Consider the following 121,896-nt stretch of genomic DNA (forward strand, 5'->3'; position numbering starts at 1 on the left):
AATTCTCATCCTAGGAACCATGAACTCTAATGGATCTGTTGATAGTTTCAGTCCATAATCTTACATAGGAAAAAATTACTTCTTTATTTCAATATATGTGATTTCCTTGGTAATCCCACATTTTTTGTTTTGTGCATTTAAAAACATTATTCTGAGAAGTGGTCTATAGGTTTCCCCAGACTGATGGCCTAAAGGATTCAAGGGAGCCTTAGAAATTGTCTGTTCTGACCTCAAAGAAATGGAAATCCAGAGAGGTTAAGGGACTTACCAAGATCATACCAGACAGAATTCAAATACCTCCAGATTCTGCATATTTTCCATTCAATCCCAATTTTTCAACAGACATCATTTATCTACTTCAAATGAAATACAGAACTTTCAGTATTGGGGTATGAGTGAGTCAGCATTTATTAAACACCTACTATGTGCAAAGCACTAGGCTAAATGCTTTACCAATATTATCTCATTTGATCTTCAAAAGAGCTATTGGAGATAATAATGTTATTATCCCCATTTTGCCATTAAGGAAACTGAGGCAAACAGAGATTATGTGATTTATGTGAGGAACTGAGGCTGTATTCGAACTCAGATCTTCCTGATGCAAAGACCAGGGCTCTGTCCATCATGCTTCATAGTTGCCTGATTGCAATATCACCTATTATGTATAGAATCCTATACTGGATACTAGAAAGACTTACCAAAGAAGAAAGAACGTTGCTCTTGGAATCAGGAACCTGAGCTATCTGAAAAATACTGGGTGATTAGAAACAAGTCGCCTAAAATATCTCTTCCTCATTTTATTCCTCTATCAATGTTATATGAAATAATTAAATAAAATTTAATAATGGGTAAAATAATGTAGTATTAATAATAAGAAAGAAAGAAAATAATTTATTGTGGACCAGGGACAACCTTGATAGATCTTAATACATTAAACAATTCTGAGCCATGATGGCACTATGAAATGTAAAAAGCATGCTGGACATCTTTCTGCTTGGGCCAAGTTTCTTTCATCACTTTTAACTTCAGTTTCCTCATTTGGAAAATGGGATAATACTACTTCACAAGGAAAGGCTTTTGTAAAACTTGAAGTGCAATAGATATTTGAGCTGCTTTTATTATTACTATATCATGTACTCACAGATGGGTATCTAGGTGGCACAGTAGATTGAATGTTAAAAACTCTAGAATTTGGAAGATCTGAGTTCAAATGTGGCTTCAGGTTCTTTCTAGTTGTATGGCCCTGGGCAAGTCACTTAACTCGAAGTTTCAATTTCCTTCTCTGTAAAATGGGATAGAGAAGGAAATGCCAAACCACCTCAATATCTTTACCAGAAAAACCCCAACTGGGATCACAAGTCTTCTGAATGACACAACAAAACCTGCTCACTGAGAGTCCAAAGAACCTTAAGTGCAAAATGTTTTTCTTTTTTTAACATTAATTTTTAATGTTTTTTCTTTCATTACTTTTAGATTAGCTCTCCCCCTCTCATCCAGGCTGGAAATGCAGCAGCCTCTCGTGGTCTCAGTTCTACTGTCAAGCATCACAACTTATACTTGTTCTATTTCTGATTTAGATTAGCTCAACCCTCCTTAGGCAACCTGGCAGTTCCTGCTCTTGGGGACTCACCACATTGTGCCAGACTTAGAACAGACATCCCATTGGCTTATCCCACTGCCGCTCAGAACTCCTGAGCTCAAGTGATCCACCAGCCTCAAATTCCACAGTAGTAGGAATCCCACAGGTGTGTACCAACAGAGCCGGGTCATTTATTTATTCATTGTAACAGTGGCCAACCCATGGAGTACGAATGGAGATAACCTGGGGCCCAGGCCACTTCTGGGATACAGGGATTATTCCTGAAGTACTTGTAACTCACTGTCTGCCAGGCTGCAAGGGGCCTCCAAACTCTTAAGTTAGACCTGAACCAAATTAAAATGTAAAATAAATGAATAAATAAAATAATTTATAATAAATAAAAATATAACATAGATAATGTTAGTCTGTGGTTTTCTAAATCAATATGGGACCTGCAGGAATCTGATTCTATTTGAGTTCGACACCATTGCTCTACAGTATATGTCAAGTAATCCTTACTGCCTCTCTTTCTGGGATTTTTCCTAAGAAGTAGAAGAGAGGCACCTGGAAAAAATGACCACAGCTTGTACATATAGCTTGAGCAGGGGATCAGTTCTGTGTGGCTGGGCCTCTGGAAGTTTTTTTGATTTGTGTTTCTTTCCTTTAATACACGTGAGTAAACAGCAATCCTAAAATGGCCACATCCAGCCTTGGAAGCAACCTTGCAAGTTTAAGAGGTTGGAGTTTCATGGTCCCTCAGTGGGTGCCAACTGTACTATAAGAGGCACCCACTGCAACTAAACCTTTCTTAGGGAGAAGGTGATTACTAGCTGGATGAAGAGTTCAATCCCTACTCTCAACATTTGGCTTCTCAAAAGACATAAATTTTGAGGGAGACCGTGCACAGCTTAGTCAAAAGTGTGGTGCTGAATCAGCAGGCCTGAAAAATGCTTCATGTTGTGACGTTTTAAGTGTCAACCTCCTGGAAGAGCATAATAGTAGTTATAATTCACCACTTGCTGTTTAAGTTTTTGTCACTGTTCACTTATGAGTCCTATAGTGTTTTTAAGCATTTCTTTTGTGTAGAGAAAATAAATAATTGTCCTTTATCAGATCTGGCTGGTAGGTGGTACAGTGAATAGAGTGCTAGGCCTGAAGTCAGGAATATTTGAATTAAAATCTGGCCTCAGACCCTTATTGAGTAACCCTGAGCAAGTCACTTGTCTCTATTTGCCTCAGTTTTCTTATCTGTAAAATAAACTGGAAAAGGAAATAGCAAACCACCCCATCTTTTGCCAAGAAAATCCCAAATAAGGTCATGAAGAAGCAGACACAATTAAAAAATGATTGAACAACTAGAACTACAGGCTACATTGTGTTTTTACTCCATCCCTCCTTTGGGGGAGACCCTGTACATGAGCTATGATTCTCCCTGACATTCAGGTATAAAGATATAAAACCAAAAAAAAAAAAAAAAAAAAAAGGGTCTCTAGTCCCTTCAGTGTCCAGGCTCCTCTGGGTCTGAAATCAGGGTAGTCATGAGTCTGGAGCCAAGGTACGCGGAAGGGATCCTTACCAAGAAAGGTTGAACTTCCCTGCTTCTAAGAGCTTCCTACACACCCAATACTGAGTGAATCTCATTTTCTTTTTTGATAGGAAACTACTTATTTTGCCTAATAGAAAAACGTGACACAAATAGAAGCATGTAAATTTTTTTTTAATTTTGTGTTTTATTGAAAGAAAAAATATACTACAATAAAGACATTCCTCTGTGTATGGGACACCCCATAGTTGACTAAGTGGCAATGCTTGCTTTCTCCTCAAACCAATTCTCATAGAACAATCTAGGGCCATTTGTCATTAAAACCAGACAGTGTGGTACAGTGGAGAGCCCATATTAATAGGAGCCAGAGTCTGGATTCTGATTCCTGTTCTGTTACTTACTATCTGTCAAATCACTCAAGCACTTTGGGTTTTAGTTTCCTCACCTATAAAATGAAAGGGTTGAACTAATGTCTCTTCTAACTCTTTTGTTGCTATTCAGTTGGGACTGACTCTTCTTGACCCCATCTGGTTTTTCTTGGCTGGAGTGGTTTGCCATTTTACAGAGGAGGAAACCAAGGCAAACAGGGTTAAGTAACTTCCCTAAAATTACACAAACTAGTAGATGTCTAAAGCCAGATTGGAACTCAAGTTCCAATCAGTTTTCCTGACTCCAGGTCCAGTGCTCAACCCATTGAACTACACACCTGCCCCTTCCAACTCTAAGATACTACAATAACATTATGGAGATCTTACTAAAAATGGATCCCTCTCACTCCCAGAAGCTGGTTTGGTGGAGAGTTTGTACGATTTTAGGGGATTATATCATTTGCTAAATGTTCTCCTCCCAACACTACACCAGGCAGGAAGCATATTATTATATCCATATCATTTCCTCTCCCTCCTGCCTTGTAGCCTTAGTATATACAGCAAAATGTCATGGACTTAGGATTTCATAGGCATGGGAACTCCCTCCACAGTTCTGATCCCAACTTGTCTGTAATTCATAGTTGTAAAAAATAGCCTGAGGCTCAAAGAGACTGAGTGATTTACCTATAATCACACAGCTGATAAGCATCAAAGGAGGATTTAAATCCAGGTCTTCCTGGATACAGAACCATCACCCTATTTACTCTGCTTGTCACACAGTAGATGTCTTATCAATATTTGCTGAGTTTGGCCCCAAAGATATATTTTTATTGTAGTAAGTTTATTTATTTTTAATATGCTTTGCTATATGAATCATGTCGGGAGAAAAAAATCAGAGCAAAAGGGAAAAACTATGGGAAGAGATTTAAAAAAAAAAAACAGAAAAAAAGAAGTGAACATTACATGTGCTGATTTACATTCAATCTCCATGGTTCCTTTTCTGGATGCAGATGGCATCTTCTATCCAAACTCTATTAGGATTGCCTTATATCACTGAACCAGTGAGAAGAACCAAGTCTTTCATAGTTGATCCTCACACATTCTTGCTGTTCTTGTGTACAATGTATTCCTGGTTCTACTTGTTTCACTCAGCATAAGTTCATATAAATTTTTCCAGGCCTTTCTATAATCAGCTTTTCATCATTTTTAAAGAACAATAATATTCCATTACCTTCATGTACCACAGCTTATTTAACCATTCCCCAGTTGATGAGCATCCACTCCTTTTCCAATTCTTTCCTACCACAAAAAGAGCTGATACAAACATTTTTGCACACGTGGGGCCTTTTCCTTCCTTTATGATTTCCTTGGGATACAGAGCCAGTAATGACCCTGGTGGATCAAAGAGTATGGAAAGTTTTACTGCCCTTTGGGCATAGTTCCAAATTGCTCTCCAGAATGCTTGGATCATTTCACACGAGTGATAGTTATATTTCCTCTTTGCCTATTCTAATTCCTTTAATTTATTTTTTTCTTTTCTTATTGTTAAAGTCAACATTTCTAGCACAGTGTTAAATAATAGTGGTGATAATGGACATCCTTGTCTTACCCCTGATCTTATTGAGAATGTGTGCAGCTTCTCTCCATTACAAATAATGTTTACTATAGGTTTTAGATAGGTACTGCTTATTATTTTAAGGAAAGCTCCCTTTATCCCTATGCTCTCTAGTGTTTTTTAATAGGAATGGGTGCTCTATTTTGTCAAAATATTTTTTCTGCATCTATTGAAATTATCATATAATTTCCATTAGTTTTGTTATTGATAAGGTTGATTATGGTAATGGTTTTCCTAATATTGAATCAACCCTGCATTCCTGGTATAAATCCCACTTGGACATAGTGTATTATCCTTCTGATAAGGTGCTATAATCTCTTTGATAATATTTTATCTAAAATTTTTGTATCAACATTCTTTAGAGAGATTGGTCCATAATTTTCTTTTTTTAGTCCTTCCTGGTTTATATATCAATGCCATATTTGCATTATAAAAGGAATTTGGCAGTACTCCGTCTTTACCTATTTTTCCAAATAGTTTATATAGTACTAAATTAATTGTTTTTAAAATGTTTGGTAGAATTCACTTATGAATCTATCTGGCCCTGGAGATTTTTTTCTTAGGGAGTTTATTAATGACTTGTTCAATTTCTTTTTCTAAAATGGGACTATTTAAATATTTTATTTCCTCTTCTGTTAACCTGGGAAATTTATATTTTTGTAAATATCCATCCCTTTCTGTAAGATTGTCAGACTTCTGCCATAGAGTTGGGTAAAATAGCTCCTAATTATTGCTTTAATTTCTTTTTCATTGGTGGTAAGTTCACCCCTTTCATTTTTGATGCTAGTGATTTGGTTTTATTCTTTCCTTTTTCTGATCAAATTAACCAAAAGTTTATCCATTTTGTTAGTTTTTTCATAAAATCCCCTCTTAATTTTATTTATTAGTTCAATTAGTTTTCTTTGTTTTTGTTTTATTACTCTTTCCTTTGAGTTCCAAAATTTCTAATTTGCTATTTAATTGAGGGGGGTTTGATTTGTTCTTTTTCTGGACTTTTTAGTTGCATGCCTAATTCATTGATCTTCTCTTTCTCTATTTTATTTATGTAACTATTTAGAGATATAAAATTTCCCCCAAGAACTGCTTGCCCCCCCAAAATATAAAAGTACATGTTCTTTTCATCTTTAAAAAAGAGGATTATGGGTGTGGAATATTGCATACCTTGTTGGATTTAGTTGACATGTTGGTTAAATTGGCTGAATTGTCATTTTTTTTTTTTTTTTTTTTTTTGCTGCACTCAGCTCTTTGAGTAGAAAGGGGCAGTATATATTGTAAATAAAGGTGATGTAAAAACAAAATATAACAATATTTGTAGAACTGAATTTGAAAGATGAAATTGAGTCCCAGATTAGCTAATCAGTTTACCTAAACTGGAATGGCTGAGCTATCTCCCATGTACCTCAAGTATCATTTTCTTTTTTACTCCAGGTTCAGCTTTTCAATGAACCATGCTGCCTCTCAGACACAATTATTTTCAGTTCCCAAATGCTTTTCGCCAGTTAAAAGAGTCTCTAAAGACCATTACTGTTGGATTTTAAAAAGCTGAGTCAAGGCTTAAGAGTTTAGTGGACCATGGCATACTCTCTGGCAGCAGAGAAGAGAGCCAGCTACGGAGGAATATCCTAATTACAAGGAAGAACTGGTTCTTCAGCTCTTGGGAAGGAGGGGATTTTCTCCCCTTCATCAATCATGATGTCTTTCAGTAGTATTATTTATCCAAACAGATACAATAAATGTAGTAAGGCATATGCCCAATAATTCAAGGAATCAATTAATGGAAGTACCTAGCAGCAAAGAAGAGAGACAGCTAGGAATTTAAGAAAGAATTAACCATAGAAATCAAATCAATCAAGAGCAGACACTTATAGCCCAGCTTCTGTTCAACCTGCTCAATAGAAACATTGCTTCCAATGAAGAAACTCAGATAAAAGAAACAATTTTGATATCAGACAATGCCAGAGAAACAAGTTTTTTTCTGGCTGTTTGTGTTCCATATATACATTTATATATACATATATATACACACACATACATGATAAGTGTAAACCCACTCACATTATGCAGTTCTGGGAGAGTCTAGCTCAGGTTGGGGATGAGGGGAAGATGAAGAGTTATTACTTTTATTTTGATACATGGCAAATGCCTTTGCTTTGAGATCATGAGAAACGTTGACTCTGAAAGAAAAATATATCAGTGGGAGCTTGTGGCTATAGTTCTAGAAGTGGGGACTTCTAAAAGTATCTCAAACTTGAGATAATGATTATTTCTCTGGTGAACCCAACTTGTTGGTAGGTGTTGAGGAATAACTCCTAAAGAAGGGTGCTCACTCTTTTTCCTTTGTTTTTTTTTTAATTAATAGCATTTCACCATTGAAAAATAAAAATGTAATAAATTTTTGACCAAGAGATAGGAAAGAGCCATCCAATTTTTGAAGTAGCTGATGCATTTTTCTCCAAGGATGGCAGAGACATCCAAAATGGAGATTTTTTTCACATATAATATTTACCATATTATTAACCTAGACCTACATTCAAGGGCTCCTGTGCTGCCAAAGCCAAATTTACATATTTGTTGTTGTCATTCAGTCATTTTCAGTAATATACAATTTTTTGTGGCCCCATGTAGGATTTATTAGAGTGGTTTGTCATTTCCTTCTCCAGTTAATTTTAAAGAAAAGGAACTGAAACAAACAGAAAAAAGTGACTTCTTCGGGGCCACACAGCTATGAAGTATCTTAGGTAGGATTTGAACTCAAGATCAGTATTCCTGACTCCAGACCTGGCACTCTATTTACTGCGCCAGCTAGCTTCACTTATTCATCATTTACATATATGGCTTCCTCAATCTCCCTTGTAGAAAGCTCCAAGTCTCTTCCACTTAAACTAAAGCTATGTGTTTGGCACAAATAATAAACTACTTCAAAATTTCAATGATTGGTAATGACCTTGGAGAGAGTAATCCTCTCACTCATGTAGATTAAAACCTCTTAAATGTAGTGGGAAAAGTACAAGACTTTTAATCTGAAGATGGAGGTTCAGATCAGGAATCTTGGAGAAATTATTTCAGGCACCAAAAATCAGTCTACAAGCATTTATACTATGTGCCAAGCAATGGTAGTAAGTCCTGAGAATCCAAAAACAATCGGAAAAAAACCTAATGTTCTAATGATGAAGACAACACAAAAAAGAAGCTAAAAAAGGGAGTGGGGAGTATAATGGAGAAATGAAAAGGGAATGAAGAGATGGCTGGCTTGGGTATTCCTTAAATGGAAGTTCTAGGAAGAGTCAGGAAAGCAGAGGGAGGGAGCACAAGGTCACACTCTGGAGGGGTGAAGCGAAGTGATCTTCCAAGATAAGAAGGTTAGGAAGTCACTTCTCTGAATATCAGTTTTTTTTCATTTGAAAAATCAAAAGATTGGACTGGATGACTGCTGGTCATCTGAGAAGGGATCCATCAGCTTTGCCAGACTGCCCCAGGGGTCTAAGATACAAGATTCAGACTCCCTGGACTGAAAGCTCTGAATTGATGCTTCTCTGCACATCTCTGACTCTTCCCCTTACCTTCTGCTATTTTTCCTGAACACAGCCTTTGTCAGGAAAGGAAAACCTGCACTCTTTGAGGCCCAGAGCATTCAAAGAGGAAAATTCACAGAAGTTCCTGATTAGTCTGAATGAATATTCGCTGTACTTTCCCCCAAATCTCAAGAGTGACCTATAATGATTGCTGTATTTAATATATGCCTAAATAGGTTTTTTTTTTCTTTCATAGAGATTTAACTTTATAAATGTCACTGAAATGGGGGAGGGAAGAAACAGGCTCCAATGGAACCAATATATTTTAAGTATGAGTCCCTGCCTTCCAGAATCTTCCAGTCTGGCTAAGAAGACAAGATTGACCAAGAGAACTAATTAGTCAATGAAATGAGGCAGTGTATAATTAAGTGCCAAAATGAGTGGAACAAATTGTTTTAGTTCAACATCTGTGGGGATACACAGAGCTGTGATGGAATAATCAAAGCCAAGGATCAAAGGCTTCCCAGAAAAAGCGTTCTTTAAGCAAAGCCAGTGGTCAACTCCATGATTAGTTCTTTGCAGGCAGGAACCCAGCCTTCTCTTTCTGCACCTCCCATAAAAGTAGAGCCACAGGGTGAGCACCTACTAAGTGCTTAGAAAATTATTATTGATTAATTTATAGTAGGTCCATATCACTCACTGGCAGCCTGGTACAGTGAAGAAAAATGTTGACTTCAGAATCAGAAAATCTTCCTTCAAGTAATGCCTTTGACTTTTTATCTGCATGACCTGAAACAAGTCCTACAATCTCTCTAGTCTCCAATTTCTTTAGCTTTAGATCTCTGATTCTGGCTCTTTCTGCCTACTTACTTTAAACTATATCATATGTTTGCTGCTAATTTAATTCAATTTAATAAACATCCATCGAGAACTTACTGTGTACAAGACATTTTTCTAGGTGCTACAGATACAAAGCTGAAAAAATCAGCACTCTCTAATCTCAAGGATTCAAAGACTCGTGCATGAACACATACATACACACACATTCTCTTTGTATAAACATACACTTATTAGAAGTACATATGCTTATGGGTAAACATATGCACCTATGCATGTTGGGGGTCAGTCATTTCAGTCGTGTCCAACTGTTTGCGAGTCCCCCACTTGGGGTTTTCTTGGCAAAGATACTAGTGTGATTTGCCATTTCCTTCTGCAGCTCATTTTACAGATGAGGAAATTGAGGCAAATTGGGGTAAAGCTAGTTAAGTGTCTAAGGCCAGATTTGAACTTAGAAAAATAAGTCTTACTGATTCTAGGCCATCTACCTGTCCATGGTAACATATGTATTTACATACAACCTTATACACATATATTTGCATATGCACACTTACATGTTTACATGATGTGTTCCCAGATAGAATATAAGTCCCTTGAGAGCAGGAGCTATTTCTTTTTTGCTTTGACATTGCACAATAATTGGTACCAGATGCTTAACAAAGTCCTGCTAATTGATTAAGTCTTTGATTGAATGGGGAAATTTAGTACTTACCCAAATACTATACTAAATAAAGCAAATAAGGTGAAAGGAGAGATACAAAATCTGAAAAGAAAGAAAATTCTTTGAATTGGGTTGAACAAAAAAGGCTTCTTGGAGAAGGAGGCACCTGATCTGAGCCTCTAAAAAAAGAGTTTTCAATTTGTGACCTAAAGACTCAGTAGATCTTAAGGTAGTAGGGTCAGAGATTTATGCTTGGAAAGAGTATTAAAGGTAATCTACACCAATCCTCTCATTTTAAAAACAAGGAAATAAGACCTAGAGAAATTATGATTTTGATGGCAAAACAGGGAAACTCTAAGGAGAAGAGCTCAGGTGTTATATTTTCTTGAAGTCATATGATGAAAGAGAGACTTAGAGTTTGAAAGAGCCTTAGAAATAAGTAATTCAAGCCTTTCACTGTGAAATTGAGAAAAGTGAGACTAGACTATAACCCAAAGAGAGCATAAAAGAAGGGAAAGGACCCCCATGCGCAAAAATGTTTGTAGCAGCCCTTTTTGTGGTAGCAAATAAATGGAAATTGAGTAGATACCCATCAACTGGGGAATGGCTAAATAAATTATGGCCTATGAGTATGATGGAATATCGTTCTATAAGAAATAATGAACAGGCTGATTTCAGAAAAGCCTGAAAAGATTTACATGAACTGATGCTGAGTGAATTGAACAGAACCAGGAGAACGTTGTACACAGCAACAATGAAATTATGTGATGATCAACTATAATGAACTTGGCTCTTCTCAACAATGCAGTGATCAAGGCAATTTTAATAGACTTGGGATGAAAAATGCCATCTGCATCCAGAGAGACAACTATGGAGACTGAATGTGGACCAAAGCATGCAAGTTTCATCTTTTTTATGCTTGCTTTTTTTTTCTTGTGGTTTTTCTCATTTGTTCTGATCACATGGGCAGTAAATAGTAAATGGTAAAAAAAATCATTCAGATAGAAAATAGTACAACAAACAAACAAAACTTGAATCCAAAACTTCTGACTCTAGGCCCATTTCTTTACCCCTGAACTGGCCACTAAACTAAAATCTCAGCTCTCCTCAGTCTCTATCCACAGACAACTATACAAGTTTTCTGCTTCCTGGATTAAATGACTCTTCTCTAGGAGCTCCCTGCCCCAGATTGCCAACTCTGTCACCTAACTACCACCTATCCTTCCAAAGGGACACAGAGCATCTGCCCAATAGCAAATAAAGGATGCTGCTTGTGAACTTGTCAGGGTTCCAGCATCCTGGCCTGAGCCTTTGATTCTAGTCAGAGGCTTCGCTGTGCACACCCTGCCTCTGAAACCCCCTCCAGCCTGCCAGGCCCCTCCCTTTCCCTTCGTCTGATCCCCTTTTAACCATCTCCAGCAGTAATCCCTGCATCCTTTTAGGTTTGATACCATCTAATTGGTTGTGGCTAATCCCATATTAGCTCTCCCAGCCAAAGCAGGAGGGCTTCTCCCCATCCTCAGCACGTTCAGGCCTCTACAGAAGCTTCTGTTATCGTGTTTATGAGCCACTGCTACCTCAGACAGGCACATTTGCATATAAATAACCTGCCAGCACTGGAGGCTGGAAAAGGCACCAGGTAATGACTCTGTTTATTACTCTGGAGAGAGAGGCAGGGCAAATGGGCCTTGGATGCTAGGTGGCCATGTCTGGACAGTGGCTGTATCTAGGAGCTGGTATCTCCCCTAGATGATTGTGAGGAAAGCAAATGTCCCCATCACAGGTGTGATAGCAGAGACATGAAACACTCTGTACTGCACTCTCTACTCCAGCTTTGAATTTGTTTTGATCTAGAAACTCAGTAACCGTTCTGGTCCCACAAGATATTGTCCTCCTCCTCAAGTCAACCCCTTAGATGGAATACATTTCTGTGTATGTGATCAGTCATTAAATACCTCTATTAGGAACATCACATCATACTGGACACTGAGTAGGGTGGAAGAGACAAAGTTTATGGTGAAATTCTTCCTCTCAAGGAACTTATCATCTAAGGTCCCATATTGAGAAGCAGAAAGGACCTTAGAGGTCATTTTACAGATAAGGTAACTGAGGTGGAGCACAGTTTAATGACGTGCCCAAGGTCTCACAGGTGGTAAATGATAGATCTAAGATTGGAATTCAGTGCTCTGATGCCAAATCCAACACTCTTTCCATTGCACACTTGAAATGGTAACTATGGAGACACAGCAGTGTCTGTTAGGCCAAATTCATCAAGGAAAGGAGAGTCATCTAGATTCAGAGACTGGTGCTGTCCCTGTCTGCTGAGATGCTCAGGGAAGCTTCATAGAAGAAATGGAATTTGAAATGGGATTTGAAGGCTGTATAGGAGTTGGGTAGGAGAAGAGAGAAAGGGACAACATTCCCACTGAGAACCACAGCACGAACAAATGCCCTGCAGGAGGGGTGCATAGATGAGTCATAGATCAGAGATTTAGGATGGAAGGAACCTTAGAGATCATCTAAATCCTTTATTTAAAGATAAGAAGATTGTAGGGCTCCACGAAGGAAGGCCACTAGTTCAAAGATAGTGAATAACCCAACATTCCAGGGGTAGAAAGCACATGGAGTAAAGCAGAAGAATATAAGGTTGAGGAGGTAGGTGGGGGTAAGATTTTAAAGGGCCTTGAATGCCAGATTAAGGAGTTTGGATCATATTATTTATCTAGGGAATGGGAGCCACTGATGGTTTCTGACCAAGGAAATGACAGTCCTATTGAACCAGTCAAATCTGTGCATGAGAAAAATTATTTAGGCAGCTGTGTGAAGGATGAATTGAAGAGGGAAGAGCCTGCTTGCATGATCAAAGTGATGATGTGGTATGATTTGACAGGTGCCAGCCTACCCCAAATTATTTCCTTAGGAGCCTGTCATGGCACCTGAAATCACAGAGTAACTCCTTTGGGTTAAGGCATTGTCTCCAGATGAGTCCTGTAAAATGTTAACCGGAGAGGAAGGAGGGAAGGAGGGAAGAGAGGGGGAGGGGAAGCCTAGCCTTTTTTTAATTAATATATTAGCATTCATTAACACTCAGGTAAGGATTGATTTTGCAAACTAGTTTCTTGTCACCTTGAAAGCAAAGCACATTGTTGCCTAGGAGAGAATGGGGCACAGGTCAGACACATTCTGATGAAAAGGAATTGAATCCAAAGCCAGAGGAGTCATTTGTGAGCCCCCAGAAGGGTTTAAAATTGCCCCCTCTGGTGCTGCTATCCCAGGAGAATCTGACCTTTTACTGTAACTAAAGCATGTAACTTGACTTATCACCAAATAAATACCTGCATGCTATGGAGGAAGAATACTGCAAGCATTAAAAAAATGTGTGCATTGATTAAAAAATGTTTTTAAAATCTCCTTCATTGTTCACCAGAATGTTTTACTTTAGGCATCAGTATACTTTGGCTATCCTTAGTTCTAGCTGTTTGTGATGAGAAAAAGGTCCAAAATGTAATTTGCTGTCCAGGGGGTGCAAAGCATGTGAGACACCACAACATGAACCCTACTTCTAAAAAGGGGGGAATCAGGGAGTGGTAATGGTAATAAAAAGAGAAGGGTGATATAAAGAGGGGAATAGGAGGGACTAAGAAGTTAGCATACTTCTCATTGCCTATCTGAAATCCAGATTACTTATCCTAACGTTCAAAGCCCTCTGCAATCATTTTCCAACACACTCTTCCAGGCTTACTTCTCACTGCCTTTGTATAAAGGCTTTTGCCTAGAGCTTCATTGGATATACCTGTGACTTCTCAAACTAAACCCTTCCCTGGTAACCATTGCCCTATAGGCACTGTCTCCATCTGTTAGAATGTAAGCCCCTTAAAGGTAGGGACTGTCTTGCTTTTTTGTATTTGTATTCCTGTTTGTACCTGGCAAATAGTGTTTGATAAATGCTCATTTATTCATTCATTTCCCCCAACCAATTAATTTCCTCAAACAGGTCTCTTAGTTTCTCATCTTCATTCTTCCATTCCCAATCCCACCTTAATATTCCTCTGCTAATAGATAAAGTGACACATACAAGACAAGGATTGACACAGGGAAAGTTGAAAAGGGGACTTTTTAGGATATCATACACTGTCAATCTCGTTACCCTAGGATATGGTAGGAGGGGAAAATAATAGAAATATATTCAAAAAGGAATCAGAGAAGTTAGAATGTCTTTTAAAGGAACATGATAAGATAGTTTGAGTGTGATAGCACAGTGGCAATCATAGAATCATAGATTTAGAGTCTGTCTAATCCAATTCCTTCATTTCACCAATGAGGAAACTTAATCCCAGGGAAATTGTGATGTACCTAAGAAGATTACTTTCTCCTCTAAAATAAAGGCACCTCAGAGCTACTTTCAGGAATGGATTCCAGAACCTGTTGGACCTTATTCCTCTTGATAATATGTAAACTCCTTGAGAACAAGGACTTTTAGTTTTCATTCCCAGCACAGTGTTTGCAAAGCATTTAATAAATGATTGTGGAATTTCATTGATAATAGTTCTACCACAGTGAGTAATTCTCTAATTTTTGTGTTCTGATACCTCTATCAAGCAAATCAGGCAATCCCCCCACCCCCATAACAGACCAAGAGGCAAAATGTTCAACGGCTAAGGTGCTCCTGTTCTTTTCCTTGGTCCCCAGAAAATTTAAAAAGGTCCAACTTTCCTGTGGGCATCAAATGGGAGAAATGTTCTAAAATCGCTTCCTGTGACTGTCCCTATTCCATCCTCATCTTCAATCCAATGGGAGCCATTGACTCCTTCACTTCCCGGGCTGTAGCCACATAGAGTCTATAAGCAATGACAAGACTTTCCCTTCAGTTTAATCTTCCTGATTCTCATCATTCTTTTTCTCCCTCCAACCTTCGGGTAGGTGCCATAGTGTTGCTATGGTAACAAGCATCCCTGAGATAGAGGGGGGAGGATGCAGCCATCTTGTGGAAGCTGCTGGTAGAGAATGTTTTTAAATGGTATGTAGTATGCATGGTCTCACTTTACGTAAGGCCTGGGATGTCCGACCTTTTAATGGGACTTCCAAGTGTGCAGGTTGTAAAAGCCTTCTTTGGTGAGGGGCTCTCACCTCATATTAGACAAAAAGATGTCAAACTGATTAGACAAACTGATGTCAAGTGAGCTGCTTTTTCTTTTTATTGTTGTTTTAATGAGAGGAGTGAATTAGATGATCTTTAAAGTCTCTTACAACTCTAAATCTGTAGTTTTGTGAGGAGCAGGAGTCTCATCAAAAGATCCCGAGAGTGTAGAAACCTCCCTTTGCCTGCTTCCCATCATTCGAGCCCACCTTCACATCACATAGTCTCCCTACATTCAGGAGCACTTCTATCCTTCCCCCTCCCCAACTCCACCCACCCGAGAACAGAATTTAGGGGAATATTGGAAGAATATAGTTCAGCAGTCTGGGTTTGAATGCATCAGGTGGGAAAATCCAATCAGGGGTGCTGATACCAAGGAAGAAAGGGAAAAAGACGAGTTAAGAGCAGGTTAATTAAGGACACCAAGAAGGCTGATGGAAAACAGGGAGGTTTTGGTCCGGAGTAAGTGGGGTGCTAGAGGGATTGATGGAGCAGATGACAGGGGCAAGGTAGGGCGACTGGGGTGGTCGAGCTAAGCGGAGAAGCAGAGAGCGGGGCTAAGCCGGGGAGACGAAGGGATGATTGAATGGAGGCTCGGGAAGGATTGAAGCAGGAGACGGAGGATTTGCTGCAGAGGCTCTGCGCGCTGATGGAACGCACACGAGGGAGGCGCTGATGCGGGAGATAGAGGGATGCGGCGGCTGCCGCGAGTCAGTGGGGGCGGGACCGAGCTGATTTAGCACCTCGGAAGAGAGACCCGGCACCGCTGGGCCACTGGGGACCTAGGCGCGGGCGGAGGCGGTGATCCATCCCCGAGCCGGAGGCGAATGACGGAGAAGAGGCAGCAGAGAACGTGGCAGCCGGGGGTTTGTAAAGCACGGAGCTCGCTCTCCGCCGAATCTGGCCCACGAGCACATTCTGCCGGCGACAGACATTCAAACAAATTCCAGGGCAACATTACACAGGGAAGGGACAGCTAGTTCAAAGAGAGCATAATGAATTGGCCGAAAGAAACAGCTAATTAACTTCAGATAGCATCGGAGGACGAGCGGGACGGAATGCTGAGCAGTGCAATAGACTGAAGCTGGGAGTCTGACCCCGGGTCCCCTCCTTTCTCTTATTCGGCCAGAGCTGTGTAGGTGGGAGGGAGGAGACTGGATCATCTCCGGAAGGAAACTGAGTCCTACAATCTGGGAATGGGGTCTTGAAACAATAGGAAAATCGCCCCGGTAGCCTCAGCTCTGGGTGGTCAGCTCTTATTACATGAAGTATGAATATCTCAGGTCACCAACAGCCAGGGTGAGTGCAGCAAGAATGTAGAATGTGGACGAAGAGAGTGGATAGAGCGGGGGCATTGGAGAGAAAGGGAGAGAGAAAAAGAGCCGTATGGAGAGAGAGAAATAGACACAAGGACAGAAGGAGAGACAGACAGACAGATAGGAGAGAGACAACGACAAAACAGAAGAGAGGGGAAAGAGACAGTGATAGACAGGAGAGTGAGAAAGAAGGGATAGAAAGAGGAGAGGAGAGACAGAGAGAGACAGAGAGGGGTGAGAGAATGAGAGAGGGAGAAGGAAGTAGAAGAGGAGAAAAACAAGAGGATGGGAGGAGGAAGAGGAGGAGGGGAAGAGGGAAATAAAATAAAGTTGTAAAGAGAAATAGAGATAGATGGAGAAGCAGAGAGACAAAAAGACTAAAGATAGGACAGAGAGAAAGAGCTATTACTAACTGCACTGTCACTTCCTGTATGACTCTGTAGATAGGGTTGGGGAAGAGGAAAAGAGGCAGATCAGCAGACTTGTATTGAAATATTGGCTCTGCTAATATCACTGGGACCTTAGGCAACTCCTTTCCCCCCTCATCTGCAAAATAAAGGGTTGGATGTTAATGTTTCGGCTCTAAATCTCTGATCCTATGAATAGGACAGCTGGTTTTCAGCTCTAATCCTGTGTTTCTGCAATTCCAAGTAAATGTTTTTAAAGCTTATCAATTACTTTAATTATCTACATCTCAGCTCCCCACCACTACTACAAAAATAATAATAATAATAATAATAATAAGGAGCTAGAGAAAATAGATTAGAGAAAAACTAAATTTGGCCCCTGAGCTGGATTCCTCCTTCTCTGCCTATGGGCCTTCTGGGACAAAACTGGTCATGTAATCATAGATTTAGAACTGGACCATCTCACTAAACTCCTTCACTTTATGTCAAGACCCAAATTGAGTCAGTGAGCCCAGATCACTCAGCTAAGTGGCACAGTCAGGATTTGAACTAAGTTTTTCTGACCCTAGTCCTTCGCTTCTTCCTCCCAGTAGGGCAAAATCCCAGTTCCATATGGTTCCCCTCTTATGCTTTCCCAGGCTTCTTCAATTGTGCTCATTTGCCCCCAACTTTCTTTTAGTAGGCTGGGTCAAAGGAAGTAAGGAGAGAGGGAAATCAGGGTCCAAAGCTACTCTGTTTCAGATAGAAGGAAGGAGAAGGTACCTTATCTTCATGAGCTCAAATATGACCTCAGACATTTATTTAGTAACTGTGTGAACCTAGGTTAAATCATTAAGTCCATTTTGCCTCAGCTTTCTCACCTATAAAATGAACTGGAGAAGTATATAGTAAACCATTCCAGTATTGTTACCAAGAAAACCCCAAATGGGATCACAAAGAGGTGGACATTACTGAAAAACAACTGAACAACAGCCACATACTGAGTGATTTTGAGCAAACTGAATTTTCTGGGATTCAGTTTGCTCCCTCCTAGGAAGGACAAGAATGCTGACAGCTAAGAGCTATTGTGATACCTTTTCTCTCTCCATTCATAAAAGATATAAATGAGATTGTGTCCTGAAGGTTAGGACCCCAGGCAGTGCCTGTTCTTAGAAATTTGATTCAAAAATATCTTCTAGAAACTCCTGCTGAAGATCCTTGGAAACCATTTATTCTACAAGCTTCTGCCAGTTTACATTCTCCTACAACCATGGCTAGCAAATCCAAATCTCCAGCTTCCTCTAATCCCTGTCATTCAGAACTGCCACCTGCATACTTGAAAATCCCTTTCTCCAATACCTCTACCCCTACTCTCATCCTTATCCACCTCCCCACCTCCACTCCTGTCCCTAATTTTTTGTCTTCTCCCTTCCAATTAATTCATCCTCTATCATTAACAAATTTCTTGATTGTAAATCCTCATACCTTCTGGGTAAGCAAAACCAAGCTTTTCTTGGTAGAGATCAAAACATTTCTTTTTTCCCTTTTGCCATACTGGCCACCTTTTTTCTCATGGACCCAGATACACAGGACCAGAAGCAGGAACATTCCTTGTTCTCAGCTATTAATTTCGCACCCTTGTTGTTGTTCATTCATGTACAACTCTTCATAACCCCTCTTGGGTTTTCTTGACAAAGATTCAGGAATTTTTTGATATTTCATTCTTCAGCTCACTTTATAGGGGAGAAAACTGAGGCAGAATTAAGTGACTTGTCCAGAGTCACACCACTAGAAAGTGTCTGAGGCCAGATTTGAACTCAGGAATGAGTCTTCCTAACTCCATACCCAGCACTCTATCTACTGCGCCACCCCAATGTCCATAGAAGACCTTTGTTCTGCCATGATTAGCAGTTTCTCCTCCTTTGAAGGCCACCAACATTCTCCAGTTATTTCTCTCACTTTCAAATACTTTCCATATATTGGTCTGGAGATTAATCTGGAGATTAATATACCTAATTCAATGACTTGAATTTCAAGCTCAAGTCTTTCTCTATTCAGACCCCTACATTAATTGGTCTAGAAAAACCTTAATGTTCATGTCCTTGAGTTTCTAAAACCCCATTTCTCTAGTTAATCAAATGCCTTGCTATACATGACCTTCATCTCTAGAAATTAACAGGGGTGACCACATTTTATACCTCATCTTCACTTGAAATTGTTTTATCTCCAAGATACCCAACTCTGAAAATCTCCCTCTTATCATTATCACTTTTCTCCCTACTTCTCTCACTGCCTTGTAACTTCTGAAGTGCTCTTCATTCTTCTCACAATCTCCAATTCCCCATTTCATCCAGTTCTCCCATTCCAGCATGCTCTGGAATTCTCTTAAGTCTTCACCCCACTGTAAGTATCTTCAGAGAGAGATAGTGCTCCCCACTCCCAAACCATCACTCCCCTTGAACTTCCATTGTCCATTCTCTGCTAATTCTCAACACTGAGTTATTCTCATTAGCTGCCTTCTCTGCTCCTATTTCCCAGTCTCCAAGAATTGTGAAGATTTTGCTAATTCCACTATAAACTCATGTTCTTTGATCTAATTGTGCCTTCACTTTTAAAAAGCAAAACTTTTATTGATATTTTATCATTTCCCATGACAGTTATTTCAAACCTTCAAATTCTACTCTTTTTCTTAGTTATGGTGCTTTTGGTTTTACCAAGAAATTTGAAGTGATCTTTTATAAGCACCCTCATCTCCCATCCTCCACACTTCAAAATTTATATTCTAACTCTCTCTTTTTCCCTTTGCTTCTGTCTCAGAGACTTGGGATACAAAAATAAAAATAGCACAGTTCCTGTCCTCAAAGAGCTACATTCTAATGAAAGTGAGAATAGGAAAATATGACTGGACATGGAGTCGAGTAAATATACTACTATCTAGCCGAATATTCTAAGAAAATTTGGGCCTCAAGTTCCTTGTCTGCAATATGAAAGAACTGAACTAAGTGAATCCAAGAAGAATTCTAACCGAATACTTCTGAATTTATGATTGTTTTCCAGATAGTCCCATCCTATCCTGTGCATTCATTACATTAGTAAATAATCAGGCTCCTGCAGAGAGAAAATTCCTCCACCTTCTTGGCTGAGACCCTTTTGAGAGAACCAGGCTTCTACCTCCTTCCTACTCCATCTTCTGAAGTTGAGTCTGTGAATTTGTAGAACAAGGCCCTTCGATCTCCTCTCAATGCTAAGATATTTGGTCCCTATTATGCAAGCATTCAAGTAATCTGGACTTGAAGGCATCATTGCTGGAGTGAGATACCTTATTTTGGATAGTCCTCCCCTACCCACTAACCAGAAAGTGGGCCAGTGCAGTCCCTGTATTTATGGGGTTTGATGTAACAGACTTAGCTGCCAATGACGTCTGTCTCCAAGTTCAGTGGCCAGGCAGGGTGGAAAGGAAATCAAATTAAATCCATGTGTTTCTGATTCATTTGTACTCTGAGAAAAGTTTTCATGTATAAGAGAGGTGAGGATCCCAGATTTGAACTGATTTTAGGAACTCTTTTATGCTTTTATTTTTCATTACGATTCAGAAATCACTGGTTTCCAATCCTTATTGATATGACTATTTTCCTCATCCCCCTGAACTATGCAAATACCATTGGTTGAAATATCCCTTGATCTCATGGGCTAGGGACATTGCTTCCCTCTAATCCCCTTCACATCTAACCCGGAAAAAAATGAAATAAGGGATTAGAAGCTGCAGTTCCAAATATGTTAGAATTGTGAAGAAGAATCAGACAAGGGAGTCTAGTCCTGAGTTGTCATATCCATGTATATGCCCTGGTCATGTGAGTTTCTGAGCATGAACATTTTCATTTATGCTCTCTGGCCAAATACATTCCTTATATGTGCGCCTTTCGTGTGTTTGAACAAGTCATTTCCCTATCTTTGGACCTCAGTTTTCTTATGTACAAAATCAAGAGATGAGATGAAGTGATCTTTAAGGTCCCTTTTAGTTCTCAGATTCTGCAGTTCTATGAAATTAAGAAGGAATAACTCATTTCTTCTCTGGAAGGTCCTACAGTGTTTCTCCTTTACTAAGGTGGGCCAGAAGCCAAAGGGAGCTTGAAAAAAATGATGGGAGCTCTTAATCAATCTCTAAGGTTTAAGTTGGATTTCTAGTTTTGTTGGAGAATGCAAGATAAGATCATAGGATTTAGACCTGAAAGGAATTTTGGAATTAGATATTTATAAGATCATAGGATTTAGAGGCGGAAGATAGCATAGAAACTACCTATTCCAACTTACTTCACCTGCAGGTTCCCCCTTACAATGGGCCCCTAGAAAAACTACACCAGATTGGAAGTATTCCAGACTAGAATCAATACTTATTCTAAAACATAGCTAATGCTTCCCTTTTTATTTTACTTTTACCAATCAGTCAGAAAGACTCACTGGTTTAAAATAAAAAGATTTTAATCTAATAACAGAGCAAATAAAATGAGTATACAGAAGAAAGATATACAGAGAATACACATGATCAGTAAATACACAGAAGGTCAGAGAACATAAATGAAAATGTTCATGCTCAGAAACCATATGACCAGGGCATATATGTGGATACAACACCTCAAACTTTCCAAACTGAAGAGATTTAAATATCTTTTTTATTTAAAAATTTTAATCTACGTTACTTATCCATACGACACCTCAAACTTTCCAAACTGAAGAGATTTAAATATCTTTTTTATTTAAAAAATTTAATCTACGTTACTTATCCATTCTAAATATTAAAAAACCTGATTTATAGTGATTTTTATTTTCTGATATATAAATGTTTATGCAGAAATTTTAATGATGGACAGTCACACACCTGTGGGATTTGAATCTAGCACATATCTGTCTTTCTTGTTCATTTAATTCTTTGGATTATAGATTTCTTTTCTTTAAAACTTAAATACAAAATAGGAAGAAAAAAATTACTATGTGTACAGCAGAACATAGGAGAAGATTCAAAATACATAGCAATAAATCTCCATTTCAAGAAAGCCAATATAATACTACAGAGTGTGTTCAAAGCTGTTCATCTCAAATACCTTCTGCTATGCTCTCCATTGCTTCTATTTATATTCTGGATCTACACTTCTACTGGGAGTTGGATTGTCTTTGCTGGACATCTCCACTTAACTTATATTCAAAGAGCTTCTCTCTACTCCCATCACCTTGATGTCATTTCTACAGAACCATCTACCAGTCTCTCAGTTCCCATCTGTAAGTTATAATAGCCATAAGGTCTAGCTGCTCTTTTGGTTCAGGACTTGGCTGTAATCCATCACACCTAGCTGAGGTCAAGGAACAAAAGTTTCTTTTGATGAAGTCTCTGGACTCAGGCGACTATCTGACTTAGAGTTAGAAAATTCCCTGAAAACTCTCACTTAATCCCTGATGTGTATCCCTTGCCCCAAATTCGATTCTGGAAACCTTGCTTCTAAAACTCCCATTGGAGCTCTGTGGAGGGCAGGATCCCACTTCATTTCCAAGATCCTCTCCAACTGGCAAATAAATGAAGTGGAAAAGGGCTGGAATAAAATGAAAAGATCAAGATCTTCTACCTTCTTGTCTACATTTCTGACTTTGTTATATGTTATCTGCTAGCAACAAAAACAACAATAATGAATTTTGGCTTTTGTTTTGTGTTCTGGAAACCTCAAAGCTTCTCTATCCAATGACATACAAATGAAGAAATAAATTAAAGCTAAGGTTTTTTTCCCCAAAGTGATATAGATAGTAAACATCAGAGCTAGGATTCCAACCCAAGTCTTGGCGTTGTTTTTGAAGTTCAGGGACACATGTGTAAGTCACTTGCGATGGGAATTCTGCAAATGGCAGCCTGGGCACTAGGGCACTAGGTTTGGGTCACATCAGTCTTAGTGAAAGACAGCTCAGCATGGCAGAAAGGAACTTGGAGGAAGAAGGAATGGATTCAAGTTCCTGTTTTGACATTCCCTAGTTACATGACTTTTCATAAATCACAACCTCTCTGAGTCTCAGATTCTTCATCTATAAAAATGGGTATGTTAATAAACTATGCCATGATAATACTATAAAGAAAGGGGTTTATAAACCATAATGCTCTATATAAATAAGAATTATCTAAATTCAGCCAACCCCCTTCTGGTCATCCACACATTTAAATATATTTGTGGTGCTCAGCCCCAAGCCAGAAGCCTCACCAAGAGAGGAATTTTTCTGAATGGGAAACTTCATTAGGAAGAAATCAGGCAGACTAACCTAGGTTATTTTCTCTTGATTTGAAGGGTGTGAAATTCTAAGCTAGACTTGGGTTATGAAATGTGTCATTTTTATCTGTGATATTTGTTCTAACTGACCTCACTTGTCCCTGAAGATAGGAGACTTTCTCACCTCCTGTCTCCATTTTAATCAGCATCTGTTATGACAGCCAACCTCAAACCCACATGCATCTCTTAGTGTCATTTCCAACCACTTAGGGGTAAATGAGGGTACCAGAGATCCAGGACAAATGGAAACATTCCCTTATTTACCTGGCAGTCCCCCCCCCCTTTATCTTGTATTTTGAGAGCATAGACTGGCAAACAGAGAAATCCTCCAACTCTCTGGGATTTGCAGTCTCTTTCAATCAAACAACTCTGTCTGAAGAAATAAAAACCTGATTTTTCTGTCCTGATAGTTCTTAACTGAGCTGATGGTGGCCAACCTCCAGGGTTTTAGGGGAGGGAGGGAGAGAGAAAGGGAGAGAAGGAGGGAGGGGAGGGGAGGAAAAAGGGAAGGAGGGAGGGGAGGGAGGAAAGGAAGAAAATGGGGAGAGGGGGAAAGAGGGAGAGAGGCAGGGAAAGAGAGAAAGGAAGAGAGAGATGGGGAGGGAGGGAGAAAAAGAGGGAGGGAGGAAGAAGAACAAAGATAGAAAGACATATAGAGACAGACAGATAGAGATGCTTTTTTCCCCTCTAGGTTTTCCTTCTCCTTCTTCCCCCAGGACAGAGATGTGGCAAGTAGATTGATTTTTAGCATGTGGTTAGAACTAGAAAGGGGAGTGAAGTTTGAGAGAAGTATGAAAGGTTCTTTATACCAATCATACATTAGCAAGCCCCCATGTCATCTCAGAAAGTTGAAGGCATGAAAGAGTCTGCAAAATAGAAACATTCCCCCTATCCTGATTTTGGTGTCTCCATCAGTAAGTAAAATGAGAGTATTGCATCACATTTGCAAAGATGGCAAAAAATTAGGAATCGTTAATGTTAAAGGACACACATAAAAAGATACACTAATGCATTGTTGGTAGAGTTGTGATCTGTGTTTTTAAAAGAACATTATGGAAGCAGCCAGGTGGCACAGTGAATAGAGTACCAGCCCTGAAGTCAGGAGGTCCTGAGTTCAAATCTGACCTTGGACACTTAACACTTCCTAGCTATGTGACCCTGGGCAAGTCAATTAACTCCAATTGCCTCCACAAAAAAAAAATCATGAAATTATTTCATAAAAATAAAATGAGGGATAGAATAAATTAGCTCTTAAGTCCATTTCATCTCTAATTCTATGATCTCATAGACCAAGATTCATTAGATCTCATTTTTCATTGCCTTTAATAGAGCTCTAAAACTTAGTTTGTACAGAGGAATAAATAGTGGACTCTACTGATAAGCTAGCATCAAAAGAAAAATGATCAGGTTGAAAATTATACTGTATGATTATATTCCATTCATTATGGAAACAACTTGGATTTCTACCCAGAAAATATTCCAATCTGAACATATTCTTAGCCTATCAATGCTACTGCTAGGCAAACACTCCAAGGAAGTAAAAACAAAAGTGAAAGTTCTCAAACAAAAGTAATTACATAAACATTTTTGTAGTTGCAAAGAACTAGAAACAAAATGGACTATCCATTGGAGAATGACAACAAATTATAACTCATGAATATATTGTGCCATAAGAAACTATGAATATGAAGAATTTAGGGAAATGTTGGTAGACTTTTGTGAAATGGTACAGAACAAAGTAACCAGAAAGAGAATAATAGAAAATAATAGAAATAGAAGAACAATAGAATAAATAGAAAAGACAACTTGGAAATCCAATAGTAACAAAAATAAATAAAAACAATCATGGCAATAATGTAAATAAAAAAACACTAAAAGACATCAGAACTATTTTTGACATCTTTTGTTTTTATATCATGATAATTTGTAACTATCTCTCCCTATTCTCTAATGCTGTGGGGTTAGGGAAAGAAAAGAATTCAACAAAGAAACTAACCAACCCATCAATGAAGTTTGTCAATATATGTAATATTGTGTATTCACAGTCCCTAACCACTGCATAAAAAGAGAGAAATAAAATTTTCATCTCTTGTTTGAGGACATGGTTGTTCATAATTATTCAGAGTTTAGTTTTCAGGGTTGTTTTCTTCCTGTATATGTTCTTTTCAATGTGTTTATTGTATTCTTATTTTGCTTATTTTGTTCTGAATCAATATATTGTCATGCTTCTCTAAATTCTTAATATTCATCATTTCTTAAGATGCAGTAACATACCATTCCATTCATTTACCAAAATGTGTTTCACCATTCTTTAATTAATATTTGTTTTGTTTCCAGTACTTTGCACCACAAAAAAGGTACTTTTCTGAATATTTTGGTATGTATGAGATCTTTGTTTCTGGGTCCTTAGGGTACATTCCTAGCAGTGAGAGTTTGGCATCAAAACTCTTATTCAGTGACCCAAAATGACTTCAAAATATTCACAGAGAAAGATGTCTCCTTCCTCCCTGAAGAGAGGTGATAGACTGTAAGTACAAATTGAGGCATATATTGTCAGACATGGCCATACATTGATTCATTTTTATTGATTCTACTTCTTTCTAACAAGAGAAGGTTCTTTTGGGAGTGGGGTCAATGGAAAGTGACAGTAACTTTTTAAAATAACATCATAAAGTTATTTCATAAAAATAAAATGCGAGATAGAATAAATTAATTCGTAAGTCCATTTCAGCTCTAAATCTATGATCTCATAGACCAAGATGCATTAAGAGAGAGAGAGAAGGTTCATTCTAGACTTCATTTTTCATTGCATATGGTAGAGATCTAAAGCTTAGTTTGTACAGAGGAATGAATAGTGGACTCTATTGATAAGCTATAATCAAAAGAAAAATGATCAGGTTAAAAGTTATACTGGATGATTATAATTTAAACTATTCTTGGTAAGAAGAAAAATCTTCATTTCTCAGCTCTCAATTCTTCAACAAGAGAATCATGGAAATCCCAGCAACATTTGTAGAGAATGTAAAAGTATATGTTAATTTAAACATACACACTTTTCATTTCAATGGCACTTTGCAATTATTGTGTATTTCATTGCATTAGTGTGATTAAAAAAAGACTACGATTATTTTCATCTTTGAAAAAATATATGGAGGAAACTCTACTTTGAGAAGTGAAGAAACATGCCTAAAGTTGCAGAGCCAGGAGCAGAGTGGGACATAAAGACAGCTTAGTATATTGGATTTGGAATTCAGAGGACCCAACTTCAAATTTCAGTCATACTCCTATTATCTATGGGATATTGAATACATTTCAAATCATCTCACCTCTCTAGGACTTAGTTTCCTCACATGTAAAGGGAGACTAGGTGATCTCTAAATTACTTTCTAATTCTAAATCTATGATCCATTATTCTTTCCAGTGCTCTTTTCAATTGACCCACTCCTGATAGATAATCCACCTAGGCAAGTTAGAAAGAGCTTCCTTCATAATTTTCTTTGCACTCTGCTTCTCAGGAGCAGGACACTATGGATTCATAGCGACCAAGCAGAAATCCTCAGGTGTGTTGGGCATCAGTTTGATGAATCTGCAGCCTCTAAAGTATCAGACAGGTATTGTCCACGGTGCTAGGCTCAACAATGGAGCTGGAGGTATTTAGATCTCCCAGGGAAATGGCTATAAATCCACACTTCTCTGTAGCATTCTGCCACATAAATCACTGTGAAGATAACCCAGCAAAAAGGAATAGAACACAGGAAAGACTGTTGATATCATGTTCTCTGGATGAAAGCCAAACTTCATCTTTCATGTCCCTGAATGAAGGTGTCCATAAGAGTTTTGATCTATTCAACTATGGGTCTTCTGATTTCTGAATCAGTGGGATTCACCTTATGTAGTCAGAAAGTCAGGGGTTGTTATCATCTGGTTTTCTTTAAATCAGATAGCAAAGTTATTCCTAGAAATCAATAATACATCATCTTCATCATCATATCCTGGGTGCAGAAAACTGTGTGGAGGTAACAAAGGGACAAATTTATCATTCATGAAAGGAGGAACTTCTGAACAATTAGCTCTATCCCAAAGTATAAAGAGAGAACCACAGAGATGATGGATTTCCTCTCACTGGAGAGCTCCCAGCAAAAGCTGGTCAAGCATTTGTCAAATACATTGTAGAGGGAACTCCTCGGCACATATGGATTGGACTAGAAGCCTTCTGAGATCCTATCCACTTCTGAGATCATAAGTGTGTAACCATTATTCATATTCCCTAGAAACTCCCATGTAGTAGGCACCATACAAAATGCCCAGATTGCATGCATCATGCTGCCTTGCAGTCTAAGATGTAAAGTCTTAGAATGATGAAATTGGAAGGGACCTTAGATCCAAGAGAAGATCACAGACCAGCAGGGAGTGTTTTTCTGAGTGTTTTTGGAAAGGGAAATGGCAAACCACCCCAATGTCTTTGCCAAGAAATCCTCAAATGGAATGGTGAAGATTTAGACAGGATTAACTGATAAAACAGCAAAATATTTTGTAAAATGCTTTGCAAACTTGCTTTTCAAGCTAAATTCTTGTTGTTGTTGCTGCTGTTGCTGCTGCTGCTTCTGTTGTTCTAACTCTATAGAAAGTTTCCTGAAATGGCAGGGGATTGGGCTAGAATACCAGGTCTAGTTCTAAGATTGTTTAAGTTTTTTAAGAGTTTTATTTGTTTTAATTAACAGAAATTGATTTTTCTACCTCCCACTCCCCATCCCATTAAAAAAATTAAAGAAACCTAAATGCTTTGTAAGAAATATGCAGTCAAGCAAAACAAATTCATTCATTGGCTGTGTTCAAATTTATCTATCTCATTTTATACACTAACTCTATTACCTTTTGGTCAGAAGGAAGATAATATGTTTTATTATTAGTCCTCTGCAATCGTTGATAGTCATTTAATTGATTTTTTTTTTTACATTTTTCAAAGCTAATTATCATTATGATGTTGTTGCTATGTAAATTGTTCTGTTTCTGCTTATTTTTTTTTTAACAATTTAGGAAAGTCCTCAAAATTGTTCATTTTTATAATATTGATATCATAGCAAAATTCTTTCTTAAATTGTCCTACTCATTTCATCCATAACCTCTGAATCCGTTCATATGCTTTGCATGTCTCTTTGAAATGATGTTTCTTCATTTCATATAGCATAATAGTATTTCATCACATTTGTATACAAAAATTTATCGTCTTGTCTTCGAGAGCAGCCCTTTATTTTCCATTTTTTGTGAAAATAAAAATAATAGCTATAAATATATTTGTCCATATAAGATCTCTATTTCTTTTTTTTTTTAATAGCCTTTTATCTACAGGATATATACATGGGTAACTTTACAGCATTAACAATTGCCAAACCTCTTGTTCCAATTTTTCACCTCTTACCCCCCCACCCCCACCCCCTCCCCTAGATGGCAGGATGACCAGTAGAAGTTAAATATATTAAAATATAAATTAGATACACAATAAGTATACCTGACCAAAACGTTATTTTGCTGTAGAAAAAGAATCAGACTCTGAAATATTGTACAATTAGCTTGTGAAGGAAATCAAAAATGCAGGTGTGCATAAATATAGGGATTGGGAATTCAATGTAATGGTTTTTAGTCATCTCCCAGAGTTCTTTTTCTGGGCATAGCTAGTTCAGTTCATTACTGCTCCATTAGAAATGATTTGGTTGTAAGATCTCTATTTCTTTGATCACTTTTTGATATAGGCCCAGCAATTGGATTGCTAGGTCAAAAGGGTATGTACTATTTAGTAACAATTTTTGTTAGATAATTCTAAATTGTTTTCCAAAATGACTATATCCATTCACATGTTCACCAAAAGGGCAGCAATATTCCGGCTTTCCCACAATTCTCCCAACATTTCTGATTTTTCCTTTTTGTCATATTTGCTCATCTGATGGGCATGAGACAGAATCTTAGAATTGCTTTAATTTTCATTCTTCTAATGATTTTCAGCATTTTTATATGATTATAGATTCTCAATGGAAAACTGCCTAATCATATCTTTAGACCATTTATCAGTCAGGAAATGACTCTTATTCTTGTAAATTTGAATTCATTTCTTATATATTCATGAGACCTTTATTGGAGAAACTTGTTACCAAGATCTTTCCCCCAGTTAATTGTTTCTTTTTTAGTCTTTGTTGGATTTGTTTATGGAAAAACTTTTCATTTTAAATATTCATTCCTTGACCAAAAATATTGGGAAAATTGGACAACAGCATGAAAGAAATTAGATTTAGACATAACACCTCATTGCAGCAAAGCTCCAAATGGATAAAAGACTTAGCTATAAAAAGTCATATAATAAGCAAGTTAGAGAAGTATGGGGGAAATGCTTGTCAGATCTATGGATAGAAGAAAAGTTCATAATTCTGTGTATGCATGTGCTAAAGTGACAAGGAGTACACAGAAACTGTGGGTTAGACCACGATCCAGCCAGTCATATATCTTATTGCTAACAGAAGCCCTAGGGACCATCCTGCAGGGAGCTATAGTTGTGGGTCCTGACATCACCTTAAAGGTTAAGTTACTCCTCCATTCTCTGAATAGCCACGTACAGCTCTGTGATTCCCCAATTGGTCTAACCCTCTTGGAATCCATTTATGTTTGCTGCCAGTACCACCTCCTGAGGTAATAAGTTCCATAAATTTGTTACCTGCTGTGTGCAATGACCCTCCTCTTATTTGCCCTAACCCCAGTTTATTCCAGTTTCAAAGGCATGAGCCAAGGAAAGTTTCATTGAGCATTAGCACAGGAAGGTTCCTAGTGCTGTAATCAGGGGAAGTAAATGTTGGTGATATTTTTGCTTTCCATTCCTGCACTTTGCTCGCTTCTGATCTTCCATTAGAGAGAAGTGGCTGATGAAGGGTCCTAATTCTGTGGGAGATAAAGAGGCTTCTTCTTTAATTGAGAAAGTTTTTTGGAGAAAGAAGGTTTTAATTCAGAAGAGTCATGGGGAACTTCTTGGAAAAGAAATGATTGACTAGAGTTACAACATGAGATATACATTAGCAGATATGACCAAGATGGTAAATTGTTTTATTTATCTTTACCTACAAGGGAGGACTTCTAATGGGATGGACCCTGGAGGAATTAACAGTTGGTAGTAGAAATATCAAAAGGAAAAGGGAGAAAAAGCATAAATAAAACAAAAAGCATACAGAAGAAACATGGAAGTTCAGAGAAGGGGACAACCACAAACAAGGCAATATTGTTACTACAATGTTAAAAATGAATGTACATTCTTTTAAACAACAACAGAAATTTATATATAAATGAAATTCATGGTTTTGAATACTGTCCTCCTTGATCTTCTCTGTATAAAATGTTCATTTTAGTATATTCATACTTGATGACTAATTTCATAACAAAATATGTAAATTTTAAAAAATTCAAATGAAAGAAAAATAGATACCTACATTAGCTATAAAGGACACATGAAAAAAGACTCTATCTGCATCCAGAGAAAGAACTGATAAATAGAAGAATGTATAATTTTACACATATACCTATTTGTTTCTATGGTAGCCATCTCTAGGGTAGGATGGGGAGGTGAGGGAAGAAAAAAGGAAAGGAAATTTACATGATAACTTTGTTGTGTATTTAAAAGGAATAGCAAGTTGTATGTAGTGGATGTGTGGTTTCATATACAATCATCTTTTTTATTGTATTATGGTATGGAAATTGTTGTTTTATTCCATAAATTAAAAAAAAGAAATAAAGAAAAAAGAAAAGGGGGCTACGAGAGGAGGGGGAGAATTGGGTAGATAGATAGGGAGACAGGTATCTGGGATGTCATAGGAAAAACAACATATTATAAGGAAAGCACATAAAACTTGAAGTCAGGAAAGACTTGAGTTTGAATATCAGCTAGTTCGGACATACCTGCTAGCTGTGTAAACCAAGGGGAATTAATTTAACATATGAAATGAGAACACCTACTTCCTAGGAGAGGTTGTAGAGAAAATTCCTTGTAAACCCTAAAATGATAGTTGTTATTACTCAACATTAATTCATATCCAGAAATGAGGGAAACAAGAAAGGAACTGACTTTGAAAGCTTGAGGTTTGTACTGAAGTTCAATCCATAGAGAAGTGAGTTCCTTCGGATAAGAGAGAAAATGGCAGACAGATAGCATTCTTATCTGAGTAGCCATGGCAGGGAGGACAAGAGTTAGGGAATATTCTATCATCACACTATAATAAGAAAAGTTCTACAGAAAAGGGGTTCAAGTTGTAGGATAGCACACCTCTAGATATCTTTCCAGCCTCCCATGTCATCATAGTCATGGCCCAGAAAATTATGGGTTGGGGTCTTTTCAGTATTTCTCTGTGAAGAGCCTTTAGAAGATGAAACTTCCAAATAAACCCCAAGATTTAAGACAAGGCTGAAATCTTATTTGAAGGGATTTGCTTTCGATTTCATTTTTAAAAATGCATTTTTAATAACAAGACTTTTCCATCAAACTGGGGGTATTTGACTGTTCAGAGCAGCAGGGGGAATCTTTTTTCAATGTAATTTAGATCTTTTCCTAAATCGGCTTCCTGCCTTTCATACCAACAGCTCAGTTCTCTCCACAGCTTGTAATTCACAGGCCCTTATCCTTGGGGAGGAGGATACACATGGTTGCACAGATGTACCCCCAATTCATTCCAAAAGAGGTAGAAATGAATGTTCCCATATTGGGGTGCATAATATTGTCACATCCCCAAAGTACAAATAAAATGACTGATATAACACAGGTTTTAGAAATACTGCAGTTTGTCCAATGCCCCACTTAGTTCCTCTTCAACCAAGTACTCACAGCACAATTAATATTTAATTAAATTAAGCAAACACTTGTTAAGTGCTTACTCTGTTCAAGGTCAGCTCTTCAAAATTTTATATTTATCATGGTATGGAGGTGACCTTGGGGTTTTGACGGTTATGCTAGCAAGGAGTAAGTCCTCCCAGGTTTTACCAATCTGAATCAGCCTTAGTCCCAGCATCAGATGGCTGAGCATCAGTCTCACCAAATATGGAGAGTTTCACCTCCAATAGGTTGGCAGATAACTGATGAATTCTTTGAGCATGGCAAGACATGCTCAAGATTCTATGTGAGACACAGGAGAGGTAGTCAATGTTCTCAAGGAGCTTATGATCTAACAAGAGGGAGAGATATGTACAAATAAGTATAATTAAAGGCTTAATATGAGAAGAGCAGACAAAGTGTTATAAAAAATGCAAAAAATGGGAAGATCACTTTCAGCCTAGGGGCACTAGGGAAGGGTTCATGTTAATTTGATGATGATGATAGTAGTGTTAGTTAATGGACATGTTACTAAATAGTCCCCAAAGCCCAAGGGTCTCAGTAGTGTACATACAGAGATAGCCAATGATATAAAGATAGTGTTAGAGATAAAACATTTTAGCATATAAAGAACAAGAAAGAAATAGACATGATTAAAGAGTTAAAGTTGTATTTAGGATATGAGATATTATATGTGAGATATAGAATTATATGAGTTGTTGAGTGTTTTTTCAGGTGTGTCCAACTTTTCATGACCCCAGTTGGGGTTTTCTTGGTAAAGATACTGGAGTGATTTACCATTTTCTCCTCCAGATCGTTTTACATATGAGGAAACTGAGACAAACAGGGTTAAATGCTTTGCTCAGGGTCACACTGTGTCAAGAAGCCAGATTTGAACTCAGAGAAATGAATCTTCTTGATTCTATCCATTCAGTCACCTAGCTGACCTATTATAAAATGAGGGGCTTATAAATATGCATATTCAAGAAAATAAATTTGAGCAAATTTAGCTGCCCCAGGATTATTTGTATCAATGTGTATATGTGCATGCATGCATATTCACATGTATGTGTTAAGTATGACTATTCTATAACTTTATAATTTTCTTTCTTTCTTCATCTAACTTAATATCTAAAAAGCTTGAAGGAAGCTTTTTTGAGTGGGGAGGCCTCACTTCAGTACCTTTTGCTTTAATGCCCATCCATTTCTTCTCATATAGTACTCAGGTGAAGATAGTAATTAGACATCCCAGCCTTCCTGAATCAGGAGACTAAATTCCCAGTCACCTTCTGACCCTCTTTCTTCCTCTTGAAATAACTTGAATTTTAGAGCTTTTACATTTTCTAGCCCAGTATTATCATTTTCATAACCAATTCCATTAGTTATCAGATTCCACTAATCATCTCAGTCAAAATGCCTGAACCAATAAACCTGCTTGCAGACAATCCAAGGGGGGAAATTGTTTGGACTGAAGATGATTCCCCTGTGGCCTTGGACATAAAGTAGGATTCTTAGCAATGGCTTGAAGGAAAGCAATACTGTGTCAACCCTGTATCACTGTATCAAATGAAAGACAAGTTAGTTTTCTAGCATGTTACCTGAATCAAAGTAAAACAAGCTCCTACAATCATGTGACCCAAGGCCTCAAAGGGAAATTCGAAAGGCACATGTGCCATTCTTCCAAAGTAGCTCTCTGAAGGCTGCAAAGAGACAATATCCAGAGCCAATGTCTAACTAGCTCCAATCAAGCAAAAAGCCTTGCTCACAGAGTAACAGACCAAAACTGAACTTTCCAACTATTTGTACATCTTGGAATTGAAAGCAAAGAACCTGAATTCAAATCTTTTCTCAGCTACTGTGAAGTCATAAGGAAATCACTTCTCCTTTGCAGGGAGTTGGACTGCTAGCTTTCAAAATGAATCAAACTAGGCTGGCATTTGGTGATAGGACACCATCCTTGGGGCAGAGACAATCTTGGCATAATTCTTTGATTAATATATTGTGTTGGATAAGGTGATTCAGGCCAATTCCAATAGACTTGTGATGGAGGGAGCCATCTTCATTTCAAGAGAGGACTGTGGAGACTGAATATAGTTACACACATAGTATTTTCACCTTTTTGGTTGTTGTTTACTTGCTTTTTTTTTCTTTCTAATTTTTTTTCTTTTGTGATCTGAATTTTCTTGTGCAGCACAATGAATATGGAAATATATATAGAAGAATTGCACGTGTTTAACATATATTGGATTGCATGCTATCTGGTGGAGGGGGTGAGAGGAAGGGAGGGAAAAAGATTTGGAACACAAGGTTTGCAGGGATGGATGTTGAAAATTGTCTTTGCTTATGTTTTGAAAATAAAAAGCTATTATTTAAGAAAATACATTGTGTTGGGGTGGAAATTTTTCTCAAGTGTAATCTATATTTAAATAGGAAGATTAAACATAACAATAACAGACATATCAGGTATTTTAGGATTTACAAAATACTTTCCTTACAACTTTGTGAAGGAAGTAGAAAAATAGATACCTATTTTAAAGATAATATAACTGGAAGACCAAGTGATGTCATAATATCCTAGATCCAGAGTTGGAAGGAACCTGAGGCATCATCTAGTTCCAGTCTAGCATAACAACACTATTTTTCAGATGAGGAAACTGAGGACCAAACAGGCTAAGTGACTTACCTAAGCTGACAGAGGTTCTAAGCGGCTAAGCAAGATTTGCAAGTCTCATGACTAAGCTCTGTGCTCTTTTCCTTCTATAAAGAGTTAGTGACAGAGTCAGGATTTTGCTCTGAAAAAGATCCCTTCCATTTGAGATCCAGCCCTTCACTTTTATGGACAAGAAAACTGAGACATGTGAAGAAATGTGACCTATTTGAAAACCGAGCTCAGGAGCTCTACTCCCAACCCAGTGCTCTCTCCCCTCCATCCCCTTTTCCAGGTTGCCTGAGCCCTAAACTGAGCCCTCTTCCCTCTAACCAGAACGGTTCCCAAAAATCGATGGTCACAGTCAGAAGGAAGCCTCTTGAGCAGCGCAGCCAGGACAAATGAACGAATTCAGGAAGAGTAGTGTTTCCTATCATCCTGGACCATATTCAGGGAAAATGAGACACTTTTTGAAAACAATTTCTAGGTAAGTGGTGGAGAAAATAAGGACACCCTCAACATAGCAGAAAAGAAAGGAACAGCTGAAATTGGCGAATGATCTGCTTTCACCCCATCAGGCTGAGAGAGAAGAGGGGACCAGGGCAGGAAAGTGTTTCTTAGATACCTCCGCACGAAGGCATGGGCTTAGACAATGACTTGTGTGGGTTGTCATGGAGATGAAATTGAAACCCTGATAAACAATGACCACTCCAACCGCATCCTAACCTCAGGACTGACCTGCTATCTCTATGGTACCGGCTCCAGCCTGAGAAAGTCATCCAGAGAAGAACCTCCCTCAGGAGCAGGCAATGATAAAAGTGTCCAAACTGTGCTGCTACAAAGGTTGAAAAATGGCTGTTTCTTGGTCCCTCCCTTCCCCGACTGCAAAAGCGGGAAACACTTTATTACGCTTCCCCATTCCGCATAGGATATGGCAGAGGGGCGGTAAGGTGTGAAAGTTACTAAACCAGTTGGAAGATTAGGGGTCTTCTAGTCATTAGTTAGCTGTGTGACCTTGAAAGAGCCACAACATGGCATTCTTGGATTTTAAAAACTACCAAATCTAGCCCCCTCAGTTTACAGGTGAAGTTACTGAGGCACAGAGAAACCTAAGTGCCTTGCTCTCAGGATCACACAGCTAATGAGTTTTGAAGGCAATATTTGAATTTAGATCTCCCTGACTCTGAACTCAGCTCTGTCTGCTGCATTGTCTGATTACCACAGACCTCCTTTGTGCCTCAGTTTCCTCACCTGTAAAATGGGAGCATAATGAAACAGAAAGTACCAGATCTAGAGTCAGAGGACCTGAGTTCAAATCTCAGCTCTGCTTCTTCTTGCCTCTGTGAACTTGGGCAAATCACTGCCTTTTTGGATTGCTTTCTCATCTGTAGAGGAGATTGAACTAAAAGATCCCTTTCAGTCCTAAATCCTACCTTCTCTAAGGTCTCAACTGAAATAATAAATCAAAGCCCAGGAAAAAGGAAGAAACACAAAGTCACTAGAATTGACAGGACCAAGAAGAGATACCTTGCTATCCTCAGGCAAAATCCCTGCCTACATGGCGAGGTTCAAACTCCATCAGGGTTTCTGGTATCCATCACCAAACAGGCCAAGGCAGATGTTAATTAATGTGTCTGTTAGAACTTGAAAATCCCCCCACCATTTTTGAGGAGAGTACATTTGTGTATTTCCCGTCCTAGCTTACCAATCTCCCATCAATCTCTTGTTGCCTGAGACACATTATCTAAGCCTTCTTCCATATCAGCTGGAGCTGAGCATGGGGAAAGAGAATAGAATATGCCCCAAAGGGTTTAACTTGCCTTTTTAAAACTGATATTGTTATTTATATTTGATAGTAGCTATAGCACAAAGTTGCAAAGACTTAGGCAGAGTTGGGAGGGGGAATGGAAATTCTTACTGATTGTTATTCTTGTGGAAACTTATAATTCAAAAGTTTAATCATGCTCATTAGCATAATTTGGGCAACTTCAGTCCATAACCTTGCCCTGGAGTTGATTATTTATGGCACCCAAACAGCAGCAGAAAATTAACTTTGATTTAATGTAACAATTCCATCCCCAATATAATTTATAATGCAGATAGCTTTGTCAAAAATAAATCGCACTGGCTGGTCTGTCTCAGAACTGGGAGCAGAGAAAGGAAAAGAAACAGAATCCTTCATCTTTTATCTTGTGCTTGGGTGGTCTCTTTCTCCTTTGCCCAGATATATACAAGATTTTCTAGGAACTATCTTTGGAGTTAGTACATGAATACTAGAGGCTTTAATTTGTGGAAATGTTAGGAAAGTGCAGTTCTAAAACTTTTTTATTCATATGTAGCCATTCCCTCTTGGGCAAAAAGGCCTATTTAAAAGAGTATTCGATTTGGAGTCAGAGGACCCAGCATATCAGGACTCTGCTACATGTTATATATGGATAATCCAATGAAGCTTCTTTCAGTCTCAATTTTTTCATCTGTAAATCGAGGAGGTTGGACTAAATGTGAAAGTCTCCTCTAGCTCTGGCTAATGGTACTGTGATCCTATGGCTAGTTGTCTTCTCAGATCCTCTTCAACATTTAATTCTCCTGATCCCAGTGGTAGATGATCTTGGAGATCCTTTTCCATCTCTGTGATCCTACTTAAGGCAAAGCCTTCCATGTCCCTCACTCCTCTCCAGGCTCATTCTTCTCTCCCTCAGATCTAGCAGGACTGAACAATGCACTATAGCATATCCGTTTTTGGATATAGCCAGGAGTTATCAGTTCTTCTGAGGTCCTATGCAGACCCTGTTCAGGTTGAGAGAGCACTTCAGTTCCATCCTTTCTCTGAAGTCCAGCTTTCTCTTTATCTCTCAGCAGTTGCTATACGACTATCACCTCTCCTAATGCTCCTTCTTTGTGGTTTTGGTTTTTTGTGAAGTGAAATAAGTGACTTCCCCAGGATCACACAGCTAAGAAGTGTTGTGTCTGAGACCAGATTTGCACTCAGGTCCTCCTGACTCCAGGCCAGTACTCTAGCCACTCTATCATCTGCCCCTCTCTGTTTTTTAGTTGCTTCTTCTATTACTTCTGTTACCTTCCCAGATTATTCCCATAGTCCCTACTAGGCTTGCAGAGAGATTGGGATGACTGCTTTCAGACCTTCTCTTAAGCATCTATATGTTAACAGACTTTATATCCTGGATACAAGCTGAGTCTTGCCTAGACCTCCATCATCCTAGCCTCAGCAGTCAGTTTTACCTGGGAAAGACCTTAGCTTAAAAAGGTCACGGTTTCCCACTGTAATCAGGGCTATGACCTATGTTTTGTCACTGAACAGGAGTAGAGAGTGAGGCTGGTGACTTTGCAAACCCTGCCTCACTTAAATCCAATTTATTTGCATGTCATGACATCACCCTTCTGATGTCATTGGTTTTCTTCAAGAATCAAGGACAAATAACAACAGTTTATTGTTATAATAACAATCAGTTTAACCCCTTGGCCAACACAATAAAATGTATAGGATATACATTTAGTCAATCAATTAACAAACATTTATTAAATTTCAACTACATGCCAGAACGTGTCCCTATATTTTTTTCTTTTCTTTTGCATTTTTTATTAAAATTTTTTATTTTCAAAACATATGCATGGATAATTTTTAAACACTGACCCTTGCAAAATCTTGTGTTCCAAATTTCCTCCCTTCCCCAATTCCTTCTTCTAAATTGGAAGTAATCCAATATGTTAAACATATTAAATATATATATATATGTTAAATCCAATATATGTATACACATTTATATAATTATCATGGGAAAAATAAGATCAAAAAGGAAAAAATTAGAAAACAAAATGCAAGCAAAAAAAAAAAAACACAAAAAGAGTTAAAATGCTATGTTGTGATCCACCTTCACTTCCCAGAGTTCTCTCTCTGGGTGCAAATGGCTCTCCTCATCACAAGATCATTGGAATTGATCTCAATCATCTCATTGTTAGAAAGAAACGTGATCAGAATTGATCATCATATAATCTTGTTGTTGCTGTGTATAATGATCTCCTGTCCTGCTCATTTCATTCAGCATCAGTTCATGTAAGTCTCTCCAGGCCTCTCTAAAATCATCCTGCTGGTCATTTCTTACAGAACAATAATATTCCATAACATTCATATACCATAATTTATTCAGCCATTCTCCAACTGATGGGCATCCACTCAGTTTCCAGTTTCTCACCACTACAAAGAGGGCTGCCATAAATATTTTTGCCCATGTGGGTCCTTTTCCCTTTTTTATGATCTCTTTGGGATACAGAGCCAGTAGAGACACTGCTGGATCAAAGGGTATGATAACTTTTTGAGCTAGTTCCAGATTGCTCTCCAGAATGATTGGATCAGTTCACAACTCCACCAACAATGTATCAGTGTCCCAGTTTTCCCACATCCTCTTCAGGACTTTCCCTGTCATTTTAGCCAATCTGAGAGGTAACTAATGGTACCTCAGACTTGTCTTAATTTGCATTCTCTGATCAATAGTGATTTAGAGCACTTTTCATATGACTAGAAATGGTTTCAGTTTGTTCATCTAAAAATTGTCTGTTCATGTCCTTTGACTGTCCCTTTATTTTCTAATGAGGAAGCTAATGTGCAGAGAGGGGAAGGACCTAGTTCAGAGTCACAGAGGTTATAAACAGCAGAACCAGGATACAATCCTAAATCCTTTGTTTTGGAAGCCAGTGCGATCTTTTCCTCGCACCATTACAAGGTTTCTGTTTAAGAGACAGGCCAGAAAGAAGCGATGTCATTTTAAGATTGACCAATTCCAACCAATCCTGATAGAAATGTAAGTGGATGAGAAGAAAGGTGATAGATTGGGAGAGATGTGAGAAAGAAGAAAATCTAAATTCCAATAAAGGAAATAGCTTTTCTGTAAAACCTTGGACTCTGTTCTCTTCTATGAGCTATGGAATAAAAAAGTCATGGGAAAAGGATTCTAAGAGTGTGGCCCAATGAAAAACATATGTATTTAGGAGGCAAGGTTCTAATCTGTGTTTTAGCATTATAGCCAGGATCTTTCCCAGTATCAGCTTCCTTCTTATAAAATGGGCAATACAGTTTGAATTAGATGATCCATAAGATTCCATGAAATCCAGCTCTGAGAGTCTTTAAACAAGAACGAGGACAGTCTGGACCTCAACAAAGCAAGTCTGGGAAAAAAGAAGTCTCATAATAGCAGACTGCTGGGCTGAATCTCTAAAGATTTAATCCTCAGATTAAGCCTTTTCCCACTCCCAGATGAATCCCCACCCCTCCCCCTTAAAAGTACAAATAGATTGACCTCCACAGGTACTCCAAGCAAAAACTGGCCCATAGAAGGGGAGGAGGGAGGAGGAAGAGTCCTATCCCAGGCTTTCATTTCTTGATCTATCAAAAGATCATAGGAAATTAGATAAGCTCAAAGGTTCTTTCTAGCTCTAAGCCTATGATGCCATGAGTGATGATTCATCTTCTCAGCTGACCCCTAACTCTCTGCCAAGGAGGCAGTTTCTTTCTGTGGGCAGAACCAAGTAACCAGCTTGGCACTGGCTCAGGAATTCTTCCCTGCTAATTCTCTGTCTGGGCTTCAGAAGCCATCCAAATATGCCAAGTTTTATGGCAACAGGTTTGAGGAAACAAGGAGAAATCTCCACCTACTCCCCTACTGTCCCCACCCTCAACACACTCAGGCTGGCCAGTGCCAACTCTCCCTCAATGGTGCCAGTAGGAGCTGATGCCATCTCACAACGGGTGGCAGAGCCTGTGCCAGTGGCTCTCCAAATGTCCTGCAAACTGGCAGGAGGGTAAGGAAACTCAAGCCATAATATCTGGCCACTTAGTATTACCGGTCTACCTGGAGAAATGGGGGAGGTAGGGACTGGGGGGGACAGGGAAAAGGTTGAAGCTCTTGGTTAAAATAAAGTTTCTGATCATCTATAGATTTACTTTTCAGAGATATATTGATTATGTTAATAGACCTAGATATTCAAAAGTTGGCTTTTTTCCTCTTTTTTTTCTTTTTCTTAATATCTGTAAAGCTCTTAACAAAGTGCCTCATACATAATAGGCACTTACAAATGCTTCTTCCCTTCTCTTCCTCTTCATTAAGAAAACTATGAATAAGGCTGTAAGGTTGTGAAGGAAAGCTCTCAGGGTTAGTCACCAGAGGACAGAGAGTAGGAAGGTCAGGACTATCTCTCCTCTTGTCTTTCCTGATAGTTTCCTATCAGGTATCCATTTCCATGACTGGACCATATCCTGTAAAGGCTCTGCTTTCACTGACTCCTTGGATATAATGCTGAACACCCCGGACAATGGTGATATAACTTCCAAACAAATGCCTAATACGGTCAAAATAGCCAAGAAACCAACTGACCCATTAGGTGAAAAAATAAAAATAGTCAATTAAGTCTAATGTGGCTCAATCAACCAGTTGATAGAATTGGCTACTTTTCATCTAACTTTTGAGGGGCTATTTAGGTTCACACATTTTGGTGTCTCACATTTTTTCCATGCAGGAAGATTCCTAAACATCAAAATTAAGGATCTCCTGATTCAGACACATGGTTTGTTTCCCTTCCTGGTTACACAATGGCTGTGTCAGGAACCAGGAGCTAAGAACTTAAGCAGGGCTTCGGTGGTGTCCCCTTGGTCCTGGAGCCTCAGAGCCTAAGCCTAGTCAAAGTGGAACTGGGTGTGACATCCTGGAGACCTTAGCCCCAGACAGGAGTCAAGCCCACGTTCTGTACCGTGGGCACAGCACGGGGGTCAGAGAAGGGACTGTCTGCCCTCTCAGGTTTTCCCTCCATGCAAGGTTTCTCATCAGCTGCCCGATCGATAGGCAGTGAACACCCCATTTCCCACTCCACACCCAGCCTAACACACTGCCTTGCATCCATCAAGAGAGGTGACTTGGCAATCCAGCTGGGCAAGTTTCTGCCTGAATTTTGGCTCTGCCGGTGGCTGACAAAGAGCTTGACACTACAATGGCCCTTCATGACAATGCAGGGTCTGTGACTTCCTATCCCCCCCCCCAGGGCGTTCCCCACCCCACCAAAAGGTGAGGATAGAAGCCCTTTCTGATGGTAGAGCTGGATTCCTTTGCATAGCCTCTGGGAGCTCCTCTGGTTTTCAAAAAATTCACCAAAGTCCCGTGTAATAAACACAATCAGGAAGTTCCTCCTCATACCTAATTCCTTTCCTTCCTGCTTCATGCAGCTGTCTGATCTGTATCTGCAGTGGGATGTGCCACAGGTGTAGCAAAGACTTGGAAACCCAGCAGTCTGAAGTTCTCTCAGCTAGCTCCAGGGCTTGGTGATGTAACTAATCCTTTCCCTCCCTCTGGAGATGAGACAACCTTAACCTTGCCTTTCAAACAACTGAAAAAACATGGATCCTGGCCCACATTGATGTTTTGCTCAACATTCCCTTGCATCAGGTATATGAGGAACTGAAGAAATAAAATCGACCTCCTGCTGGTACAAGCCACAGGTGACAGGTAGGAGGGGCTGCTTAAAGGTGGTCCTGTCCTTCTTGTACCTATTCCCGCCAAGGGGCAGGGCCCCTTCCAATGGTGAGGGTGGGAAGTGATGTCATTTTTCCATTTTCACCCCCACCTTGGATCCTGAGCAGGATTTCCCAATCTTGCATAAAGGACACGTGTCTCTCATCCTCTGCCCCTGTTAAATGAGGGCCATATTAGGTTAAGCCAGAGATGAGCAAGTTGGGGGGAAGGGGATGGCAAAACTGAAGCAGGTCCAGAGTCAAGGTCTCTGCCCCCAGGAACTAGGTCAGAGCACTCTTCTCTCTCATTCAATGTATACTCCTTTTCCTTCTGAAACTTTCTTCTTTTTCATGAAACAAACATAGAACCAAGGCTCTATGGCCTGGTTAGGGAATAGATCAAGGCCACATTTTTATGAGAGGTCTTCACTCAGTTTATCCTGTTCCCTTGGGTCTAATGACAAGCCCTAAGTCAAGAGTGCTGGTGATGGCCCAGCTGCTGGATTGTACTTGAGCATTCAAGAAGTAGAGTCTTCCATAGCTGTTTCCTGAAATGATCTTGGGCTTTCCTGGCTCTGAGTGCCAGGACTGAGGGCACCAGTAAAGGAGAAAATTACATGTAGAATATTTCTTCTTCTTTCCACCAAGCTAAACACTATGAACTTTGAGCCTTTGAATCATTTTCCAAATGACAAAATTAAGCAATTAGCAGAGGGCTCTGGGCTCAGAGCTAATAGATTCAAACCTTCCTTCTAGTTCTGTTTGCAAGGTTGGATGACCTTGAACAAATCACTTCCATTTTTCCAATGCAAAGAATTGAGTCAATGATAATTGATGTGCTCTTCCAATTTAGAAGCGTGAGGCTTAGTGTAAAGTGTTTTCCTTTGAAGAAGAAACAAACTGTAAATAGAAAGGCAGCTATGGTATAGAGAAACTAAGGGTTCAACTGGAGGTCTGAGAAAAAATAATTTTTGAGCTCCAGCTTCCATAGCTGTAAAATAAGGCGGTTTATCTCTAGAATCCCTTCCAATACCTTCTGATCTATGATCCAATGATTTTAGAGGTGGGAGGGATCTTCAAAGTCACCTAGTCCGAACGCCTTGTTTCATATATGTGGAGCCTGAAGTCAGAGGCGCAAGGTGATTTACAAAGGGTGCTGTAGCTACTAAGTGGTAAAGACAATATTTAAACCCCCATCTTCTGACTTCAAAGCCAGTGCTCTTCCCATTACACCTTGCTCAGTAGGTTCCTAAGGAACAAGGAGTTGGTGCATGCTTTGGGGAAAAGCATCATGGCCCTGACTGCTCCCAAAGCATCCTCCTTGCCTGACTCCCAAGATTGTTGGGGAAAGAAAAATTCAACATTTTTGTTTTTTTTCTCTTCCTATCAACTCCTCTAACCAGCAGCTCTGTTACCCTAAATTGTACTTTCTGACATCAGAACTTACGTTGCCCTTCTCTGCTCGGGCCTCGATTTCACAGTCTGATAGTAAAAGCTCCATTGTGCTTTATCCCTTCGGCCCCAGAAGAGTTGACCCTTCAGGTGCTTACTTAAAAAGCAGGGGAGGGCACCTAGCCTGGAGTCCTAGCAGGTGTAGAGGAGTCTTACCCCATCCCTTGAATGACAGAGGGGTTCCTGGGGCAGAGAGGGAGCTGAGAATCTTCATTTCATGAGATTGTAGCGGTTCCAGGAGGGGATTAGAGTGGGGATTGAGTGGCAGAAGAGAAGAGATAGGAGCAGAAGCCCAGGAATGGAGAGCCAGGCAGGGGTTAGAGCTAGGAGAACTGGGGGAAACCGAAGGAAGGTTTGACACAGCAGCTGACGCTGACTCCGCTATTTTCTGCCATAAATCACGCCAGTCGGCACCCAGATCCTGTGAGGCTGATGGCAGAGAGGGAAGGAAAGCCGCACTTCAGGGTTCCCCTCTTGCACAGCTCCTGCAGCCGTCTGTGAGGTGCAATCTACCCCCTGATTTGCTGAGTGCCTTACTTTCCCCTCACTAAAAAAATGGAGCAGCTTGGAGAGCAGATGAGATCATGTCTACAAAGGGCTTTAAACCATGCATAAGCACTCGTGTACACACCAGGTATCATCATTAATAATTATCATTAGTAACAGCATTCATTAAAATATAGCATGGGGCTCAAAAATCTCCAGCTCCCTAGTCTGGAATGGAAGCTCAGTATTCAGAATGTAGAGAAGCCATGGGAGGAAGCAACCATTCTGAAATGGATCTTCCCGAGCCAGATAAAAGAAGATTATCACAAGTGAGCTCTTGAGTTAGAGTGAGAGGATCTGGGTTCAAATTCAAGCTTTACCGCTTACTACCTTGTGATCTTGGGCTAGTCACTAAAACTACTGGCCTTAGTTTCTCCTCAATTGAAGGGCTTGCACCAACTCAACACTAGGAGCTCTTTCAGTTCTAATTCTAGGTCCCTACGAAAAGACTCACCCTGGAAACCTGATGATTCTAGTTCTGTAGGTTAGACAAGCAGAAGAATTGTGTTATTGTTGTTGGCCATAGGGTGATTGAATACCACAGCTCTGCTTACTATGTTTAATAGATGAGCCCACTGGCTCAAATCCCAACTCATTATCTAATTATTTACGTATTTGTTAATATATATTTATTAATGATGAGACCACGAGCAATCCCTTCTCTTCTCTGGAAGTTACATTTTCCATTCCTGAAATTGGAATGATATTTGCTTTACCTACCTCATGCAGCTACCATGAGAAAAACGCTTTATAACCATTCAAACTCTATATAAGCTTGAGTCTTTATTAGAATTAGAAAATGAGAGAATCTCAGCATTGCAAGGGACTTGAGAGATCATGGGGTACAGCCCATGCCCGAATAAGCATCTCCAGGTCAATCAGCCTCCCTTGAAGACCTTTAATGAGCTGGAACTTACTACTTTCTGAGGCTCTAATTGTTAAGAATTTTTTCCATAAGCATCAATTCTAACTGTTTCTTTACAACTCCCATCCATAGTGCCTTGTTTTGGCCTCTGGGGCCAAGCTTAGCAACTCAGTCTAATCCCTCTTCCACAAGACAGGCCTTCAAATGCTTAAAGACAGCGATTATGTCCACTTTAGTCTTCTTTTCTCCAGGCTAAACATCCTCCCCAGTTCTTTCAATTGATCCTCATACGGCATGATCTTGAATTCCTTTACCATTCAGCTTGATTTTCTCTAGATATATCTCAGGGTTAACAATGACCTTTGTAAAATATAACACCTAAAACTGAATGCAGCACTCTAAATGGGATCATGTGGGCCCGGAGCAGCAAGACCATCACCATCCAAGTCCTGACCCCTCTGTTTCCCTTAGCCCAACTTACGTTAGATTGCTTTTTAAAATCAGGTTTTCCTCATGCTATACAAAGTGTTGACTCGCATTTAGCTTGGATGTCAATAAAAATCTTCATCTTTTTTAGATTAATCACTGTTTAATCACATCTTGCTCCTCCCATCTTGCTCATGGGAGTTCATTGTTTGAACTGTTTAAAGACTTTGCTTATAGAGTCCATCTAATTAGATCCACTTAGTGATCCAAACAGTCTCATTGCAGAAGTGCAAGCAAAGTTCTAGTATTCTAGGCCATTGTGTGGAGCTGCTAAAGATAATTTTTTGGAAGGTCCTTTCTAAAGCTGGGACATCACACTGTGATTAGTAGAGAGGGCTAAGGATGAAGTAGAGGCAGAGTTCATCTGCTCCTCCCTTTCCCTTTGGAAAACTATAAATGCCTTCAAGGACAGTCTCATCCCACAAACTATAGATTCTCTTGGGTTTAGTTTGTTCTCCAATATCATGATAGACTCTTTTGGTGATCCCTGGAGTCGTCAGCCCTGACCAGCCTGCGAAAGATCCAAAAGCCTCCAACGGGTTGAAACATATATGCTGGTGATTTGGGGAAATAAATACAGCTCCTCCCCCAAAAAAAGGAACTTGCTGATGAAAGAAAGAGACAAGGAGAGAGAGAGATACAGAGAGATAGAGACAGAGAGAGATAAAGACAGAGACAGAGACAAGGAAAGAGAGAGAGACACAAACAGACAGACACAGACACAGACAGAGGCAAAGGAAGAAGGAGAGACAGACACAGAGACAGAGGCAACAAAAGAGAGAAAGAGAGAGAGGGGAGACAGAGAGAGATAGAGAGAGTCAGGTGACAAGCTCTGAGCCCCCAAGTCTCTTTGCTGTTAAGTGCTGTAATTTAGTCTAGGCTCTGTGTTTTGATTTTGCCCAGCTGCGTCTGTGTGCATTTAGATTAATCCTGTTAGCTGGCGGGAGCAAGGCTGCCTGCTGTTTATCAAGAGTTCTTCTGAAATTCCCATTGGATATGCAGTCGCTTTGAAAGGGCTGGTCCACCTTCAGCTGGCATGAGCCAGGATAGGGCAAATGTGAAACCAGGAAGACGTTCTGGGTTGCCCAGATTCACCTTTGCAGGTAGAATGAGGGTTTTACCAGTCTGAACATCTGTTCTCTGGCCTGGGACTCTTTCTCTAGTCTCCCCATACTAGACTTTAGGGACCCTGGGTCAGGCATCTGCTGGTGGGGACAATAGCCATATGTAGAAGCTAGTGCCAGGGGATGATGTTGGTGCCTTCCTGTTATTATTATTGCGCTTCCCTGCCCACACTCAGATCTCCCTTGGATACAGCCTTATTTTCACAGAGCCACAGCAGTTGAACTAGTTGGCCTTTAGGTCCTCCCCAAATATGGGGTCCTGAGAGTCCAGGTAAGCCTGTGACAGCTGATAGAGCCTCCATCTGATCTAGTCTGTGCCTTACAGTTGATGAGTACGTTCTATGGGCATGGGCTTATGTGCAGTGTGTTTGAGTGTGCAGACATGTACATGACTGGGGTACCTGTGGGAGAGCATACACCTGAGCTCTGTCCTGGTCCCGTCAGCAGCAAGCTCTGTAACTCTGGACAATCGTCTCCTAAGAAAATTGCCTACTCAAAGGTAGCATCGGCACTGAGCACCACCCACGTCCTTCCCAGACAACAGATGAACTGAGTGTGCAGAGTGAGACACGTATTTTTGGACATGGCCAATGTTCAAAACTATTTTCTGGAATTGCATATTTTCCTCTTTTTTTAATGGGAGAGAACATTAGGGAGTAAGAAACAGACTTTTTTAATTGGATTTTTTTTTCATTTTAAGTAACATCATGTGAGCAGAGGCCTAGATCTAGAAGGGCCCTGAAAAGCTGTCTAGTCTCCCTTCTTTTGTGCAAGAGGGAAAAAAAGGCTCAGGAAAGTCACGAAAAGTCCAGGATCATACAAGTAGTAAGTCCTAAAACTAGGAGCTCTTTGAGATTCTTTAGTTCCAGAATGGATGCCCTTTCTACTCTGCCAATACTTAGGTTAAAGACGGAGTGAAATAATGGGATAATTGATATTAGAGTTCATCTGGTCATTTTATAGGTAAGAGAAAAAAGACCAGATAAATGACTTGGCTAAGAGTACATGGGGAGGAAATGACAGGGCCAAGACTTCTCTGACCCCAAATCTAATACCCTTGCCACTATATCCTAGATGCCAAAAGGTTATGGAAAGTACCAACTCCTCAATGGCTATTTGTTGTTTTGCTGTGCCATTTTTCAGTCATGTTCCACTCTTCAGGCTCCATTTGAGGTTCTCTAGACAAAGATATTGAAGATGTTTGTCCTTTCCTTCTCCAACTCATTTGACAAATGAGGAAATTGAGGCAAAAAGGGATAACTTGCCCAGATGAGTCTTCCTGATTTCAAGTCCAGTGCTCCAGTCATTGTGCCACCCAGTTATCTTCTCAATAGCCATAGGGTGTTATTATTTACCACTTGCATTTCCTGCCTCACTGCATGTTGTGATGAAAGTGGGATTTAACCTTACAGCATTTGGCAATGTGAACTTTTATTGGCCCCAAGAGCAGACCTGGATTGCTGGAATTAGAGCCGGTCCTTCTCCAAGCATCCCTCCCTTTCATCCCACACTCCCCAACAGTCATCACTCACACGCGCACAAGGCTCTAGGGTTTAGCTGTCTCCCAAAGGATCTTTGGAAATGGGAAATACATATGTTCATGTGTGTTATTATGCTCCTCGTGCAGATGAGGAAACTCATCAGAGGAAGCTTAATAAATTGAGTTGACTTTTTCAAGATCATCCAGCTCAGAGATGGCAGAGCTAGGGATAGAATTCAGACTCTGTGCTCTATATGGTGAAAGAAGTCCGAGTTCAAATATGAATTCTATTATTAACCTGCTGTTTAGCCTTAAGCAAATTACTTAACTTTGGGTGGACCTCAGTTTCCTTACCTGTAAAATGAGGGAGCTTAATGAAATGACCTCTAAGGCCTCTTCCCTCAAACAAAGTCATGAGTTTAATTCAGGGCCCCCAGAGCAGGGATTGTCCAGGAGAACTGGTCCTTGTTGCCTTCTGCCCGTTTGAAAAATATGAAATCCACTGACCCAGGACCACCCAGCACCTACTAGACTGCCATCCTCCATGCCTCCCAGGATTGAGAAATCATGGAACGTGGAGTCCTTCCTCAAGTCACATACACATTCTCCCTCGGGAGCCTGCACCAGGCCCTGGGATTCCCTTCTTGGGACGGAGCCAGGTAATAAAGATCTCCAACCAGAAGGAGGGTGCTGGACTTGAAGGGGAAAAGCCAGCCCCATCCCCCGAACTGCCATTCCCCCAAGGTGCCTGTCACTCACTGTCTCTTTATCGCTGGAAGCCAGGATCAAGGAGGAAAGAACGGAAGAAACCGTTGACAGGATGAATACACGTTTCCTCAACCTCCAGCAATCCCACACTCTGTTAACTTGGTGAGTGACACCTGCTTGCCTGGGCAATATGGGCCACATTGGTGGTTGGAGGCATGGGGGGCCCTGAGAACAGCCCACCTTTTCCTAGGATGGGTGGGGCAGTCAGCATCATTCCTACAGGGGGATCTGCAGACTCAAGTAGGAACAGGCCTGGGAGCTCTTGAGTCCTATTCCAGCCAGGAACATTCTGATGTGTGTTTTCCCTATCCCAAAAACCATCTACTTCCTGAGGGATAAAAGAGAAATTAGATAGAGCTTGGAGATCTTAAATCTGTCTTCCAGGCATTGATACGTTAGCAGAGAGAAGCCTTCAGAAACCTAATAGCCTTCAGAGGCTAGAGCATGGTAGTATTATTGACAGCAGTCAGTTCTTGATAAATGCTTGCTGACCCCAGGTGTAGTGTAACCCCAGTCTTGGGGGAGGTGGGGACTGGTGGATCACTTGAATTTGAGAATTTTGAACTGCAGAAGGGCAGCTGGTTATCAGCACCAACATGGTGATCCTTGGGCAGCTAGGTGGGGCAGTGAATAGAGTCCTGGGCTTATAAAACAGGAGACTGGAGTTCAAATCTAGCTTCAGATTAACTATGTGACCCTGGGCAAATCAACCCCATTTGCCTCAGTTTTCTACTCTGTAAAATGAGCTGGAGAAGGAAATAGCCAACGATTCAAGTATGTTTGCTAAGAAAACAAACAATGATGACCGATGAACCCTGGGGAGGGGGCTACCAGGCTGCCTTAGAAGGTCCCAACCAGCACAGGTCAGAAAAAAGGAGGTTAGAGCTTCTAGACCTGTTGATATGAGGAAATAGATTACTTCCATCCTAGGCTGGATAGGGAAGACCACATAGTAAATTCATCAAAAATGACATTATGAGTAATGAGCAAGTGAAAAGAACACTGGACTTTAACCTAGAAGGTCCTTAGACCTGTGTGTGTGTGTGTGTGTGTGTCTCTCTCTCTGTCTGTCTCTCTGTCTTTCTCTGTCTCTGTCTCTGTCTCTGTCTCTCTCTCTCCTCTGTCTGTGTGTGTGTGTGTGTGTGTGTGTGTGTGTGTGTCTAAATCACTTTTGGGCTTCAATCTCATTTAGAAAATGACAGGGACTGGTCTACATCAATGGTGTCAATCTCAAATAGAAATGGGAAGCACTCAATTATTTATGCTTTGTACGCTTATTGATGGAGAAAACCATACATGAATATTATCTGTGTCCTACAGTATTTATATTTGCTTTGTTAAAAACTTACTAGTTATATTTGAATCTGGTTTGGGGTACCACTCTAGAGTAGAGTACCTGTTGTCCCTAAATGATCTCTAAGCTCTCCTGGAAGCTTAAGGTTTTAGGCAAATGATTTCCATTAGGAACAAAGATGGGCTTTCCAGTAGGAGAGACTTGAGTTATGTATAAGGAAAGCCTTCCAGCCCCCAGATTGCCTCCTCCACCCATACCATTAGCTGGCTCTGGACCGCTCTCTCCAAGGACAGCAGAGCAATGTGTTTTAATTAGCAAAAGAGTAAATTACATCGGACAAAGAAAGTCCCCGACTTCTCCCAACGGCCGAGGGAAGATGGAAGCCTAGCATTTTCAATTTAAGGTTCAGTTAGATAATGCCTATTGGTGCCAGTAGATTACAGAGTGGATATTAAATCCTGCAGGATTTGGAATCCGAGCGTACACGTGGAATCCATAAGTAGGAGGGTGTGGGGAGAGGTTAGCTCAGCCCTTCCCAGAGCAAACAGAGATGCTTCTCTGGGAGCAAAAGCAGATGCGGCCTTTGGTCCTTAAAGAGCCCTCCCCTTTGCCTCAGTCCCCACTTAGCAGGAAGTGGGGAGTCATCGGTGATGGGCCAAGCTTTGTCTTTGAGAACACAACCTTGAAGTTCTAAGATTACATTTGGTTGAGTTTTTTTTAAAACTTCTTATTTGCTCTTGTGGACTTCATAGACAAAACCTTCCCTGTTACAGAGAGAGAAACAGGCACAGAGAGGTTACGAAAGGCTCTTTGGATCGCACAACTCTGAAAATCTGTGAAAAACCAGGGCAAGAAGCCGCCTCTTCCCCTCTTCCATCCAGGGGTCTTTTGAACCTCAGAGAGTAATAACAACAGTTGGCATTTAGAATGTTTTTTAGGGTTTGCAGAGCACTCCACACACTACCTCACTTTATCCCCACTACAGCACTGGGAGGGGGGGGGCCCTTATTGTCACTTCTTTACAGGTGAGGAAACCGAGACAGAGCTTATGGGACTAGACCCGGTCATCCAGTGACTAATGTCTGGGGCTGCCATGCTGGCCCACCCAGCATCCTCACGGCACTCAGATGGTTCTTCTCATTGCAGAATAAAAAGGCGGATGGCGCATCACTGGTTCTGTGGGCAAGTGCTGTGAGCCGTCTTCTGGCCAAGCATCGGAGGAAGGGAAAGGGATTGCTGTCCTCGCTCCCCCTTGAGAGGATGTGTCTGGCGGGCCTGGAGCACGAGATCAGTCTCAGCAGAAAAGAAAAATATAGGAGATTATTAGTTTAAATAGGATGAAACATGTAAATTAATTACCTCGGCTACCCTTGCATGTAGGAGCTGGCCTCCCATTCAGGTGAAAAGTATTAGACTTCAATCCCTTCTCTGTTTCAGCTTTCCTTACAAAGCCTGCAAGAGCTGCTTAGTGCATGTGTCCCCCGGGCCCAGGATGGAGGAGATCCAAAGCAGTATTTACCATTCCCCATGGCTGAGAGCTACCACACAGGCCTTCTGGAAACGAAAGGCAGGGTTTTCCTTGGGATAAGGCGGTTTGAAATTGGTAGCAAAGGCCCAGGGAAAAAATACGTTCATATAGTGCTTCATATAATAAAGACAGCGGGTTTTTGTGTAGTTCCTTAAGGATTATAAAGTATTTTGCCTATGTTATCTGTGATCTCCACAGCAACCCTAAAGGCTGCAAAGGTGCCATTATTATCTCCATTTTACAGAGGAGAAAACCAAAACTCAGAGAGACTTAGATAGTATAATCTTTAACCCTTCACCACACTGGCTTTCTTCCTTGGGATGTTTTCCAATTTAAGTCAGGTCAAATCAATAAACACTTATTAAGAACCTACCATGTACCGGGCACCATGCTAAATGCTTAGAGATACAAATATAGAAAAGGGGAAAAAAGGAATTTTCCTGAAAGCGTTTACAATCTAAGGAAAACATACAAAAGGAAGCTGAAAGGAGATGGGGATGAAGCGGGGAGGTACAGTATCCTCATATTCAGAACTGAACATAATTCTCCAGATGTGGATTGACCAGAGCAAACTACACCCTCTTCCTAATCCTGGATATCTCTTAACAGAACAGAAGATTGCAATGGCTTTCTTGGCTGCCACGTTGCATTGGGAACTCCTCTTGACTTCACAGTCCCCCAAAAGGCCAAGATGTGACTCAGATGAACTGGTTCCTAGCCTGACCACCCCCACATTGTTCTTGGGAAGGAGACTGGTTTTTTAACCCAAGCATAAGTCTTTGTATTTATCTCTATTAAATTGTATTATACTAGATCTGATCCAACATTCTCTCTAGCTTGTTTTCTTTCCTTTTTATTTTTTTGCCTTTTGACGCTCCCCCAACATTTTAGCTGTCTCTCTTAACTCTGTGTCACCTACAGATCTGATAAATATGCTGACATAATCTGCATCACTGATAAAAATGTTCTGTACATCTAAATCCCTTGGGCAATACACAAGATACCTCCTTCCACGTTGACAACAAATCACTAATAGGTGTGCTTTGGGGATGCCCCTTTAACCACTTCTGAAGTAATACTGCCACCCCAAACTTCAATCATAGAATAACAAAATCCTCACGCTAGAGGATTCTGGCTTGAACCCTCATTCAAACCTGACCTTTGGACACTCTTTTCTCAAGGGATAATGGTATAGGTTACTTAATGATAGCATCTTAATAGATGAGCCTTCCCTCTTGACAAGATCAACTATTTTCAGAGTGGTAGCCAATAAATAGATTGGTTCATAAATGCTCAAACATTCATCAATCTAAGCTATCACTTTGTGATCAACCATTAAAAGAGATGAAAAAAAAATAATGGATTCATTTAGAGTCGATTTGGGGAGACGTACAAACACCAAAAAAGGGATCTGGGACTACTCTTTTAGTGTGAGTTTTGAGATCCTTAAGTACCAGGGAAGTTTATGATACAATGAAAAGAACATTAGCAAAAACATCAAGCACTTTATCCCGCCTCCCTATCCTCGGGTCCTGCCACTAACTGACTGCATGACTTTGGATACATTTGGAAAATGAGGGACAAGATGATCTGTGAGGTCCTTTCAACTTTTGACAGTATATGATTCTCTGAAGAATCATATTTCATTTGCATTTCATTATTCTCATCTTAGCAGAAGCAGTGGAGCTTAATTTTTTTTTAATATTAAATGTGGAGCCAAAAATTCTAAATTTCACTGCTAGTTGTACCATTTCAGCTCATTGGGTCTCAGTTTCCTTATTTCTAAAATGATGGGGTTGACCTGGATGGCCCTCTGAGTGTCCAGCTCCTGACCTATGACCTACACAGCCTCCTTTACAGGGTCACTCTAAGGATTAATGGCATTCAGAATTATGCTGGATCTAGCTCCAACCCACTAGTCAACTGATAATTTTCAGTGTGAGCATTTTCACCTTGGAAATCTACAAATCAAGGTGTAATTTAATGCTTTGTTGATTGTCTCTAGATTTTATAACATGATGAAAAAAATGTCTAAAATGCAGATTAAATGTATAAGTTTGTCATGAAAGGATTTCAGTTTATTTTTTGTTTGTAGGTTTTGTTTTGTTTATTTTCCCCAGAGGGTCAGTTGTTAAACATTTACCAGCACAGCTCCTGGTACACATCTAAGAAAACATTAAAGAAATATAAGTCCTTATTATTTCATGGAAGATTCTCACCCGCCCTCCCCAAGGCCTCAGGTACACTCCCATCCTGCCAGCCGTAGCTAATTGATTCCTAAGACCCCATCCTGGATGCCTTTGTCTCACTCTGTCTTGGAGAGATGATGTATCAGGCAAACAAGGAAGGGCCTCGTTCACAAGCAATTAAGGTTTATCTTCCTTGTTTATGTGGCTGAGGAATTGTTCATTTTCTACCTTAATAGTCAATGCCCCTGGAAGATCAAACTGGAGACTGACTCATTCCTGCAGTGAGGAGAGAGTTTGGTGACAATAATCATGATGCCACAGAAAGCCAGAAGCAAGGTTTTCTCCCACCCCAAGCCTCACATTGGCTGCCTTGAGTACGGGTAATGTGGAGAGGTAGGAACGGTTGGTATAAAGCTTTAGATTCTTGAACATTTTCATAGGGAAGGAAAGGGAGAAGCCATTCTTCTTCTTGCAGGAAGAAGGGATAAAGACTGCACCTGTGGTTTCATTGGTAGAAGGAATTCCAGAATGAGAAAACTTCCTCCATCAATGCCGGTTGATAATGTCTCTGAGACTCTAAGTTGCAGAACACTAAGAGGGATCACACTTGCAATGTGTGTTTGAGGTGAGACATTGTGTAGATAAAAAATCAAAACCTGTTAAAAGTTTGGGGAAAGTCCCACAGCACAGCCATTAACCATTGTTGTGACCTTGAACAAATCACTTTACTCCTCTAAATCTTAATTTTCTTCTTTCTCAAGAATATTAGACTAGATCATCTCCTAAATCCCTCTGTGTAACAGCCCGGTGGATTGTAGCCCTCCTCACTCCCTCACTGTGCTGTTTCTTAGCGTTCCAGGGACCATCCAGTGCCATATCAGGATGGGTTTAGGGTAACTGAGCAGGACCCCAACCTTGATCTACTTGGGAACTAAGCAAGGCTTGAAAAGAAGCTTTTGTGGCAGTGTACAATCAGGCTCCCTGCGAATGTCCTGGCAACAGATCTTGGAGCAAGAGGGGTAAAATGTCCTTCCTACTCTGTCACTACAAGGAATCCAGCCTCTCCCCATACAACTGAAACTGCCCCTTAGTTTAAAGGTGTCCACAGAAGGAAGCACTATACTCTCCTTCGGCACACTCGCTCATGTATTTAATGCTCTCAGGTAATCAGGGACGCCAAGATGGAAAAGGCTAGACAGGATCTCCTCGGCCCTTGAGGACAAAAGCAGAGCAGAGGAGAAAGGTAGATGTAAGATGTAAGAACCTACTTCACAATAAAAGCAATGGAACCTGCTGTAGTAACTCAGCCCTCACTGGAAACCTTTATTTCGAGACCTCCATGTAGGGGCAGGATGGACAGTGGGGGTGGGAGAAGGCCTGGTTTTGAATCCCTACAACCTGGGGATCTTAGGGCAGGCACTTAACATCTCTGAGGCTCAGTTCTCACACTTATCCATCAGAGGGGGTTGCATATTGGGGTGGGGGGAATTCAGATTTAAATGGCTTATTCTTCTAAATCGATGCTCTTACTTTGCAAGGATGGTATAGAGGGATTCGTGCTTTTACTGGGTTTGGACTTGAATGCCTCTGACTTTTCTTCTAGCTCTGAGATTCTAATCCATTGATCCTTGATTTAGAAAGGAAATGTTTCCCTTGTGCTGCAATTTAATGAAATACCACTGGTCTGGGAATCAGAAGATGTGGGTTCAAGCGTCAGCTCTGCAGTGTATTTTCCACATCACCTCTCGGGAGCCTCATTTTTACCTTCTGTAAAATGGGAATCACGGTTCCTGCAGTACCAGATTCACAAAGACTTTCCAAGAAAAGCTGAAAGACTTGTGCAGACCATGAGCTATCGTCATTATTGCCAGTTCTGGTCTGGTCTTTGTCCCCGGGTTTGATGCAGTCTGTCCTGATTGTGCTGATTTGAGAAAGCAAAGGAGCAGTCCTTCTGGTCTGATGGTAAAACCAATGACAGAATTCATCACAATGGAACTGGGCAGGGGCGGGGCGGGAGGGGGGGGGAATACAGATACACTGCCATTGACACACAGTGAAACACTGACCCCTGCCGGTCACTGGTTAGGTCTGCATCAGTTGCCTCCTGGTGCTCCAAGAATTTGGCTTCTTCCTAGCCACAAAATGCTCCTGGACCCTAGCTCCGTCCTCTGGCTGCCCTAGAGCCATCCTCTCTGCTTGGGATTGGGATTAATAACTGGGTGGATTTGGCTCCTTTAATTCCCAAGTTTTCCCACAGCCCAGCCAGCTCTCATTTTTTAATCTCCTAAAACATCAGAACTCTGGTTCTTTCTGAGGGAAAGAGTCCGCTCTGGGAGGGAGGGAAGGCCTGGGATGCCTCCAAAAGCTCCCACACTAAAGCATCAGAAGCCTGTGTTATCCAGCCTCTGACCCCAACGTATGGCTCTCCCATCCCCAGGAGGGGGCATCTAGCCTCATCTTGGGAGCTTCCACATTGGGAGAGTCCCGCCATAACGATGAAAGCTCTTAAGTCTTACAAAATTCTTGCTTAACAGGTAGCAAACAGAATGACCTAGATTTTCCCTTTGTTTCTAAATGTCTTTCTCCCTCCCCCACCTTATTGCAACAAGAAATGTGATAAAATGGCTGGAGAGCTGGCCACAAAACCAGGGAGACCAGAAGCCTCTGGCTGCTCCACGCTTACTCCATGGCTCACCTTCTCAGGGCACTGCAGGGAAGGAAGGCAGAGAAGGCCAAAGGGAGCTTGCTCACCTGGCAGCTCCCTGTATCCACAAATTCATAGGTGGGAGTCCCTATCCCTTGCCCATCTCAGAGCCCAGTCTTTATTTCCCAGTATCCTAAAGCCCCCCTCTTTCTCAAAAGAGACACAAGACACACGAGGACAGAGGAAGAGGAGACAGCAGTGGCTAATGGAAAGAAAGGCGTCCTGCAGAAGGTGGTACTTGATCTGAGAACCTGGGGCAGCTTGTCCCCACTATAAAGCTCTTTCCAGTCACAGAATATTAGTGGTGAAAAGGAACTCAGACAAGATTAGGTCCCTTATTTTGCAGATGAGGAAATTCAGGTTTGGGGAAACCAAAAGGCTTGACCAAGATTATCCAACAAGTTCTTGATGGGAGAAGGAGTGGAATGATGGCTCCAGGGCTGTCAGTTCAAGGTGCTTCCCGTTCCATGGTGTTTCACTCCAGATTCCACCCTGTGTCCTCCATTCCTGCCCCTCTCTACAAATAGTATCCACAGGCTCCTCAGGGACACCCACTATATGCAGGGCACCTTCAAACTAAAACCGGGTGGAGATCACAAGGCAGACCCCAGCGCAGTCTGAAATCCAGCCCTGACACAGCTGGGAAGGAGAAATGGCGTCTATTTTCTATCTTCTCCCAGCCTGCAGAGTCCTCCCCCTCCCAAGGCCCATAACGGAGCCATTTGAGTGCCGCCGATGGCCCTTCACTCTCATCCTCTTATTTGAGGGAGGGAGACATTTTCCAGAACTGGAAGGAAAAGATTTCCCCCTGATTGCTTTATAATCACAGTAATAATGGTAATGGAGCAGCGGGGGGATTGATGCAGGAAAAGAAAGATATTCAGGGATAAATCCCACGTGGGCCCCAGAAGACGATTTATTGGCTCCACCCTTAAGTGCTATTATCTCCTCTTTCCCCGGGAGCCTAGTGTAACCCTCTTAGAAGGAGATGCAGACAGAGGATGTCTCCTCCGTGCTCTTGGGAGGTAAGCCCTGTGCCCAGTGTCTGGCAAGGGACCTGAGCTACCTTCTATATTCAGCCTTTCCTGCTAATTCCTTTCCAACAGCCACCAACAGTATGTCTATTTTCTATATATTTATTTTGCGTATTTGTATTAGCTATACTGTACTCGTACTCTTCCCCCAGCTCTCAGAATGCAATCCCTCAAGGACAGACTTTCACTTTCATCTTTGTTCATCTGACCCTACTCTAGGGCTTGCTACATATTAATTAGTGCCTAATTATTGCTTGTTGATCAATAGATTCATTCACTGTTGTTCCCAGAAAGTTGCCACATCTAGTCCCTTCAGATTTCTCTCCTTTCTACCTTCTTGAGTCAGCTCTGCCTGCCCCCAGGTTAGAAGGAAAAAGTAAGAGTCCCCTCCTCTTTCCATTAGAGCTAGCTAGGAAAATAGACTGAGTCCATTTAGGGAAGTTGTCCGTCTTAAAAACAGGAGAACAAAATGCTTCTACCTGAAACCCTTCAATTCCTGCCCCAGATTTTCCTAGGTAAAAGCCAGGTCCTTTTAGGGATGAGCACAACTATTCTCAGATACAGCATTTAGGCCAAATAAGCCAGGGATACTGCAGGGGGATTCCTGTGGGGGTAACTTCTCACCTCCAAGGAATGATTTCCCAAACCATAAAAATGGATGGAGGACTAAGGAGACCAGGGTAAAGTAGGGACCTCGCCTGGGGCTTCCTGAGAAGACTTTTCCTGGTCAACCTGATGAGACTCATTTGTCAATCAATTGGCAGATTGAGATAGATTGGGATGTTTCCCAGGGTAGAGGCAGGTATCATTAATTCCAGAGCTCCACATCTGCCCTAGCCCTAGGGTACTCAAAAACATACTATTCTGGATAGTAATAAACTATATATAATAACCTGAAACAGGTCCCTTATTCCTGCTTCAATAGTCTCTTTACTGTACCATCTAGCTGCTTAATAACCTCAACTTTCTGCCTTCTTTTGACTTGACCTCAGAATGTTCCCATGGGCCAGCCTGGTGTATTGAAAAGCAGACCGGGCCTGGAATTGGAAAAGACCTGGGTCCAAAACTTTGCCCTGGCACTTTTTTTGATTTTTGAAGGTGTGTGATTGATTTAACCCTTCTGAGTTTCAATTTCCTCATCTGTGAAACAGAGATAATAATAAGTGTATTACTTTCCCCACAGGATTGTTGTGAGGATCAAATGAGCTAATATATGTCAAATGTTCTGCAAACCTTCAAGCTTCGCAGAAATGCTAACCATTCTTGGTCCCTCCCTGAAGCCCCCTCCTTCCCATTCCCTTTTACTCTTGGTCTCCTGCTGTTCCTTTATCTGTCTCTATTTCTGTCTCCCCGTTTCTCTTTCTACCTCCCTCCTCATCACTCCCCCACTAGTGAGGGTCATAATTATTTCCCAACCACATTTCTTACATGTCTAATATTTCTGCTTTCTCAGGGAAGGGATTTCACAGCTGGTTCCAGGCTTCTCTCCTCATTGGTCCTCCCCTCTCTTGTCTGACTGTTCCTGTCTCTTCTGGGTTATTATCTGGCTCCTCTACACATAGGGATTTGGATGGGCCAGAGATCCACCAGGACTGTCCTGGAGCCTACCCCCTCCTTACAGGTCCCATTTGGAGTATCTCTAATCCCTTAAATATCCCATTTCTCAGGGATTCTGTCCAGCTTACCCTAAATCATGACTCTCCTCGGACAATAACGTGTGGTAGGAGGATCTCTCTCCCAGACTCTCTCCCTAACACATGCAATCTCACACTCCCTACTGCCTAAGGAGGAAAGAGCTGCAAAAATGCTAAGGGACAATAAAAGCTCCCGGGGCTGGCTCAGAGACTGCTCAGGCCCTGAAGAGTCAGAACACAGGATTCCAGGATGTACCAAATACATGCAAAGGCAGATGCTCAGACTAGTAGCAAAACAGGACTGAACTAGAAATTAGGAGGGCTGGGTTAACAGTCCCAGCTCTACAACTAACTAGCTGTGTGACAAACTTGGATAGATCATATGCTTTCTCCGAATTCAGTTTCTAAATTAAAGAATTTGGATTGGCTACTGTCCCTCTCAGTTATGTCTTATGATTCCTTTTCATCATCCCTTTCTTTCCAAACCTTATTCAAGACCTGTCTCCTGCAATAAGCTTGCTGGCTTTGGTTACTGTTCTATTGCATCCCCCACATGTGTATATAATGGTTCCATTCTGGCTATATTCACGGGTGCCTGTTTTATATCTATCTGTGCTGTGTGTGTGTCTCAGTTATTAGACCACAAGTTCAGGATGACAGAGACTCTGTCTCCCTCCAGTGCCCAGAACTGACCACCTTGTGATGGAGATGCTCCATTCCACCTGACTGACAGGCGTAAGCTACCAACAAAAACAAGACCAAACAAAAACTGCTGACCTTTAATAGCCTCCATTTCAGTAATTTTCTCTGTACCTTGCAGCTCATTCTAGATTACAAGCTCCTGGGCCCTATTTCCAGTTGTCTGCAGACAGAGCATGTCAGGACAGACACAGCATTTGGTCTAAGGAATGACCTCCTGGCCCTCTCTCTGCAGCACCAGCCCCAGGCCCTGGGGGATCTGTTCTCTCCCTTCTGAAACTCAGGTTGAAATAAAAAGCCTTTAAGTAAGATTGGTGGCTGTGGCAGATGATCAGACCAGATTTTGAAAGGGCAGTGTATTAAAGACAGAAAGGGAAAATATGAAAGCACATTCATGAAGGGGGAAAATATATACAGAATAATCAGAACATTCCCCCCCCCATGACCTTTAGGGAGCCCTCACTCAATACAAATAAAGGATGGGAAAAAAATAAAATAAAGGGTTGATCAATGATTTATTCTGGAGGGGAAGCCACAGCTGAGCTCCTCCCATCCTGTGCCAGCCCAGTATCTCCCAACCAACCCCCTCCACCCTGTCCCTTCTCTGTCTCCCTACCACTTTCTTCCCTCCACAGTGGGGGAAGGGAGATCAGATGTCAGGAGTCAGACTCCTCCTGGTTTTGTATATTATTGTTGACTTTTTTCTTCTCAAGGCTCACTCTCAGCTAGGTCCTGAGAAAGCTGAGATGCTAAGTAGCTCTTAACAGTGAGAATGGTCAAAGGGAAAAAGGGACAGCAATTCTGTTTGGGATGGGCATAGGGGACATATTTTTACCTAAGTGCTTACTGTATACTAGCCCAGTCATTTTCATTCACCAGGTTCTCCCCTTCCCACCCACTCCTTTATTTTATATTCTACTTTAGGCAACAAAATGAATCACTCAACCCCAAGGCAACCAGGCTAGCAGCTATTTGCAAGCCTACAGGAAGGCACTGTGAGGAGCATCCCCCACTGAGGCAACAAAGAGAAGGATTAGGGAGGGGTAAGAGTCAAGCCTCTCTCATAGAGATAGGTTTCCTGAATGGGGGGGACTTATCTTCTTACCCCTTGGTTGAGGACTCTGGGCCTGTTGGCACAATGACAAAAGCATCCACCCCTTCTGGCTGTGTAGGAAACCAGCCTTTAGCCAGAGAGGAGGAATTTTGCCCTCTTCAGGCAAGATCAAAAACCCTGGGCAGGCCTGGAATTAGAAAAATTGGTCTGAGTCTGAGGGAAATCAATCTTGCCCTGCCAAGGACACGAGCTGACAAGAGCGAGACAACGTCTGTGTCTAGGAAGCGACAGAAGCTTGTCCGCTAGGTGCACAGCCCCCTTGGGTCCCCAGCAGGGTGATTGTCTGCAGTCCTATGGGAAACCGATGTTTTGGCTGCACTGAGGAGACAGGAGACTGGGCAGGGATGGCAGGCTGGTGCCATCTCAGGAACTGCAGAAGGACCTAACTGTATGGGAGGGGAGGAAGGAAAGTCCCTTCTGTGAACTCTATCCTGACCCATAAAACCAGAGATGATAGTTCTCTCTGGCTGCAGGGAAAGCAGGGGACCCGAGCAGACAGGGGACCAAGCATAGTGTAGCTAAGGGGCAGTTACTGACAAATTCTAAGACTGTCAGGGAGGTCAGAGGACTGGAGAAGCTGGGGGTGGGGTGGGGAGGACAATCCTTGGGAGGTCACGTTCTCCACCAACCCAGACCCCCTAGAGACAGAAGAGTAGCTGAATAATAGTAGTAGCAGGTACAACTGGGGAAGGGTCAGATGGTCTCTTGGTGTCTCACTCCTGGGTCAGGAGCTCAAGGGGCTTCATTGGAACCCACGCCATTGCCCTTGTTGACATAGAAAGGACGGTAGTGTGACTGTGGGAGAGAACAAAGAAGGGAAGGTTAGAAGTTGGACATACAAACCTATCAGCCTCCCCCATCCCTTCTCAGGCTCCCAAGCTTCTCTCCTTGATCACCAGCAACGAGGAGATGCTTCCTCCCCCAAAGAGAAGATGTGAGAGGTATCCTAAAGGATCCGAAGGGTAATCATGGAAAAAATGAACATGCTTGTCTGAAGAGAATCTGAGGGTTTCAGTGGGAAAAACATTCAAGTTGTACAGGTCCCTTCCAGCTCTATGAAATTAATTTCCTTAAGGACAGCAGGATTTTCATACAGTGGAGTCTTTGCCCTTTTCTGGGTAGGACAGGGAAGTAGAGGCAGAGAAGAAGAAGAGCCCGTGGGCTGGGTGCAAACATGGCAGCAGCCTGAGCTCCTGGAAAAGCTGAAAGTCTCTGGCCTGGCCCTTTGGAACATGCCCACGTCATCTTAACACCGGCCCCCAAGTCTCCAAATTGTGGCATTATCAGATATGATCCTCAGAGCCACCTAATTAGAAACTCTGAGTTTAAATCCTAAGTGTAACTCATTAAGAGCAAATCAACTGATTTGTCCAGCCTTTGCCTAACTGGCTCTCTGACCTCCTAGGAAATAATTCACAAGTTGACTTTCAAATGCTTTTTGCAAGACTCAACCATCATCTCAATCCCCATTATCAATTGATCCCTTCTCTCATGTCCCACATTTGCTCTCAAACTCTTAATTTTTGTCTCTTTGAAGAAGGCTAGACAGGCTTAAATAATCCCATTGGACAGAGGCAGGATAATCCTGCACAGAAAAGGAAAATTATTCTGTTTGGGTCACACAGCATGTCACTCAGCAGCATAGCTTTAGAGCTGAGGAGTGGGAACTTCAGGCTGCTGCAGTTCTGCCAAACTCCCATCCCAACCTACCTGTTTTCTCTCTAATCCTCCCAGTCTCATTGACATTCTCTGAGCATCTTCGGAGACCAATGACTACATAATTCCCAGCCCAGCTCTGTTCATCCTGCCTGCAATTTCACAAAATCAATGCCCCCCACCATCCCTGCCTCGGGGAACAGTCACCTGAGGCAGGAGCAGGAGAATGAGTTGCAGCTGGCATCTCCCTATGGAGATTATCGTTTGCCCCATGTTGACTCAGGCAATAAGCCTGCTCCCCAGCTGGGCCAGAAAGTCTCTGCTAACCCCCTCCTCCTCCCAACAGCTAGCCAGCACTCCCTGACACTCTTCGATGGGACAGTCACAGCTTGGTGCTCATGGGCATCAGGCATGGATTGTATTTACCAGCCCCACTGTTTTCCTTCGGTCTAGTTAGAGAACAAGAAAATTCAACAACCTCAGAGGTCGCCAAGTACTAGTTGACCCATATTGGACCACGAATCCCATCACCCACCTCCTTGACAGATGATCTTCCAGCTTCTGCTAGAAGGCAACCACCCACCAACCTGAAGCCCATCACCTTCTGAGGCAACCCATTCTATTTGTTCCTGGCTTCAATAGCCGAGTAGCTTTTTGGTGTGAATAGAGTAACATTTCTTTTTTTTTTCTAATGTATTTGATGTTTTACTTTTCCCCAATGACATGTAAAAACAATTTTTAACTTTTATTTTTTAAATTTTGAGTTCCAAATTTGCTTTCCCCCTCCCTTCTTTGAAAAGTTGAGCAATTTTCTATACTAATCCTATTTCTCTGCGAATTCCTACATTGCCCATGGTCCCTTCCTGGAACACCAAGCCAACTAAATCTGTTTTCCTTTCCACATAATTGCCCTTCCAACATCTAAAGAGACATCATGCACTGCCCTGCCCTGGTCTTCTCTTGTCTAAGCTAAAGTACTGTTTTTTTTCTTTTTTTTTTTATTATAGCTTTTAATTTACAAGTTATATGCATGGGTAATTTTACAGCATTGACAATTGCCAAATCTTTGGTTCCAACTTTTCCCCTCCTTCCCCCTAATCCCCTTCCCCAGATGGCAAGTTGACCAATACATGTTAAATATGTTAAAGTATAAATTAAATACAATATTAAGTATACATGTCCAAACAGTTATTTTGCTGAAGTACTAGTTTTTTCAAGTATTTTTCTTATGGCCTGGTTTCCAGTGCTCTCACCATCCTAATCATTCCCTTCTGAATGTGCTCATTTATCGTTTTTTTTCTAAACTTTGGTCCCTGAGAACTAAACACAATACTCCAGATGTGGTCTAAACAGGGCAGATTGCAGCTGGGGGTGTAGTGGATGTATTGTATGACCATGGACAAGTCATTTAACGAATACCCAACTCAGTTTACTTATCTATAAATGGGGATAATAATGCCTACCTCTCAGGGTTGTTGTGAGGATCAAATGAGGTATTTTTAAAGTGCTTAGCTGAGTGTCTGGCACATAGTAGATACTTTAGAAATGCTACATATGATGATGATGATGATTCTATTACGTCTGTAAAATGAGGATAATAATAGCACCTGCCTCTCAGGGTTGTTGTGAGGACTAAATGAGATAAAATTCTGAAGGTGCTAGTAGGCACTATATAAATGCTAGATTCAATGATGATAAGGATAATAATGATTCTATTTTGTCTGTAAAATGGGGATAAAAATAGCTGCTGCCTCCCAGGGTTGTTGTGAGGATGGAATGAGTTAGCACATGAAAAGTACTTTGCAAAAAAAAAAAGTAACAATATTATAATGTGTAATAAATATAATATATAACTTTTATTATTTCTGGGAGACTATTACCTCCTCACTCCTATTAGCCCAACTTAGGGTCACTCATGGCTGTCTCAAGGGCATGCAATCTAATGGCTAGAGAGCTAGAATATGGGACCAAAACCCAGAGACTGAGCAGTTTGTGAGCTTCCCCATCTGTAATATGGGGTTAATAATGCCAATATATAACACTGGTTGTGGTAAAAATGGTGTCTCACACATCTGTAAGTATAATAACATTGTGAATTATCCATATTAGGTTTGCTATATTATTGATTCATTCAATTATTGACTCTTCTATGTAAACTCAACCTACCTTTTCATCCTTATCACATATTGCTCCCTCTCTTGCCCTCTTTAGTCTAACCAAGCTAGCCTCTTATGGCTTTTCATTCCCAGCACTCCATCTTCTGTCTCTGTGCCTTTGTACAACTCTCCCCATGCCTGGAATTCATTCCCCCCTCACCTTTAACTCTTAGAGTTATTTGGTTTAAGCTAGCCTCCCCTGACATCCCTCACAGGAAACCATCCCATTTGCTTGTGTCTCCCTCCAAAAATTACCTTGTACATATTTTGTATGTATTTAGATGTATATAGGTTGCCCCCTTTATTTGAAGTTAGGCCCCTAAAGAGCAGCAATTGTTTTTTGTTGTTATTGTTGCCTTCATATCCTAGCAGAGCTTAGAAGATAACTAATGGTTCACTGAGTGATTCATTTATCAGGTCACTAAAATCCCCAAACCTTTTTCACACAAATTATTGTCTAGTAATATATCTCCTATCCTGGGTTTGTGTAGTTGATTTTTTTTTAATCCAAGTATAGAAGTGTTTATATACCTCTATTAAATTTCATATTATTCAATTTGGCCAATCTTTCTAGCTTGTCATTCAGTGACCCTGTTATTCAATATGTCAGCTATCCCTCCCAGCTCCATGTCCTTTGCAAATTTAATAAGCCTTGAATGTAGGGCTTCAGTGGCCCAAGATTGAAACTAGGAAAGGTAGAGAAGGGGCACCAATTGGGGAGAAAAAAGGGAATTCACTTTAGGGAAGGCTAGAAAGAGACAGAAGTAGTCTAGCTGCCATGTAATTGGGTCAGGTCTAGAAGCGAATCAGATGGGAATGGGACAAGGAACTGCTGGCCTCGGTAGCTCGATAAAGACATCACAGGAGAAAACTCCTGGGGCCTGTAACTCAAAAGCTCTCTATTCTGTGAGTTAGCTCTGTCTTCCTTTCTACTGAGGCTACCAAGGTCCCTTTGAGAACCTTAACCTCTGTCTCAGGTACTGAGAGGGAAAAGACAAGGGACATCCACGCTGAGTCCATTTGTAGACTTGGGGCAACAGCAGAGGGCCTCAGAAGGGGTCAGTAAAGGGTGATACTACAGGGGAAGTCAGTAATAATTTGGAATAAAAATACAGTAAAGCAGGACAAAACAAAAACAAGCCACTCCACTGGTGGGGCTGTGGGAGATGCTCCGATTCCGGCCGGGGGGTTCTTGGTCATCCAGCTCATCCCTCACATTGGTGGGGCGGCAGGTTTCTATGGCCTCGGACCAACTGGTCCCCCACCCCACCCGAACTTGTGTGAGACTATGCTTTCTTCTAGGAAATGAGTCTCTGGAGAACAAGGGTATATGGGATGGGAAACAATTCCCTTTTTTTTTTCTTCCCTTGTTTGTTTTTGTAGTCTGGGCCTAGCTCCAAATTTCAAATACACTCAATTAGTTCTCTCCTCACCAATAAATTAGAGGCTTTTCCCATTAAGCAATTTCAACCCCTGTTTTGGGGGAACCCTGCTATAAGTTTTGAACTTTGAAGTTTCTGAGATCCCTTCTACTTTCTCAATGCTAGAAATTCTCTGATTTCATGATAGCACTTGTGACAGGAGCGACTATTCACCATCAGTCTCTGTACCAGGAGTTCTTAACTTGGGTCAGGGAAAGATTTCAAGGGAGAGTCTGTGAATTTGGTATTTTTAATATTTTGATAGCTGTGATGATTTTTACTTATTAATCCAATATATTTTATTTTAGGCATTTTTAAAGTTTTACTCTGAGAAGGGACTCATGTCACAAGAGAAGATAAGAATTTTCTACTCAAAGGCAAAATCAAAGAGAGGTTTCCAATTTCCTCACAGGGAGTGACTAACCAACCTTGCAGACTTTAGACCATGGACATTAGGATGAGAAGCACTGAGGACAGCACAGTGCTCAGTGTGAACATGTGTGTGTTAGCATTTGTTCAGAGGAACCCAGAAAAGGATCAGATCTTTCAAATCTATGTGACTTTCTCCATGCATACTTTACTGAAAAGAAGAGAGGAGAGAAGGGGAAGGGAGGAGAGAGGAGAAGAAGAGAAGGGGAAAGAGGGAAGAAAAGAGTAGAAGAAAGGACAGAAGGGGAGAGAAAAGAACGGAAGAGAAGAAAAGGAAAGGAGAGGAAAGGAGAGGGGAGGGGAGAAGAGAGAGAAAGAGGGGAATAGAGGAAAGGAGAGGAGGGGAGAAGGATGGGAGGGAAGGGAAGAAAAGGAGAGGAGAGAAGAGGGGAGGGAAAGGGAGAGGAGGGGGAGAAGAGTTCCCACCACTGTGAAATCTCAGAATTGGCAGGAACATCAAAGGCAAATTTGATAAGCAGAATCTTTTCTAACAACAATCCCAATATCCACTCTCTGCTTGATGAGTCTTAATGATTTCAGAGATGAAGAACTCACTAATTCACAAGGCAGCCTAGATCACTTTTAGATAACTCTAACTTTCAACGAAATTCCTTTTTGTATCATACTGAAATTCTCCTCTTCAATTCTATGCATTGTTCCTACTTCTCTACAGATCCAAGCAAAACAAGGCAAATCCATCTTCACATTATTTGAAGGCAGCTATCAGATTTCCCCTAAGTCTTCTCTTCTCCAATCTAAACATTCCAAGTTCCTTTGACTAATCATCACTGGCTGCCAATGTTCTTCCTAAAATATGGTTCTTGGAACTGGGCCATTTGCACTGTTGGTTTATATTTAATTCATAATCCACAAAAAACCCCACACTTTTTTTTATACACACTGTTGTCTAATCATCCATCTTTCTTTTTGCAAGTACAGAGCTGATTTTTTAGTACAAATGTAGGAGTTTACATTTGTCATTATTAAATTTCATTGTCTTCAATTTGGCCTATCACTCTAGCTTTTTCTGTCAACCAATTTGTTATCTATCCCTCCCAGCTTCATGTTATTGGCAATTTGATAAGTGTCCCTTCTATGTCTTCATCTAAGCCATCAATTAAGATGTTTTTCAGCATAGGCCCAAGGACAAATTAATAAGGCATTCCACTGGAGATTTCCTTCTAGGTTGGCACTGAACATTAATGACTCTGACTTGAGTCCAGTCATTCAGCAAATTCCACATTCAGGCAACTATACCATCCTCTAGCCTACATCCCTCCATCTTGTCCACAAGTAGGCAAGACTTTGCTTCATTCAGATATCAGAGAAATGGAAGGAACCTTGGAGATCACCTAATGCAAACCTCTCCTTTTACAGGAAACCCAAAGAAGTAAAATGACTTGTTCCTGGTAACACAACTACTTAGTGTCAGAACCAGGGACAGAATCTATGTCCTGATTCCTAATGTTTTCCAGTAGAATATGAGCTCCTTGAAAGTAAGGATTGTTTTGTTTTGTTTTTTGTGTGTGTGTGTGTGTGTGTGTGTGTATACCTCCAGAATCAACGTGTCCAACATTTAAGAAATTATTACTTCACTGATTTCTCTCTACAACATTATGCTGTGTGAACTCAAGTGCCTGGTGCTCCCTTCCTTCCTACAGCCAAGTTCCTTGCCTGGAAAAGTCACATACAATTGATCTCTGTGAAGGATTTCCCCCGGCTTCCTTACTCACCAGCAAGGTTTGCTTGCCAGATTTCCAAGTCTGTGGCTGAGCTTTGGGACTCTGACTTCTAATGATGGAAGGATAACCTAGGAAAGAAGTAAGACACATGGTTTAGACTGGGAAAAGACTGGTCACTCCTTCAAGCCAAGGCTGGGTAGCAGTCCAATGGCATTCCTCGAGGAGGGGCCCTGGGTCTAGCCCATCACCAAAATGCAACCGCCTCTGATGGGAAGGGTGAATAAGCCAGAGTCCAGGTGCCCTTAAGGAAGAGAGTACAGATATCAAGAAACAAAAAACAAGGAAAGCCACATTGGGAGACAGAAAAAAATGAGACCAAGAATCCAGTGGAGTTTTGGAGCAGAATGTTCCCAGACTAAGTGGTAATGTCATCTGGAATAAGGCCACTGTATGATTAAGACCAAATGAAGCTGCAATGTGTCCCTGAGGAATGCGGTGACATCCAGAGAAAAAAAAGGACCATCTTAATTCAAGCCCTGGGCAAAAATGACCCACTGAAATTGCTATAAATTCAAAAGCTGAAGTGATCTATTATTGATTTCCTACAAATCTGTAGTTAGATCAAAGAGTAATAAAGAGTATGGCTCTGCTACTTCAATGCCAGCCAATGAAGCTAGATGTTAAAAACCACTTTATATTTCTCACTGATCCCTCACCTTCCCCCTGTAGCTCACTCCCACCCACCCCCATTATCCCAATCCTGGGGTGTTATTGATTCTCCTATTTTTACAAAGCAAGATATTATGTCCCAAGGGCCTCAAGCCCAGGATGCCCAGCAATGATGGAGCTAACCCAAAGCCCTAAGTCCTGAGGCCCAAAACACATGAGTAACATCAGGGCTTGATCTAGGAGGGGTTAAATAAGAGTCAGGAACTTTTGTCCTGGGCTATTGACAGGACAACCCCTCATAGGACCATAGAATGTTAGAACTGAAGTCCATCTAGCATAGCCCTTTGGGTTTATAAATGAGAATAAAAATGAGATCTCCCCAGATTCTTCTTCTTCCTCCCCCACAAACAATTTGCATAGCACTTATCCTGCTTATAAAAATGAAAAGCACACACTTCGTCAGCCACCCACCTCGGGTAGCTCCACACAGGTCAGCTGTTGATGCCATGGGAAACAACAGTTGTTAAAATTGCCAGCGGTAACCAAGACACCATGGAGAGAAAGAGATAAACAGGGTGGCTGCTGACAGCTGGAGCAGCTCAGCCAGCAGGCCCTGGGACCTAATCTAAGCTCTTGCTCTGGGAGAGCCCACTTTTCCTTCGCAGCCCCAAATGTTGATGTAACAGCCCTGGTCCCTGAGGACCATCAGAATCCCTTGGGGTGGCGAGAGGAGAGATCCTGCATTGGCCATTCCGTGGGGGCAGTGATTAGCTGAGAGGGAAGGCAAGGAAATGGAACATGGAGGACCAAAGAGTCATCCTGCTCCCAGGGAAAGAAAGCCTTACAAGACGGGGGGTTTTAAGAGGATGGAATCGTATCCTACATTGCCAGAAAGAAGAGGAGAAGGGCAGGAAGAGAGGCTGTCTTGCTGCTTTTCCAAGGCTGGAGTAACAGCTGCATGGGAAGGGAGAGCGGGGGAAGCACAGAGCCCCACAGAGAAGGTCTGACCTTGGGGGTCTGGGAGAAGGGCCATGCATCCCCCTGACAGGGAACTCTTCTGAGAGGGAGGGTGTGCCAGAAATAAAAGCAAAGGCTCTAATGGAAACTCCATCTTCCCCACAAGGGAATAAAGGCTGGCAGGAGTAGAAGGGTGGGGAAAACAAATGGAAATGATCGGGTACCAGCGTTACTGTTAAACAGGCCACCATCCAACTGTTTGGAAAACTCTGTAGAGGCCTGTCCCAGGGTGGTGAACTGATAGGGGACTTTCCCACTGCCTGCTGGGAGAGAGAGAGGCATTAGCAACTGAGTGCTGCTTGCAGGGGGCAAGCCTAGATAACTGAGGGCTATCCTAAGGTCACAGACTGAGAGCTGACCGCCTAAACCAGCTCCTCCATTTCACAGATTGGGACACTGAGGCCCAGACTCATTTCAGTGATTTGCCTTAGGTAGCAGAGTTGGATCTGAACTAACTTTTCTGATTTCTAGTGTAAGAATGGCCCAGTGATGTAAGTGCCTCCCGTCCCTCTCTTCACAATCAAAGTTCCCTGCTTCTGAGGCTCACCAGCACATCCCAATCAGCACTCCAAAGCCTAAGTAGGCCCAGGGACAACTGAGACAGGGTGTGAGGAAATGGAAGGGACGCAAAGAGAATTTGGGGCGATTCCCCCAATTCTCCTTTTCGGCACTGTCTGCCTCCAGGTACTAAGGACCGCTCCTATAGCTCCATCCTGGGCCTGACCTTCCAGAGAGCATCCCCTGCTCCAAGGTCCTCCAATCTATAAAAATGCACAGCATCCCACACAGTTTGTGGCAGCAAAATGGAACTCGAGAAAAATCAAAGGAATGAATACAAAAGATTCAAAGAATCAATTACTAGTTCACTGACCTAATTCAGCTTTCCTAAGGTCTATTCCCAGATCATCTGATAAAGTGATCTATTAAGTAGGGGATGACTCCCCTGGTTAGTACTGATCTCCTTCAAAACCCACGTAGCCTATTAGTTTGCCTCTGTGTGATGTAGCTGTCACATATTATTGCAGATTTCAGTTAGCTGTCCTAGAATCATGACTTCCTGCTTGGTTCCATGACGGCAGGGAACTATATCTTATCTAAACCTTACATCTCCCCAGCATCTATTGTAGTGTGCTAAACAAAGTAGAACCTTTACAGGATCATGCATTTGTAGAACAACAGCTGGGAGAGACCTCAGAGGCCATCTATTTCAATCCTCTTCTATTAAAAATGAAAGAAGTTGAAAGTGATGGCCCGTACCTATAATTCCTGCTACATGAGAGGCTGTGGCTGGTGGATCTCTTGAGCTCTGAGATTCTGAGCTGTAGGAGGATAAACCAATCCAGTGTCCACATTAAGTCCAGCAACAATATGGTGAGCCCCTGGGATATGGGAAGTGAGGTACAAGGTGGGGAGGAGCGAAGACTGCCTAAGGAGGGATAAACCAGCCCTGGTTTGTTATAGGAAAACCTACTATTTAGGACTAAGTGGCCCTGCATAAGGAGGGACAAACTAATTCTATTCTGTAGTAGGAAAGATTGTGACTGTGACTATTTAACTTCTAGCCTGATTAGAGAGATCCAAACTCTAAATAAATAGACATACAAATAGATAGATGAATGAAAATGAATAAATAAATGGACTGTTTGATAAATGAATAAAACAACTAAAAGAAACTAGCAAATGAACAATTTTTTAAAGAAAAATTTAAAGAATAAACAAAAAATTAAGCAACTTAAATTCATATAAGTGGTAAACATCAACAGTGAACTTTGAATCTAGGTCCTTTGACGTCTGAGATGGTATTCTTTTCATTGTTTCTTGAGTAATGATAACAGCTGACATTTATATATAACTCTTAAGGTTCACAAAGAGCTTTCATATATTAATAATCCTCTGAGATAGGTTTATTATCCAGTCAAGAAAAGTACAAACAATATGAAATGTCCAGAGAAGATGCCTTAATTTAAAGGAACATTTCTCTTAATGGGGCACTCAGGACCTAAGGAAAGTTATAGGAGTGAGGAAAACCATCCTTAACCCCTTGTAAGGGTCTATCCACAATGCAGCTTGATGGTATAATGGATACAGTGCTAGACCTAGACTTAAGTTCAAATCCACCTTTAAATATTTACTACTTATATGACTCTAGGCAAGTCACTAAACCCCATTTGCACATTTTCTCATATGTAAAATGAGCTGGAAAAGGAAATGGCAAACCATGCTAGTATCTTTGCCAAAAAAAAACCAAATGGGGGTTCACAAAGAATCAAACACAATTAGTTGATTAAACAACAACAGACAAAGGGTCTATCTCCTCTGTCTGTGGAAGATCACAAAATTTAGAATGGGGAGAATAGTGTGACTTCTTTATTTTATAGATAACAAAACCAAGGCCTAAGAGGGGAATCAATTTGCCTAATGTAACACAAACAATGAAAAGCAGAGCCAAGAATAAAAATCAGATCTTCTAGCCCCAAATCCACTATTTTTTCAATAGGCCATGCAAACAGTCTGTATGCTGATCTACAAATAACTCAGAATCTTTAGTGACAGTTGACAGACTCTAAATTTTGTCTGAAGGCAACTGGTCCACTGAAACTCCAAGGAGACCTTAAAAAACTGACCAGTTCCTCCCCCATGTACCTTGCCTAGAAGTCTGGCTCCAGTCCATTTCCAAGATGCTGAAGCCACTTCAAGATATAGGTTAGAATATCCAATATCAAAGCACAAGCTTTATAGTCTCCCAGTCCCTATCCCCTATCACATCTAGGGATTATCTCTTCCAGACTATCTATTTATGAGAAGCTGGAAAGGAAGTTTTGCTCAGCATCTACTAGGGCAGTCCCCAAATCATCTTGGAAAAGTGAACCTTCCTCCTTGACTTCCTGCAAATTTCTGCTCCCTTTGGTCTTAGGTATTTGTTTCTAGGTGGTGATAAACTTTGAGTTTAACCTGAGGAGAATCCAAGAGCAGGGGTCCTAAACATCATATTTTATTGGGGAGCTTAAGAGAATGAGGCAAAGTAAAGAAAGACAAAAGAGAGAGAGAAATGGGATGGAAGGAAGGAAGGAAGAAAAGAAGAAGGGAAGAAGAGAAGAAGGAAAGAAAGAGAGGGGAGGAAGAGAGAGAGACAGAGACAGAGACAGGGAGGAAGGGAGGAAGAAACATAGATACACAACTACATTGAGATTCTTTTGCTGGGAAAGGAGTCAAAGGATGGGGATCATAGAGTCATATCCAAGGGTTAAAGATAGGCAATGTGATTCATAGATTTTCAGATGAAGAAATTTCCTCTACTATGTAGGTCAACATTTTTTCCACAACTTCAAGTTTTAAAAAGTTGCCTAGACCACTTTGAAGCTGAGTGATTTGCTCAGGGTCAGAGGTAAGATTTGAACCTATGTCTTTCTGGCTCTATATCTACTACACCATGTTGTAACATATAGCCCAAACCTTTTGTTTCTATAAATTAGTCAAATGAGGTTCAAGAGAGATCAAATCACTTTCTCAGAGTCACACAGCAGTGACAAAGTCAGGGCTAGAACACAGGTCTCCAGAGGCCAAGTGTTTTCTATGCTGCACAATAAATTAGCTAAAATGAGAGAAACATGAAAAAAAGATCTTTGGGAGTTAAAGGGGAGTTGTTAAAAGAAGAACATAGCTGAAAAGAAGAATAGGGACAATAAGACAGGTGGTCACTGAGAAGGGGGTCAGAAGTGGGGAAGAACAATACCTTTCAGAGAGAAGGAGGAGCTGCCTTGAACAACAGGCATGTTATCGGAGCTCTGAATGGAGGATGAATATTCCCATACTCTGGAAGTGTAGTTATCTGGTAGGGAAAAAGAGTGAGTATTTAAATCTAGCCATCCCATCTGCATTTGACCCTGGAACAGCTGGGGTTAAAGAGCACTAAAGATTGGAATAGTTCTCAATTATGTTCTCAATTAAGTTCTCAATTATGCATATGAATTGTAGAAAAAGAGCAGACCCAAAACATCAGATCATCCAAATGTGTCATAGGACTATGAATTTAAGAGGTCATTTGTGCTACCTCCTTAATTTTCTTTTATTTGGTCTAATTATCAAAGGAATTTGTATTCCCTGAACACATTTAAATTGGGCAGAAGGAATAAGGCTGTGTGGAGTGGGCTAGATGACTTGGAGGGAAAAAATTTACTCAGCTACCAACATTTTGCCACAGATAGTCCATAACATGCATAATGGAGAGTTGATAGGACATACTGCAGTGCAGCAACCCATCCTCCCTCTATTGCAGGGAAAGGAGATTCCAGTATGATTAAGACCTTCCTCTTAGCCTCCTACCCAGTTTATCTGCTCTAGCTGCCTGCAGAGGAAAGATAACTGGATTTCCAAGAACAGTAGAAATTACTTTCAACCTTTTTTCTCTAAAACAAAACCTCCTAGAAACATAAGGAGGGATCTCTATAACAACCTGCTACTAAGAGCACCAGTGACTTTATACTCTCTCATCATTACAAAGGCATCTTCTCAAGGAGCCAGAACCTAGAGAGGCCAAACAATTTTCTCCACACTGCCCCAAATAGAAGTGGGTTTTTGATGTAGAACCTAAACAGACAACAAAGATTGTCTAGTATAATTCTTTCATATTACAGCTGAAGAAACTGAAGCCAAAAGAGTTTAGGTGATTTATTCCAGGTCATACAAGTCATTAAGCTGAAGAGCTGAGACTTGAATCCTGATTCTAAGGTTCTTTTTACTTCCTTCTAGGGCCTCAAGCACCAATCTAGTGTTTCTTCTGCCACCCTTCTCTGAGAGAAGCTTGGTACTTGAGTCTAACCAAGAAGGAACTTCTAATCTCCCCTCTTCATCTCCTCCATCTTTCCCTATTTTCCTGAGTTTAAGACTACCATTTTGCTCCCTATTAAAAGGACTTCTCTATGGGAATACAGAGCTTGAAAGTTCACAGATTAGGGTTGTTGCTTCAGGTCTTTCCCTCTAAGCACATTCTAAAGAAATGAAATAACTCACAACTAACTGGCATAAAATCATAGATTCTTAGAGCTATGGATTCATTTGGGCCACCCCCTGACTTTGGGCAGGATGATCCCTTAAATAACAATTCTCATTTCTAAGGTTCCTTTAAGCTTTACAAGGTGTTTTTTCACAGCAAATTTGTGAGGTAGAGATTACATGTATCATTCTTCCTACTTTGCAGAGAGGAAAACTGGCATTCTGAGGGGTTAAGCAGTTTTTCCCAGGACCACATAGCAGGTAAGTGACAGAATTCTGAGTAGGTAGATTCTGACAAATGCCAGGTCCTTAATTCTAACACTAGAGCTTTTGCTATAATACCAAGCATAGAGATTTCCTGACCCAAACATTAATGCTTAATGTCAGGAAATTCTTGACCAAGTATCTTAGTGGTATCCCCCAGGATCCAGAGTTAAAATGACATAAAAAAATTGCTCATGAACAAATGATTTAGCATCTCAAAGTCTCAGTTTCCCCAACTGTAGCATGGAGGTTCTACCTGCTACATAGGATTTTTTGAGAGGAAAGTGTTTTATAAACCATAAAACATTATAGAATATGAATTAATATTAGATTCATCCCTTTGAGGGCAGTTCATTTCTCATTTGCTCTTATTTTATTGTAGGGGAGAATAGAAAGCAAATGGATTTCAGAACCCTTTACTCAGACTTTATATGCCTCTTATCTTTAAATAACTACTTTTTCCCCTTTGGCCTTTTCTCCAGGCTTTTACTACCTGCTTGCAGCTCCAAACACACACACACACACACACACACACACACACACACACACAAATAAAAAACTCTCTAAATCAGAGGTCACCCACTCCACCCTGACCTCCCACCATTTCCATATCAAAATCATCCTCTCCTGGATTAGTTCTCTTCCTCTCCCAAGGGGCCTATCACTTCAGCCAGGTTATAAGCTCTCCTGCTGGCACTTACCTTTGGTTCCATAAAGATTGTTGAAGTTCTTCTGGTTGAACTCTTTGGTGAGGCGGCCTGGAGAAGAAGGTTGATAAGATGCTCTGGCCCCAGCTAAGAAGAAAGATGAAGAATACATGTTTGGGTATAATCTGAAGAAGAAGAGGAGTAACCCCTGACTCAGAAACATTCTCTCCAATACCCTATACTAGCATTGAAAATGCTATTATTAGAAATTTAACTAAGCAGAAGGGAACAGATCCTAAAACCATTTAGGATTTTCCATTGTCTCCTATTAGAATGAAATACCTTAAGCAAAAATGTCGCCTTAAGCTCACATTTTAGGATTATTACTGAACAACAAGTTCTCTAAGAGGAAGGCCTCTATTAGCAGAACATGGGATAGTGTCAGCCTCTGTGGGGAAGGAAGGAAGGAATGGTGAAGTACTGTGGAGAACAAAAATGAGAAGCTAGAAAATGCTACTCTATTTTATGTTTGTTATAGGCAATGGAAATGAGGAAACTATACAGGAGAGGAATAATCATGTCACAGGGGATCAAGGAAGGAACTGGGAGTATGTTAAGATATGTTCTGAAGAAGACAAATCTAGCAGGAGAGGTGGGGGGGCATGGCTTGAATGTTCTATTTAAGGACTGCATGAATTTAACCTATATTGGATTACTTGCTCTCTAGGGGAGTGGGGAAGGGGAAGGGAGGGAGAAAATTTGGAATGCAAGATTTTGCAAGAGTGAATGTTGAAAACTATCTGCATATATTTTGAAAATAAAAAACTATTATTATATATAAAAAAAAGAAGGGTGGAAGGAAGGGAGGAAGGAAGGAAACACTATTCAAGTATCCTATATAAGTATCTGACTCATTTTGCTTGACCCCAAAGGTCAGAGGTAGAATTAATAAGTGGGAGCGCTGAGGAGACAGATTTTCACCACATATTAAGATAAACTTCCTAATTATTGAAGCTGCCCCTCAGTGAAGCAAGCTACCTCAGAAAGGGAAAGGTTTCTCATTGCTGGAGGTCTTAGCAGAAGCTAAATGACAATTGATCTGGGATGGCATAGAAGAAATTCCTTTTTAAGAATATTTGGACTAGATAGTTCTGTGATTCATTACATTCCCTGTCCATCAGGAAGATCAAAATTGAGAACATCCGAGCCCTGACTGTTCTAGTAAGGATCGCCTGATAAATGCAAAAGCCAAAGGAATGGGCACATCTTTATATCTAAAGCAGCTTTCCAAACTGTGTTCTTTAGACTATGAGAATAATGGTCATAGAAGGACACTTGATATCTTCCCCCACCATGATAATGAAATTATGTATATATAAAAATATTTATTATATGTGGTATATAATAATTATAGCTAACATTTATATACCACTTTAAGGTTTTCAAAGTGCTTTAAAGATTTTATCTCAGGGGTAGCTAAATAGTATAGTGGATAGAGATTTGGCCTTGGAGTTAGGAGAACCTAAGTTCAAATGCAGCCTCAAATACTTAACACTTACTAGCTGTGTGATCCTAGGCAAGTCATTTAACCCCAACTGCCTCGCTAATAAAAAATATTTTATTTCATTTAATTCTCACAAGAGTCCTATGAAGTAGATGCTATTATTATTCCTATTTTACAGATGAGGAAACTGAGGCTGAGAAAGATGAAATGGCTTGTCTGGCATCAGAAGCAACTAAATATCTGATGGGAAATTTGAACTCAGGGAAGTATTCATCAACAACAACAATAATAATAGTAACAGTGTCAGGCACTGTGCTAAGTGTTATACAAATATTATCTCATTTTGCCCTCACAACATTATTATCCCCATTTTGCAGATAAGGCAGTTGAAACATAGAGATTAAATATTTGCTCAGGGTCATACAGTTACTAAGTATTTGAAGTAGGATTTGAACTCAGACCTTCCTGACTCCAATCCCCTATTCATTGTATCACCTAACTGCCTTATAGTTTCTCTCTCTCATATCTAAATATCCCTCATTTCTGGTTGCTTCCCAATGTGGAATCACTGCCCTAGCCAAGCACACTGCTTATGGAACTTCTTAAACCTGCCCAGTTGGTCGTTTGTCTCAGATCAAATGCTCAATGAGTCACAGGCCACAAAATAGGATCATAGAATTTAGAGGTGAAAGAGCCTTAGAGATCACCTAATCTGTCCCCATACTTTCACACATAAGAAAACTAGCCTATAAAGATCAAGCCTCTTGTTTAATGTCATACTACTATGATAACTATGGAAATATATTTAAAAGAATTGCACATGTTAAAAAAAATTACACATGTTTAATCTATATCGTATTGCTTTCTGTCTAGGGGAAAGGAGAGAGGGAGAGAGAAAAAAATTTTTGGAACACAAGGTTTTGCAAAAGTTAATGTTAAAAACTATCTGTGTGTATTAAAAAAAAATAAAATACTATTTTAAAAAAGTTATTCTGCTAGTTAGCAGCTGAAACAATAGAATATTGAATATGGCTCCTGAGGACCAAAGTTCAGATCTCAATAAGGCTGTTCAACTCAGTTCCCTTCTCTAGGTCTCAGTTTTCCCATTTGTAAAAGAAGACTAATATCCTTTTGTTTCTGAATCCTGTGATTTCTGTAGTCCCATGTCACCTGAGTCTAGTATCTTTCCTATTATAACATGATACCTTCTTACAGTTTCTCCCTTTCCAGGCTAAGGAAAACACTAGAGATGTCATGACTAGAAACCCACTTCCTTACAGAGTAAGAAAGTTCATAGGGACCAATATCACAAATCTCAGTAATGAGTCCCTGAAGAACTGTGTGGAAAGAGACTGATGGAGCCCAGAACAGGTCCATCCAGGCAGGACACCTAGATGCCAGGAAGACTTCATGTAGAAGCTTGGGCCAGGTTACTAGATGCCCTCTCCTCCCTTTGCAAGGCACAGTAGCAGGTACAACCATCTGTAGGAAGGTGAGAGGATAGGAATGTGAAGGTGAGGCCCCATAACTCACTGCTGCCACCCCAGACAATTTTCACATAGCCCAGATGCTGTTTTTCAAACTGGGAAAGGCCTCCATTATGGGGAGAAGAGGGGCAGCTAGATCCAATTGTCCATGGGCATTAAATAGGAAAATACCCATTCATTCTGCTTCCCTTCTGTGAATGCACCTTAGCCTTTCTCCTCTGCATTGTATTTATGAAGGAGGCCACTCAGTGGTATGACAGAGCAGAAGAGAGATCAGCACAGGGCTATTTATGATGGGCTGATGTGGGGAAGGTGGCTGCACAAGTAGCCAGAAAATGATCTCCTGAGCCAAGGAAACTCCCATTGACTAGGGGAAGATGGAAGATTGGTGAAAGGGAAGGAGAATCCACCAGTAATAAGCCCTGTAAAAACCTGATCCTGTTATCTGCACACAAAGAGTTCTGGTGTTAAAGCTGAGGGAATATGGAAAAAGAGGGAAATTTGACTCCTGTCAAATTTCACATAGGAAGAGGCAGAACCCTTGGATTCAAATCCAAGTCCTCTGATAGCATTGTTTTTAGATCTGATGTCAGCTGACTTAGATTTTAGTTCCAGTTTTTCCACTAACTTCTGTGTGGCCTTGTATTGATCAATCATCTCTCTTGGTCCCAGTTTCCTTCTCTGTAAAATGGAGGGATTTGAGCTGAATAGCCCTCAAAGTGCTTTTTCAGCACTGAGATTTGTTGCTTTGGCACAGTGGGCTCATGGATTATCAAAGAGGGACCATCTAGGTGGCACAATGGATAGAGTGACAGGTTTCGAGTAACGAAAACTCATCTTCATGAGTTCAAATCTGGTCTCAGACACACCTAGTTATATGATCCTGGACAAGTAATTTGACTGTTTTCTCATTTGTAAAATGAGTTAAAGAAGAAGTTTACCAAGAAAACTCCTAATGGGGTCATAAACAGCCAAGCACAACTGAACCACAATAACGATTATTAAAGAGGAAGGAAGAAGGTTTTCTTAGCCAAGAGATGGAATGACTTTACAAAAGCAAATTCCATGAGAGGACAGAGAGGTTTGGGAAGTGTCTTTTGTGAATTTTTATTCTTATTTTTGAAGTGATGGAGAACAAAGTCTGTGTTTATTTGCATACTTTCCTGTGTTTGGGAAGGACAGATTGAAAAGCCAGCAATATGGTAGCCATGTGGATAGGACATAGAAATTAGAGACTCTGTGATTGGGCTCAAAGTATCATCATGGCATTTTAGAATGCCATGTTTGATCCAGATAGTCCAGGACAAAGAATTCTCACTCCAAGTATTCGGGTCTGGAAAGCTTTGGTCATTAGGATATGGAAACTGGCATTTGGCTAGAGGCTTAGAGAGACTAATGGGGCAAAGAGGTATGAAGAACTGGGCATTAGATAAACAGGCTTAGAAAGTTTAATCACCAGCTATCATGGGATTTGATTGCTTTCTTAAATACATACTACTAATTATTTACCTTTCTGGGGTTTTGTGTTTTCTTTTCCCTTGTGAAAAATCCCTATGAAACACATTATAATAACCTGGAATAAGTTGATGTAGAGCTAAAGAGATGCCAGAATTGTGTAGCCAGTTATGATGGCAAAGGACAGAACAAAAGGGAAAGTTAATTAGGGATAACCTGGCCAAGAGAACCCAGGCAACCAAATGGGCTCAATGACCAAGGTCAAGAGCTCATTGCTTATTTTCAAAATAGTCAAGAGAGTTTAGAAAACACTGAAAAGAGAGCCTTGGACTAAAGGCAAGGTACTGGGATTGAGTCCAAGGAAGGGCCCAGATTCAGGTCCAGGCCTTTAAGCATGGAAAACCTGTTTGGATCATAGAGTTGTGTGAAGGCATTCTAGGAATGGAGATTGGTGGAATGAGAGATCAAGTGGGGAACATCTAGAAGGGGGAAGAACCTTGAAGTCTAAAACCTAGAAAATAAGAAGCTATCACAATAGATTCACAGTTCCACAGAGTAAATGAATGCAGCTGCTGCTTACCCTTAGGATTGAGGTACATGGAATATCTCTTCATGGTATCTGACTGGCCCCAGTCAGTTGCATAGTTGTTCATAAAGCGATGGTCCCCTGGGATGAAAAAAGACAGAGGTGTATCATTAGAGGGCTGAGGCAGGGTGACTAAACCGGATGGAGGGGAGCCCTGGTCTTGGGATGAATTAACCTCAAGAAACCAAGATCCTCATCTCAGGAAATTTCATGGAAACAGCACTAACGTTTTCCTGCTGTGGTCTAGAAGAAATATTAGGCTCACTAACACGGTCCATTCTTCAGGAAATCCTCTCCATCTGGAAAGGTGCTGATATCTGACGCCAAAGAGCTGGCTAAGCTCAGAAAGCATCCTCATAAGGATCAGTACTATTTTTTGGCTATACCATAACTGGAGCAGAAAGGGCACAATCTGTGCTGGTGGAGATGGGCTCCAAGCAATGACTTCCCAGATCCTTGAAGTTTGGACACTATGACTCAGGATCCTATATAACTAAGTCCCCGGATCTTACCCTTACAGTGCCAGGCCTGGAATCTTACTACTTACTTAATTACTAGTTATATGAACCTGAGCAAATCATTTAACCTTATTAACCTCAGTTTCCCATCTGTAAAATGAGCTGGAAGAAGAAATAGATCACTGATTTCTTTATCAAGAAATCTCTAAAAATGGGGTCACTAAGTCATACATGACTGAAAAATGACTGAACAAAAACTAAATGTCTTATCCTAACACAGAGTTTCTTAATCTGGGGCAGTGAGACCTCACAGAGGATGCATGGATAGATTTCAAGGTGTCTACAAACTTGGATAAAAAAAAATACATCTTTTTTCAATATCACTGATTTTCTTTGTACTCCAATGTATTTTATTCTGTGCATTTAACAACATTATTATGAGAATGGCTTCTCCAGATACTCCAGATCACTCTAGTGATCTATTTCTTCTTCCAGCTCATTTTACAGATGGGAAATTGAGGTTAATAAGGTTAAATGACTTGCTCAGGTTCATATAGCTAGTAAGTAAGTAAGTAGTAAGATTCCAGGCCTGGCACTGTAAGGGTAAGACCCAAAAAAGATCTATGACATATTCCAAAAAGTGAAAAAATCCTGGCCCTAGACTTAAATTAAATGTCCTAGAAAAGAAATGAGCTACTTGATTTATAAAGTTACAGATACTGACAGGTCTCAATCCATGTCAATTAGACTGCTGGGGATTGGCTTCTCATTCATCTCTCTACTCAATTCCTTTCTTCTCTGCTTTTTCTTTCATGTTAAATGCCTCATCCTTCCTTTTCTCTTCCTCCCAGAGAACAGGCTCATCAAAAGAGAGTAATGGACCAAGCTAAGTATAAGGAACTGTTCTCAGACAGAATTACCTTAGAAAGTTCAGGTCATATCTGTGCAAAAATATTTATAGCAACTCTCTTTGTAGTGGCTAAGAATTGGAAACTGAAGGTATGCCCATCAATTGGGGAATGGCTAAACAAGTTTTACAAAAATATTATTATGGTATAATAAATAATGAACAAGATGACTGCAGAAAACCTGGAAAGATTTACATGAACTGATACAAAGCAAATGAGCAGAACCAGGAGAACATTGTACGCAGTAACAGCAATTATTGTATGATGGACAACAGTGAATGAATTAGCTATTCTCAACAATACTATGAAACAAAATAATGTCCACAGAACTCAAAATGAAAATTGCTATTCACTTCCAGAGAAAGAATTGATGGCATCTGAATACAAACTGAAGCATATTTTTCCTCTTCCTTCTTTCCTTCCTTTTTTTTTGGGGGGGGGGGTGGTTGTATTCAAATTTTCTTCCACAAAATAACTAATATGGAAATGTGTTATATGATTACATATGTAAAGTCTATATCAAATTGCTGTCTCAGGGAAGAAGAAGGGAAAGGATCAAGGGTTAGAATTTGGAACTCAAAACTTTAAAAAAAAATGTCAAAATTGCTTTTATATGTTATTGGGGGAAAATAAAATAGTAAAAGTGGAGGGAAAAAAAGAGAAAATGTAGGTCAAATTGCTCCTAGTCTGGGATTTTATTCATTTCATCCCTGATACCATCTCTCAGAGGAAACATGTCCCTTATTCTCCCTCAACTCCTGTACCAGGCCATGAGGAGGCTATGACTCAGTGTTATCCTATATCAGTTAAGGACCTACCAGAGAGATGCAATTCTCTAATCCCCCTTTCTCTCCCCATGGAACAGCAAAGACTCTTGGCAATCAGGACCAAAACAGCTTGGTTCTTATATCTATAGCAATATTCCTATAGCTGGCTCAGAACCTAGCCAAGGCCTCCCACCACATAGTGGTCTCTAAGGTCTCTGCTATTTCTAAGCCTATGATCCTATAAATTTTCCAATCTATATCTGACAGAAAACTACAGATGAGAAGGAATAAATCCAGTAAGGGAGCCACCCCAGCCTGAGGCTGAAGCACTGACATCAGCAGTATTCCCCTTCTCCCACTAGGCTTCTTGCCTTTGTAAGCCTTGAAGGAGCCACACCTGTTCTAGGTAGAGTCACCAACCTTGACCTACAAAATGGGCCAGCGTGGGACTGGGTCCCTGGCTTTTCACTTTAGTCCTCCAGGCCCCACCTCTCTCTACCAAGCTCTAGGCCAGGCCCAGATCTCACAGGCAAACCCAGATCTAAGCTGACATTTGCCAACTAGTTATGGGAACGTAGCAGCCCACTGACACCTTCATGATTTGTGCCTGAGAAATGAGTCACATGTTAATGGGTTCCTCAGCATTTTAGGTGGACTCATTTCATGGTAATTCTTTCACAGACAAGTTATCTCGGTCCTCAGCCCTGAACCTCCTACACATTATTGCCCCCTCACGTTATTTTATTCTCATATTTACCCCACACAGAATCAGGTCCTCCACTTTATTGGCAGACAATAGAGATCAACCATTTCCTTCCTGGGCATGCACAGCCAGAGGAAAAAATTATACCAGGCTCAACTCAAAGACCAAAACCATAATTAGGATGGAGAAATTGAGCCTTTGCCACGGGACAGTGATATGAGAGAATATGTAAGTCCTAAAAGTCCAATATCCTTGCCCCACTATGATCCTACACTGGCCATATGTCTCACTGACTGGCTGTATAGTTATCCCTTTCCCCTATCCTAAGGTCTTGTTGCTGATAATTATCTTTGCCATAAAGCCGAATTCCCACCATATCACCTTATACTTGTTCCATCCCACCTTCCAGGTGGCTGGGAGGGCCAAGAATTGGATGTCACTAATTACAAACATACCAGATTCGCTGGGAGAAGGACCACTTTCCTAGCAAAACTATGTCTAATTAGATCTGTGTTGCACTGTTCTCACTTTTAGAGATCTGGGCTATGCTTTTTGTGGGGAACACCTAAGGTTATCAGTGATATAAGTGCACACAAGCCAAGATGATATCCAAAGTCTTTCTTGCCCTCCAGGTGAGTTCCATTTTATTTCACCTGCATTTGTCCCAGCACCATATTTCCTACTTATGACTTTGTCAAGAGCATCCATCAAATTAAACTCCTACCAGAGGTCTGACATTCAGGTTTAAAGTAGGGAGTTGAGGCATGAAGACTAGAAGAAAACACAAAAACTTCAAGATTAAGAAGACTAGCTTACTACAGATTTTAAAAAAAACAGTCTCTTTATTGGAACCATTTTTAAATTATAGATCAAGGGCTTGCTGAGACATGGTGCAGGTGACTTCATCTGAGGATGGGAATGACTCAGATTCAATTCTATAGAAACTTTTGAGTTGTCAAGATAGGTTTGGCCTGCCTCCCTCAGCTCTTTCCTCTATGAAAAAGATAGTAGCTGTGCAAAACTCATTTCAACTTGTATTATCCAATAAGTCACCATGTTGGGGTAGCACAATGTACTGAGATGACTTTACACATGAAGCCTGGAAAGCCCCAGATCCTAATCTTCCCTGTGACCTTCACTAGCTATGTGACCACAATAAAGTTCCTGAACTTTTCTTCATTTGCCGATTGAAGACAATAGTATCTTCATCTTTGAGTTATAAGGGTCAAATGAGATCATGTATCATGTATCACAGTTAACATCCACCAAAAGTCAACACGGCAGGCTCCATGGAAGGACCACTGGATGTTGCCTGAAAGACAGATGTGGAAGATTTGAAATCTACCATCTCCCCAAGTCAACACAGCTGACTCCATGGAGTGGCTGATGCTGCCTGAAAAACAGATGTGGAAGATCTGAAATTTACCTTGGCCACATTCACTAACCCTTTGGCCTAGATGTTGCTGTCCAATTGTTCAGTCATGTCCTCATGACTCCATGAGCCATGCCAGGTCCATCTATCTTCCACTATCTTAAAGTCTATCCAAGTTCATGTTCATAATTTCCATAATACTTTCTATCCATTTGTGACCTAGACACTTCTCTCTATGGAGGTATAGCTTCTTATGACATCTTTACCTTTTTAAAGTTAATATACACATAAATATACCAATATGTAGATGTACAGATTCATATTCAGTTTTAGGCTTTATGCATATGAACCCATGATTTCATTGGTACAGGGAACTACACAGCTGAGAAAACTACCCCTACTAACTCAGATAGACAAGATCTTTCCAATTTAAAGTCTTCAAGAACTGCCTGAAGCATTGAAATACTAAATGACTCATGCAAGGTCACACAGCCAGCAAATATTAGAGGTACAACCTGAACCCAAATTGTCCTGGCTCCAAAACCAGCTCTCTAACCACTGTGCCATAACTGTTTCTCTTTATATATACATCTATAAACCTATCTTATCTATTTATCTAAATATATCTGTCTTAATCTTTCTAATTCAATCCATCCATTTATTTATCACTCTTTCTACTTGTCTATACATTTATCCCTGTATCCAGCTCTCTGTCTGTCTCTGTGTTTCTCTATCTGTGTTTCTGTCTCTCTGCTCTGTCTCAGTTTCTCTTTCCTTCTATGACTCTTTCCCTCCTTCTATCCCTCTACCCACCTATCTACCTAATTCTGTCTTTATGTTTCCAACTATCTAATCTATCTAATATCTATCTATCTGTCAATGTGTCTATTCATCTAGCTATTGAATGTACATAGCTTTCTATTCTATTCCATATGTTGCACCAATCTAGTTGAAGTTCAAATGAGCCAGAATACAGGGTGATATACTTGTGAGCACAGAAGAAGGAAAATATATGGATTTCTATTTTACTGTTTCTGAAACAAAGAGAAGGATCTATCTCTATTGGAAGAACAAGGGACTTAGGAACCATCTTACCAGTAGGCGACCTACCATTCTCCATATGATTTCTCTCAATGAAGTTTCGACTCAGATCCGCTTTGCACATCTTTTCCACATGTCTCATGCACACATTGAGTAAGTCATCCTTGAAGTTACCCAGTGACTGACCCAGGCCTTCTCCTTCCAACAAGACATGGTATGTAGGTAGAGGTGGAGGAAGTGAATAATTGCTCATTAGTGCCCCAAATTCCTGCCAATAAGAAAGAACAGAAGCCAGTAAGTTGTGCTCTTGGGGGTCAGTGATACTTGGATCTTCATATGATCTCAAAAAATCAGAAAATAGAATCAAAGATTTTAGAACCATAAGTATCCTTTAAGAGATCACTGAACCTAACTCCACTATTTCACAGATCAGGAAACTGAGGCTAGTTCAACCAACCCATTTTACAGGGACCCAGTAGGAAACAAGCACCTGCTACATGCCAGAAACTGTGCTAAGCTCCTTACAAATATTATTTTATTGGATCCTCACAAAAAACCCAAGAGGTTGGTGCTGTTATCCCTATTTTACAATTGAGAAAATGGAGTTATACCAAGATTAAGTGGCTTTCTCAAGGTCACACACATCTAATCAATGTTTGAAGTCAGATTTGAACTCGGCTCTTATGCCATTTTTGGCAGCTAGGTGTTGCCATAATGCAGAGGAAGACTCATTTTCAAGATTTCAAATATAGACTCAGACACTTACCAGCTGTATGACACTAGGTAAGTCACTGAACCCTATTTGCCTCAGTTTCCTCATCTATCAATTTAGCTGGATAAAGAAATGACAAACCACTCCAGTATCTGTGCCAAGAAAACCCTAAATGGGTCACAAAGAGTCAGGGCTGAACAACAACAGCAACAACTTGTGCCATTTAGTTGCCCGGTGACATTAAATGCCTTGCCCTAAGGATTAAGACGTAGAGCTGGGAGTCACACCCAGGTGTCAATCCCTCTTTTCACTACACCACACAGGTCTCCCCATGGTCCAATGAAAAGAGCTGCAGGGCTGAGTGTCCAGCCCCAGGACCTGGGTTCTAGATCTCCTTCTGCCACTGATGAGCTGGTTGAACATGAAAAGTCAGTGAACTTCTCTTCAAAGTTTTTCCATTTATAAAATGGAGGGCATTACTCTGTCTTCTTGGTTTGTAGTGATTCATGGTCATTTTCCCCTCTCTAAATCCTTAGGCTATATAGTCTTCTAAAACACCTTGTTTATCATTTAAGTAATTTAATTTAATTATATAGTTTCATATATTGTTCTCTAATTGTTTCCTGAGTCTCCTTAAATAATTTCCTTATCTCCTTAAATAAACTGTAAACTCCTTTCAACATCTTCTATATCCCAATAGTGTACAGCTCAATGTAAAATATAAAACACATAGGAGGAACCAACAACTAAGTAGGGTGAAGGATGGATGGATGGATAGATGAGTGACTGGACAGAGGGATAGATGAATAGATGGATGGATGGATGGATGGACAACAGATGGATAGATGGTCAGATAAATGAATGGACAGAGAATAGATGGATGGATGAGTGGGTGATTGGATAGATGATGGATGGACAGATTACCTGAAGAAACAGCACTGAGTCACTGATACTGTGCAACTGATCTCTGGTCTGTTTATCCTCATGTAGCACTTTGGCCCTCTCATCCAGTGCATCCACAATCACCTTCACCTGGTCCACAGCATCTTGCTCCCTCTGTTCCAGTGCTGCCCTAACTTCATCCCTCTGTTTTTCAAGATCCCGAACTAGGTCACGGAAGTTCTGTTCCAGGATGGCTTTTTCATTGGTGGTGAAGCTCTGGAGTATGGTAATAATGAGAGAACAAGAAAAAAAAAGGCTTCAGTTAGAAGAAATCACCAGGGCATCCCACCACTAAATCTCTAGAAATTGGGACCATAGTGTTTTTGTTGCTCTCAAGTTACCTTAAACAAGACTCAAATGATGAACATAGATTACCAATCTCCTTTACACTCAATTTTTGTTTGTTTACAGGCAGATCATCTTATTTGGCAGATTTCCCTTGTGCAACACCCTAGGCTGTTTCACCAATTACCTTTCAGAACTCCACCATCAGTCTGTTAGCTCAAGGAAAGGAGGCTCCTTATAATAGCAATCTATTCTCTTCTTCCCCACCCCCAAAGTGCACACACACAATGGCCTAGTAACTAGAATAACAGGTATTTGATAGCTGGGAAGCATCCACTGAGGATAATTACTGGCCCATCCATGGGTTGACCAATTGTGAAACCTTTCTTATAAGGCTTAGTCAAGGTTCTGGTGGCAACCAAGAACTTATCTCTATGCTACAAATACCCATAGATGGAGTAGTCAAAAGGGATACGCAGGTGGAGACACCTGCAAAGTACTGAGTAGGAACTAAGCAAGGAAATCAAAAAGGACTGATATTTCCAAGTAGAACAACCAGTCAAAGTATTCCTTCTTCCTCCTGCTCCAAAGAAAGCCTAGGGAAATCCCCAGAATTGGGGTGGAGTAAAGGAATATAAGAGAGAAAGACACTCAGAAGCCTAGTTACCTTAATCCTGTCCCGTTCTTTCTGCCACTTCTCAGCTTCATCTTCAATCTCAATGATCTTCAGCTGCAATTGTTCCTTTTGCAATGACAGTTCTGTCTGTAGGGCAGGAAAGGGGGAAGGGAGAGGAAGAGCAAAAGTAAAATTAATGAGACATGATTATTTGAGGAATTAATCTGCCCTATGAAAGTATGCTATATTTGGATTAAAGGTGGAAGAAAAGGAGCAGCTAGTCCAAGTCTCAGGCCTAGATGCATAAAAGAGCAGATCTCCATCTTCCCTTAGGCTCAGAGGAAAAGGGAATCTTATTTGTGTAGTTTAAGAGGTGATAATCCTCCTTTTTTTTTTTAAATCATGCATTTTACTGTCATGTACTCCGCTGAAGTTTTCTTTTGGAAAAAAAAAAATAAATGCTTCATTATCACATGGCAGAGATGGAATCCTGGAATCTGCTGGCTATGTCAACATAGAACAAGGTCCTTGTCATCCAAAAGGGCTTCTAATGATATCAATAGAGTCGAATTCATCTGGTCAAGTTTGGAGATTTCAACAGCTATCAAATCAGAATTATCATAGATGTAGACATATATGAGACTTTGGGGATCATCTAACAGAAGTATCAAACTGGCTTCCTTCACACTCCACAGTACAACTGAATTAGATGAGAAATTTCTAACCAAAGTAAAAATGTAATAGAACATAGATAATGTTAATATACGGTCTCCTAAGTCAATAAACAGCTAGTAGAGATCCATTTAATGGCTTTATTTCTAGTTGAGTTTAACCTTACTGATCTAAGCTTCATTTTCCTAATGGGAAAACTAAGTCTCAGAGCCTCATGCAAAATCAAAAAGGAAATAGGTAACAGCACTAAGATTTGAACCCAGATCATCCTCCACCAAAATCGGCAGGCATTCTTTCCGCTGCTCCGTGGTGCTCTAAAGTGTTTTATTCTCATGAGGAATTGGCATGAGGTTTGGCAACAAGACCACCTCAAATTCTGGCTCTAATCGGACACTAACCAGCTAAGTGACCTTGAACAAGTGCTTAACCACACCGCCTCTAGCAATGTCCTAGAGCTTGTGAACTCAGTCATGTACTGGTTGGGAGTTCCCACAAAAGGGATTCCCTAGATTGAGGAATCACTTAGTTGTATTAAAAACCCATGAAATAGGTTCTTAAGGCAGGGAGGGACTAGTTGAAGTGTTGATGTTTTGTGTATGTGTGGTATCCATAGAGACACTGTTACCCTGGAGAGTGCTGGGGAAGGCACCTGTGGTCAGTTGTCACTCTGGAGAAGTGGGTGGAGGAGATAGGTTAATGTGGCAGGCTCTGGACACCAGAACATCAACAGCTGGAACTAAAGAAGAGGAACCAGAAGCAAAGGAGGATTGCTGGGAAAGCCACAGAGAATCCATTGGCATTCCATGGAGGTCTGGAAAAGGAAGGGCATGTATGCTTATAGCTTTCCCTCAGTTCTAAATCCACAATGGTCAATCTACAGGGGCATAGGTTTAGATCTGGAAGGGATCTCAAAGACTACTAGTGCAGCCCTTTCATGTTACATTTGATGAAACTGAGACCAGAAAGTGAAATAATTTGACCAAAGCTATACTTCATCAGTTCCTTGTTTATGAAATGGAATAGAAGGGGAAGATGAAGATTGAATTAAATAGTCACTAAGATCCCTTCCAGCTCCCAATCTATGATCTTATAATTCCCTACACTCTAAGACTGGCTCCTTCAGGTCTATGATCCTATGTTTTTAGTGTATGAATTCTTCAGTTTTTTCACCTCTACTTCTAAGATACTATAGAAAACTCCATTTTCTCAGAACCAAATGAATCTTTAAGGTCCTTCCCGACTCTCAATTCTGTAATCCTATAAATCGGGGTAAATCTCTTCATCTGTCTGAACCTGTTTCATCTGAAAGCTAGGATACTCACTCTTTTACTCCCTTAAAAATTAAGCAGAGCACTTAACTCACCCTATAAAGTGTTATGTAAATGTGGGCTTTAGATTGTTTTGGTCTCAGCTAAAGTCCTACCTTTTGCAAAAGCCTTTCCCAGTCTTCCTTAATCTTAGCGTCTTCCCTCTGAAACCATCCCCAATTGATCTTGTATGGATCTTGTTTGAACATAGTTTTTTTGTATGATGCTGTGTCCCCTATTAAGACCATGAGATCCTTGAGAGAAGGAACTGATTTTTCTAGGGGTGCCTTTCTTATATCCTCAGGGATTAGTACTGTGCCTAGAATGTGATTAGTAAATGCTAATTGACTGAGTAGTAGATTTTTTAGTCTTTATGTCTCAGCCATTTAAAGAACAATAGGGGTTTGCTCCCATTGGGAAAGCAAGAAACAATCTCTATAAAGAACTAGCTCTTCAGATCTGGGGCAGATTTGTTTATTGGAAGAACAAGAAAACTTTGCAGAAAGAAAGTGGTATGAGCTCAGTTCTCTCTTCCTCTCAACCCTTCCCACCCAATTTTCTACCCGGGGCATTTCTGAATAGGTTGCTTTAAAAGGACGTGGGCCATTTTCCAGGCGGGAAGCACCTGCCTTGTCAGGTCTTGATGGACTTATAAGGCAAGGGGCCCAGCCCAGCCCAGCCTAGCCCAGCCCAGGGAGTGTCCCAGCAGCAATAACAGTCTCATGTATAATTGTGGAATGGTGTTAGGTGAGTGTTGCAAGCAGGCACTGAGACTGCTGCTGCTGCTGCTGCAGGACTCTGCCTGAACAAGCAGAACCTCAGTTTTGATGGGATGGGCACTTTTTTTCCCATCAAACTGGGAAGGGAGAAGGGCTAGATGGAGCCAGGAGGGGAAAAGGCTGATGGGAGAATAGGAGAGGAATTAATTAGTGTCCTGGCTAAGGGAGCAGGCTAAGTGGGCTACCAGAGCCCAGGGAAGTGGAAGAAGATCCCTGATCTTCCACTTTTTCCCCCGATATTGGTTCCTCTAGATTAAAAGAGCGCACTTAAGAATGCTTGTGTCTACATGTTCCTCTGAAACAAAAGTTTCATGAGCTCATCCTTTAGCCATCAGCCATACTGCAGGGAGAGTAGCTCAGTTAATCACAATCTGTAGCAAATCCTCCTGTTCTAATGGGGGCTCTTTTTTGGAAATCTCAAAGCACTTACTGTATTGACTCAACAAAGAAAGTGGGGAGCAAATGTGAATGTCCTAGTTTGGTAAATTAAGAGACCTAGGCCTTTAGAGGAGGAAGCCCTAACTCAACAGAAGTCTCCAAAGGTATACGTGTAATTTGAACCTGGGTATCTGGGGCTCCCTCTCCTATCCCCACCCCATGTCCAAAAAGCCACTAGGAATGTTAGTTGGCCCTTGGCCAGCCCAGAGCCATTAGAGACTCAGCCTAGAATCAGGACTCCTACCCACAAATGACAGGAGCTGAAGCCAACAGGCCAATTATGGATAGAGATCAGAAGGAACAGACCTGACTGTGGCTGAAGCTCCTTTGGACTGAGAAGGAGCCCAGCGGGCTAAGAAAACTGGTGGAGAAGAAGAAAGTGGTTATCCAATCAGGAAGCTATAGATCACTGCAAAGATTATCTAATCTCTGGTCTTTTCCCTGCTTTGGTTGTGGGAAGCCTGCTGAATTTCGAATCCCGAGGCATCTGTTTAAACCCCAGCTCTGACAATTACTAACTTTGCACTACAGACAAATGCTAGACCTCTTCAAGCCTCAGTTTCCAGTTATAAAAGAATTATAAGAATACTTGCAACATCTATCCCTCAGTCTCGTGGTATGGAAAGGGTTTTGCAAATCTCAACACAAGATGGAAATGTGAATAATTTCCCGGCTTTCTAGCCAAGACTAGCTCATAACCCCCACCAAGTTATTCCTAGGAACCTTGGGAGCTAGGAGAGTCCAACTGAGAGAAGATAATCTTACAAAGTAAGAGAATGGGTTTCAACAAGCTCTCAGGAAATCTTTTCAAGGTATCAAGCACCATGGTAGGGGACACAAATACAGACAGGATATGGTCTCTACCCTCAAGGAGCTCACTGTACTCTCAGATTTTAAAATATATGCAAACAGACACAAATTAGTAGTGCAGAAGGGAACACTAAATATTAGGAAATTCAAGTAAGTTCTCTTGAGAATGAGATGAACTGGTACTTAAAGGGCATTGGAATTTGGAGAGGCAGAGGCAAGGAAGGGAACACCCTAAATATGGAAGCAGTGTGGTGAAAGGGAGAGAAGCTGGTGAAAGAATGGTATAAGAAGGGAATTTAACCTAATCCTACTCCCACCCTCAGGAAAGACGCAACATGGCAGGAAAAAGGCAACATGGCAGGAAAAGGAGAGATAATGATGGAGATTATCATTGTCTTTGATTAGACAGAGAGGTCCTAAAACCTGCTGTAAAGACCAGGAGGCTAAAGCATCCTTTGGGTATTTCTCCTGGCCTAGAAATGGACCCAGTCATATGGTCGTGAAAGTAAGGAAAATAAAGGAAAAAAAATGAAGTTGGGAAAGCACATGTGTGCATATTCATGTGTGTATATATGTGTATACATAGAGAGGGCTATCTATTCTCCCTAAAACTTCCAACATGTTTTAGAACTTCAACCTAACTTTCTCTAGTCCCAGACAAGTTGGTATAAGGATTGACAGTGGAATCCGGAGCTACTTCCTTCTCTTCTTGTCATTCAAACCAAACCCCATTTCCCCCATGTCATCCTCTTATCTCCGAAGTAACATTGTGGGAAGGGGAGATATTATAGGAAGACATTTCTTCCAAAGGCTGTTCTCCATTGAACGGTCTGAGGCTATTGTTTGTGGGTCCTTAATTCAGCACCCTCTGTGTCCTTCCTATCTTGTTTTAATCTTGAGTGACCATTGGGCAAGTGAAGATATTAATTTGAGGGTGGGAAACATTCTAAACTGTTCTAGACTAGAAGTCAAGGGACTGAGTTAGAGTCTCAGTTGTTAGCTGTGTGTCTTGGGACAAGCCACAATCTCTCTGGTTCTCTTTGTTCAGAGGAGAAAGTAGAGCAAATTACTTCTAATGTCCTTACCAACTTTAATGCCTTATATATAGCCTGGATAGTGCTATTAGGGAGTCAGGAGACCCATGGAGATGCTAGCCCTGAGTTAATCTTATAAATTAAGATAAACACTCTCTTTTTTCACTATCAATGGATAGGCATGTATGTCTCTAGTGATTCTCCTGTATTAGGGAACCCCTGTACTAAATGTGAGCATCAGGGTGAAGTTGAAGGCCTTCCCACTCAAGTTGAGACTTCCTAACCTAATCTAGAGGCAGCTGAGATTGTTTTTTCTATGAAGTCATGAAATAACTTGAACATACACATCCTATGAAGGATAAAATAACAAGGGCTGTCAAAGGGACCCCACCCTAAGGGGCCAGCAAGAATCACTCCTCTCTAAAACAATGTCGCTTTGCACAGAACAGCTTTATGACGTAAGTAATATGAGTGTAATTATTCTCATTTTATAGAGGAGGAAACTAAGACTCAGCAACTAGTGACTTGTCCATCTTTGAAAGGTTTGTGAACATCCAAGCCGGGCAGAACTCCAACTCTTTCCATTGCTCTTGAAAAGAGATTATAGCCAATTTGGAGCTAGAAGAAATCTTAGAGGCCATTGAATCTAACCCCCCATTTTACAAATAAGGAAACTGAGGCACAGAGATATTATGTGGTGGGATTTGAATCCATGTCTTTCTGGTTCCAAGTCTTAAGCTTCATTACATCATGATCTGAAGAAAGAAACATTTCATTTCTACACACCTTCTCTGCCCCTCTCATTCCCAATCCCAAGGAAAATTCTGCACTCCATTTTGGAAAAACAGTCATTTTTTCTCTGGAAATGAAGAATGTATCAAGAGTGAGGTGGTAGCTGAGCATAATTTATGCTAATAAACCTTTACTGAGACTTAAACATGTTTTAAAACTTCAACCAAACTTTCTCTGGTCCCAGACAAGTCAATATAAGGATTGACAGTGAAATCCAGAAGCTACTTCCTTCCCTTTTTGTCATCCAGACCCAAACTTAATTTCCTCTTGTATCATCTCCTTATCTCAGAAGTGACATAGTGGAGAGGGGAGATATTATAGGAAGACATTCCCTCCAAAGGCCTTTCCCTATTGAACAGTCTGAGACTGTTGTTGGTTATTTGTCTTTAATTCACGACCCTGTTTCCCTCCTGTCTTGTTCTGATCTTGAATGACCATCTTTGGAAGAAAAAGTCCCCCTCACTGACTCATCCACTTCTCTGAAGGAATCAAGAGACTTTTTTTCCTTCCCCTCCCATAGGAGGAGTCTTGTCTCCACTTCTGAACCCTGCCCTCACATATTTACAAATTATTTCTCATCTTTTCTTTCTCTTCCTCTTCCTTCTCCAGAAACCCAGATTAACATCCTTTTTTCTCTGAGGAAAGGTGAGCTGAGAGCTCCCCTTCACTCCCCATTCACTTTTAACGTCCTCCAATCTCCCCCAAAAGAACTTCAGTTCTCTCAGCCTTTACCTTAGCAAGTCTGCTTTCTCTTTCTCATTCTGACTCTCCTACCCCTAACCATCTCCCTTTCCTTAAAACATTTATAGATTTTAATCATCTCCCTTTCATCACCTCCCTGTTTTCCATTTTCTTCCCCTTGCACTCCAGACTTCCCTAACTCCTGTAGCATCTTTTTCCCTCTACTGGCCTGGCCTCTTGTTCTAATCTAGGATGCTGATCTTTCCTCTTCCACCTCATATGAGATATTTCTCATTCCCAGAATCTCCATCCATCTGTCCTAAAAGATGCTGTACTCTGTCTCCAACCTGTTTCCTCCTTGAGATGCACAAAAATCTACAGACCCTTTAGGAGTTGACCATTACTCTGTTCTCTTTTTTTCCCACTGCCTGCTAATCTTTGGTCCTTTATTCTTTCTGCCTCCCCTTATTATTTTTAGAACTGTAGGACTTTAGATCTATAAGAAACTTTAGAACTAATCTACTCCAGCCCTCTCATTTTATTTAGTCTCCAAAAGAAGTAAAGTGTCTGATTTAAATGAATTTTACCCTTTCTAACCTTGACATTTCCCTTCTGGATTCCATTTCTGTTTCTTCCAAAACAGATTTTCTTCTTTTCCAATCCTGAAACTAAATTCTGCCCTGAAGTCTCTTACCACTCTGAGAATTTTCGATTCTATGATTCTTCCTGCCCCACCAAACCTCACCCAGTATTCTTGTTTCTCTTCCTACTTCCATCTTACCCTATCCTCCTTTTCTTGCAGATGAGACTGGATACCCCTGATGTGAGACTGGGCCTCTGAACCTTTCCTTCAGCTCCCACAGCTCCACCCCTCCCTAAACCTCCCTGCTGATTTCTTCCTACTCCCAGTTCAATTCCCTTCTCCCTGCCCAGGCCTGCCACTAAATACTTTCTTTGTTTCCTCTTCCACACTTGTTTGGCTGTCTCTTGCCTCTCCACTATTTGGAATAGACTCTAAATGGGTCTATTCCACTTCACTTCTGGTTTAAGAACCTCCTCAACATCCTTTCTCCTTGTTCAGGTCAGAAAAAGCTGACTTTTGTAGGTAGGTATAAATGAATTAATAAACCTCCATTGGAAAGGAAGGACCTGGGAGCTGAAAAACCTTCCCACACCACTGTATTCAACTTTCTCCATTGGGGTAACCGAAAAGTTCTTGGAACTTCAGGTTAAGGATGGAACCCTTCCCACTGAAGACAGACCTGAATACCCAGGGAGGCCTTGGCTGACAATGGGGTCCTGCTGGAGGCAAAGTGACTCCAGAAAAGCCAAAGATACCCAAAAGGAAGTAATGATTAGGTACTTCTCTCCCCTGACAGGCCCAAATTACACACACAGACTCATAAAATTTTAGATCTGGAAGAGATCTTAGAGGCTGTCGACTGTAATCAAATGAACTATGTAATTGAAGCCTCTGCTTGTAGATAATTGGTAGTTATCTGGATAAGCATCCAACACATTGAATATAGTTTTCAATTTCATACAGGTACCTGGTGTCCCCTAGGAGCAGGTAGGTGGTACAGTGAATAGATAGAATGGTGAACCTGAAGTCAGGAAGATTCATCATCCTGAATTCAAATTTGGCCATAGAAACTTACTAGCTAGGTGACCCTTGGCAAGTCATATAAGTCCCTTTGCCTCAGTTTCTTCATCTGTAAAATGAGCTGGAGAAGGAAATAATAAACCATTCCAGTATCTTTGCCAAGAAAATCCAAGTTGGGTGGTAAGGAATCAGAACTATTGAAATGGCTGAACAACAAGAAAGTTTGAAAAATATAAGGATCTTCCTATATTTGTTTTTCCTTGTAGGCATCCCAGCTATGCTAGACCTTGGTAGACCTAGTAGAAAGACCTTGGACTCGGAGTCTTGAATCCTAAATTCTAGTCTTGGCCCTGACACAAAGTAGTTGTATGACCTCAAGTAAATCACTTTGTGCCTCAGATTCCTAGTGAAATGCAGGTGCTGGACTAGGCAATTTCCCAAGGCAGCCATCTCCATCATTTCCCAATCCCCTGCAGGACTTCATCATCCCCTTGAGCAGTTTACCTTCTGCATCAATTTCTCTTTATAGATTGTTTTTTTTTTCCACCAGACGATTAGCTCCTTGAGGGCAGGAACTGCCTTTTGCCTTCCTTTCTATACCCAGCATTTAGGGCAGGGCCTGATACATGTATCAGGTGTTTAATGTATGTAGGTGTTTACATGTATGTAATGTGATGTGATACATGTATGTACATGTGATACATCTAATGTGCTACATGTATGTAGGTGTTTAATAAATATTTATTGACGGATTAAGGCCCTTCCTTTGTAGGATTCTAATACAGCAATGATACAGGCTGAAGCCTTGCAGCCTCTCATTGTGTTCTGCGGACGTGGATGTGAATGGGAAGAGACCTTCACAATCACCCAGGCCTCTCCCTTCATTGCATAGCTGAAGAAACCAAACAGAGAGATGATGTTATATACCAAAGGTCACACACAGTCAATTAGCAGAAGAGTTGGAACCAGAATCCAGTCTCCTGAAGAATCTTACTCCACAATTTTTTCCATATCATTCAACCTTGCCAATCCTTGAGTTTGAAGGGGCCCATGAAGTCATTGCATTTCATCTTTGCTTGCTACTTCTTATACCCAATATTCCATCTCTCCCCAAAGTATCTTTTATATCACAGCACCTTTCATATAGCCAATGGTTAATAAATAATAATTATTTTAAATTAATAATATATGATAAATATTATAAATAATTTTAATAAAAATAAGGCAATTCATTTCTTCCATAGTATTGTTGCATCAGTCATCTCTACCTCTTTTTGACCATTTGCTATGATACTGGGGTAGTTTGTCATTTCCTTCTCATTTTACAGATGAGGAAACTGAGGCAAGCAAGGTTCTTAGGATTAGTATTTGAGGCCAGAATTGAACTCAGGTACTCATGAATCTGGGCTCATTGCTTTATTCACATACATCTAGCTGCCTCTCTTCATAGGTCTTGTACCTAACCCATTCCAAAGCTGTATTTCTTTCCTATTACAATATGCTTTCAAGGTCTCTCTCAACTTTAACATTTTATGAATCTATTAAAACTTTGAGGGAAAGAGATTTTTACATTCTTGCCAAGTCCTTTCAGGGGAGGACTGGAAAAGGGGGAAATCCCTTTAAGCTGGGGCTGTCTCCCAAAATAGCTGTCAATACCATAAGTCTATTAAGAGCTGGGTCAGAGCAGTGACTTTTTCAGCATCATTGCTTCAAAGGATAAAAGAGCTCTCACAGAGCACTGACATTGGCTGCAAAGCTGGGAGGCTGGAGAGCTGGGCCTTGGCAGAAGAATTGAGAAATAAGATGCCAAGAAGTCCAGCAATGTGCAAGGGAGATAAATTAAATGGAATGATTGAGACCAAGAGGGCAGACAGGGAACTCATTGGGTCCCAGGGGGTCCTGGCAAACTGAAATGAAAATCTTTGTGTGAGCCAGAAGAATCCATTCTCCAGAGAGGGTAGCCAAAGCATACCACACGTTTCTGGCAATTAACACAGACCCAGCTGGTTCAACTCTGATTTTACATTGGGTGGCAGGCGCCTGGGTCGGTGCTGAGCTGCTTTCACTGTGCCAAGCAGGCTGGGATGCAAAATTGACAGTTGGTCTGTCCTGGGAAGATGCTCCGAACTTACTTTTAAATTCTGAGGGCTCTTGGTAGGTTTCCACAATAAGAATACAGATAAGGTAGATGGCAATATAGTACAGTGCAAAGAACACTTGAATTCAGAATTAGAGAAACTAAATTCAAATGTGGATTCTACTACTATCTTGGGCAAATCACTTCTCTGGACCTCAGTTCATTTGTAAAATGAAAGGGCTAGTGGTGTGACTTCTAAGGTCCATTCTAGTTCTAAATCTAGTTTCAGAAGCAGCTGGATGGTGTAATAACAGGGTCTGGACTCAGGAAGATCTAAGTTTAAATCCTATCTCAGAAATGTACTAGTTGCATGATCCTGGAAAAGTCACTTTAAAAAAAAAAATCCCTGTTTGCCTCAGTTTCCCCAAAAGTGAAGATGATAACAGCAATTACCTCAAGAGTTGGTTGTGAGGGTAAAATAAGATATTTGTAAAACACTTCATACAGTGTCTGGGATATATCCCATTAAGTAAGCATTTAACTAATATGTATTCCTTTTCTCCCTAAATCCAATGATCCTAAGACTTATCTGATCCTTGGGATCATAATAATAGCTAGCAGTCATATAGGACCTCAAGACCGGCAAAGTGTTTTACATATTCTATCTTAATTGGCCTACAACTACCCTGTGAGGTAGCTCTGTTATTATCCCTATTTTAGCTTTCAGGATAAAGAGACTAAGAGATTAAATTACATGCCCAAGGACACACTGTTAGTCTTCCTGACTAAAAGTTCAGTATTCTATCCACTGTGCCACCCAGCTGCTGACAGCGAATAGATAGTGAAACACAGTGGATTCTTCTCATCCCCTGTTGCCTATGTGCTTGAATGAAGGTAGCCTTTCAGGCATCTTCTGTTCCAAGGAGTGATGCTCAAGGTCAGAGTAACCCAATAGGGTGACCTGGAAGTCAATAGAGCCAGCATTATACTAAGAAATTTGAGAGATAGGATGTTCAGAAACAGTGAAGGTTGGTCCTACTCCAATGGGAAGAACTCGAAGCACCAGGGAAAGGGAAGCTTTCCCAACTTTTGGAACGATCCCCTTTCTGCCCTGGTAGAATAATAACTGGAGTGTGGAGTCAGGTTCTGGGAGCCATCTTTTGGGAAAGACATTGAGTGCATTCAGGGGAGGGTCGTCATCACAGTAAGGGGAGTAAAGACCATGCTTGACAAGATTCAGTCAAAGGAACTGTTGATGTTTGGTCTGCAAGAGAGAAGACTTGGAGGGTATACGCCAGAAGAGAGTTGATGGCCACCTTCCAGTTTTTGAAAGGCTATCATATGAAAAAGCACCAAAGCTCAGGAGGAAGAGTAGTTGTAAGAAATTTCTAATAGGCAGATTTTGGCTCCATAAAATGAAAAACGTGCTAAAGATCCTTGTTGTCTAGAGTTGAGATAGGTGACTTTCAAGGATAATAAATTCTTGCTTACTGGAAGTTTTCAAATAAAGACTAGAAAATCACTTATTAGCTAGATTATAGGCAGGATTCTTGGTCAAAAATGGCCTCTGAGACTCCTTCCAATTCTGAGATTCTATGATTCTACTGGGTAGACTTGTTAATATCTAACCCATTATTATTCTCTAGTAGACTAATATGTTTACTCCTATCTACGTCTCCCAAACATCCTTGGCTCAGGGACATTGAGGTCCTTAAGACATTCACTCACCAGGTGCTCAGGAGCCCTGGTCTTATTTACAGACTCACACAATTGAGATGATTCTGTGGTTACCTCATTTGTGCCCTCTGCTAATAGGCCTGCAGAACCAGTTTTGGGCTATGGTCCCAAACAAAGACCTATGTACGGAGATGGCTGTTTGGGTCCACAGAAGAACCAGGAGAAGGGCAGGCCTTCTCCTTTGCTTTCTTTCCTCCACCCACAAACTGTTTTCTCAATGTCTACCGCCCCTGACATTCCAGCAGGACTGGCTGGCCCTAGGCAGAGTTATGAGGTCAGTGCCATTCCACACACCCTTTATTAATGGTCTCCTCCACTCGAGCCCTTAGTATCCCAGCTGGCATCCTGCACCATCAGCTACTTGCCCAGGATCCCACCATTGCCTGATCAGAGCTGCCAGTCTCCCATCATTCCCTACAGACATCATGGCTGTGTCCCACTCCCTCAGGGCCCTGTCCTGTGAAAGGACAATTAACCCATAGGAAGATGATAAAGGACTGATAATGGACAGTGGAAAGAACACTACATTTGTGGTCAGAGGACCCAGATCCAAATCCTGTTTCTACTTCCTAACTATCAACTATCTTGGATATGTCACTTAACTTGCCTTTGGGTCTCAGTTTCCTCATCTGTAAAATGATGACTTGGATCATGTAAATTCTTCCAATTCTGAATCCTTAGATCCTAATGGATGACAAAGACCATGTCCCTCCCAGACAATTAATGTGCATTTCTAAAGACAATGCCTTAAGTCAAGAGAATGACTCCAATGGGAAGAACCCAAAACACCAGCTGAGCACAGAAAAGCTTTCCCTACTCTGGAAACTATCCCATGTCTTTGGTTCCCTGCTTTGCTGTCACCAAAGATAATCCCTGTAGGCATTTGAGAAGGCTAGAGAGGAACTCATCTCTCATTAAATGATGGTTATGAGAACACTTACATTTATGTAGTATTTCAGAGCAGACTTTCTTCACAACTACTCTAAGAGGAGGAGAGAGGAGTATTTTCATTATCTAAAACCTTCCATGGCTCCCATTTCTGGGATAAAATACAAACTCGTCAGTTTAGCCTTTAAGGCCTGCAACCACTAGGCGCCAACATCCCTTTCCAGACCTGTTTCTTTGCAATCTTCTTTTCTCAGTCTATATCACAACTGTTTCCTTATCATTTGCCCAAAGCTTGAAATGTTTTCCCTTCAGTACCTCACACCTCTACCTCTCAGAATCCTTATCTTTTTTTTCAGACACAGCTCCTATGCAACCTTCTCTGGGGAACCCTCACGGAATGTTGTCCCTGACTCAGCCAGAAGTGATGATTCTATCCCTCCTCAGGTATTCCTGAAGCTCTCTGACAACTCTTTCCTTTGCCCTTTTATTCTAGTACTTATATTATACTTAACAATGTATATGTACTTATATTATGCTTAACAACATGTGTCCAAAAAGAAGGTAGGCAAGAAACTTCAGTGCTTGAATCATAGCTTGTCTTTTGTATCACTAGCACCTACTAGACTACCTTGCATTTAATAGGTCCTTAATAAATATCTTTTAGATAGAATTGAATTTTACAGCTAAGGAAACTGAGGCTCAGAGAAATCCAGCACACCATAGGATAGCAGATTTAGAGTTGAAAGGGCCAGTAAAAGTTGTTCAAGTCCAACATCCTCATTTTACAGCTGAGGAAAATAAGGCACAGAGTTTGGGTAAATGACTTGCCCAGTCATATAGGTATAATTAGTTGATGCAGAATTTAAATCCAGGTATTCCAGACTCTAACATCATCAGTCTGTCTACTACAAAATGCTACCCCTTAAGTTGCTGACTGGTCCTAAATTCCACAGCTAGTAAATGGCAGAGCAGGTCTCCGGATTTCATGCTGAACAATCTTTCCATGGCATTCCCAAGGTATTTTTTCTGTCACACCATGATACCGGATCTCCTGCACAAACATTTGTTCAGGGCACACTATATTCACTCAGAGTAGTTTGGTTGGGGATGTGTTCTTTGGGATGATGTATGTGCAGGTACACATGTACTCTTGCAGACTATAACTACTCCAAAGGCAAGGGACCATATCTTCTATCACTTTGTGGGACCCCCATAGTGCCCAGCCTGGTATTTGTAGAAGGTGCTCAGAGAGAGGGGCCAACAGAGCCAGGAGACCAGGATCTAGACTCACTAAAAACTGCAGCCCCAGTGGTCACCTGTGCAAGCTCAAATGAGTGGATGAGTCATTCACCTCTATGGGGTTTTTCATGCATTAAATAAGTAGGGTTGGACTTCAAGGTTACAGAACTTGCTCCTTCTGACTCTAAAATTCTTTATGAAATCAAGATAGATGACCTTTAATGGGGGCCTGTTGAAGTGACAACCTGCTCTATGACAGGTAATTGTCCTTAAGTTCCATTCCATGCAGAGAGGACCTTAATAAGTCCCTGTTGATTGATCCATGTCCCACAATCCACTTCCCCTATGCAGTGGATAGATCACTGGGAAGGAAAATCTCGAGTTCAAATCTGATCTCAGACACTTACTAGGGGTGTGCCTCAGTTTCCTCATCTGTCAAATGGGGTAAAAATGGCACCTATCCCACAAAGTTGTTGTAAGGATCAAATGAGATGTTTGTAAAGTACTTAGCACAATATCTGGCACATAGCAGGTAATAAATGCTTGAAGCGAATAGGAGGTTTTTAGGCAGAGACCGGACATTTACTTCTCAGAGATGTTCTGAGGGGATTTCTTTCCAGGTATAGATTGTACAAGAAAACTACTGATATTTTTTCCAACTCAGAGATTCTGTGACAGCCTCACAAATGTCAACACCTCCCAGGTGGTTCCAACTTGCAAAGACTTAGTGGAAGAGCAAAAAGCTGAAGAACACAAATGACGGGAACTTCTAACTAGAGGAAAACAGCTGTGGGTTTCTTAAGTAGTTATGAACAAGGAAGATTTTTTTGGAGTTTTTGTTTTATTTTCTGGACTTGTGACTGTGATGCCCACAATTTAAGTTCATTCCACTGAGAGCACATATTACACTAACTTGGCTCCCAAATGTGTCACAAAAAACTACTAACAGGGATTTACAGGTCATTTATAGAGGTCAGTGACTTGCCACAGCTGGTCAGAAGAACCCAGGGTTCCTAAACCTTTCTGCTACATTTTTCTGCCAGGAGGAGGAATTTGGAGAGTTCAGCATAAGATCTGTGATGTTTATTTTAGAACTGTTTCTTCTAAGAAACATCTTAACTCCAACCAGCTCTGTTCATTTCCATCTTTCTAAAATGTCCTCAGTATGAGTAGGCAAGGCTCCATCCATTACACTAACATCCAGGCTTGAATATACTTTGTTTTCTGATCTTGAGTGATTTATCTTAAGAGTCTGCCCAGACTTCATCAGCTGAGAGCCTTCTCAGAGCAGGGATCATTTCCAGTTCCCTCTGGGTCTTCCTTTAATGCCCATAATCTTGGATAGGATCAATGGCAGTAACTAAGTTTAAAAAAAAATGTGTTTGTGGGATACCTACCCCATTACTGATTTTATTAGAGAAATGGGTAGGGGGAAAGAATTAAATGGATTAAACTATTTCTAAAGAAATCCCCTTACGTCTAAATCTCCATGATCTAGTGTGACCCTGAGGGAGTGGGACACAGCCATGATGTCTGTAGGGAATGATGGGAGACTGGCAGCTCTGATCAGGCAATGGTGGGATCCTGGGCAAGTAGCTGATAGTGCAGGATGCCAGCTGGGATCCTAAGGGCTTGAGTGGAGGAGACCATTACTGAACTATGATTAAACTATTCCTAAAAAAATCCCCTTACGTCTAAATCTCCATGATCTAGTTGATTGGGTACAGTTCAAGTTGTCTTGATGACTGGAAGATCCAACTGTGCCTCAGAACACTTACTGGCTGTATGACCCTAAGTAAGTCACTTACCTTCTCTCAGACTCAGTTTCCCCATCTGGTTAATAATAGTACTTATCTCAAACAATAATAATGAAATTATGATAGTACTTACCTCAAAAGGTTATTGTGAGAATCAAATGGGATTGTATTTGTAAATGCCTTGCAAATTTAAAAACACTAATAAATATCATCATCATCATCATTATCTATGAATATTTATGGGGAATCCAGCAATCCAGGCCCAGCAATCCAGGCCTACTACAGTGTTATCTGAGTTGTTGTTTATTAAAGTGAGATACTGAGCTGAAACAAGAGCTGCAGTCTGGATCCAGAACCAAATTAAAGCTAGAAACTTTAAAAAATCGGTCAGGAGTTTCTTCAGAAGGCTCTTGAGCTTTGTTAAAAAGCAATTTTATGTGGTCTTGGAATGGAGCATGCTACCGTGTGACAGCAGGCACTGGATTTAGAGACAAAGGACATGAGTTCATAGCTCTACTGTAATAAGTCCCTTATAACTTTGAGTAAGCCATTCCCTACTATGAGCCTGTTTCCTCATGTGCAACATGGCAGGGTCTGACTCGCTGATCTCTAAGATCCCTTTCAGCTCTAAATCCTATAATCCAAAATTGCCAAAGATTGTGGGATGTTCCCTTTCCAAGAGTCCACAAGCTCCACCCAAGCACAAGCTTCTCCCCAGCATCCAGGGTTGAAGACTATTTCAAAGATAGAACAGAAATAGTGTGAATCCAAAAGTGGTGCATGGGACAGAGCCCTAGACTTGGACTCACACAATCTCAGTTTAAATCTCAAGTATGTCATCATCTGCTAACTGTCTGACCATAGACAACTTATTTAACTATCCTCTCTCTCCTTCATTTTCTTCACCTATAAATTGAGGTTAATCATACCTACCGTACCTAAGTATCAGCGTTGTGAGGATCAAATGGGACTGTGTTTGTAAAAGTCCCTTGTAAACTTAGGAAGTGTTACACAATTATAAGGGACTATTATTAAGAGGCAGTGTGGTGCAATGGGAAGCATGCTGGATTTGGAGACAGAGGTTTTGGCTTCAGATTTTACTTTGCCACTTAATGGGACCAAGTCCTTTCTTGGCTTTAGCTGCCTTATCATTGGGCTTTGGATCAGCTGTTGTCAAAGAACCCTTTCAGTTTTAAATCTCTTCTCCTGTGAGTTACTAATACTATTCCTCTGCTCATCCTGTGCTAGGAAGATGCAAGAGAAACGGAGATCTCCCTGTACCTTAAGATTGGGTAATGGCAGAGGAGGTGAGGAAAGAAAACGGAGAAAGCCCTTGCCAATCCACCTTTCAAGTGAAGCTGATTCCCAGGCTTCTTACCTAAATACCTCATTGGGAGTCACATGGGAGGATAAATAAACTCCTTGGGCAATTTTAAATGCTAAATGGAGAGATCTTGAATCCCACAGAAAGGGCCCCAGGCTGCAAACAAACAAAAATCTACCCCAAATTTCCATCTTGTATCACCCTACCCAGGAAGTCTATCTGCCTCAAGGTTAAAGCCAACAAGAAAAGGACCATCAGATTTAGATCTAGAAAGAATTCAAAGATTATGTGGTTCACAAGCTCTTCTAAAAAGAGAAAATTGAGGTCCATACAGAGAAGTAAAATCGCTTGCTTAAGGCCAAACAGATAGTAAGTAGAAGAACTGGGATTTATCCGACTACAAATACAGAAATTTTTCCACTCTCCTCCACCCTTCTCCTTCCTCCTACCCTTTCTCTCTTTACCCCACCCCCAACCCCAGGCCAAAAAAATAAACTAATTAATCTTGGCATGTAGACTGTCAGTGCTGTATGCACAAGTCCTGCTCTCCTTTCTAATGTGCATCTCCTTCAAGGCCTTAGCCAGTCTTACTTGTTGTAGGCCACCTGAGAAAAAACTCTTTTCTCCTTTCCTTAATGCTTTGAGGTCTTGGGGAACAACGAATTCACCACTTCTGGTGCCCAAGTTTGTGGTGGGGAGAAAGACATTCTGGCTAGCTGTGACTGATCAACTCTGCTATGCCATATGTAGCCCAGGAGAAGAAAGGTCTGGCTTGGGGAAAGTAACTGACTGCTCTACTTCTCCAGAGGTCTTAAAAGGGAATGGGGAGAGCAAGGACAGCCCCCACAGGTGGGATGGGTTACCTCTTTCTCGGCTTTTGCTTCCTCCACGGTCACGGTGCTGTGGTTCTTGTGCTCCTGGAACATGCAGAGGTAACAGATGCAGGTCTGATCTGTCTGACAGAAGAGCTCCATGGTCTTTCCATGAAGGGGGCACTTTCGGGCCTCAAAGTCCCTGATGGGGTCAAGCAGCTGATGGTCCCGGAAGGCTGCTCCCTCCAGGTGAGGCTTGAGGTGCAGTTCACAGAAGGAGGCCTGACACACCAGGCAAGATTTCACCGCCTTCTGCTTGTTGCCTATGCAGGAGTCACAAAGGATCTCTTCTGAATTGGACTTGGACCGAAGGAGGCTGATGCCCGAGTCTCCCCCACGGGGGTAGCTGTTCCTTCTCCCCTCCCCAGATTCCAGGATGGACACCGCAGGCTTCCTGGACTCAGAGAAAATGGACTTACGCAGCTCCCCCTTTTCTGCAAAGGTCACAGGTGGCTTCTTGGAGGCCCCCAACTGGAGGCCGGCATAAGGGGACCTCTTGTCCGCAGAGTCGATGCTGAAATAGTTGGAGTTCTTGTCATCTACAGATTCAACAAACTGGATGATGGGCTTCCGCCACTCGTTGCCAGAAAACAAGGAGCTTCTTCCCTCCCCCTGCTTCAGGGGGCTCCCTAGATTTTTGTTCTCAGTACCTTCCCCGGCGTGCCCATTGGTGCCCTTGGTATCCTTGCCTTCAACCTTGCCACCGTTCTCCATGTTGCCATTGGTGCCCAAGGGGCTTCGGGCATCCCTGGCTTCAGGACTAACCCCATTGCTTCTTGTGCCTTCTGAGGCTTCCATTCTCTCTCTCTCTCACTGGCAATGGGATCAACTGGAGCTCTGAGACAGGGTGACTGATCAGGTCTAAATCTGGGTAAGGAGTGGAGAAGGGAGCCAGAGAACCTGGAGACACACCTGCAGGGGCTAGGAGGGAGGAGGGGCAACCACAGCCTCGGCAACAGGAGCAGACCTGATAGGAGGGAGGAGCAGACAGCTCAGCAATGCCAGCTGAGTGCCTAATTACACGGCAAGGACCACGCCCTGAACATTCAGACCTAACCTGGTTTATGAAAAGAAGAAATATTTTTTTCCAGTTTAATTATTTTCTATAACTCAATAACCAGTTGAGCTACTTCCATCAAATGTGCCTGTTTCTCATCTGGAAAGAAAAATTTCTGACCTAAAAATATGGGGTGTAGCTCCCAGAATGACCACAGAGTAAGGGGGTATTAATTGGGTCACAAAAGACAAGCAGCCTTGTAATTTGTGGGCCTGGGTTTCTGAGAAGTATCCCCCCCTCAGAGAGTGGGATGACTTCTCACATTAAGGAATATTCTTTCTTTAGGATTTGGTCCTTTGGACTGTGAGAAGATATATGAAGCACGATCCCTAATGATCAGCTAATCGCTGATCAAACAGTCTCTCAAATGGCAGATTACATCATAGATTTAGAGCTGTAAGAGACACCTCAGTCTAACTCCCTCCTTTTACAGATAAGGAAACTGAGATCAAGAAGTCAAGTGATTAGCCTGGGGTGACACAATTAAGAGTCAAAAATTGGATTTGAATCCATATCTTATTAGTTCTAGGTTTGGCAATCTTAGTATTTACCCTAAGCGATCTCAGTAGAGCCCCAAAGACCCGTAGAATAATAACTCCCAGGGTTTCAAGGTTTACAAAAAGCTTTTCTTGCTATAATCTAGTAGATTATATCTAGTAAATAAAGAAACCGAAATCCAGAGATATTAGTTGCCTTGTCCAAAATCACACAGCCATTAGCACATACTTACAATGACTGTTTCTGTACAAATTAAACCCACTCCAGCTGCCAAACCAGACGCAGAGAAATCTACTTAAGACATTGCCTAAGGAACTCCCAAGGCAAGGAGTGGGCAAGACCCAGAGGTCCCCACTCCACAGTGAGTGGTGAAAACCCATCATCAGATAGTCTCCTCTCCAAGTTGCTGGTCCAAGCAATTATTTAAGAATGGCTATCACCTAAATAAAAGCCCTGGGGGGAGGGTGGGCGACAGAAGAAAAAATATACACAGCCCTCCCACTGCAGACATACTTTTCTCAATCTCCTCTGTTCTTGCTGGGGCACGCCATCTAGTAAACCCTGGGAGGCCTCCAGTTTCCATTGCAAACCAATGACCTGGATTACAAGGCTTTCCCTATCCCTGGGGTGGGGAGTTGATGAGCTGAATGCTTGTGAGGGGGGATGTTCCCGTTCACATTGCATTCACTGAGTTCTGTGCTGCTTCTGGTCTCTTGTCCCTGTGCTAAATATCTAATCCTTTGTCTTGTAGAAGAAAGAGGGAGGAAGCCGGGCAGGTAGGAGCAAGAAGTCTGCAGGTCCCAAAAAGCACAATGGAAGAAGCCAAAGTCTTAAAAGGAGAACTTCAGCAAAAAGGGAGGATGAATTCCCAGCCACAGACCTGGATTTGGCCTGGAAATCCTTCCTTTGTGTGGTCTCCTCTCTCCTGGGGATCAAGATCCACTGGACACAAACCAGGATTAATGGAGTCCAGACCTGTTCTATGGTTCCTACATGTGCACAAGCCTAGGAGCCAGGCTCTCAGCAGATAGATCACACGGACACAAGTTCCCCCTAGTTGGGGAGTTAGGGAGATACCAGACTCTTCAATTGAAATATAACAATTAAACGGCCTGACCACAAATCAAACAGCTTTTTAGTGGCAGACCTAGGACTAAATCTCAAGCCTCCTGACTCTTGGTCCTCTGGCAAGCCTTTGTTGCCTATACCAAACTGCAGAACATCTCCCACTTCCCAGCTCTCACATCACTTGTTCTCTGTTACTCTTATTGAGCAGTTAGCACATTAATAACTCACACTTCTTTGCGTGAGCCTGGGCAATTTACTTAATCCTATTTACCTCAATTTCTTCATCTGTAAAAATGATCTGGAGACGGAAAAAGAAAACCACTCTAGCAGCCCTGGGTCTAGCCTTTGTTGTCTTCTCAGAGCCTAGATCAATGTACAATAGAGAGTCTATATGAGTCAGTGTCCTGGGCTTAGAGTAAGTAAAACCTGGATTCAGATCAGCAGCTGTGGGACCACATGTCTAAGTCTTGCTGTCTCTTCATCTGTAAAACAGAGATAATATCTATTGTGCCTACCTCATAGAGTGATTGTGAAGACAAATAAGATTATAATGCATGATGCTTTACTCACCTGATAGTGCAATGTAAAATGTCAGCTTTGGACCTTAGTTTTTTTTTTCTCCAAAATGAAGGAGGATTACCTTTTTTGTGTCATGGCTATCAAAAGATAGCCAGTCTAATGAAGCCTTCTCAAGATTATGTTATTAAATACATAAAATACATTACAAAGGAAATTAATTATATTGAAATATGTATTAATATATACAAAGGAATTACAAAGGAAATTTACAAAGGAAATCAATTATATTGAAATATTTATTAATATATATACTTAAAAAAGAGAAACTAGTATATGAATTATAGGTAAAAAACCCTCGACTAAGTGATCTCCAAAGTTTCTTCAAATTCTAAATCTTATGATCTTAGTGGACATTTGATTAATGTTTGTTGAACTAAATTAAATGAATTGATGGATTTTCCCTCTTCTGTGCTGGGCTTCCTTTTGCCACTCCTGATTGTTGTGAGATGAAGTGCCAAGTTAGGGGTATGTTTCCTAAGGACTCCCCAATATCACAGGGATAATAGGACATGATATAACCACCTTCTGCTGGGAATCTGCCAGAAGCACTAAACTCTCCACCTCCCTCTCCCCCCCCACACACACACACATGACTCATACAAGTCTGTTCACATCTACCAGAAATGCAGGATTGTAACTTTTTTGTGTCTTAAAGTATAAGGTGGAGAAGGGGAGGAAGGGGGACAAGGGAGAAGACATTCAATACGAAGACACTTCTAAGGTTAAAGAAACCCCCTTCAAAACCCCCTCATCCAAGCCCTGATCTTCTCCTGCCCCATATAAAAAACTTAATTTCTTCGTGCCTCAATTTTTCTTGCCTAGAAGCACGTAGATGTCAACATGTACAAAGTGCTGGGCCTACAGTCATAAAAGACCTGAGTTCAAATCTAGCCTCAGAAGTGATTAGATGTGTGGTCCTGGGTCTCAGTTTCCTCAACTTTAAGGATAATACTGTCTCCCAAGATTGTTTGTGAGAATCAAATGAAATAATATTTGTAAAGCATTTACCATAGTGCCAGCACATGCTAGGTGTTTAATATTTGTTTCCTTCCCTCCCTTCCCTTTTATCTACAAAATGATGGGATTGGACTACATGGCCTGTAAGACACTCTCCAGCTCTAAATCTGTCGTTTTATTTAGTGTGCCTGTACTTTCGGACAGAATCACAGAATCGCAGACAAAGAAGGACATTAAACTCAACTCATGCCTAAAAACAATGTCTTTTTCAATCTACCCAACAAGTAGTTATCCAGGTTTTTCTTGAATACCTCCAATGAGTGTGAATCCATCACCTCCCAAGACAGTCCATCTTCTTTTATATAGCTATGATTATCAGAAGCTTCTTTCATAAAATCTAAATTTGAATTTTTATCACCTCTATCCATGCTCCCAGTTTTGCCTCCCTTGGGACAAGCAGAATAATTCTAGTGTCTTTTTCACAAGTCAGCCATCTGAATACTTGAAAACAACTCTCATGTCCCCCTAAGTCCTTTGTTTTCCTGGCTAAACTCCCCAGTTCCTTCAAGGAATTCTGACAGAGAATAAACCCAAGACTTTTCATAAAAGGGAATCTCCATCCCTAATATTCCTCAAAGAAAGGACTGTATTAACCTTCCTCTACTAGCCTTCTCTTACTTTCATGGTCAAAGAAATTACCCTGTGAGTCTCACTTGAAACTGCAACATAGTATGATGGGAAAAAATGACTATTTTTGCAATCCTGGATTTGCATCCTACCTTTGATAATTACTACATCCTTGGACAAATTCTTTCACCAAGGTTAAACTGGACTTCAATTTCTTCAAGTTTAAAAGGGGTGGAAGGGGGTGGTATTGGTCCAGAGGTTCTCTGAGGCTTCTTCATCTTTAAATCTATAAAACTTGAAACAAAGCTTATATACTCCTGCCTACTCAGATTGGGGGTGGGGGGAATGAGACTGGCCGCGAATTCTCAGCATATCTCTTGTTCCCTTCATGGGATAATGAGTAAGTATGACTGTGGCTGGGACACAAGCTTTTCAGTCAGTGTTAATCTTTCCCAAGCTGCCCAGCCCCCTTAAGATCTTCTCTCCACCCACTTCTCCCTCTGTAGTTCCTTACAAGAACTGCCTTCCATCCATTCCTATGGATGTTCCTAAGTCTACTTCACCAAGTATATCCCAAAGTTCATTTCCTAGGGAAGCTTCCTTTGATTCAATGAGGTGGAGTGACTGTAGCCACCCACTGACTAGTGCTTGGGGATGCTTCCACCTTCCTGTGGAAGCCAGTCATGAAATAACAAAATTCATGAAGAATTGTGTTAAAATGAAGAGACTCTTCATTAGATTCTGAATCTGGAAGAGAAAAGCCAATAAACCAATCCTTTGCTTCTTTAAATAAGACTATATGTTAATCATTTCTTAACTATGAATATTTAGAGGCCTACAGAGAAAGAAATCCCACAATCTCCCACAATGCTAAATCTTGGTTTTTGGTAGTCTAAAAATCAGAAAGTTCTTCCTTAAGCCTAACCTAAATCTTTTATAATTAAAATACATTAAAGAGGTGAGAGTAAATGACTGTTCCCTTATAGCCATTGAAAACAGAATAAGAGAGAATGAAACCTTTGCTTGCAGAGTTTTGCAATCTACCAGATTTTGATTCAAATTTCACCTCTGACTGTTTTAAAATAGGCAAGAAAAAAAATGAATCTCTCAGTTCAACACAATAATTGCCTGCTATATTCAAGGCACAGTACCAAGTACTTGAAATGTATACAAAGAAAAATGAAACCCAAGTTGTCCTTAAAAAGCTTATATCATATTAGTGGATACAACACACACAAGTAAATTATTATGAAGTTTCAAGAGATGTGGTGGTAGAAGGTAAAGGAGAAGGGAAGAAGGAGAGGGGAGAGGAGAGAAGAGAAAAGGGAGAGGGAGAGGAAAAGGGAAAGGGAGAAGGAAAGAAGGAAGAGAAAGGAAGGGAGGGAGGGAAGGAGAGAGAAAGGGAGAACTAGTTGATGACTGAAGGAGTCAGGAAAAGTTGTAAGAGGTGACACCTCAGCAGCTCCCTTATAAGAACTACCCTCTCTCCCTTCTATGGAATCCTCCTTTGCCTCCTTCACAAAGTATTCCACAAAGCTCATCTCCTGGTATAAGCTTCTCCTGATTCAGTAGGGTGGAGTCATACTACTGAGTAGTATTTGGATATGATTCCACCTTGATGTCTCCTCCAAACACTCATGAAATAATAAAATGCATGAATAGATGTGTTAAAACGAAGAAATAGAGGAAAGGAAACTAGAGATACTGCAAAATAAAGGTGACAAAGTAAAGGTACAAAGGCAGAAAGATAATAGTAACGGTTATAGAGATCGGGGGACTTTTTTTTGGTGGTGGTAAGTGGTAAGATTAGACAATAAGGAATAATTCTCTAGGTTGTAAATCAATGAATCCTATACCAATGGAAATATTGCACCAACATCTCGAAAAATCTGTGATTTTATTGGTCCACTGATACAGATCCCAACTCCCTATACCTTAATAAATAGACTTCAGGAGTTGTTGTGGCTAAAATATATGTGTTAAAATATAAAACATATGTGTATGTGTATACATATATTACCTAGTAGCCAACTTTCTGATATTGATCTTCTCTCAACTCAAGTAGTTTGATTATTAAATCTCCCAATTTGTGCCTTGCTCCATACATATAACCATTCTAACCTGGTAGCCCTAACAGTATTTACTATCACTGAAACAACCTTCCATAATTTAAAGTCATCTACAAGTCATAATGAGGGATGCAAGTAGGATTTTGAATGAAGAACAATACTTCTTATCCATTTCCTTCTGGAGAAAGCTTTAAAATTAAGGATTGATCTCCATCTAATGGGGTTTTGTATAGAGGAAGATACATTAATATGACCTTGTGGGATCCCCTCAGATTTTTACCATCACCCTTGCTTTCACTCCAAGACTATAGAAGTCATTGCTTTTCTTAATCTTTTTTCATCATCTATAAAATCAATTAAATAAAGATGATCTGTAAGGTCTTTTTCAATTCTTATATTCCAAGATTCTGTGAGACTCCCCTCACTCCAGCATGTCTATTTGATATCAGAAAAAAAGGATAGACTTGAACCCAATGAGATCTATCTGGTGGTTCTTGGACTAGAAGGAAATGCAGTGGAACAGTGGCACTGAGTCTGAAATAAAGAAGACGTGAGTTCAAACCCAGTCTCAGAAACTTACTAGTAATATGAGTCTGAGCAAGTCACTTAAACTCTGCCTTAGTTTCTACATATGTAAAATGAGCACAATAATGGCACCTCCCTCACAACAGGGTATTGTAGGGATCAAAAGAGATAATGTTTGTAACACACTAAGCCCAGTGCCTGGCATATAATAGACATTTTAAAAATACTTCCTTCCCTGGATATCTTCAACAAAGAGAAGATCTAACTCAGTTCCAATTGACCAAGGATGGACAGAAACAGCTACACCCAAAGAAGGAACACTAGGAAATGAATGTAAACTGTTTGCATTTTTGTTTTTCTTCCCGGGTTATTTTTACCTTCTGAATCCAATTCTTCCTGTGCAACAAGAGAACTGTTTGGTTCTGCACACATATATTGTATCTAGGATATACTGTGACCTATTTAACATGTATAGGACTGCTTGCCATCTAGGGGAGGGGTAGAGGAAGGGAGGGGAAAAATTGGAGTGCAGAGAAGTGAGTGCAAGGGATAATGTTGTAAAAAATTACCCAGGCATGGGTTCTGTCAATAAAAAGTTATAAAAAAAGGTAAAAAATTATATATATTTCCTTCCCTACTGACAAAACAAGGCTATAAACGAAGGCCTGGGAAAGAGAGGGACAACATATATTTTAGGCACATTTTGGAGTGGGAAGGACAGAAAGCAGGCAAAGCTCAGTCATGACATTAACCACTGAGCACTAGGTTCCATGTTTGGCCCATTTGGAGAAAGGAGTTTAATGTTTAATGTCTTCAGATGGAAGATGAGGTGACCAACGTTAATTTCCCCCTGCCTTCCCAAAGCTAGGTCAAAGGAGAAGAATGCATTAGAAAAACCAGCTTCTTTCAGGGGAACCCTAAAGGTGACCTTATTAGTAATCACCACACAATAAGATGGAGTTGAACTACTAGGTCTTATAATTCCCTTGGAAGACCTAGGAGGAACACACATTTAACTCAGCTCTAACTCTTCACTCTTTGCCCCAGTAATCAGGAGACCTATACAGGAATAAGGGAATGGTGGAGGCCAGAGCAACAGGGAAGATGAAAGAAACAAAATGAAGCTTCCTTAGCCCCACTAAGACTCAATTGACTTTCAAACATGTGGGATGTGGATGGGAGCACATGGAAAAATAGGGTATAAGTCTAATATGTAGGGAGGTGTTTACAGAGCACATTCAAGTAAGGGGTGAAAATTCAAGCAAATGAGCCAGAGTAAGACTCCTGCTTCCTCTGAGGAGGCAGAAAAGATAGCACAAAGGCAGCGTGAGGTAGCAGAAATAGCCTTGAATTAAGAGTCAGGATATTGGATTTCTCTGTTACTAACTCAACTAATGATCTTAAATCATTTTATTTTGAGAAGTGCTTGGTTTCCTTATGCAAAATGAGAAAACTTGGATGATATAACTTGGAAGATTCTTTCCAGCTCTTCTCTTCTTATGATTCTGGTCAAAGATTCTTAGATTCTTTGAATCTTTGAAGCCTGTGGATCTCTTTTCACAATAATGTTTTGTTTTGTTTTGTTTTAAGTAACAACTTATGATTGCTTTATTAATTTTTTAGTCCATCTGTTTTTTACTACCTACACAAGAACATTCAAAAGACAACTTTATGTGGCACCTTGGGTAATCTACTAATGTAGCACCCTAATATGAATTTTCTAATTTTTCTTTTTTTTTATTTTTAATAGCTTTTTATTTACAAGTTATATGCATGGGTAATTTTACAGCATTGACAATTGCCAAACCTTGTGTTCCAATTTTTCCCCTCCTTCCCCCCACCCCCTTCCCTAGATGGCAGGATGACCAATACATGTTAAATATGTTAAAGTATATAGTTTTTCATTTTTGTAATGTAATCTCTTTTTCACTATTATTTTATTTTTTAAATTAAAGCTTTTTATTTACAAAGCACATACATGGGTAATTTTTACAACAATGACCCTTGCATAACTTTTTGTTCCAAAATTTCCCCTCCTTCCCATACCTCCCCTAGTTGTTGGCAAGTAGTCCAAAAAAGTTAAATATGTTGAAATACATGTTAGATTCAATATGTGTATACATATTTATACAGTTATCTTGTTGCACAAGAAAAAATCAGATCAAGAAGAAAGAAAAAGAAAAACTGAGAAAGAAAATAAAATGCAAGCAAATAACAACTGAGAAAGTGAGATTGCTATGTGTGTTCCACACTCTGTTCCTATGGTTCTCTCTCTGGGTATAGATGGTTCTCTTCATCACTGCACAAGTGGAACTGGTTTGAATCATCTCAATGTTGAGGAGAGCCACGTCCATTAGAATTGATCGTCTTGTAGTCTTGTTGTTGCCATGTATAATGATCTCGTGGTTCTGCTCATTTAACAGCATCGGTTCATGTAAGTTCTCTCCAAGCCTCTCTGAAATCATCCTGTTGGTCATTTCTTACAGAAGAGTCAGAATAATGTTTTTAAATGTATAAAATAAAATAGACAAGATTACAAGGAAATAAATGTCTTGAAATAAAGATGTGTATTTTCCCATTCCAATTTATAGACTCCCTGAAATTTGGGTCTGTGGACCCCAAGCTATGACCCCCTTTTCTATAGATATGCTTCTAAAATGCAAGGAAAGGCAAATGAAAATAATTAAAGACTCAGAATAGTTGCTGTGAGGAAAGCATTAGAGTCCTGGGATTATTTAGCCTGGAGAACGATTGAGTTAATTAAAGCCTTCCAGACAGAATAGGGAAATTGATTAAAAGGAGAAGGCTGGATTGTTATTTTCCCTTTTTTGGGGGGGGGGAATTCTCTGAGTTAAAATTCCCTCTTCCAATAATACAGAGAAATAATTCATCTGCAAGATACAGGTTTTTAAGGCACTGAAAGACTTTGCTCTTTAGCAAACCAGTACATCAAGTGGCAGAATTTGAATGAAGGTCTTTTATACTCCCAAGAATGCATCTTATCTATTAGACTAAAAACAAACAAGAGAAGGTGACCTAGAATCATTGTTGAAGGGATTTGGGCTAAACAGTTAGATTTATGTCTAACCAAAGAACAAATGAGGACTTGCTTCCAAGAGGATTTTGAGACAATTATCTTCTCTGGAGGGATCTGGGTGTATAGTTTGACTTAGGACCATTGGATGGCCCAGGCAGCTTTGGGGATTTCTCACCACCAAAAGTCACATTCATATTCTGGAAACAGGTCTCCCTAGGGTGGGGCACAAAAGGAAAGCTATCCCTTGAGATTTAGAAGATAGAAGTAGACAGAACAGGTAAGGGCAGAGATGCAGGCCTACCCTGGGGGCTGGGAAACCAATTAGGTCTAATTTCTAATCTCTGAAAAAATAGATTATAAATCACAACTAGCGGGTCTGTGAGTTAGTAGGAGTTAGATTCAGGAGTAGCAAGGCACCCCTGTATACTATTACAAAAAGGCAACATAGGCTCCATGTGGCAGTCAATGAAGAGGAACTGATGTCAGCACAAGGTGCTGTCCCTGGAGTAGACTGGGTCATTGGTTAGTTTTCAGTGAGTCATTATTGCTCCATCCAGCCCAAAGCAAACCACACAGACAGGCCCCGTCACAGGTCTTTGGGCAGACAGATACCCCTGTTGTACAGGATGGTGGGTGGGCTTCACTCCATACCCTCCATCTCATATCAATTGAGGGAGGGAATTAGCAGGCGGGTTCCTCAAAGCAGAAGGCAGGGGTCAATCATATGGTTTTTTTTTCCCCCTGAGGCAATTGGGGTTAAGTGACTTACCAAGGGTCACACAGCCAGGATTGTGTTAAGTGTCTGAGGGCAGATTTGATCTCAGGTCCTACTGACTTTAGTCCTCCAGCCATCTGTTGCTAAGAACCTTGGATTCTTTTTCTTTCAAGGTATCAAGATATCTCTAAAACTTCTTTCCTAGTCTGGGACATTGCTCCAGATTTTTTGAAGTCTGTCACAGGAAGGACACACAACCCCACTCTAACCTATTCTTCATCTCAGTCCCAAACCCGGACTCTGTGCCAGGTCCCGGACAGGTCTTTGGCCAGATTAAAAGGGAGGTGAAACCGTGAAGATGCAGAGAAAGCTCAGACTCTTCCTTCCAATCCTCTCTCCACCTCCTCTAAGAATGGTCCTCTCTTCTATCCCCATCCCCACCCGTTCCTATATCTACCTTTTATGTCTATTCATTGACTTTTGCTTACCTGGCTCAGACCAAATGCAGTTCTTGGAAAGGTAAAACTATTGGGGAACGACAGAAGGGAAGAACAAGTGACACGAGGAATGACTCACTGGTAGGAAGTCAGGGGGACAAGCTCTGCTTTAGTCATCCCTGGGGTCCCCCACCCTTAGGCACCAGGGAAGGGAGCCAAGGGGGGGGAGGGAAGCAGGGGAACTAGGTGGGGGGGGGAGAACAGAGGGGGGAGGAAAGAAGAGCCCAAGTATGGGAGGGGCATTTAAGGCCTCTCATCTGCAGCAGGCCCTTCCTGAAGGCTGAGCTCACTCTCTGCCCCAGGCTTGTGCCGTGCCCAACAGCTGGCAGGGAGATGCCTCTTTGGCAAGAAAAGCAGCACCCTCCTCTGGAGCTCTGAATGATGCAGGCAGCAGGAGCACCCTATCATTGCAGGGAAAACGAAGGCTAATCCTCGACTGGAGCTCCCGGGAACCTGCAAGTCGTGAGGACTAGGAACAAAATGGAGAAAGGAAACAGCATCAGCAGCAGCCCCTGAGATCTGCCTGACTTTGGGTCCCCTTTCCTGATGACCTCGGCTCTCTGCCCCCCGACACTCCCCGCTGTGGGCGCCCAGAAAGAATAGGGAGGATACTCAGCAAACAGTGTTCTACTCCACCCAGGGCAGGTCCAGACACTCATCACGGACTTGGCCAAAAACGAGAGGGATAGGAAAGTCTGTTTGGGAGATGGGGGAGTCACTGGGGTTAAAGGGACCAGGGTTTTGGACCACAAAGTGAAAGGCCAGGAGGGAGCCAAGGGAGGACCAGGCCCCAAGCCAGGTAACAGACTGTGAGCTGCGGCTAATTCTCCCCGGCCACTTTAGGAAAGCCAGAGAGGAACCTAAACAAGAGCGACTTAACAACCCTGCTCTCCAGAAGGCAGCACCCAGACTAGCAGGGCCAGGAAAAATGCTAAGGAACTGGGACAAAGGAGAGTCAGGATGAAGTGAGGAAAAAGCAATGAAGGAAGAGAGGGAGAAAGAAATGGGAGGAAAGGAGAACAGACTGAGGAATGGGAAATGTAAAGGAGGTTACACAGCAGAAACTCCAGATTTAAAACTGAACAAGACTTCGCAAGCCCTTTCGTGTAACTCCCTCATTTTAGAGATAAGGAAACTGAGGATCAAGGAGGCCAAATGATTTGTCAAGATAACGCTGATAGTGAAGTGCTCACCTAACCCCAGGCCAGAGGCAAAAGGTTAGAAAGACTTGATTAGTGAGGAAGATAATAGCTTTTATATCCCCCCCCCCCCTTTTTTTTTTTGGTTTGGAACAAGCACAGCTTCTCTCCTTAGGTATCCTCTCACTTACACATCTTATTTCATTTCAGAAAACTTTTAAGGACCTACTGCGTGCAGAACTGTGTGCTGAGGGAGGTATCAAGCCTCCTCTGTAGGAGCTGATTCCCAGGACTTAGCTCTGGGAATCTGCCCAAGCATATAGAGCTTTCACTCCGTTCTAATCTTCCAAAATCATTAAACCCTACACCCAAAGGAGAGCATTGTAACCTTCCTGGGCGCTGAGTAATGCCTTTCTTCCCTGAATTCAGAAGCCTGCTGTGTCCTAACTACTTACCCCATTCCCCACCAGCATTGCTGCCTCTGCATTTTGATGCTCATTTCCACTCTCTACCTTTCTTTTTTTCTTTCTCCTGAGCTACACAACTCTAGACCACAAAGAGAACATTTTCTAGAGTTTATTTGCAAGGAAAAAAAGAGAATATATAACTTCAATAATACACCAAGAGAAATTCATTATTAGTGAGTAGGTGATAAAATTATACAATTTGGAGGGTGTCAGAATTTCTCATTTAGTCTAGTTACAGCTCCCTGAGCCCAACTTGGCCCATGATCCTCTCTGAGACGGAATATCCAAGCATAGCTTTGAGTCTCTCCAACTCTTAAAGATGGTGCATCAAAATACCAATTTGGGACTGGTCCACTTGGGAATTTTGGCTTAAACTAGATAGAGGCTACACCTGGAATTTGACTTCAAATCTTGGTTCAGACACTTAAGGATCATGCAAACCTTGCATTTCAGTTAACCTCTGTCTAATTCTGTTTCTTCGTTTGTAAAATGGGCATTATAATAACATCTACCTCCCAGGGTTGTTATGAGGATAAAAATAGATAACACATACTAAGAGCTTTACAAAAAAAGATTTACATAAATGAAATTATTAATATTACTTATTCTGCCATTTCTAAGTCACTATCAGACAATTGGGAAGCTCCCTGATAGAAAAGTGGGTTGAAGGTGGGGGCAAGACTGGTCCACTTGCATCCCCATCTAATCCTTTGTTATTTCACTTCTCCTTTCTCTCAACCACTGGAAGGACAAGGAAAAATGGGTGTGTTTCTGTTATCTTCAAAATCAGAATAATTCAACCATAGATGCTGCTGACTCCTCAAAATTGACAAATGCCAATGTAAGCTTCTTGAAAGAATGGACTGTCAGCTTTTGTATTTCTATCTTCAGTTTCCAACAGAGTATCTGGCACATTAAGATAGGTAGGTTTGGTTGATTGATAGATGAACAATCTCTTTCTTTGTCTATGGATGAATTTCATGTTTTTAGTATACTGTCTGTGCATTCTTTCATCCAAGTTTAAACTATAAACTCTCAGAGGACAGATGTTATGTGTGTGCAATTTGATATGCACAATACCGATTACTGCACTATTTAGAAAGCAAATATTTTCACCTTAGAATTGACAGATTGAATGCTGATTTTGAAAATAGAGGGAGAGATCAGAAAGCACCAGCTTTAAATTTGTAGATGAATCTAGAGTGAGAGAACATACAGGGTCTTTCCTCTCAGGCAGCATGTTGGCTGACCAGATAGCAGGTTAGGAATGGAGAAGAATTAGATGAAGAATTGGCCTAGTTAATTCAGGAAGTTGTGACAGCTTCTATCACTAGATAACAGATATTTTATGATAAGATTACTATGCTCTGGAAGATTGCTTAATTTGTACTTTCTCTTAGTGGCTAATAATGTCCTTTTGAAAAACCCCACCTCCATCCCTCTGTGGGGAAACAAAATTCCTAAGTCAGAAGAATTCCGGATTGTTGAGTCTCCCAGAAAAGAGGCAGCCTGCTGGCTCTATTAGAGAATGACAAAAGAGGCTATCTTCCAAAGCTATAAAGTACAAATGAATGAGGATCAATTAATGCAGAAGGAGGAACACAAGTCTAGGTCCACCAGGAAGAAGTTTCCCTCCTATCTAGCTTGAATTTCTTCTAGGCACATACAGGAGATTATATAAGGAAAGTTCCTGCTTAATGATGGGGATAGTAA

At 41.0% G+C, this 121,896-nt stretch overlaps 1 protein-coding gene and 1 long non-coding RNA gene across 4 annotated transcripts; one reads left to right on the plus strand and one right to left on the minus strand.

Annotated features, from left to right (window-relative positions):
* Nucleotides 1-60,552: 60,552 nt before the first annotated feature.
* Nucleotides 60,553-107,911, minus strand: TRIM29 (tripartite motif containing 29). Of its 3 annotated transcripts, none has more exons than XM_031960149.1 (10): nucleotides 106,940-107,911; nucleotides 88,990-89,085; nucleotides 88,020-88,253; nucleotides 86,453-86,651; nucleotides 81,129-81,215; nucleotides 76,157-76,249; nucleotides 73,933-74,028; nucleotides 70,364-70,459; nucleotides 68,565-68,641; nucleotides 60,553-61,964 (listed from the first exon to the last, which is right to left on the minus strand). In XM_031960149.1, the coding sequence occupies exons 1-10, from the start codon at nucleotides 107,744-107,746 to the stop codon at nucleotides 61,902-61,904; spliced, it is 1,848 nt and encodes a 615-aa protein (XP_031816009.1). In that variant the 5' UTR covers nucleotides 107,747-107,911; the 3' UTR covers nucleotides 60,553-61,901. The 3 variants fall into 3 exon arrangements, with proteins under 3 accessions (XP_031816009.1, XP_031816008.1, XP_031816010.1); XM_031960148.1 differs by having other exon boundaries at nucleotides 70,364-70,462; XM_031960150.1 differs by lacking the exon at nucleotides 70,364-70,459 and having other exon boundaries at nucleotides 106,940-107,905.
* On the plus strand, nucleotides 89,094-109,928 carry LOC116422423. The gene is made up of 3 exons (XR_004233049.1): nucleotides 89,094-90,439; nucleotides 102,113-102,200; nucleotides 109,255-109,928. It is a non-coding gene; the product is annotated as an uncharacterized LOC116422423 (long non-coding RNA).
* The last annotated feature ends 11,968 nt before the right edge of the window (nucleotides 109,929-121,896 follow it).

Source organism: Sarcophilus harrisii, chromosome 3, assembly GCF_902635505.1.
Source record: "Sarcophilus harrisii chromosome 3, mSarHar1.11, whole genome shotgun sequence".
Classification (NCBI taxonomy): domain Eukaryota; kingdom Metazoa; phylum Chordata; class Mammalia; order Dasyuromorphia; family Dasyuridae; genus Sarcophilus; species Sarcophilus harrisii.

Excerpts from the sequence above, each read along its gene's own strand:
- TRIM29 (XM_031960148.1), bottom strand. The coding sequence starts at position 107,746 with ATGGAAGCCTCAGAAGGCACAAGAAGCAATGGGGTTAGTCCTGAAGCC. Across the intron at positions 89,086-106,939 it reads AAGCAAAAGCCGAGAAAGAG|ACAGAACTGTCATTGCAAAA; the intron begins GTAACCCATCCC and ends CCTGCCCTACAG. Across the intron at positions 61,965-68,564 it reads CTGGCAAGCAAACCTTGCTG|TCACACTACCGTCCTTTCTA; the intron begins GTGAGTAAGGAA and ends TCTCTCCCACAG.